Genomic DNA, 126368 nt, shown 5'->3' on the forward strand with positions numbered 1-126368 from the left:
AAACTATAAAGAGCTAGTATTCTTATGTTAAGTTAAGTTTTAAGTTGACTTTAAATTAATTGTTTTAAATTATAATGTATTTGTTGGTTCAAGTTGCTAAAGATATTTATTATTTAACATAACAAAAACTTTGATTATTTTTGTGGTATTAATTTCAAAATTTATAGTCGTCAGTTAAAAGCAAATATTTAGCTTCAAATTTTATGTCTTTTGCACAAAAAATTAGGTTAATAATAAAAAGACTACTGTAAAACTTAAGTCTTTAAGGATGGTTTCTTTATACTTATTTTTAACACTTTATAAACGAATTGACCTTTTAAGAACACTGTACGTTTATACATGCTTAATAAACCAAATAATGTAAAATAGTTTACATCCAATAAATACTTAGTTTAAAAATTTAAACAGCTATTGACTATTTAATTGTATAATCGTTATATAGTCATATATACGTTCAATTTCATATCAACATGCAACTTTTAATTAAGCCATATTGGTGTTCGGTGAAATTTTAAATAAAAAAAAGACAAACAATGTTGCTTTTTTTAAATCTGTTGCTAAGTTAAAAATCAATAAAAAACTAGACAAAAACAGTAAGTTTATTGTAAATAAAAACAAACTACTTACCGATGAAAGCTTAAAATTAAGTGTAACAGATTTAAAAACAAGACCTAATTATATAGTTATAGTTTGAATTTCAGTGGAGAAAACAGTATAGTGCTGTTGCACTAGGTTTTTGCTTTAACAACTCTTTTGTACGTTTAAAAATAATTATTTTATGACCAAAAGTATTTTTCTGAGTACTGCAATTGGAAACAAGAAGTAATTAAAAACATTTTATTTAACTTGAATTACTTAGTAGCATAAAACTACTTTGACTACAAAAGCTTAAATTTTCTATTTGATTCAGAATATAAAAATGTAATACTTGTTTAGAAAAATTCAATTTTAACTTTTTTTTTAATTTAACTTCTTAATTATTTTGATAATATATACTGCCAACATGCGGACACAAGTATTAAATAAGCATTTTGCAAAGAAACTACTTGTCACAATTTGTTTTTTAATATAATTTATAGAAGTAAAAAACTAAAATGATTAGTTATTCATTCCTGCTTTAAAAAAAATAATTTAATAACTGTACATAAATTGTCCCAGAAAAGACGTTAAAAAGTATCCAAATGGTGTGCGACTCGTTTATTGAACAATTGTTTATTGATAAAAAGTATTTGCGCTCAAAGTATTTGAGCTTACGACCTAGTGCACGAAGAAGCTTTCGGTTATCGAGTCGCACACCATAGATACCTCTTAACGTCTTGTCCAGGACAATAATATAAATTTACTAAAAAACTCCACTGTTTAGTACTAGTTTGAATAAGTTAGTTACTGTAGATAAAATACCTAATACCTTGCATTACTTTCTCCAAAAATTCGTTTACTTCAACTTAATAATACTTAAACCTTATGATTCAGTTCGCTGTAAAGATACTTATTTACATTAAATTTAGTTAAATTTATTTTAACTATTGCAAACTGATCCTTTTATCACATATCCGGTTAAAATTAATCAAGTTTTAACTTGACTTTTAAAATATTTGTTTAAAGATATAAGATGTTAGTTTTTTGCAGTTGTAAAGATGTTTATAAGATAAGCTAACAAAATATTTGATTGTGCAATTTTAGTCTAATCTAGTCAAAAAACAGATAACTAACAAAGGCATCTAAATTTTAACAGTGACCTTTTTCAGAAAATTTTATTTAAAAAATTTAAAGTATAACGTATTTCAACAAGTTAAGTTTTATTTATAAAATCTAAAATTAATATATTTGTTAAATAAAAATTTTACAAAAAGATTCATAACTAATCAGTAAGTTTAAAATCTGATGTAGTAACAATTATTAACAAAAACTTTTCGTGATCTGACCCAAAAAACAAAAATAAGTAAAAACATAGTTTTCTTATTTTCATATAACAAATATTCATTTTTTTATCAAATAAAGATTACTAAAATCACTTTACTTTCATAAGAATACTCAAAAAGCTTCAGCATTCAGCTTTTAAGCACTTGAAAACGTTGTGTTATTTTGATAAAACTTTATAACAAAATGACTTCTTTACTTAAATTATAAAGTTTTGATAAATAAATAAAAAACTTTCGTTACTAAACAGTGTTAACAGCTAGAATTTTAGATTTTTTTCTTGATTTATCTAAGTTTTATAAATTGTAAGGCACCAAACTATTAAAATTTATTTTGTAAAAGTATTGTATTTTCTAAAAAAAATAATCTACTTCAATAAACCATATACCATATCAAGGTTTAACTTTTTAAAGATCACTTTTTTTTCTAATAACATTTACTTGGCTCTGAAGCTAACGAATATTATCTAAGTTGTCTAAATAGTTGTACAGTGAAAAAATTTATGGAAAATAAGTTACTGCATAAACAATTTGACTAAGTATCTTTCGCAAAACAATTTTACTAATAAACTCAACCGGCCTGCAGACTATTTAAAAATTTTATCATAGTATTTTTTTTTCAAAACTAAAACTGCAATAAAATATTAATTTACTAACATTACAGAGTAATATTTATTAAAATAACTTGTAAACTAAGCGTAATAAAAATATTAAAATGATCAAATTTATTTAGTTTGAACAATTTGTTTTAAATCTGAAAAGTACGTCGTTGGCCAAAGATTTTTGTTTGCCGGAACAAAACAATAATGAAACATAATAGTTATAACTGTTTAGCTTTACTTGCTAAAATTTCAATTATAGACTATGATTAAAGACTATCACTACTTTTCTAGACAGTAAAGTTTTTGAGACTAAGTAATAAATTAAGTTTATGCTAAAGTTATACTAAACGTTTATTTTGACTAAATATGCAGATTTTTTATACCGGTCATCAGATAAGGGCAGGAATCCACAAGGGTTTAAAAGTAACTGGGCGGACTTAATAACCGAAATATGTTAAGGCAAACTTTAAATATTTTTATTTTAATTTTAGTTCATAGTGAAGTTGTTGTTAAAATAACAATGCTGTTTACTCACAGTAAGTTTAAAGCATACTTATAAAAACTAATCTAACTTTTTTTTTTGTATTTCTCAAATATAACAGATTTAAGAATTAAGGTAGTTATGAAACAGGTATGTAGGTTACTGAGCACTGAACTAAGTTTTATTGATAAACACATTGTAAAATATATATTACTGTGCTTCTTCACTTACCCGGTCCTCGCTTATCAGGTTGCTCGCTAATCGGGCCAGTTTTAGTGGAGAAGTAGACTTATTTAATTCAGGCGAAATCCATGCTCTACTAAAATTACATGTCTAATTTGATTTCAATAACCAAGAAGGAACGTATAGTAAGATGAAAGTTCTTTGTGTTAATATTTTTATGCTAATATTCATACATTTCGCGCTATACAAGTACAAGAAGTTTTCAATTGCAATGAAACCAGGTTGTATTAAGAAATGTCTCCTGGACACACCTTAGAATTAATACACAACCGGCCGGATGAAACAAAAAATTAGAAACCACACCAGAAAAAGTTTCACAACTTATCCGATTCCGTGTGTTTTATGCTCTAAGAAACAAGAAAGTTATGTTAAACAAAGCTCCATTATTTCTTTTTTTTTTCAAAAAGAGTTTCGATAAAAGTTACACTGTTTACTATGTAACTTGTTTCTGTGAAACTAGTTATAAACTTTACAAAGTTTTGTTTAGTTTTATATTTTGTCTGTTTTAATTCTTTGGTTCGTTGAAGAAAGTTAAAATAAGTAAATTTACAGATAATTAAGTGTACGTTTTATTATAGGCATTGCATGATATAAATAAGTAAATTATAAAAAAACAATATTTTTTAGTGCGGCAGAAGGCTAATCTGGCCTTATTTGCAAAAAAAAGCTTGCCCAACATGGCCGGATGAGCGAGGAAGCACTGTTTTAACTTTAATTGTTTGCGACGCGTAATGATTTCATAAGAGTGCCGAGTAAAAACAACTTCGAATGCTTTTGTTCTGAACTTGTATTAAAATTTGTATTAAAACTGCAAAAGTAGATTAAACAGATGAAAATAAAAAAATATTTTACTTAAACTGATCTTTATGAAGTCATCACGCAAAGTGGGTAACAGTTAGATGTAAAAAGTTTGTTCATCATTAGTTTTTAAGACATACATTTATTTTGCGTTACTTGTGGTCGTCTGTTTTTTGAAAGTGCTTAGCATTAATATTTTCAACTGTAATTCAAAGTAAAAAAGAAACTATAGCAATAGCATAGTCTGATTTCACCCTAACTAAAAATTGTACTTGAATTATTTGTTTAGCTTTAACCAAAGCGCTAATTAACAGTTTTAAGTTTTTTCTTATCTTTGTAGTTTATTTTTTCCACTTAAAACTTCAAGTGTTAAAACAAATATATATTTATTAGCTGGCTACTTTATTGTTTCATAAAAACAACTTTTCTCAGTTATTCATTTTATGAAATCTACGAGCATTTTTTAATTTGGGTAATAAAATATATTTAGGGCAATAAAAAATATCATCTTTTGCTCATTGGTGAGAATGTTTTGTTTTATTATGTAAAAAAGGAGTCGTGTTATGCAATGTTAGACTAAATTAAACAAACTATTAAAATAAACTGTTTCGAGTAAATCGTTTTAACTCGTTATGAAAGCAGCTATACAAACAAACAATCTTTCAACAGCGGAAAGTTTTTGAAGGTTTATAAATAATTTACGGTATTATGTAAGTTTAAAATTTAGTAACAAAAGCTTGTAGGTGAACATTGATTTCATGTTGTTTAAGATAATGTATGAGATGCTTTTTATTTACTTTGACAAGTTTGTAACTGTTTGTTAGTTTAATACCTTTTAAAAAGTTTTGATTAAGTCTGTGTAATAACTAAAAAATATAATTGACAACTTATTTATAATATATTTAAAAATAGTTTAGTTGCTTTTTACTAATTTATGAAAAAAATAACAATGTACCAAAACAGTCTTTAAACTTACAAACTATTTTGAAACTACAAAAAGTTTAGTAATAACAAAGTTTATTAAAATATCAGATTAAAAAACTCAAATTTGTTACACCTGTATCATCATAGCAGGTGTATTAAAGTTAGTTAAATATTTTTTATAGTTTAAAATAAATTCTTGTTATTAACAAATTTAAAAATTTCACAAAATGTTCACTTTGTAACAGGTAACGATTATAGTATTTAGGGCTATTGTTTAATTAATAAATCATTTACTTAGACTTTGTTACAATATAAAATTTAAAAAAAAATGGAAAAAAAATTGAGAGAGTTTCAATAAAATCTATAAAGCAGCGTAAAGCTTTCAACTGTTTTTATAACAAAAACATTAAAAAGTAATTTTACTGTCTCTAGAAAGGCAAGCTATATTTAAAAAGCAGAAGAAATCTCTAAATTAGAAATCAAAGCACTAGCAGTTATATTTAAACTATACAGCAGTTTAAAAAATCTTATACTATAAATAAAACGTTCATAAATTTGTAACACCTTTTTATCACAAAAATTTTTACATTTTATTAAAGATTTTGTAAGAATTTCTTATTTTTAGTAGGTAAAAAGCATTAGCAAAAACTACAAGTTTGTCAGCAATAAGTTTTAAATTTATTACAAAAATAAGTTTAATAGACCAAACTCAAATTGTGTTATTTGTCGAATAGTGTGTACGAAATTTTATTTAGAATCTTAAGCTTTAAGAACTTAAGTTCAAAAAATATTTTCTGCAAAACCGTATTCACAACTAAGATCAAAAGTAATATAGATAAAGTCTATGTCAACTATAAAAACATACAGCAGTTCAACTTTAATTTTTGATAAAACTACTTTAGTTCATAAAAAAAATTTTATCAACAAAAAAATTGTATTTTTTTAGTAAGAGTAGCTTGTGAACAAATAGCTGTACATTACAAAAAGATTTTTTTGACAGTATATTGTAGTTTTTTTTTTACCGAAAAAAAGAGAGTTTAGTTAATTTCAAAATATAAAACCTTGTTTATATACAAACAAAATTTAGCAAAATTCTATAAAAAAAATGTTGTTAATAATAGCCGAAAAAGTGAAAAATTTCAACATCACGACAAAACAAAAATTAGGTCAAAATATCTAACCACGCCAATATGACGTCATAATACTTAATCGCAGGGGTTCTTGCCGGCCACCATGTTCTTAGCCCACTCCAGAATGAAGTGCTGGCCCTTGCTCAGCAAGTTCAACAATTTCACGAAATGGGGGCAGCAGGGGGTGAAGGGGGCCAGTAGGACCCACAAAACCGAACACAAGAGGGAGATAGGGAGAGCGATCGCGATGACCAGGATGAACCAGAAGATAGACCATGCCCAGTGAGCCATCGTTTGTTATTATGTATGATATCTGTGAAGTATGTCAAGTAATTAAAAATGTCTTAGTAAGTTTTTGTTTTTATATATTTTGTAACTCATTTAAGTAAGGTACCAAGTTTAAGTTTGCAAAGTGTTTCGTTTTATTGTTTATTTATATTATCTCAAAACTACATTTAATGAATCATTTCAATAAAAAAAGTCTTATTAAACGACAATTATTTTTATAGTATATGGTCTAGTGTGTAAATATTTTTAAAACATGATTTTTTTTAATATCAGCAAAAATTAATCATCCAAATATACTTTTATGATTATCAAATGAACAAAAAATTGTTTAGATAAAGCCTGGCTGGGTTGATCTGCCTAGGTTGTATTTGTTCTACTTTTAATAAATCAGTTTTGACTATACAAATAAACTTTACCATAAACTTAAATTAACAGTTGCTTTTTAGTTATCTCCTACTCTATTGAATTTAGTTGTAATAAAAAAACTCTTTTTTTTTCTGAACAATACAATCACACTTATATTCTAGCTTTATCAAAATAATCTTAATATTTGTTGTTGTTACATGTATTAGAAAAAAGCTGCATCATGCTATCATTTATAAATAAAGCTTTTTTTTGTATTTTTAGTTAAGATTGTCAAACTGGCATGTCCATTATTGTACAAACTAAGCTTTTTAAATTATAAAATCAATTTTATAAAATTTAAGGAAATCACCATAAGATAAGGAAATAAAGTAATTCTTATGAAATTTGTTAATAAACTATGAACTTTAGATTAAAAAAAGTTGTTTGCTTTATTCTTAAACTTAAAAAAGGACCATTTCTATTCTTAATCTAGTAATGTAGCTACATGGTTTATTTAAGTAAATGAAACAAATTTTTAAGAATTTAAATTTTTTTTAAAAAGAAATAAATTTTTTTGTATTTTTAAGGGGCAGAATTAATCTAAAATAGCTGTAAATTCTATTCAGAAGTTTTAGTAGTTTCAACCAACAAACAAACAACTTGTACAAAAACTAGTGCATTTTTTACACTAGACATTTTCAATTAAATTGTGATAAAAAACTTTAATAACAAATAAAAAAATTGTTAGCATTTAGTCATAAAAACTTTAAAAAAATATAATCTCATTAATTATATCATTTACAAGTTTTTATTCTGTTAGTCTACACTTATAATCCAAACTTTTTAAACACCTTTTTTTACTCACAACTTTCATTACTGAAAAAAAGTACTTTATAATTATACTATTTGTTACAAGGTTTAAAAAACATAACTTAAAAGAAACTTTTTAAATAATCTGTTTCTAATTTTAACTAATTAAAAACAGTTAACAAATTATTTTTATTTAAAATATATCTTATTTGTAATTAAATACTGTTTATAAATTAATATTAAATTAAAGCTTATTTAATTACTAATTTAAATTTATTCTAGTTTTAAATAATAAGAAAGTCACTTAAGAAGTTAACTTATTCATTCTTAAATAAAAAGTTTTTTAATAGTTAGTTTATTTAAACACTCATCAAAAAAAAAACAATTATATCTACAACTGACAGTTAGTACAGTAAATCATTACAAAAAATGTAAAAAAGAGCTTTTTAAACATTTTAGAATGACAAGAAAATAGTTTACAAAAAAAAATTCAAAACAAACAAGACAGTGTAAGTTTACAACTCATATAAATATAATAAATGTTTACATTTTTTTACTCATGCATACAACAAATCATCACAAATTTCGAAGCAAGGCGTAGACAACTTTTTCATTTTCTCTCCGACAAAACTAACTTTCTCTTATAAAAGTTCATTCAACAAATTTTTCTCGCTTAAGTGAGAGAGAAATAATTTGCTCCTAATTTCCTTATATAGGCTGTAGAAATAGTTTCATAAATGACACTTAAGTCGGTTAAAATAAAAAAATAGTCACAAAATTTTAATTAGAAATAACTACAAGATAAATTGGTATAGAAAAAATACATGGTATATAAGTTACATTAAAAACTTTGTAAAAATAAGTTATTTTTTTTCTCGGCGTTTATGTGTTTTTAAACGATTTAAAACTACTAGCAGACAGACAACTTAAGCGTTATTATTTTGGGGAATAACGGCCTTAAAGTCACTTTAAATACTAAACCTTGTAGTATCAAATTTAAAGTCAAGGTTTTTTTTTACATATTTTTATGTACTTTTACTTACAGTACAGAGTTTCTTAAAAAATTTTACCAGCAAACAACTTTTTTTAACACTTTTATCTGGCCTGACAAAGTAAAAACGTGATAAACTAAACTTTTTAGTGTAGTTTATGATATTTAGGTTAAACAAGTCATTTCTTGTACGTGAATATATGTTTTTTTTTTCACTTCTTTATTTTTGTAAGACGAAGAAAAAAAAAATAGTTGAACCATTATCTTGTACTAAACCACTGGACACAGAATGATCAAAATCTGTGCACACTAAACTGCTATAAAAGTTATATTCACCAACAGGTTATTTAAGGTCTTGTCCTGGACAAGACTTTAAAAGGTGTGCGACTCGATAACCGAAATGTTTTTTGCGCGCACCAGGTCCCAGGACCAAATATCTTTAGCGATTTTGTTTGTTGTCGTTCAATAAAAAAAATATTGAATGAGCCGCTAGTGGTAAGAACACGCAAACACTTTTAATTGGTTTTAAGGATCCTATGGCAATTTTTTCGCTTCTAGTTGATTAGAGTATTTATTTCCTGTTTATGTGCAAACCTTCTATAAACTGAACCTATTTATTATATATTTAAGACTTGTAAGAATCACATAATTTTATTTTTAGAGAGTGGTTTTTTACGGTATTGTCAAAACTATTTGAATTTGGTTTACAAGTTACTTTTTATTTATTCTTATGCTGTAGGAAAAAAGAAAATTAAATATCGATTTAAGTTACTGCTTAAAATAGAAAAGGAAATACAAATAAATAATTGGAAGAGTTTTACATTCAACTTAAAATTACTTTTACAAAAACCAAAACACAACATGATTTTTAGCAAATGCTAGAAATTGTAAAATGAAGTACAACTGATAAAAACATGGACTTATTTAAAAAAAGTAATAAAGTACTTACTAGTTAATAAATAAAACAACAGTGAAGTCCTAAAATGGATAATTAAATACAAGTGTATTAAAAACTATTAACATACTATTTAAGATTAAGCTTTTACTATTAAAAGAAAAACAAAAGTTTTGAAAACTTTCTTAAGTTTTAAAACTGCATAAAGTAAATACTGTATAGTTTCAAAAGTTCTTTTTTTCTTTTTTGGATGAAATTGTAAAGTTTGTTTTTTCTTATAGTAAAAATATTATTCATTGATCGAAAAAGGCTCAAAATATTTACCCCTAGTGTACGAAAGAGTCGTACCACACTTGGATACCTTTGACGTACAAATTATTATTATGTATAATTCTAGACTTAACTCCGTAAGATACTATAACCTAAAAAAAATTGTTATAAACTAACAAGGCGTAAAATAGGTGTAAACACTACACCAGTGAAGATAACTACTCTAAAACTTTCTTAGCAATACAATAGTAACTTAGGTATAAAAACTGGTAGAACCTAAAACGAATAAAGTAAACTCTGTGATCTACCGGGTCCATAACATTAGGATCCGGCCGGATATTTTTTCAAGTAGGACACTGTAGATCGCTAATAAATTTATGTATGTTTAGTATTTACAGTACCTTTAATAAAAATTTGTACAACCTTTGAACAGTTTTTCTAAAATGCTTAGCTATTATATTGGTCTAAGTTAGAGGTGGGCAACGTTTTTCAATCAACGGCCGGATTTGGAAAAAATTAGTCTTTTGCGGGCCGAAGCATTTCAAATTAGTGATTTACCGGATCCAGTATCTGGATCCAGCCAAAAAATGACATTTTAGATCCGAATCCGATTTGAAACTAACTTGAAGTCGAAATACGGATCCAGTCGGATTCTGATATAAATAAAAATTTTGGATCCAGCCGGTTTATAATTTTATGGATACAGTTGATCACTATTTTAAATCCTTCAAATTCAAAAAACTTTAATTAAGTCTGCCAATTTAAGATGCAGGATATAAATTCGCCAGCGGGCCGATCATTTTCATTTGCGGGCCGGATCCCATTAAAATTAAAAAAACGGTCGGGGGCCGAATCCGGCCCGTGGGCCGTACGTTGCCCACCCCTAGTCTAAGTCTACTATTGTTTAAATAGTTTGCAAGTCATGCTTTTCTTATGTGTTTCTAATGATGAGCTTATTTTCCAGTGTAAATGATGTTTATTACTATTTACGCTGAAATGTTTTTGTTTTAATTAAATATATGGTAATTCTAAAACTCCTAAGTTAAGAACTGCATCAACCTAGCATATGTGATTAATTAAAAAATTCAATAGTTTGTCGTAAAAGTAACACTAGTGTATGATAATTTTCAAGATACAAAAACTATATAAGTATTTTTAATGACAAATTGTTTTTAAGTTTTGTAAATGTGGTCTACAATACTGTAGTCAGTTTACAACAAAGTGAATAAAGTTTGTTTTACCTTCTTTTAGGTAACATTTAAAACAATAGTCAAGTGTTTGAGTTTTTAAAGCTTTTTAAAAGTGTGAAATATGTTTTTAGATATTAAAATGATACTTACAATAAATAGAGGACTTATTTCACCAGTACACCAAGTATAACTAGTTGATATAGTATTTGACGTATTATCTACTACTAGGTACTTTATCTATATTAAAACTTTTTTGTGAAACATAAAAAACAAAGCTTGTTTGTAAATTTTATATAGCGTTTTTTATACAGTTATATTTTACACAATAATACTATAAAGTAGTTATAAACTTGTCGATTTTATTGTTTTTTTATTGCAACACTTGAAAATAAAAACGTCTTTCTATAGCTTTGAGTTTTCCAAAAAATTTCAAATGTAGCTCTGGCTGATTTAAACAATATAAGTCATATTGTTAATTTTTACCCATAATTTAGATTTATAAGTTAATATATTTCTAGCATATTTTTGTTTTATAGTGGACATCTCTATTAACAAAAATTTTGTTTGTTAGTGTCTCTATCACAATTATAGCAACTTCTTAATCCAAAAAGGTCGTAAATTAAAACTAATAGATTTTTTATTTCTATTTGTATAAAAATTAATAATTGTACAAAAAAAACTAAGTACCAACTAGTCAAATCAAAACTCTTGATATAAATTTTAGTTGTTTTGTGATCATTTTCAAGTATGGAAAAGTTTTACAGTTAATTAAAGTAAAAAAAACTTGTCGTAACAATTTAAATAATTAATTTCAAAAAAGTTATTTTTTTTTACTAAATGAGGTGTTCATTTTTGCTAATGCTTATTAGGCAGTGGAACTTAGTAATAACACAATTATCTTAAATTATGCTTTTTTTATTTTCCTACATAATTAATTTTATTCTTCTGTTACAAATCCTTATCAGAAAAGTTTGTTAAAATAGCCGTAATACGTAAAAATAAAAGCGTTTTTGTCAAATTATAGTTTGTAGATACATTCAAAAGTATAAGTAACTTAGATTATTAAGCGCTAAAAAATATTTTACATTATTCCATAACTTCAAGACAATGTTTTTCGTTCCAATAACAATATTTTTTTGTCAAGAAAAACATATAAAAGTTTCAAATAATTTAAAAATCCCTGATTATCAATGGAAATCAATAAACTGAGTATTTCAATATAACAGTTTGTTATTTAAATAGAGTTATTTTTATTTATTTCGAACGTACATATATTTCAAAAGTTTTAATTAGAAGGTTTACAATTGTTTACACAAAGTATCCCCTACGTTTGGCTTTTAGTAGGGCTTATTAGTTTCATAGTTAAAGAGGTAAATAACAAGAAATTTTAGTTGTAAAAAATAAGTAGCATTGTATAAGAGATAAATATTTGGATATCCTTAAAACTCAAGAAAACTAACCGTATATCATAAATAAGAATATTTGTAAATCTTTGTGTAAAATAATGTAGTTGTTGGCAATACAATTTATTAATAGAAAAATGCCATTGCGATAATATAAACAAGCTGTAAAAAGGAATATCGATTTAAAATAGAAAGCAATAACTAATATTTAGTAGTTCAAAAATTTAATGTTAATAAAAAAAAGATTTTGTAAACTGAAAATTGTGCTTCGGAAAACTTAAGGTATTTAAAATAGGAAGGCCACATTATTGTAATTTGCATTTAAATGAGTAATTGTATAGAAAATTAACACACACAAAAACTAATTTTATTCTTTTTTAAGTAAAATGTGTTTAAGAAAAGAAACACGGTTTTTTTTTCAAAACAAAAATGAGATAAATGTATGTGTGAAATTTTGAAAATTAAATTCTATGAGACAAGACGTTTAAAAATCTCTGTCGAATAACTAAAGTCTCACAATTTTGTTTAAATATAATATAAAATTAAAAAAAGAAGGTGTTAGACAGAAAGCAGCAAAAATAAAAAGCCATCGTGTGATGTCATCATTTTTACATCACAACACTGGTATTTATGACGTCACAAACAAAAATTACCATTTCTTTCTTCTGCCCAGAGTTCGAGTGCTGTATTATGTTTAATTTAATTTTTGTTAATTGTTTTTTTAACTCCAACACAGAAAACAACAGGGTATTCAACATGCGAGCAGAAACAAAAAACAAACAAAAAAGTGCAAAAAAAAAACAATAAACACATTGAAAAATACACAAAATTGGGTTTTATTTATTCTATATTTAATTCAGTCCGTAATCAAAGTATTTAATTTGTGCATTTTAACTCAGGTATATTGGTAATCCAATTCTCTCAACAAAGTTTTAGAAAACAAAGAGGCAAGAATTTATAAAGATTAGGTAGCAACTTTTACTGGAATAACAAAGAACATTGTAATTTAAACTAAGAGAACAATGAAAAAATTAGATGATAACTTTTTACTTAATCACCAGGCTATCAATGAAAAATAAAATTGTTCAAATAAAATAAATAATAACTGATAAATTTGCAATCCAGATTTTTTTTGCTTGATCCCATATAGCTCGATTGTCGATGGTTTTTCAAAAAAGCTTGTTCTTTCCCTTGCCTCGACCGCCCCTGATTGGAGGAATTAAAAAAATTATTAACCAATGAGAAGTCTCGAAATTGGCGGGAAAAATTATGACTAAACAAATTATAAGAACTTGCATAAATCAATTTTAATTAGAAATTTCTAGATTAGCAATAAAAATTGAAACCTTTGAAAAGTATGAACATTTAGATATATCTTGATGATAAATTAAAATGTTGGCCCTTAAATATAATAAATCATCTAAAGATGAAATTAAAATATAAGTAAACATGAATGTAAAAAACTAGGTATATAAGCATGCCGTAATATTGAGTACTTTTAAAAATTAGTTTAGATTAAACTACTGATAAAAAATACATGAAAAAACAAAAACATCATTAACAAAACAAACAAGACAAAATCCAACCAAACTTCGAACTACAAAACATTAAAATGTTAAACATTTTATAGTCTACAGCACAGTTTCCTTTTTTTTTTTCATAAGGCCCTTTAAAGAAATAAAAAAAGTTATGGCCCCTTTCAACAAGATTTCTAATCAAACTACCCTTAAATAAGCCAACAACTTTTTTTATGGACCACTTTGGGAAACCCTGGTCTAACAGTTTTTAGCTTGGTATTGAAACTGAGCTCCTTTAGGAATACTTTATTTTCTTTAACTTTTTTGTTCCCACAAAAAGTACTTAAAAACTTATTTTGTCCCTTTTAGTTACAAAAAAAAACAAGTTATACATTTTTATAGAGTTAAATTTAAAACAAAGTATTAAAGTTTTTTATCAAACTTTTCAAACAATTAAACCTCTCAAAAAAAGTATTTGCCACCTTTTACAAACTTAAATAATGAAAGGATCTTTTAATTAAAAATAAACTTTTAATCAACATTACAACCCATCTTTACAATTAAAACTGTTTTAAATCAAGGAACCGCTGTTACCAATTCAACCAGCTAATCAAAACTTAATATATACTCTTAGATCTAACTTTCAACTTTGAAGAATCTTATAAAATCTAACACCTTTTCCACACTTTCTCTTACTTATTTAATAAAACAAATTCAAACAAACTTTTGTTCATTCTTTTTCATTTCCTCCCTCACTTTCTCCTGTTCCCTCTCAAACTCCATCTTATCTTGTTCGAACTTCTTTCTCCTCTCCTCCAGCAAGTGGTACTCGTTCTCCAGTTTCTTCTTCATTGCTTCGTGCCTTCTCGCGAGCTGAATATTCATTTGTTGGATTAATAATCTATGAAGAAGATACATCTTTTAACGTAATTATATTCAAATCAAACTAGTAAAACTTTCTGCAAATGGATGCACCTATATTTCATATTTTGAAAATCTTGGAAAATAATTGCATTTATTTGCAGAAGGTTTTAGACCACGGTTTCCTTAACTTATTTTCATAAACGCCCTCAATCAGGCTAAAATATTTAAATTTAAAAATCAAATGTCCCTTTAATAGTTGTCTACCCATTTACTTTTTCACCGCCATACTTAACAACTAACGCCCCCTAGAAGCTAGTCCCTAAAGGGGCAACATTGATTACCTAAGAAAACCCTGTGTTAAAAAATAAAATAAGTTCAATTATAAACAACGAAAATGTGTGTACTGTGTTTGTACTTATTATTAAACATTATTTTTATTATTTGTTTATCTAGTTGTAACAAATGACTTAAGTTTTTATTTACTACTCTGCGACGATGTGCAAACTAGCGCTTTTTTTTTTGAAACTGTTTGAAGTTATTTTTGTGTATTGTATTTGTTTTTCCCAAAACAGTAGATAAAATAATAGATTTTATAACAATACAGCTAATGGTATAGTATAGTTTTAAAGATAATTTTTGTTACTGTTGTCATGTTGAATATTTAGTTAATTCATAAATATTAAGTGTACAACATTTATTTTGTTGCTATTCTAAATACATTTCTGAATTAAAATATTAACAGAAATTCAATATCATGGTCATTTAACTCATTAAAGTTTTAGATTTATGTTTTTTAAAACAATTCATTTTAATAAAAAAGTAACAGTGAAACTAAGATTATACAGGAGTATACAAAAACAAATAAGTGTACTTTAAGCCTGGTGTTATCTTTAAATAAATTGTTTTTGTAATTTTTAATTTCTTGTTTTTACTAAACTTTTCTAAAAAAAATTAAAAATAAATGATTCATATCGAACTAGATAGCTTTTTATTATTAAAATGTTTGTTTTTACATATAAATTTATTTTATGGAGAATGAGTGGTAGTAAATTAAGCATGATAATAAAATATTAAATTATTAAAAATAAAAACTTTAAAATGAAAAAGGTTTCAATGTCCATATAAACAAATGTACTTTGGGATTGAAGTTTTGTTGATTTCTTTATTAGTTAAGTGTATCTTATCGAAAAACAAAGGACTTGCAAAGTGTAAATAAAAAACTAAACAACACAAACAAACAGTTTGTCGTGTTATATTGTTAATTTGTATTTAATGCAACAAATTTATATATGTTATATATGAATAAATAATGTTAATAAACATCAAATTGTATGTGAAACCTAAGCTTTGATATATCAGGTTAATATGTGATAATAATGTGAGTAAGTATTGTTCATTTAAAAAAAAACTATCTGTAATTAAAAGTTACTAATATAATTATAACAACGTAGGAATAATACTATTAACATAATAAAATCAGTGTGAATATATAAATGTTTATAAATATGTACTTTAAAATTAACTATATATGAGTAATAAGTATTAATATGATAAAAAGAGCGTGTGAATAAAAATGCAAATACTTCGGTTTCATTTTTGGGTGGTTTATCGTCTTTTTGAATACATATCTAATGGGTAGAAAAATATTAAAAAAACTCATGTAAAAACAAGTTACAAAGTTAAATTTAAGTTGTAATATCATTTCTAGTAAATTACTTAATTCAGTTACGTATATTAAACATTTTTTTATACATCATAAATATAAAAACACTAGTTAAAAAATATTGAAATTACATTAGAAGATTGGAACTTTGTTAAAGAAATGAAAACTACTTCAGCGATAAATAATAATGAGTTTTCTGAAGATTTTTGTAATAAAATTGCTTATGAATCAACAAAACTCAATCTTATCTGATTTTATTGTTTTACAAAAAGTGACCTAAAACTCATACCAACTAACTATAATATAATACAGCATGTGTATTTTAAAGATATACAAAAATTAGCTTACACTAGCTTGTAGAAAAAAAAAATCTAATCACTTTAGTGTTTTTATATGCCACTTTAATTTACAAACAATTACCACTTACAGCATATGTACAACAAACAGCATGTGTAACAAATACAGATACTTACACTTTCATCAGCCTAATTGTCAATGAATTCCTTTTTTGTTATAAATTTAAAAAATGTATTATATGTGTAACTAATGGCAAATGTACCAACTAAATGCACACCATTTTTTCATATAACAAACAAATTATACACATGTACACATAATACACTCACATCAGCCTCACTATCAATCAACTTCTTCCTCTTCTCGTCAACTTTCTGCCTGAAAACGTCCTCCATCTCGTTTTCCATCTTCCTCATTTTGATCATGTGAGCCGCCTTCTCGTCTTGCAGGATTCCAATCGGTGATCTGGATGAAAATTATCAAGTTTTATTTATATTAAGTTATACTCAGTTGTACTTTTCGTCTTGCAATATGCCGATCGGTGATCTGGTTAAAAATTATTCAATTGTGAAATCTAGTTTATTGTGTGTAAAGTTTTATTTGGGAATTAGCTGATATCAATAATTAAGTTGGCCGTTTTTATTACAAGTTCATTTTAAAGTTGCAGGATTCCAATTGGGGATCTTGGTAAGTATTTTCCAGGAGTTGATTTTATAACTGCAGGAACTAAAAGAATAGTGTACAATATCTTAAAAAGGTTATACACTGGACAAGTGAAATTATTAAGATTGGTTTATTAGAAATAGAACTTATATTATAATTTCGTTACCTTTGCTTTTTTACATAAGCAGTTTTGTTGTCTTCTACAACTACAGTATATAAATTACATGAGTTTTATTAAACACTTGCATTTATCTAGCAGGGATCTGGCATTTAAGATGAAAAATTGTAATCATTTTTTCACTCAATACATACTTGTCATTAGCAGATGAAGTATCAGTCGTAGTAACTGAGCTCAGTTTTTTGCTTCTGAAGTTTTCGTAGTGAACATTGTTGGTTACATCTTTCAAATCTTGCATGTGAGTTCTGTTGGTTAAAAAATAATATAACTTCTTTACAAATTGTTTGTAAAAATTATGTATTGATATTAAACCTAACTAGAAAGCATAAAAGAAAAAAAAAAGTGTTAATTTTAAAATGAATACAAACCTAACTGAAAATAAACAAAAAAAAGCAATTAGTAAAAACTTTTTAATGTTTGTCTGTACACAAAACTTAACAGTTCAAATAAAATATATTTATCCAATGGATGCACTGATTTAATCAGTAAACTAGTTCATTTAAAAGTGTAGACAAAATACACTTACTAAATTTATTTACAATTTTTATTAAATTTAGCTGAAAAAATGTTTTCATAACGCTTCATCAAAATAGTTATTGAGTATAACCCTATAATAACAGTTGTAGCTTACCACAAGCTAGAAAATATTTTTTATTACGTCACAAAAGCATGAACATGAGCAATATAACGCAGCATTCAACTACATACATTGACGTTTTATACTATAACATAAGTTGTATATACATAATTTTCCCATGTAATTTAAAATATTTAAATAAATATACTACAATAAACTAATTAAGATTAGAAAATTGTTCTTAGGATGAAACTTTAAAATCCATACTATATCTACTCTGCCACTTTTTAACGCAGCATTAAACAACATAGATTGATTTCTTATATAGTAAGTTGTATATACATATAATTTTCCCATGTAATATAATGTTATACTAATTGGATGAGATAGTTATTGCGTGATTCAACTTAAAACATGTTTATTTCTATCCTTTTTCTTCTGCTAATTTATGAATTGATAAGTAATATGTAACGTAATTCAATGAAAAAAATTGGGATCAAAGCACTGAACTTAGTTGACCGATTAGACTGTTTTTTTAACATGAATTACTATAACTTGAGAAGTTATCTTATATAATTTGCTTCTTTATAAAGAAATTATGGTGGTGCAATTTCTATAAAACTAGTTTTGAATAAATTTAATCTTTCTGCGCTGTCTAGAACAACATATTATTGCATATCATTGTTAATTAAACAAATTTATATAAATTATATCAGCTTCACACAACTACTCATTTTAAACACAGTGGTTAGAAGGACAGTGTAAATCGGCTTTTTAAGTAAAAATTGTAAAACGCTAACTTTATGATACAACTTATTCTTTACTTCAACTTTGATACATATAATGAACTTAAATAGAATGATTAGTACAACTACAATTTAAATAACCTAGCTACCAGATTTTACATAAAATAAGAAATACCTTAATATATTATGATGCCAGATTTCACTCAAACTAAATCAATGATACTTAGTTTAAACGTAAATTAAGCTAGCTTAATAAAAAAATAGTAATAAATCTGATAAGCAGATATCATTTATACTTTTTTTGTAAATAAACAAAGTAATAAATAAATAAACATACCTTATAAGCATATCTCTCAATACTGTGAAATCGCAATGGTCAATGTTCTCAACTGAAAAAAATGGATGTTAAGTTTAATTCAGTTACTGTTTTGTTTACTTCTTAATTATTATTGCTTGTTTGTTCTGTCTTATTGTGTTGTTAGTAACTTTAAGTCTACTTGTTAATAAATATGCGAACTAAAACAAAGTAAGATGAAAGTATTACCATTAACTACAGTAACCTCTCGCATCTTTACGCACTTATGACGTTACGCATCTCGTTCTGAAACGCATTTTAGAATTTAAAAAAAAAATTAATATGTTTTTTTATTTTATTAATGTTGCACCAATTAGGTTTATTGTAAATTTTTAATTTAAAATTTGTTTTTAAATGCTAACTCACTTCTCTATATCTTTAGACTTTATAAACTTATGCTCCTTGACTAATTGATAAAAAATTAGTTATACCTCATTATATCAGAAATTTTGTTAACAATAAGAGATTAATTTAAAATTCTAAAAGAAATATGACTGTTTAAATAATGAAAGTATAATGTAATAATGAGAGTTTAAAACACAAATTAATAATACAGCACTATTGCCCTATATTTGAATAAACATACAAAAATGAAATCTAATAAAACTCTTTAGCAAAAAGTAGCAGTGATACTTAATAAATATAGAGCTTACAATTAACATAAGTTTCAATTGTTTTTTTAGTAATCATATCACCAATTTTCATTTGGTGTTTTTTTTTTATATAATTTTTTTTTAATATATGTATAGTTTTGTCTTTTGTTTTCATATTTATAAATAAAGTAAACAAAATGTTAAAAGTGGGAAAGTCCCAGGTCTGCTTTTAAGTAGAAGCAATTTCAAAATAACAGCAATTATAGTAAGTATATTTTGTACCTCTCGTATCTTTACGCATTTTTTCTGTGGACACAATGTGCGTAAATAAGCGAGAGGTTACTGTACTACTTTACCATTTAATACGACCTTACAAATTCCAAGTATGTACTCTAAATATATTTTATTTAAGAAATATTTCTTATTTAAAAAAGTTATTGAGTTAGAAAAAAATGAAAAAATTGTAGAAGGCTGTCTTAAACTTTGTTATAAGTATTTGAAACAAGAAAAATAAAAACTGTTGACTATTTTTTCTTACTTTACTAGAGACTTTAGCTGCTAAAAATTTGATGACTCAAGTTTTTACAACAGATAAAAAAGGGAGTTTAAATTTCTCAGAAAACCAAAGCAAACTTCATAAAACTCATGTAATACTTTTACATAAAAACTTATAACTTTTTAAGGATTTAAGAAAATGTAATCAGCTCAAATCAGGTTTTAGTGGAAAATGATCATAGTGTGGTTAAGAAATATAATGTTATAGTTTACATGGTAAAATAATTGTTTGAAATGTAGTTTCAACCAGAGTTGGTAAAATGCTAATAGTTACTATGGTAATTCAGCAATGAAGCGTATAAACTTTGGTTTGTTTTAAGTTAGTAATTTCACGCTCGAGTAAACAAAGCAGAGCTTTTTAACATGTCTGGTTTCAACTAATCAGGATATTTATTTTTAATTTGTTAATAAAAATACTAATGGTAATAATAGTTAATTAATACCTTCAGCAATGCCCCACGGATATTTTCTACCTCTTACTTTTTTGCCGTCTTTTTCAATGACAGTGTTGCTACCAACTACTGCGAATGGTACTCGACACTGGAAAAAATAATTGGTAATATTATGTGGAATATCATTTTAGTTTTAAATGAAGGCATTTAAATATAATCATCGTACGAACAGTATTCGTTTTTATTTTAGTTGCGACTAATAATATAGTCATACACGGAACTGTCAAAATAACAAATATTAGTATTTTATATGATAATAAATATTTTATTATGTTTTCAATGACAGTTTTGCTGCCTACTACTGCGAATGGCACTCGGCACTATAATAAATTAACTAGTTCTATAATACATTGGAAAGTAGTAATTAAGGGCATAGGGGGAGTCCGACATTTTTTTTACTAAAAATAACATTGGATCTTATATGAAAGCTTAAAGTACAAACTACAGGCAAGTTTTTATAAAATTTAAAAATCTTATTTAAGTTTTGAGATATTGTAATTTTTATAAAAAGTTTCCGATACAAACGTATGGACCGCAAACTTTTTGTGGTCAATTTTCTCGGAAATTAAAAAAATCTTTAAAAATCTATCTTCTCCTTCATTTTTTGAGCTAGAGACCTCAAATTTTCAGGAAACGTTCCTTTTATAGTTTAAAAGACTTTGAATGTTGAAATTTTAAAAATATTAGTAAATAAAAATTTTAGACAAAAAAACAAAAAGAATAGGTGGTTTTTTTTTTAATAAAAATTTTATTTTTCAAAATTTCAAAAATTCCTGCATTCAATCTTTTTACAATTTAATAATACACTTTCTGTAAAAATTTGAAGAAAATTGCTTAAAAAATGAAGGAGGAGATAGATTTTTAGTGAACCGGTCTTTTTTCGCGTTTTTAGTTTGCGCCTTCCTTTAGGAACCTATTGAAGTTACCGACTTTGATCGCTCATATCTCAAAAAATACTTTGAATTTTTTCAAGCAGGTAAAAATGTCTGATGGCTCAGATAAAATTCTATAAAAAAAGAACAACTTGTAAAAATCAAGGTGGACCCCCCCGTATGCCTTTAATTTTATTTATTTCGTTATTTCCTGAAAATAGTTAGATTAGAAAATATAGTTAATAATAACAAATTTAATAATGTATACACTGTAATATAACGATCGTACGAACAACGGTTTGTTTAGTTAAGTTTTGAAAACATTAAAACCGAATTTAAACACTTATTAATAAAAACTAAACTTAATAATGTAACTTACAAAAACTACTTTTGGTTTGAAAACAACTATCAAGTATTTAATTTAAGTGTGTGAAAAAACGACTTTTAACATTTAGTTTTAAGAAATTTGATACTTAAATTAGATTGTTTCTCCATGGTTTCTAATATAGATTTGTATATAATATAAATTTGAATAAATAAACAACTTATACTTAGCGGTTTTGATCACGAGATTATGTGCTCTTAAATTTAAAAACAAATTAGGATTATTTAAAAACGGATTTCTTCTTAAATATTGACATACTTATGTAAGTTATTATATTTAATATTATATTTGCAATGTTTATTAATAATTAAAACAAACATTGGGATTTTCATCGTCTTGATCCTGGTCATTTTCTGGAAATTCGTAGATTCTTATGTTATTTTCTTCAATTTCCTTTTTAATCTGTTTTTCAATCAATTTTGTAAATATATTTAGAAACTCTAATTGTTAATTCTTCTATTTAATTTTTTATCCAGAAAAAAATTACTATGATTATTACATTTACACAATCCTGCTAGAATTAAAGCACAATAGTAAAAGTTCTTGTTAACTAGCAATATAAACTGAGAGGATTACTATATAACATTTATAACAATTATTTAGGTTAAAACTATTAGCTTACTTTTCTACTTGCTATCTTAGTTGTTAAAAAATGTTAGAAACAAAGTAATAACAAAACTGTCTGATATTGTTTAAAGTACCTGAAGTTTAAACTGAGCGCATTCCTCAGGGGTCATCGTGTCAGCTTTTGCAATCAACGGAATTATGTTGACTTTGTCGTGCAGTTGCTTCATAAACTCGATATCCAGTGGCTTCAGCCTGGTATGAAGATGTTACTTAATGAGGAAATTATTTTTAATTTATTTATATAGTGGTATTCATTGACAGTTTTGCACTGGTATTGATTTTTATTTTGAAACTTGTTTAAGTCTTTTTTGAAGAGTTTTTTAAAAACATTTTGGTCTAGCGCACCTTCAGGTAAAGTTTTATAAAAAACAAACTGTATAGTTTATTAGATGTTTAAAAATTTTTTTAGTTACTTACTTCGTGAAATAAACAGATACAACAAAGTTTTGGTGTAAAACAAATAAATATAATAGTAAAATAAAAAGACTTACCCATGGCCAGTAGGTGCGATGAAATAGAGGCAACAGTGAACCCTGTTGTCAGTGAGTGTGGTTCTCTGCACTTCACTCTCTGCGTTCAAGTAATCCTCGAATTTCGATTCAATGTGGTTGATTACTGGCTCCCAACTGTTAGAAATAATAAATTTTAAACTTAACTTACAATAAGCTATTTACTTATTAAACACACAAGGTTAATCACAAGTAATCTGTCTGAATATAAAAAAATTACAAATATACTCAAGATCATTGTCTCGATTGTTATAAATAAATAATCTTAAATATAGTGTAAATAAAGCTTACAATTAGCTATTTTATTCATTAAATACACAAGGTAATAATCTATCTCAATATGAGAAATTACAAATATACTCAAGATTATTGTCTCGATTCATTATGGTTGATAACTGACTCCCAAATGTAGAAATGAATAATTCTTTAAAAGGTAAATAAAAAAAATCATACCAATAACATTTTTCATGGTTGATAAATGACTCCCAACCACCAATATGATAATAAATTCACTTATCATTAATTTTTGTATGGCTATTCCATTGCTCCTAAAGCTCAAGAAAACCAGTTGGTTAAGATATAATAATATTATTTAAGATATGTCGAGACAACCAGTAGTTTACAGTGTATAGTCTTTTTTAAATTGACCTCTACATAATTTAGCTGCTTTACAACAAACACTTCATAAAATTAGGTTGTTAAAACAACTTTTCGTTATTTCAATAGTACTTAACACAAATAAGTGATCATAGTAGAACTATTATACCCGCTTTAATAAGTACCTAGTAGGACATAAATTAAAATTTATTCTTGAATGTGCGGGTTTTACAACTTCTCCACCTGTGATTTAATAGAGATTTTAAAGTAATTATTATAAGCAAAATAGACAAAAATTTTAACACTTATTTCACATGCAAAAACTTATTTTTTGTACAAGTGATAACTTTATAAGCCTTAGCTTCATAAAAATCTTTCTAGATTTGTGTAAGCTCTTAATAAAATAGTCTTACATATATTTCAAAATTGTAGAACGTAAAAATAGTGAAAACATCGATTTTTCAGGCGACAGAACACCAATTGCGTAATTAGTTTAAAATATAACAACTCAGTGTTAATGAACAAAGCATATACTGTACTGAAGTTAGCGCGTTAATCAATATTTTTACTTTTGCCGAGAAGTTAACAACCGTGATAATATTTTAAAATATATTCAAACTTAATACAATACAAAGGAATATTTTCTAGGAAAAACTCTATAAAGACTTAAGAAGCTGAACTAATGACCATAGTCAATTATAACTACTTGATCAACACAGATGCATAAAATGAAATATTAATAATTTGACTTTTGTTTTTCTTCATTTACTATAGTTTTGTAAATTAAACTTACTTAAGCCCGAAAACAAGGAATAAATTACCAAAATAAAATCTATTAAGTTATAAAATCTTAGTTAAAGTTATACATTTTATTAAACTATCAAAAAAATAAAGTGTTTCAATACTTTATTATTTTTAATCCAATAAGTGTTCGAAATATTATCAATTTATTTACTAAAGTTACCTGAAGCTATTAACCACAAGGTGGTTAAACATTTATTTTATGAAAACTTATTTCATATTTAAGAATTGTGCTTTGTTAAAACATAGATATAAAAATATAACGCTTGCTTTGTAAACTTTATCAGTTATTTGCCAGAAACTAATTAACTTTAAAAAGTTATAAATACTTTACTCAATCAAGAACTTGACTACAAATACAACAACTATTGTGATAATCAAAGGTTAGTTTGAGTTTAAAATTAATATATCTGTTTTTTTTTTTTCTGAATAAAAATTCAAAATGTATAGTTATCAGAAAAATATTGTACTACTATAGTTATTTTTTTAAACCAGGAATAAATTTACAAAAAAATTACTCCTACTTGAATATAAAAATTTTACTATTTTAAATGTTTAAGAATTTAAATGAGGTCACGAATAATTTTTACTCGCTGTTGTTAATAAGAAAACGCATGTAGAATTATCTGTAAAACCACAACAGAAACTTAACTACAATGAACTTCTTTTTAAAAATACTACTTAGAAGACCGTCGTAAACCATCATTAAAAACTCATTTTTGTACATCAAACAAAGAACATTACAAAGAAGTATACTCTCAGAAACTCAAACTATTCACCAAAGTCATCCATATTTTTGAAATATTGTACGAGAGACTACAAGTTTTGTTAACTAATTACTATATTTTGATTATAGTACACATATTTTTATCAGCACTAAACTTTGTGCGTAACTACTAATCAGCTATATTTATACATTGCAATGTTAGTAAAATTAATAACATCACAATAACAACTGTTGTTCAAATTTTTGCAAACATAAGAACATTTGTGAGTTATTTTTTAAGTTGAAAACCACTATCATGGCCTGTCATTAAAAGCCCTATACATACAATAATAATACCTGTCAAAAAGTAAGTAGCACCTTTTTTACAACATTACCGATATTTATGAGATAACGCAACGCATTGTTTTAAACACAATCAAGTCACGAGAAAAAGACGAATGTAAATTATTGTTTTACAAGTTTGTTTTTCACATGTGTGAAAAAATAGTAAAGCATTCTGGTTTCCTCAAACAATCATTTCTCATTTTAATAGGAGAAAAAGAGTAATCAAATGTATGTTAATGCTTTGAAAATTTTTATAAAAACTTTTGAAAGTATTTTCATTTTTAACTTTAGTTATAAATTTAGTCAAATTTTGTTTTAGAATAGTTTTAAAAGATCTATCTTGGACTTACAAGCTTACAAAAATGTGTAAAACGGTCTGATTATTATAAATATAGACTACAAATATTACAAAACAATGCTTTATAAAGTTTGTTTAATCCTTTTTTTTAATCTAATACTATATAAGTTATTTGTCTTAACTTAAAAAGATTGCTCGGTTTACTGAAATGGAAAGAGGTTATTTAAATAAAAATAAAAATGTGAAAATTAATTATTTTATCAGGGTTGCCACTCGTTTTTTCAAAACTTTTTCCAGGTTTTTGAATGTACACGTTTTTGGGTCTATTTTTAGTTTAAAGTTAAGTTTAAGGTAAGAAACTGTGTTAAATAGTATAAAATAATTTAAAATATACTGTTAAGCTACTTTTAATATGTTTTTAATAAAAAAAAAATAAAAAAAACCTTTATTTTTATGATAGATTTTTCGAGTCAAATCGAAATTATACTACTGAACATGCGAAAATTGTTAAAATTTTAGGTTTTTCCATGATTTCAGGTAAAGTGGCAACCTTGTTCTATTTACACAAGGATTTGATGTCAAAAAAAAACGACCTTTTCAAGTATAATAAGTTTACTTCAGTTTAATTAAGTTTACTATTTTATTATACTTGAAAAGTTCGTAAGTTTTATTTTGCCACCGAAACCTGGAAGTACACAAAATATTTAATTTGCACTTTTTTATTTAATTTAAATAAAATTATAAAAGGTAGTTCCTATCATCATATATAGCAATTAAAATTAATTACTTACGCATAGAACAATGTTTAGTTGTGTTTTAACATGATAGAAAAATGTACATTTTTTTAAATTCTCGTTAAGTATATGTAAAAAAATTGAAAATTTTTAGTATGCTTGTCAAACGTCTTTTAAACATGAGAAAACATTGTAAATGATGGTTTATTTCTAGTTTTTGAGTTCTAACAGATCTGTTGTTGTTTCAAAACAAAAATGCAAAAATTGACAACTATTTTGATTGCTAATGAACGGTTGTTCGAATAAACTTGTACACTAAGCCAGTATAATTGTATAACGTTTTTATTTCGTTTTCACAAACAAACACTACTTTTAAACCTCGTAAAGTACTTGGTATTTCAAATATGCTGAATGTTTTCATGAAAAATTAAAATGATGTCATGTTCTTTGTTGAAAAATATTAGCTAGTGATCATTTACTCAATACTTAATAAGTTTTAAAACAAATAGTAAATTTTTAACAAATTTGTTTTAAAAAAGAGATCAAATAAACTTTAATAAAATTTCAATCTTTTATTTACTCTATAATTAAATAACAGTTAATAGTATAAGTACTTATATTTTTCAACCTGGTTTTTTCAAGTTTTTATCTAAGTTTACTCTAAATACGTATCACTACTCAAACAAGATAGTTAATGAAAAGAGGTATGGGTCTTTTATTGATGACAATTTTTTATTTATGTAAAGATAAATTTTTCAAGATTTATTTAAACTCAAATCATACCGAACATGGACTAGATTTTAAACAAATTCTTAGAATGTACTGTTTGCTTGTACACTTTTATTAACGCAGGATAATGTATGTTTCCAGTCAGTAGGGATGTTACAACAAGATGTAATCTTAACTTGATATGTCTCACTTCAAAGCAATTAAAAAACACTTGAAGTTTGGGGTGTGCTACTCTTTAAATTTGGTGAAAATGTGACATGTAAGTTTTTTACAAAATTTTTTTTAGATGTAAATTGGATTTTAAGGTTGTAAATTCTTAATAGACAGAAAACTTAAATATTGGTGGTATGTAGAATAAACAGTTATTCAATAATCTTAATTATCAACTTATATTATCTTTTTTGTACTACTAAATCTAAAAACTTAAGTTTTAATAAACAAAAAGCCTATGACAAAGATTATAATAACAAAAACATTAAATATACAATATCTAAAAGTTTGTTATATTTAAGAAACTTTTCTAACAATTATTTTTTAACAAACGAAGCTTTTACTTCAGCTAAAAAATTAAATCACTTTTAATTTTTAATTCCTTACAAATATTTAAAATTGTTTAAAATAAGAACAAATTCCTTGAAACATGCATTATTTCCTTGTACAACTTACTAAAACGTGACGTTATAATATTTTTAAATGTTTTTTCAGTGCATAGTAATTACTTTTTTTCATCAAGTTCTGCTTTTTCTAATTTTTTAATTAATGTTATAACATTTAAGATACAATAGTATCTTATATACAATAGTGTGTGTGAAAATTAAAATACTCTAACTTTAAAAATTATTATAATATAAGAGTAATATTAAGAGTTATTATAATATACTTGTTAAGATATTTGCATAAATTTAAACTTGTATATAATAATAAAAAAATTCATTGTACTTAAATTGCAAAAAAAAAATTACTTTAATAACTTTTTAAATATTTTTTCACACTACTTTACGCGGCTATTAAGTTATTTATTCACTTAGCGAGCATACATATATTTATTATTTGATTAGCAAATAGTATTTATCAATACCTGAACTTTGAAACTTATATTTTTTATGATTTAAAATCATTACGCTTTTACTATGTATAATTAATTATATGCTAAATTGTAAAATGTTATACCATAATGAACCTCAAGTCTAAAAAGCTAAGTATTTTTTAACTGTCATAAATTGTCGTTATCTATTTTTAACTTATGAAAATTAAAAAAAAAAATATTATAATAGAATATTTGTCTTTTAATTGTGTAGGTTAAAAAACAAATTTTAACCATATAAATATACTAATACAATACTATACACGGATAAGTTCAAACATTTAAAAATAAGTTGAGTAAAAGAAATTACTTTTTAAGTTATTTGTAAAAATATTTGTTAACCAATTGAGTAAGTCTGAAAATTCTTTTTAAATAAACAAAATATTCATAAAATAAACTACCAATACATACAGATTAGTTTGAAAAAGCTTGAATTGCCGGATGTGACAGTAAAACAGTAGGAATGGCATTTGAACTTATTTAGTGTGCGAATTAGTCATTATTGAAAAGCATTATATTTATCAAGTAATTATCAATAACTTGAAATAGTAGCTAGTATTTTGTTAATAATGATGTAAGAATTTGAATGGCTTAAGAAAATTGTCGAAACTAAACTGTTGCATTTTTATCAATTTTATTAGATCTAATGCTACTTTAACTATTACAATTTAACTACTAAGTTATCTAAAATATGAACACATGTTTTACTAGATTTAGCTATGATCTGTTTTATAAAAATAATTTCAACTCATTTTTGTTTCTGCTGATATTTTAAACTTTTGATACAACTGAAACTTTGATATAAGACTACTTTTACTTTTACAGATGTAGAGCAAAATAAATTACTATAGAATTTGATTTGATCGATTTAAAAGTTAAAACATGACTTATAAATTTTTTGACCGCATAGACTAAACAACATTAAATAACAAAAAACCCACATAAAAACATAAAATACTACACAGTATACTCAAAAAGTACTAAAACGGATAAATTACTACAAAAAAACTACTTTTTTATTGTTTAAAAAATATAAACTGATTGTTTTAAACATTTTCTTAACATCAGCTTCCGTTTAGCTTATTTTTTCACACAACGGATAATAAATAAATTTATTTAAAACAGTTTACAAAATTAGATGTATTAAACCAACAAAGTATTTTTTTTAAACCTTACAAGTTTTAGATAGTAAACAATTACAGCTTTTATACCAGTGACATCAATAATTTTTGAAAATTATAAAACTAATTCATAATAATATCAACTTTATTAATATTAATTTTTAAACCCTTAAGTTTTTTAGTTAGACATTATAAAATTAAAATTTTTATACCAGTAACTTCAATATTTTTTTAGATAATAAAATCAATTCATAACAATCTCAACACTGCAGCCAAAGCTAAACTTAATTATAAAATTCGAAATTAGTTTAAAAATATAATACTTTAGTTAAATAGCTTAAGCTATTTAACTAACACAGTTAAAAAATATAATTTCACTAGCAATCATTCATTTGAAGTTTTTTTATTTAAGCAAAGAAATAAGTATACCTATGAATATTAAAAGAACAATTAAACTTACATTAAAAATACTTTAATCTACCACATCTTTTTTTTTTTTGTTTTTGAACAGTTTACAGTCATACAACACAACAACTAACATATTTTGACTAGGTAATGAAACCATTGGAAAATATATTTACTATCAAAAATCATTTTTTACTTACAATACGTCAAAGAGATATTTTCAAACCAAGTCTGCTACAAAACAAGTGATTTTAAGAACAGCTAAGCAAGTTTTTAACCACTTGTAATTTACAACCGAATATGTGTCACAGACATCTCAATTAAAAGGAAAGAAAATTTGATCGAAAGAAAAAAAGCAACTTGATTAAAATAGTTTTTATTGCAACATGTTTCTGGCTGTTTTCAAACAAACTCATGTCACGAAAACATAAACAAATGAAAAAAAATAATGAGAAAAAAAACAAAGTTTGTTGGTAAGAATATCAACAACTTTTTAATCACCTGATTGTTTTCTAACAAACGCAAAACAGGAACATTATTTCAATATTAGAATTCCGCAATTTTGATAACACTGGTTTTTTCTATAAAAATCTATGTTAAAGCATACATACGAATAAAAAAAAACGAGTAGAAGAAATGCTTATTTAAAAGAAAATTTCATTGCAACAAGTTTCTAAACAAAAACAACTTGGAGAACTTGCAAGTTGACGTTTAAAAGGCCTGTGATTGGCTGAATAACTCGTGTTCAATGAACCGTGTCAGTTGTCATCAGTAGTTTGTGTCGAGTTTTGTTTTAATACTCATGATTTCATTCTTATTTTTATTTTATTTTATTGTCAAATTATTTTAAGACTCTTGCTGTCATTAAACTATTATTCTTTTATCGATTTTTTATGACAGACTTATTGCAATTTTTTTGTTCTTATTATATCAAAGATTTTGAGTTTACGACTTTTTATTTACTCTTAAAAATTTTACTATTTTTAATGACTTTTGTACACTAGTTAGTAGGTGAACTGCCAGTTTTTATATTTTTACAATATCTTAAATTTTGGGCTTTGGTGAGAATCTTTAATTACTTCCTACTTACGTTTTTTTTTTGTCAACTTCATCATTATCATATAAAAGTATTTTCATTAAAAACTGGGGAGAATCTAAAATTACTCATTTGTATTTTCAATTTAAATTTAACTACTTAAAACAAACTTTGTAATTTTTTTTTCTTAACTTCATAATTAATAAAATTTGTTTCAAATTGACACAATACTTCATTTATTAGTTAAAACTTTTCGTACTTTTATATTACCAATTATTTTTTTACAATTTTTACAAATTTGTTAAAATCAAGTCAAATGATCATTTTGTTACTTAATTAAGACGTTTTGCCAATACAATTTTCGATGCTTACAACAGAACTTATCACAAAGACTTTTTAGTTTTTAGTGACATAGTAACATTAGAACTGTTTTGTGGCATGAAACTATTTAATGGTAAATAAAACAAAGGATTTAATCAATTGTGATTACAAAAACAAACATTCAATCACGTTTTGTTGACACAAGACCGAAACTTGATTGCAATTTAATCCACTTGACCCAGGGGTCAACATTTAAAAAGTTTTTTATTTATTTCAAAGTGACACTTGAGTTAAACGAAATCGGAACCATACAGTTATAGATATTTGTAAATAATTACTTTCTCCGTATTTTGTAAACTAATAAGAATAATTTTGTATTTTGACTAAAACATAAAAATTTTGATTATTTTGGGGTAACTTGCAACTTATTAGTAACCAATAAAATATTATTAAAATTAACAAATTGAATATGATAATTGAAAAAAATGTAGCAAGTATATATAAGCTAATTTTATTGTATGTTATCAAAATTAGTAACTTTTGAAGATTAATTACTTTGCTTTAATGATCGAAATATGCCAGTTAAATAGTTTTAACACTCATGATAATGAATTTATTAACAAATTAAATCCAGATTAATAATTTTTCATTTAACTTCGCGGTTTAAAATTTAATCACAAGATTTAAGTAAGACTTAGTTAAAAGTGTAATATAACTTGGTGCTGTTAATTATTCTAAAACCAAACTGAGTATTTTTATTGTAAGCAATTTGATTATTATTGAATTAGTCTTATTTGAAAAAAAAACTAGATATTTAACTGATAACAGTTTACCATGTATTAGAATTAACTTTAAAATAAAAGAGTATATACATTTAAGAAAAAAATATAATTAAACTATTATACACTTATTATTATAAATAAATTTTACTTTGTAAATAAACTTTTTTTTAATTGCGCAAAACTAAAGTTTGACATAACCAAGTAACAGTTAAGCTGTACTTAATATAAAAAATTTTGACATCTTCAACGTATTTAAAGAAAAAACTAAATATAAAAAATGCATAAACTGTTTTTTTAATGTGAACTGTTCTCTAAATACTGTGCACAAACCTAAATAGTAACAAAATTAAATAGCCAGTTACAGTAGGCTACAATTTACTGCTTCAGTTGTTGACAAAAAAAAATTGATAGCTTCAAAGTATTTAGTAATAAATTATAAAAAACAAACAAATAAACAAAAAACAATAGACGAACCAGTTGTTGTTGTTGACAGCATCACCGAACCCAGGAGTGTCGCAAACAGTCAATTTCAATGATACGCCATGTTCGCGTAGCATTATTTTCGTTGTTTCTACCTGAATATGAAATAAAAGTTGTTTTAGTAATTAACTACTAATATTATATTTTTTTACTATTCTATTAACTATAATTATATTGTTGTACAAATAACCGTGGTCGCGAAGTATTACCTTTTGCTGTTTCAACCTGATAACTAAACAATAATAATTATTATTGTATTTGTTTTCAGCATTAATTACGCCATTATTACAAAGTATAATGTTAGTTGTTTCACTAGAAAATATGATAATCGTTTTTATATAAATATTATTAAAGCAATGCACTAAAGATATTTTAATACTAATCATTTCAGAAAATACTTTGAAGATTTTTTTAAATATCCTTTTAAGTTTTGCTCACTGAAAAGACCTTTGTGGTGAATTGCGCACTGTAAAAAACAATAAGGTCAATACGACATAATCAATTTTAAAACAAATTTTCATCAAGTTGTAAGTTTACTACGAGTTCAAACTTTAAATTCTTAAACCTAAAGATTACTACCAATCTGACTTAATTTATCAACTGTTAAGTTTTGTGCAATTTATCACAACTTAGACCTAAAACTATTGTGTAATTTCAGTTTTGAGAAAATTTAAAGGCATTTCAACAGACGTTATTAAATTCTATTGAAAATTGAAACTATTTTTAGCATAATTTTTGCTCATTTATGAAAGGCTGTATTGTCTTAATAAAAATATTACGTTTTCACAATTTTATAAGACTTGTGACACAGATTTAATTCATTTTATTACTTATCTACATAAACTATTTTAAGATTATCATTTTGCTTAAATGTTATATATATTTTTAGTTTGAAAATAAAACTTGTGATTTAAAACTACAATATTTTTGGAATTGACAAATTAAAATTTTAACCTTGTTTGATTGCAAAATAAAATAATAAACTTTACGTCAAAAATGAATTACTTTTACTAACTTTAATAATTTTTATAGCTGTATTATATTTTTAATTTTTTTTCGATTTTTATAGGAGTTTTTAAAACTTAATATTTAAAACAAAAAAACAATTTTTTTTGTAAAATTATAACAAAATATAATTCCAAATTTATTTCTTATTTAAAAAACATTGCTAGCTCAGTTTATCTAAACAACTAACTCTGTTAAAACACCAAAAATAGACCAAAAATAATTTTAAGAAAGTATTATAATTTGATATTTGAACTATACTTAAAACTATTGTTTTATAAACTAATTTTATAAATGAAAGTATTTATAAAAAACATGATTATTTACTCAAACTAAAAGTGTTAAACTGGTTTAAGAAAAAATATTATTTGAATAAACTAGAAACAAATTGTTTGAGAAAATTAAGTTTCTAAAATGTGTTTCAACACAATTATTACACATCATTGGTAGCACAAATCATTTATATGAGTAATTTAAATTACAGTACTGAACTTTTAAGTAGGTGAAATATCTGCACTATTTTTTTGAATGAAAAGCAGTGATCTTGTTTTAAAAATGAGAACATTTCAAACTTAAACACTTAAAAGGATTAGTTTTTAATTTTTTAATCTAAATAATTGAATACTGACTCAGACGCTTAACATTCTAATTGAATGAATCATTTGCTGCTGTACTGCTTTAATTTCTAAAGTACAATTATTACTACATTTAAACTTGTAGTTGTTTTTTTTTATTGCAGTTGTAAAGCTTTACAATGCCTCAACTTAATTTAATACTAAAAATATATCAATGAAATTAATTGTGAGTAAGTACTTCTATAATCTAAGGTGCATATTTTAATATCTATAAGGAAAAAACACATCTAAAAAACGGATTTAAAGCTTTATAAATTAGTTTGAGACTTAGGAAAATGTCAAAACATGTAAAAATATAAAATATCAAGTTTCTCACAGTTATATCATTTCTCATTAAGTGGGCAAAATAAATTAAAACCTAATAAGTAATTTCGTTGATTTAAAGACAAAAAGCAAACATTGACAACTTTCTGTATTATGTGGGGGCTTCTAAATTTTAAAAAATATTTTTTGAAACAATTAAATCTACAACTCTTTTTCATTAATATTTTATGTATAGGACCTATGTAACAAAACATAGTAAAACTTATTATTATAGAGATATAAAAGGGTTGATCATGCCAATTCGATCATCAGACCACAAGTTTCGGTAGACTGAGACCGAAACTTGTGGTCTGATGATCGAATTGGCATGATCAACCCTTTTGTTAAGTTTGAGCTTGTCTCACGGCAAACGAAAGTCCGGACTTGTTCTGCAGACTTTCGCCGATTTTGTTGATTATAGAGATATAGGTAAATCATGAAAATATTCTTGATTATTAAAAAAAACAACTAAATTATCATCACATAGTTAGCATATACAAATATACAAAATTAAAAGCAAACCTTGACAGTTTTCTGTATTCTGTGGGACGGGCCAGGGTAGTCATCGGAGTAGAGGTCGGAGAGAAACAGTGAGTTGATCAGAGTCGACTTGCCCAGACCTGATTCGCCTGTAAAATATTGATGATTGTAGACTAATAAACGTGCAAATGATAAAAACTTTACATTCTTAACCTAGAAAACTATATGAGATAATATATAACAAAAAATGTTATTGTGACCATAAAAATGTATACTTAATCAGATAACAACAAAACATTCAGTTACCAAACGTTTATTAGAACACTAAAGTTTCACTAACATATGGCAGATCTTCAGGTACAATAATTTAATAAGTGAAAATTTAATATTGTTAACTAATTAAATAAACTTCAACAGAGTTTATACAAACATGGAGAAAAATTTTTAAGTTTTAAAAATTAAGTTTGAGAGGAGAAACAAACTATTAAAAAGTACTAAAACTTCTACTCTCTAGTTATGTTTATTAATAAATTTTCATTAGGATAATCTTATTTTGGTGAAAACTATTTAGCATAAAATATGTATTTCACAAAACCTAAATAAAACGTAACAAAACTAACCAACAACCATCAGTGTGAACTCGAATCCCTGTTTGACGGATTTCCTGTAAAGTTGGTTGGGCAGGTTTGCAAACCCGACATAACTCTCCAAAGCTTTAGGTTGCTGAAAAAATATATTTGTAAACATTGTACACTTAATACGATTTGCTAGGTGAGCCTAAAATTATTTTGGCTAACAATAAAAACATAAGTGAAGCTTTTTATTGACAGAATGCTTAGATAAAAATTTAATGCACAGCACTGTCTTAAGCTTTTAGGGGCTAGGAAAATTGTGTATACTTGATTTAATTAACTTTGTTAGGTGACTTTAAAGTGATTTTGGCTGCAAAATACTTATACACAAGTTAAGGATTTTTCATTAAGTTTAAAGAACAAAAAAATGCACATGATTTTATAAATCTTTTAGTCACTGGGAAAAAGTTTTAGTTAAAAACTTGAGTACTAAAGCAATATAAATAAAAGTTATGAGTAAAAAGATAAAAATATTTTATAGATTAACCTGAAGTGATTTTGGCAATGACAATGATAAGTAAAGTATTTATTTTTTGAAGTACAAAGCTTTGAATGCTCCAAAAAGCACAAAGCTCTAAAATGTAAAGAATCACATAAATCTCAAGTTTTTGGTTGATGTAAAACTAAAATGTTTAGTAGAAACTTGTGCACTTGACTTGATTTGTTTTGTTATATAAACCTAAAGTGATTTTAGCTGCTTAAAAACTTAAAGCATTTGATGCTAAATGTACTAATGCACATAGCTTTCTAAAGCTTTTGGTTGCAAAAAAATACTAGTTAAATCTTAAGTACTTATTGTACTTGTTTTGTATGGTGAGCCCTCAGTGATTTTGGCTATACGAAGAAACAAACTACAGGTTGAGCTTTTTGTTGCTGGACTGCAGTTATAACAATTTAGTAACATTTGAGCACTGAATGGAATATAAAAAAGCTTTTGGCTCAACGGATAATAAATATTTAATATCACACTTAAAATGATTTATTAGAAAACCATTAAGCATTTGTTGGATAAAATTTTAAGAATATTAAAGCACTGTATTTTCTATAAACTATTGTTGCTTCTTTAATTTTAAACAAATTTCAAGCTGGTTGAGATGCTGAACAAAATTAAAATTATTAAGAAAAATTAAAAAGAAAAATATTATTAGTTTTGATCAATTAAGAGTCTTTGAATCTGCTTAACATAACAGGGTTTAAAGTATACAAAGTATAAACATATTTAACCAGTAACTGCATACAATACTTGATTAAGTATCCAATGGAATTTTTTTAACATAACCAAAAATAGATTTAAATAATGAAATCCAAATGGGTTGCACTATAAACTGAATTCTTTTAATTTTTTCTAAATAAATTAGTTTTGATTTAATGAACTACAACTTGAAAAAAATTAACCTTAACAAAAAATACCAAAGAGTAGTAAAAACAAGCTAAGTCAAACAAAATATATTCCCTATTTTATTTTATCCAGCCTTTCCAGCAAAAACAAACTGCTACCAGACTTAAAAAATAAACTGAGAACCTTAATTTTCCACAAAATCTTTTCCATTTTTTCCAAGACCAACAAAAAATTGTACTTTCTTTTGAGGAGGCCATTGGCAGGCCTAACTTGGTCAACGGTGTGCATTTTAGTACTCAGCATTGTGGCCTTCATTTAGTTGAATTCTATGCAACTTGTGTGTCATGTGTTTTCTATTAAAAGTGTGATGAAAGCAGTGACTGGTTGTGTGAGTCATATTATGCATGACAGAGTTAACTGCTTTAGTGTTTGATGCACTTAAAGAAAGGTTGTTGTTTTTTCTTGTATAGAACTTTGTCATTGATATATTTGCTTAGAGTCTATTTGTATAGCTTGAATGACAGAGTTTATTACAAAGGTGTTAGATATTTTTGTGGAAAAAGAGTTTTTTCATTGATTTGATCTTTATTAGCATAATTTTGTAAATTAAAAATAAACTTAGTTATTTGATTTTATTTCCATAGCTGGTATTACAAAATAAAATTATTTTAGTTTTAAATGTTTTCAAAACACATTACAGACTGTTTGATTTTTTATTGATAATGGTAAATAGTAACAAATTAAATTTGTACTAGCAGGAATGTTATTATAAAAGATCAATTACTATCACATTTTGTATTTAAAAAATAACATAACAACACCTAATTCAGTTTTAAATGTTTATTTTATAACACATAAGTTAGCTATTTTTTTACTACATAATCTTGTTTCTTATCTGTGCAATATCTGTTTGAAACATAAATTGCAAAACAGCACTTCTTTAGTGTTGACAACTTGGCAAAAACATCAGATACACCACTATTTTGAAAAAGTATCTCTCATTTTACTGACATACATCTAGCTTTTTTCAAAAAACTATGTTGTTTGTAGCTTACATAACAATTTTCACTTGCTAAGTTAAGCTTTGAATGAGTTTTCTAAACAGTAAATGTTTTTTTAGATCGATTAAATAAACATTGCACATTTTTCATCTTGATATCAACTGACTTCAGAAATAAAAATCACAGTCTAGATAGAAATAACTATTTTTTAGTTACTCTTAAAAATTATAATTTTCAATTCCACTTACTGTTAATTACAGAAAGAAGTAACTTAAATGTTAAAACACACCAAATAGGTAAGTTGCTTTTTTTTTTGCCTAACTTAGAAATGTAATAAGACTGGCAGTAATTTTTTAAACAATATAAATAAGTATAACTATTTATAACTATTCAAAATATAAATTTAAGTGTTTTATATCAAAAGATTTTAGTGAAACAAGTTCACTGGAATATAAAATAAAAACAAACTATACAGTAATTTTCCTTTATAGTACCAAAATATGTTTCTGTGTGTTAACCGATTGACACACTTTAACTGGGTTCTGTAAAAAATAAGTACTGTAATGAAAGACTAACATTACAATATTTATTTTCTTTCATTACAGTACTTATTTTTTTACAGAACCCAGATGAAGTGTGTTAATTCGTTAAAACACAGAAACATATGTTGGTACAAAAAAGGAAGATTACTGTATAATTTGTATTTATAACTATTTATAGCAATTTAATTACAGGATTTAAACTTTTTTTTATAAATCAAAAGATTAATGAATTGCAAGGAAAGTTTTGCTGACAAATATAATACTAAGTAACAAATAAAAAATAAATAACAACTAACACTTTACAAAAAACTTTGTTGTTGAATGTGTATGCTAATAAATAATTATTTTGGCTTATTCTATGTTAGAAATAAAGAAAATGACAAACTTTCTGTAACTTTTGGTTAACATAAAAATTAAAATTAGTAAATTTGTCAAATTTTTTGCATGATAATATGTTGAACTCGTTAGCTGTGTAGGTGATACATGTATTTGCAAAATAAGCAATAAACACCTTACTTTTAAGAATACCAAAGTAAATATGGAAACTAAAAAATACATATTTAATCATTTGAAATTTTTAATTATAACTATAACTATTTCAGTAATTATTTTGATATATCAAAAACAGTAGGCTATATTTTTTCTACAATCATGATGTTAAAATTTTGGTCACATAATTATTTATAAATTCAGTGACAAGTTACACAGAGAGAAAAACCTAAAAGGGTGAAACAGCTTTTTAGTTTACTTCAAATTTGGACAATATAAACACATTTTTTCATCTATAGCTGTACTATACAGTAAAACAAGACATTAAATAGACTTAAAAATAATACTAATAGAATTTAACTCACAGCTGGTGTTTATTTGATTGAGGTTTCCATTGAAAGCACATGTAAAAAAGTTAGTATTACATAAAAAGAATTTTTTATGACATTGTGTCTTTAGCATATCTTGAAATTATATGAGATGTACGAATTTCTAAATAAAATAGTACATAAAACAAAAATCGTTTTAATTTATATTACTGAAATTTGAATAAAGAAAAAAATTCTTAAAATTATTTCTACTCATTCTTTTTTAAAAAAAAATTTAAGGTAAAATTTCAAGTTTTTAGTATACAACAACGTTTTATGAAAACTTTAATTTTCTTTTATAAATAATAGAAAATTTATATTTAAAATATCACATTTTATTACTTTAATTTTAATATTAAAATAATTAAAATAAATGTTTTAATAAACTTACCCATTTCAAGTTGTCAAAATTTGAAAGGAAAGATTTACAAAAAAAAATACCTAAAACCCTGTAATTTTTTTGTTTTAATAGTGATACTTAAATAAATAATTAAATTAAAGAAAAAATAAATTTGCATTTTTATATTTTCAATACTCTAATAAAAAAATATCAACTTTGATCAGAGACTACAATTATTAAACTTTAGTTGAGCATTAGAAATTAAGTTCATCTAATTTTATAAACAAACTTTTTTTAAAATAACCAAAATAGTACAGTTTAAAAATAATAAAAACTTACTTTATACCTAAAATTTAAAAAGCAAATCTATTTTCGAATATATTCACTAGCATATATCTAAAAATACAAACTAGATGTATTATTCTAATTTAATTAAATAAAAATCTACTTAATTACTTTACATGAAAGATTTATCAAATTAAAAGTATATAATACTTTACAGAGCTAAGACTCTTTTAGTCAAAAAAGCTTTCTTGGGTCATCCTGAGTTTCTTTTATCCTTATAAAATATTTTTTTACCTTTTAAAATGTTAAAAATCAGGTTCCAACAAAACTATTTATAAAATAATGCAACCAAGTCTAATTCAATACTAAAAAACTGTTCTGAGTTTTTGAAAAAAAACACTAATATCCTGAATTGTCCTGAGTTACCTAGAGATTTTCAAAAACTTTAAAATATCCTGAGTGTATGTACCTTGCAACTGTCAACTGTCAACTTTCATTAAAAACCCAAAAGTATAGTAAACTTCAGAAGCTAAAACATTTAAGTTTTATAAAAAATACAAATAATACCAAAATCAACAATCTAAACATGTTTTAACTGGCACCAAAAAGTACTCTATCAGTTACTTTAGTTATTATTCATGTAAGTTTCAATATTACACGGTTGCCACTCTTTGAATCAAAAAAGTATAGAGTGACTAAAAACTGTACTGAGTTTTTAAAATCCTTTAAAAAAATCATAATATTTTTTTTTATTGAATTAACTTTTTGAAATCGACAAAAATAAAGTTTTTGAACAAATTGGTTATTAATAATCAAAATATTGAAACTGGAACAACCAAATCTCATTTAAGATCTAGAAATAACTGGACTAAGATTTTGAAAAAAAATAAATTGTCCTTTATATAAAAAAAATAAACTGGTCTGAATCGTTCTGAGTTTTTTTTAACTTGCCTGTAATTTTCAATGATGTAAAACTGACCTGAGATATCTTGAGTACCCTGAGTGTGTAGCAACCCTGGTATCAACAACATTTTGCAAAATCAAAATAAAGATACTTAAAATTATATTTTTAAATATTTTGAACTTTTCCCATACTTCTAGTAAAAAAGTTCATTACATAAAAATATAAAGCTTATTTATTTTTTGAATAAACAACAACAAAATAATACTAAGTGTTAAAAATAATAAATATTAGTTTTACAGTAATTTAATTAACCAAACAATAATTAAATGATTAAAAGAAGTTTAAACACCAATTAAGTAAAGCATTTTTAACAAATTTAATACCTGGATTATAATATTTAACACTTACATATGGTAAAAAAACTCAATTAAATTTTATAAACTTAGGAAAAATTAATCTAAAAGCAAAAAGAAAACATATAATTTAGCATTGACACACCATCAATCAATGTTTAACTAATTTATCATGTATGATAAATAAGTTTTTAAAACAACATTTAAAGACATCCCCATAAAACTTTTATTGTTGCAAGGGGTAGAGTTTGATACTGATGTACTTTTACCATAAAAAATAACAAATTAAGGGCAAAAGGGGGGTCAACCTTGATTTTTACAAGTTGATCTTGTTTATAAAGTTTTATCCGAGCTATCAGACATTTTTAACCATTTGAAAAAATTCAAAGTATTTTTTGAGATATGAGCAGTCAAAGTTGGTGACCTCAATAGGTTCCTAATGGAAGGGAAAACTAAAAACGCAAAAAAAAGACCATTTAACTAAAAATCTATCTCCTCCTTCATTTTTTAAGCAATCTTCTTCAAATTTAAACAGAAAGTGTATTATTAAATTTTAGAAAGATTGAATGCAGGAATTTTTTTAATTTTGAAAAATAAAAACTTTATTAAAAAAAACCACCTTTTTTTTTTGTTTTTTTATCTAAAATTTTTGTTTTTCAATTTTTTAAAAATTCCAACATTCAAAGTCTTTTAAACTATAAAAGGAATGTTTCATGAAAATTTGAGGTCTCTATCTCAAAAAATGAAGGAGAAGATAGGTTTTTAGTGATTTTTTTAATTTCCAAGAAAATTGACCTCTAAAAACTTGCGGTCTATACGTTTGTATCAGAAACATTTTAAGAAATAGAATTTCAAGGAATGCATCAAAATATTAATTTTAATTAGAAAATATGAGGCACTTGTAATTGAAATTTTGTAGCGAATGGTGTAAGGGTCCTAATGACGCTTAAAAACCTTTCTAAACTGAACATTGCAAGATCTCAATCTAGTGGTTGACAAGTAGACAAAAATAAACATCCACTACTGTAATAATGACTATGGAGACTGCCTTGGTCACCACATTATTTTCTCCATCAAGCAAGTTTTAACAAAAATTAACATAAACATATTTCATATTTTCTTTTGCCATTTCTACAAGAGCAACTATAAAAAATACATAAAAGTCAATAATAAATAAAAAAGTGTAGAAATGTTATGATAAAAACAATTTTAACCAACAATTGTAGAATATCAAAAACTAACAATATAGAAAATGATTTAAAAACATTAAAATGTAGACGTTGAAAAAGCTAAAAAAATTAAAATCGATAAAATTTATAAAAATTAAATATAAACAATTCAACATTGACACACCCATTGATCATTATTACAAATTCAAGCAAACCCAAAATACAAATCAAATCCCTAAATATGTAAAAGGGCGAAAACGTGTTTGTTTACTTTTAATTGTTGTGAGCGAACCAGGTACTAAAATGATTTTGCTAAAATTAAACTTTTAAAACTTTATTTTTCTGCAAATACTTTTAAACTTTGCTGAAATGGATGTAAATCGAAAAACCTATTTATAAAAATTTTTGATAGATATAAGTAAAGTTTACTTTATTTTTTTCAAATATATAAAAATATTTTATCGACTAATCTTAGTCATTTTAACAAAAAATTGACATTATTTTCTCGTTAATGCAGAAAATCTGATTAGACCAAATTACTGTAAAAAAAATAATTACAAGTGGCAAATTTTATTTTGTTTTAATATTTTTACCGATAAAAATTGTAATATTCTAGAAATAACCGCATTTTTTTAAAGATTTCTAAGGTTTTACTTATTAATTCAAGTTCGCAGGGATGCCAGAAATAGACAACTGAGAACTTTATATATGTTTTAGTTTAAATTTTATGCAACAAAATTATGGTAAATTAAGTTCTGAACCTTATATCTGAACTTTGTAATTTGAATGGGTTTCAAATAGCAACTAATAAAAACGGTCACCACAATTCTTGAAAAATAAAAGCATTCAATAAACCATGTTAGTTTTAAATTAAAACGACGTGTCAAAAATAAATAGAGATATGGTCATCATCACTGTAACAAAAAATATCATATAAAAATATTTGTAATATAATAAATGCTGTGCATATATAAATATGTAAATATATAAAATGATAAGTTCATAAGGTTACAAAACAAAGTTATAAGGGATTAATATATTTTCCGTTTTGCAAACATGTTAATGAAACTAATTATTAAAAATAGAATTAAATTTTCAAATAAAAGCTGGTGTTTTACAAAAAAAAAAACGCTTCTTTCAGTATGCCTTATTTTTTAGTTTACATGACATTAATTTTGAAAAGTATGATAAAAATTAAGCAAAGTTTTTTATAAAAACTTTTTTATACTAAACAACATGTTTAAAGAGGTCGTAAGTCGTAACCATTAAAATTTATAGGCTTTTTTTTTATATAATTATCTACAATTTGCCACTAGGCTAACACTGTTTATCCTGTATTAAATCAATTATTTATTAATCTTTTTTTTTGAAATTGTTTAATTGTTTAATGTTGTAAAGTTAATAGCTTCTTTTTTCATAGAGTTTTTCGTTTTAGATTTTAAACTTTGGTTGTAAAGTTTTTTATCATTTGTAACTTATTATAATTTTGATTAAGTTGGGTATGCAACTCGATGACCGATAGGTCTTTTTGCGTATCCAATTCCTTAAGGCTTAAACCAAAAAGATTTTGAGCAATTTTTTGTTTCTATTCAATAAATCACTAAACAAGACTCACCTTTCACCAGTGACCAGAGCTTATCAGTGACAATAAGTAAAATTTAAGCACACAAAAATATAGCAAGAGCAAAGTAATCAAAAAATACATAATCAAAAATATTTTAACTAATTTCTTATTTATTTCAAGAAATAGATTGAGCACTTTAACTCAATCAGTTTTTAAACTACTTTAAATTTTATTATCCAATTTTTAAACTTTATATATCTTAAAACTGGTAAAAATACTGAATTTACAATTACTATCAGTAAAAGAATAGTTGATTTATTCTTTTAATCAACAATTTCTTAATGCCGTTTTTATTCAAATATTAAATAGCTTAGTTTTTTATAAATTTTACTATATACTACTTATACTACTACTATGCTGAAAAAATACTTTCGGCTATAACTTGTTTAACTGAATATTTTAAATTAGAATAAAATATTGACACATTTCAAACATATGGTGAAAATATAAATTGTTTAATGTAAAAAATAATTTAAATTTCGTCAGTATGACTATGCTAGTCTAATACATAGTAGCATTAAGCAATGCCTTTTTTTGATTGAAAAAAAAAGGTTTCAATAATTCTATTTTAATTAAGATAAAAGTATTTAATCTTAGTTAGTTGATGTATATGTTTTAACAATTAATATTTGAAAAACTTCAAGAAAAAAACTCCAAATTGTGCCTAAGTTTTGGCATAAATTAAAGAACTGACTAACTATTAGTTTTTGTTAACTGTTTTACATAAAGTCCTTAAACAAATTATTATACTCGAGTAAATCTTTAATCACTGCTTAACAACAAACACTTAGAAAAAAGTGCTTCTCATTATCATCAAACTTTGTAAATAATATCCGTCATTATTCAAACATTAGACATCCAAGTAAAATTGTCTATTTTATTTGTTTTAACGATAAAAAACCTTTCGCATCACAATTTTTAATCAATATTATCAAAAGGTATTCTGTGAGCAGTTAAAGTTAAAAAAAAAACTGTAAAAAGTTTTCTTTATGCATTTTTCCTTAGTTATTATACTAATTTTTTTATAGTATAATTTCATATTTATTGACTTAGAATTATTTGTTTTGTTTCAAAGTAGTTTTTATTATAAAACAATAACAAGGTATAAAAATTTCGAAACAAAATGTTTTTGTTAGACTTAAGGTTAAGAAGGCTTACGTTTTTTAAATTTTAACTTATATTAGTTGAAGCTAATTTAGAATTTTAACAGTTTTAGCTAAAAGTTTTAGTTAATTAACTGTATTTGAATTATTTCTTCATATTTACTGTTTACAACTACAAAGTGTAATGTGCACTAAATTACAATTATGTTGAAAAAAATCTGTAAAATAACTAAAAAAAGTTATTAATATGTTTCAATGTAACAAAACACTGTTAGGTAAATTTTAATACAGTTTCAACCAACGTAAAAACCCTTATCTTAAATGGCAAGTAAATTATTTATATGTAAAATGTTATAATCAAACGTTCAAATAAGCTTGATATTATTTACAATTAAGAGAACTAACCATTTTTTTTAGATAAAACGTCTTGTAACCAGTAAATTTTATTTTAAAGGGTTTTTTAATGTTTAACAATATACATATTAGTTTATGAATTTTTACAATTAAGTCCATCAACAAGATTAAGTAATAAATATTTTAAGATATAAATTATATGATAGCCACTTTTAGCTAATTTAAAACTCTAATGGTTAAATAAGCTAGTCAACATTCTTTTAGTTTTAATTTTTTTATAATTTTTCGAGTTAATTTTACAACATGCACTTTTCACAATTCTCCTGACTTTAAACCAGGCTAATAGTCGGTTAATGAACTATATTATATGACGTCATATAGCAAACATTTTATATTACTTCACAGGGAAAATTATAAAACTAAGAACGTTTGAAAAAGTATATTTGCTTAATACAAGAATGTAGTTTTCTACTTAATACTTGTGCTTAAATAGTTTATTATAAGTTTATTTTAAAAAGTATGAGTTGTCACTTTTGCACGTTTGCAATCAAAATATAAGCGAATTTTTCTTAATTTTTAAAAGTATTAACTTGTTAGTATGTTTAATATAATTCTATTTAAAAATGACACTGGCATGTTTTATAAACGAAAATAGACAATAAAATACCGAAACGTACTAAAACATGAATTGGCAAAATACTTTATACCAGGGACGTAGCTAGCTCTAAAAAGTTACGAATCTGCAAAAAAAAAATCAATAATAATGTGTGATGACGTCATAACGGGAATAGAGTAGTTTTAACTACCTTTAATTTTATATGAAAGTGTGCAGTTTTGTTAAAAGTTTTAAAATAAATAGAATGTTGAAGTATAATGAATAACTGAATACAAGGCAAGTTGTACTGCTCTTGACTCCCTATAATTCTTTATGTTTTGAAACTTTTATGAGTCTATAAAACTTTTCATTAAAAAAAAAATATTAATTAAGAATTTAACTTTAATAGTATTACTGATAGGCCTAAAATATATAACTTTAAAAACAGTTTTCCCAGTTAAAAAAATATTTGCAAAAATTGTTGATTTTATTAAAATAAAAATCATAAGTTTTAGGAGTTGAATAAAAAACAAAAAAGGATATAAAATAAAAAAAGTTCACAACATTAGATAAAATTCAAATTTACAATTAATTTATTTTGTCAAAAGTAATTCATAAAGAAAGGAAGAGTACACTTCTTTGTAAATGTTATTACTAACTTTGGTAGCATAAAGATTTAAGCTGTAAAAAAAAATAAAACATTTTGTTATAAAAAAACAAATTGTTAAATAAAAGCTGTAAAAAAGATTTAAACTTTTTTTTACAAAACAAACTTATTAAATAAAATAACTTAGTTAAATAACAACAAATCTTGAATTTTAAACATTAATATTTTTCAGATACAATGTGAAACATATAAATAAATTCAAACATAAAGATTTTTAAACATAAAATATATTGGTTTTTTTTTTATTTGTTATGAATTTATAATACAACTATACACTTGTTAAAATAGATAGTACTAACTCTTTCTTTTTAATCTTAGATTGAAAAAGTTATATAAAACTTATTTTAAAAATTATCAATTATCAAACATAGATTAAAGAATTAAACTGATATATTTTTTAAAATTAGTAAACCATTCTAAAATTAATAAACTTATTTTAAAACAACAGATACAATCCATATTCCTGATACATTTAAATAAACATAGAATACAAAAATCTTCATATTGTAAACAACAATGCTTGTAGAAAATAGAAATTTACAGTAATATTTAAAAACAAGTTGAAACAAACTTTATATTTTACATAGTTGTCTGTAAACATCATTCAAAGAGCTTTTTCTTGAAGTACTTATTTGGAACTCATTGTAACAAACTGAACTTCAGATTGATTGACTTTGTTAATAGCTTTGAGTGTCGAGTGGGTGGTTTTACTTTCAAATAATATTTGCATAATTTTAACCTTTGAAAACTTAAGTTTTAAACTTAGTTTTAAAAATCTATAAAACAACTAAATTTGTTAAAATTCACACATAGTGTACCAAGTTTATAGTAGTAATACAAATAAAACTAATAAAATCTAAATATCCTAGAGTTATCTAGAATACTTGGAGTGTGTGGCTACAATGTACAATTTAAATCTTTCAACTTTGCTAAAAAATGCAATAAAAACTTTAAGTAAGGTAAGCAAGCATTTATAAACTCTTTAAAACCAGTTTTTATTATAAAATAATTTTCTAAATACAGTAAAAAACTATAACTTGTTTATATTAATCTTAAAAAATAAAAACTTTAACTTACTAAGCATTTATAAAATCTTTAAAACAAGTTTTAATTAAAAAATAAAGTTTTAAAATTAAAAAAAAAATATTCGTTTATATTATTTTTGAAAAAATGTTTGTATTATTAAGTTTTCAATTTTTCTTCTTGTTGCAAGCTATTTGTCTTATTGTGTTTTTTTTTTTTGATATAATAGATTCTAATTTTCTTGAACAGGAAATGAGATTAATATCACTGTTTCAAAAGTTTTTCATTTTTGTATTCTTTTCTACCACAGAGATTTAATCTTAAATCATTCAACTCAGAGAGTCAATTTGATTTAAAACAAAAGTTAATTCTTCATGTTACTTTACTTTGAGGTTTATCTATTCTAAAATTTATCTTTTAATATATCTTCTATCTGTATTTGCTCTTTTGTAAGACAAAAAAATGTGAATTTCAAATAATGTTAAGTTGTTTTTGACTAACCACAAACATTTTAATAGTACAAGATCCTCTCTCACACTTACATTTTTTTATCTCACATCATTTAAAGCAAATCTACAGCCTCGAAATGGATTTTTTTCAGTAGTTTGCTATTTGATAAAAGATTTTTACACCAAGCTGTTTGTATACAATTTAGATGTGTTCAATTTGTTTAATAGTTACGACACTAAAAGCGCTAGAGAATCCGTAAAAATAAAATTATATCTAAGGAGTGCAAAACTAAGTATAAACGAATACTTAAAGCTAAAGAAACAAGGTCTTAAAAGCTGAATAATCGAAAGAAAAACGAGTTTTTTCGCACAAATTTTTACGTTTCTGTAGATTTGCAGAAACGTACCAAGCTACGTGCCTGCTTTATACTAAAAGAGTAAACTACCACTTCATGGTTCGATAATCTTCAATTGTGAAACATAAACTTAAAAATAATAAAAATTTGAAACAATGTTTAAACAAAAACCAGAATATACATTATAAAAACGAGTAGCAATTTTATTTTATAGTATTTTTTTCTGTATTTTTATGTAGTTTTTTAGTATTCTATCACTGAAAACAGCAATTACACAAAAATCAGGGTACACAGCTTTGAATTAAACTAAAACCTTATTGGTATTAAACCTAAGTTTCGACGTAAGTTCTACCTTAAATAACTATCTTGTGTTTTCAAGTTTTAATGTTTATTAAATTGTAACACCAACATTTCATATAAATCGGGGTACTACTTTTTTTAAACTGTAGTGAAAGTACAGTACTCTTTTAATAGAAATTTTTACTATACATACTGATATTTTTAAGTAGCCTACGTTTGTTAACAAATAAACTAAATTAATTTAACAAAGGTTATAAAAAATTATCAGTACCGGAATAAGGGAAACTATTTTTAAGAAAATTTGAATGAATTGATTTAGTTGTAACAAACTTTTTATATACTTACATTGGTTTAAAATTTTGTTTTACTTTTATTTTTGTCCTGATTCGTGTAGTAGTTAGATACGTAATTGTGTGCTAGTTTAAATATATTTTAATAAACTATGGTTGTATGCTGAAACTAATAAGCTAAGAGACATCGAACTAAATTATTTGCTGAAGATGTCATATTTGATAGAAATTAACAAGTAGTATTAGTAAAATAATATTTGGAGTATAAACAAGTTTAAGAAAAAGAGTAAAATGCTTATTTTATAGGATTTGGTATATTAATTAGCAATAAATGGACAGTTTAAACTTTCTACAATCAAAAAGTTATAATTTTTTTTTGGAATTTACTAAATTTTGACTCACTGTTTTTTAACTTAGTGATGGTTTAAAAGTAGAAAGAAGACAATAGTAAGCTATAATTAAAAATTTAAAAAGAGAAAAAAAGCTAGATAAAAAAAGCTATATATATTAAAATTCAAGTAATTATCAGTCAAAAATCAACTTACAACTGATTATACTAGAAAACAAAAATTAAAAGTTTTCAGTTTTAATAAACAGCATGCAGCGTAAAAAGAATAGATTTGAGAAAATTAAACAAGCAAAATGTTGGCAATCTCTATGAAATAGCAACAAACTACATATTACAAATTCGAATCGACTCTTTTGAAGAAATACTCAACTTAAACGAGTTTCCCGTCAAAAATAATGTGAAAATAAATTCAATGAAATTTTTATGAATGAGTCAATTGAAACTTACATTCCGATGATACTAAGCATTTTATCATGCATTAAAGTTTCTGTGAGTTTGAATTATTTATTTATCTTTAGTTTAAACTTAATTTTATACTTAAAACAATTATTAGATATAGCTGTTTTTGATATAAAAAATCTAACAAGCTTTAAGATTAGTTTAAAAGAAGTTTTACACATGATTGTTTGTAGTAGATGTAAAACCAGTTTGACAGGCTTGTATTCATTTTTCAACAAATCTACTTTAAATTTTTACAGTTTGTCTGTTGCTGATACTTTAAAAGTTCCCCTAAAAAAACAGTTTAAAGTCGGAATATAATACAATAGAATATACAAACTGTAAACGAGATTTTACACAACTGAAGTAATTTAATTAACTCTTTAAAAATGTTTTTACATAAGATTTATTGGTTAAATTTTAATACTTGTATCGCAAATTAAATTTTCATATATATAAATTATTTTCAAATAGAATCACTACTTAGGAAACAATTAGCCAACACTAAAAAAAACTATGAAAAATTTAACTATAGCAAACTATTTTTGTTATTACAAAAAATTACATAAATTTACATGAACCAAAGTTATTTAAAAAACAAGCTTGTCCGTCCAAATCTTCTACAAAAAATATAAACACAAGATTATAGTATTTTTATTAAACTACGCATTAAATACTTTGTGGTGCAAATTAAAAAAGCAACTATTAAATGTTACGTCACGTCTAACTGCAAATGCAAGCAATAATTTATAATTTTCTAAACATTTTGAAAATTAAATTTAAAACTTGTTTCTTCAAAACTCACTGAAAACGATTTTTTGTAAAATTTAAAGAACTCGACAACTTTGTAATTTCATTTATACTTACAAGGTTTTTTCAAATAATTTTAAAAATTCAAGTTCAATTTTTAAAACGATATTTAACTATAAAACATATAACTACACCTTTGTATGAATTTATTCTATACAGAAATTTTTTTCAAATTCCAAACTTCTTTAAATTCAAAACAAAGTTTTGCATATTTCTTGGTTAATAATGAAAACCAATCATATAAATCTGTGGTCTTGACTAAGTTTCATTATGAAAAATTAAATTATAGTTGTATAACTGATTGAACTTAAAGTAGTACATTTGAAAATCTTTAATAAACTAACATAAATAATTTATAATATTTATATATATTATTACAACAAATAGAACCGAAGCTATGCAACTGCAGAAACAGAGAGCAATGTCCAGTAATGAATAAATGTAAATTAGAAAATGTAATATACGAAGCAATCGTCTCATCTGAGAAAAATAAGAGAATGTCATATATTGGATCCACCCGAAGAGCATTCAAAAACAGATTGTACGAACATAGAGTATCATTTCCAAAACCAAACAAGAAGAAACCCGCCAACTGTACACAACTCGCCAACTACATGTGGAAATTATATGAAAAAGGCGAGAAACCCACTATTGAATGGAAAATTCTCCGACAGACAAAAAGCAGATTTAAACCAAACTTCATGTGCTCGATATGTAACCTTGAAAGACTGTTTATAGCAAATGCTAACCAGAGAAAAATACTTAATAAAAGAAATGAACTAGTCACGCAATGCCCTCATTACCCTAAGGAATACTTTTAGTTTATTTTTTATCGCATTAACTTAGTTTATTCATTCTATTTAATTATATTGTTACTTTGTATTTATGTTTGTATTGTGTAAAGATTTTGTTTTAAAGTTACAACATTCCCGTAAAAAGACCATTTCTGTTTTCTAAAAATCCCCTACAAATCTTAGTATTTACATTTTTTCAAAATCCTAATATATTAAATGCTTAGTAAATAAATAAATTTTCTAAATATATAAAATCTATAGTTAATAAATTATTTAAACTAAACTTACCTATATTTCATTTTAATTTAACTTAACTTTAAAATTTAACTTTTGTAAACCACATATTATTTAAAACTCATATTTCAAATGTAAATATTATTTTCATTTATATATTATGTGTGTATTTTTATTTTCCAATTCATCGCCCTGTATACTTTTGTTTTCAGCTTTTTTTAGCGTCTGATGAACTGCTCTGCAGGGAAACGGCGTAACGCAATAAAAGTTTAACAATAAGTTTATATAATTTATAATATTGACTATTTTAAAGAAATTAAAAAAAAAATTTCAGATAGAATAACATAATATAGAGAAAATATATAGAATATGTAAAATATTTTTATAATGTAACTTGTTTTAAATTAAACAATTTAAAGTTCTCGACTTAAATGTCTTTAAGGGGATTTCTATCCAATATTTATTTTAACAATTTATTACTAACAAAACCATGTTTCACTCCTATACTTGCATATAGGAATTCCTCAGTTGTTGTAAATAGGTCTGAAAAAATTTATGAACAAAATAAATGGAAGTAAAACAAAAATAAAAACTAATGGTTTAAAAGCAAAAATAAATCTTAAATATACTAAACTTAAGTAAAAATTTTTTTAGTTTATGTTACGCTTTTAAGAATTTTGTTGGTAAGTTTTACGGTGTTTTTAAAGAATAAATTATAACTTTAAGCTGAGTGGAAAGAAGAACTCTTTAAGTTTATGTTTAATAAGTAAATGTAAAAATAAATAATTGAAACTAAGAATGGAGTAATTTATTTGTACTCAAAACTTATAAACAGATATAGAGCTTGTAAGTGGCAGATTTTAACTTTTTGTAAGTTTAAGTTATAATATTAACTTTATATTTCTTCATGACACCTTAAGTCAAAGAAATTAATACTTATATAAGGTTCGTGAAATTTACTGCTAGTTATATTGTTTGTTTCTTGTATTATTTTTATGGTGTATCACAATTTTTTTTTTGTTTACTAATCAGTTTCAATAATGTAAATATATTGTAGTGTTGCAAAAAACTATTTACTGTTTTGTAAGTTATAAATTATTGAATCAATAGTTGTGTCTGCAATAACTAATTTTTGGTTAAAAGTAAAATATGTAAAATATATAAACCCTAAATCAGTATATTTAGTAGAATTTGATAGCCGAAAGGCTACAGTCGTTATATTTTATAAATTTCCAAACTACAGACCCGAGTTCAAAGCCAACCAAGGGAACATTTTTATTTTAAGTTATAATGGAATATTATTTAATTAAAAAAAAATTAGTTATTTATAATCATAAGACTATAAATTAAAAAGTATTTATTGTTAATTAATTTTTTTTAGATTGAAAGTAAACTTATTTTGTATTTATCAAAATAATTTTTTATCTTTATATTATATGGTCATATTATTTTACAGGTTTACTAATTTAAATACATTTATAGGTCATCTTAAATAAAACCAAAACAATTTATAACTTTCAAATATATTTAAAAATTTTTGAGGCTTATAATACTTGTATTTCTGTAATAGATTTATATTTGTGGTTCTAAATTGAACAAAAATAGTTCTCAACTTTTTTAAATATAAGGAGACAAATATACAAGATTAACTATTCAAGATTTTTATTTGCAAAACTAAGTTTAACTTTTTAAGGGACCTTTAGTTACAATTTAAATTTGAAAAATAAGAGTTAAACAGAACATGGAAGATACTATAAAGCAAAACAAATTTAAAGTTCTAAATTGAACAAAAATAGTTTTCAACTTATTTAAAAATAATAAGATAAAATATACCAGATTAATTGCTCAAGAGTTTTTTTTGTTAGAAAATTTTAATTTTTTAACTTTTTAGAATTTTGTTCTATCAAGATTTTCTAAATATTCAAAGGAACATTTCTTGAAAGGTGGTTTACCCCCTGCCCCTACACTCTTAAAGTTTTTAAATAAGCTCTTATAACATAGAACAATTGATTATAAATTGTACAAAATAATTAAATAAATTTTACTATTATGCAATAATTAAAGTGAAATATACTTCAAACTACACTGAAACTAATATCAACAAAAAAAAGTAAATGCTACTTTTAATGGCATAGGGGGTAAGGGTTGATGTGCCTTATTTTTTCAAGTTTATGTTTGACTTAGCTAGCAGTTGCTTTTCACATTTTTTAAAATTCTCAATTCCCTTTTGATATTAAGGTATGTACAAAGAAAAACAGTCCAATAGGTTCTATATAGGGTAGGACCATACAAAAAAATTGAAAATCTTTTTTAAAATCTTTTTTGTCCTCCAGAATTTAAAATTTTCTGAGTTCAATGTGAACTTAATACTAATCTTTTCTCTGGTAAAATTTGCTTATTATATTAAGTAAAAAATACTTTTTCTCAAAAGAAATAAGCAACTTCTTTCTACTTTTGGATACAAAATATTGTTGGTTGTGTGTTTGTAACTGTGTGACCGTTGAAATTTTTTTTTTTGATTTATTTAAAAAAATATTTACAACAAATCAAATAGTTACAACCACAATACAACGGAAACTTAAAAAGTTAGGAAAAACATCAAGAGTTAAGGGCTTAGCAAGGTAAAGGTTATTTTTTTTTACAAATGTACAGACATAGGAGGATAGACTTTGAAATTTATTAATTAATATAATCTTGTAGGGTTGTTGTAATGTTGTATTAATTTTGAAGATATAGTATTTTTTGTAAAAAGTTTCCTGTACAAACATATGAACTGCAATTATTTCACTGTCAATCTAAATTAATAAAATATTTACATTTTCTTTTATTTTTAAGCTTTTGACTTCAATTTTTTACAAGAAGTTGCTTAAATTATATTGTATTTATAAAAAAAACTTATTGCAAATAAAAACTTTATCTTTATTAACATAAGTGCACTTTGGTTTGAAATTTGCAAAAGTATTAATATTATATGTAAATATTCTGCAAAATTGCAAACAAACTTTTGTGTAAACTTAAAGTTCCCCGAAAAAACTAAACTATCTAGTGTACTAAGCAACTGTTCTTAAAATAACTCTTTTTGTAAACAACTTCACAGTATTAACACACATGTTTTACAGTCAAAGGGGGTCCTATCCTGTTTTTGACTAAATCCTTTTTTTGTTTTATCTCAGCTACCTGACATATTTTTTTCAATATTTATACATTTGTCACTTTGCCTGTTTTCAAGTTTTTTATCTGAAAATTTGAGGTATTAATAAACTGATAACCATATTGTTTAAATTGTATATATTTTTTTTTCTGAAATAATACATATCATATTATTTTGTATTTAATTCAAATTTCATTAAACTAAAAACAAATATTTTGAAGTTCAATGTTTTATATGGTTTTAGTAAAAAATTGAAGGTTTTTTGACTGAATTTTAAATTTATGATTTGAAATTTAAATTCCATATATTCTTGTTTCTAAGTTTTTAGGGAAAATGACCAGTTTTTTTTTAAATTGGAAAAATCTAATTTATTTTCTTCATTTTTCATATCAAATTTTAAGTTGGTTTACAACTTAGCTTGCTTTGGTTGTTCTTAGTGCAATTCTAAAACATTATTTCATGCTCAGAGAGCCATAAAAAAAAGGTCTGTTTTTGCAGAAATAGTACACCTATTTGGCAAGACACCCATAAACTGACTGTTGAAACTTAAAGATCAAAATTTCTAAGTTAGATTTATGACGTAACTATATTGTTGTTTAAATTGGCGCACAATTTGAATTAATATACTTGAGCTACAAATTTAGAAAAATTTTGTTAAATCGCCTTATTGAATAAAGATTATGTAATCAAAAGTTTTTATTTGGTAACGTGCTTTGGTGTAAATAAAAAAGAAAACAATTTTTACATGGGCGATAAAATATCTTTACAATTACAAATAATTTAACTTACTAATCAGCGGGTGCTAGTTTAAGTTTTAAAGAAGAGCTTTTGGAAATGTGGACAGTTTGCAAATAGTTCGTACCTCTTATTTAAGTTGACTTTTTTCTTAGCATTGGCTATCTCTTTTTTTTTTTAAATACAGGTTTTGCAGATGCTATGTATGCTTTTAATTTCCCAAATGTGGTGAAGGATGCTCCATTTTATGTCGTAGGTGATTTTTTTATGTTTCAAATGCCAAATGTATTTTGCTAGTTCGGTCCCGTTATCTTAATAATTTTTGAAACTGTTGTTGTGGTTGTACCATCTATTTTTAAAAGTGTTTCTAGTCGAGCCAATATAATATTCTATTTCCTTTGGAGATGTTATCGTAGCTTTGTAAATTACATTTTTTATTAAACAATTGTTATCCAAGGGGCATGAGTTGCAGGATGGGGTATTAGTGGTGACGTTTTGTTCTTCGGTTTTGTTGGTTTTATTTAGAGTTTTCTTGTTATGTTTTTGTATTATTACCTTAATATTGTTCATGCAGCTGTAAGATAGTTTACAGTTATTTCTGTTTAATATTTTATTTAATGTTTCGTTTTGCTTGCAGTGTTTATTAGTTATCTCGAAAAATGCTTTGCCGATATTAGTTTTTACGGATTGGCAGAACGGGGGGTTAAAGTAAATGATTTTCCTTGATCTTTTGTTTTCTTTTTAGTTTGGGTCTTTAAATTTTCTGTATATTTTAGCTTATGTTTGAAGTTGGCATTGTTTAAAGCATTTTGGTATGTTGCTACGTGGTTGTTAAATATTTGTTCATTTTTGAATTTAAGAATAAAATGCAAAAAGTATATATTTCTTATTGTTACTTCACAAGATATCACAAATGCAATTTTTCGCTGCCAACGGAAACAAAATTTAATTAGCTAGAGTTTTAATTTTGTTGTTTAAAATTTAAATTAATAAATACATTTTTATTTGTTAAATATTTTGGTAGGGTATAAATTTTAAATTTTGGGTAAAATTGGTTATAGAGCTTAAATGTTACTACTGTACTGCTGAAACATTAAAAAATATTAGTATACCAATTGCATAAATTCAATGAATGAAAAAAGTATACTACAGTATTATAGCAACGAAATACTTCTACAAATTATACTAATAAACATGTAAGAGTTGTTCATTTTTCCAGGTTTTTAGTGATTTCTGTTTAAAATTTCAGGTTTTTTTTAAAACTTCTAAAATTCCAAATATTTTGCCTATGTTGTCGAATTCCAGGTCTTTCCAGGATTTCATGTTTTTTGGCAACCCTGTATTTTTAATATATTACTTGATAACCTTTCAAGATTATTTTTTAATTCATTGCTGCAATACTCACTTCGGTCTATACTCTGTATTCTGAATTATGTATTTCATTTAAAACTACATGACCAGAGTTGTCAAATGTTTTCGGCAAGTTTACTTTAAAAGTACACAACTTTGGGTTTATTTTTAGTTTAAAGTTTAGTTTAAGGTTAGAAACTGTGTTTAATATTTTAAAAACATTAAAAGGATACTGTAAAGCTACTTTAAATGTGTTTTTTTAATAAAAAAACTTTTAATGATGATGAAAAAATCTTTATATATAGACTAATCTTATAGAATTCATCTACGATAGATTTTAAAGTCAAATTGAAATTTTACGACTTAAAATGTTAAAATTGTTGAAAATTTCAGGTTTTTCAAGGTTTTTTTAGTAACTTTTATTCAAAATTCCAGGTTTTTTAAGGTTTTTTTTCAATTTTTTTTAAATTCCATGTTTTTTTCAGGTTTCTTGTTTTTTGGCTACCCTGCATGACTTAGGTTTCAATTAATTTAAAATATTTGAGTTTAACTACTAAATCGACATTTAACTATACTTCAGAATTTAATGAAAAAGGAACAAATAATAGCATTACTTCTTGAAATATACTTAAAAGATGTACCTTTTGTTCTATACGGAAGTTATAAACTAAAACTTTTTATTATTTAAAACAAATTTTTGTATATTTCTTAGTTAAGTAAGAAAATTAATCAATTAGTTCTGTAGTCTGGACTCAGCTTTATTTTGAAATTTTTTTTTGTAGTTTTACAAGTTATTGAAACTTAAAGTAGTACATTTGAAAAACTTTTATAGTTCAACATAAATAATACATAATAAAGACATTGACAATTTTAAGAACGTTTAAAAAAAAGATTCTAATAGAATATATAAAGTAAAGTATAACATTTTAATAACTTATTACAGACCACCGTCTGTTACTGAGTACTTTTTTTTTTGATTTTCTAGATCTTTAAAAAAGAATCGAATCCAAGTAAATAACATAATTATGTACAACATAACATAATTAATTTTTGTACAACAAAAAGTGAAACAGGTACATTAAGTAAAAATAGAAAAATAAATCGAGCTAACAACTCGTTCAAAATTAAATTACATTGCATAACATTAATAACGCAACTTTAAAAAAAACTGCAATTAAATTTAAGAATAAAATGCAAAAAGTATATTTTTTATTGTTACTTCACAAGATATCACAAATGCAACTTTTTGCTGCCAACTGAAACAAAATTTAATTGGCTAGAGTTTTAATTTTGTTTGATTTGAGTTTGAATAGATAAATGCATTTTGATTTGTTATTTGTTTTGTAAAGTTTAAATTTTAAATTTTGGGTAAAATTGGTTAAGGAGTTTAAATGTTATTGTACTGCCTAAATATTAGTATAAGGATAACATATATTTAATGAAAAATTTCAGTACAGTATTGTGGCAATGACCAACCTTTTTATGAAAAATTTGCAAAATTAAATTTTTTTTTACAAAAATATAAAAACACGAAAATAAACCTTTATCAAAACTCTTCAAATCATACAACTTAAAATTTTCGAACTAGTTAACAAAATATTACAAAAAAAAAATTTTTAATACTTATATTTAAGCTCTTTAGATCATACAAATTGATCATTTCAGAATAAATTTAACTATGTTTTAAAAGTAAATAAAAAAATATTCAAACCTTCATCAAAGCTCTTTATATCATTGAGCTTGATAATTTCACTACTAATTAAAAATTTAATTAACTAAAACAAGAAGTAAAACTCACCTTTATCAAAGCTCTCTAAATCATACAAATTGGTAATTTGAAATAATAAAAAGTATTTAAAAAACAGTAAAGAAGAACTAACTTTATCAAAGTTTTTTTAATTATACAACTTTGTAATTTCCGAATTAATTAAATCATTTTCTAAATAAAATATCACAAAGTGTACCTTTATCGAAACTCTTTAAATCGTACAATTTGATAATTTCCGAATTGATTACAACAGCAAAAATGAGTTCTTCAGGGTCGAAAGAAATAACTGGTCTTCCCATCATCTGCATATGGCCGGTATTTTATCAAAAACATTAATTAAGTATATAAGTACACTAAGTATTTTTTTTATTAGTACTCTTTATGTTATAAAAAATATTAAAAAGAAATAATTGTTCTGCCCATCATTTGCACATTACCTTTATTTAATTAATTCATTAAAAATCCGATTAACATATTTAAAATATAATAAGTAACTTTTATTTTTAATATTACTTTTATAATAAAATGTATGTTCTACTCATCATTTGACCTTTGTTTAAAATAATTAATAAAAATTTTAAAAGATTAATTGAAATATAATAGTTATTTATATTATATTTGTATGATTAATATTGCTGTACGTTATCTGCCCACCATTTGCTTATGGCCTTTTTTGATTTAAATTAATGTTTTAGTTTATTAGATTAATTTAAATGTTTTAAGTAAATAACAATTAAATTATGCTATAAAACATATGTATACATAAATATTTGTAAAGCTTATTGAAATGACATTTATGTTCATCATTCATTTGTGTAGCATGAGCTTTGCATTTAAAACGTTATTAAAAATATTTAATGTAAAAATTTAAGTATATATATCAACTTATATGTTATGTTAAAAAACTATCCTGCCCATAATTTGCAAGTGGTCTACATTTGAATCAATATTAAAAAACATTAACTATTTGTAAAACTAATTAAATATAAAGTAAAAATTATTAACTATGAACTCCTAATTCTCGGTCAAACAAAACTTTATAAGGTTTTTCCATGTAACCTGTATGTTTGCCAATAAACAAGAAATATTTTTTATGTTAGAAATTTAGTAATTTAGAAAGCTTAAAATCAATTAAAACTTAATTTTTAAAAAACTTAAAATGTTATTTGGTCTGTATTGAAACTATTAAGTATTGAAAATCATGTAAGCATTTTTTTTATATAAATATAAATAATAACCAAAATTCATTAAATTTAAGAAATTAAGTAAATACAATTATTTCAAAAAACTTAAAACACTATCAAGCTAATATCTAAAATGTTGCATATTGAAAATTTTTTACAATTTTTATAGTTGCAGAATCTGCAGGTTACCTGACCTGTAAGTACCTTATAAAAGTTATTAATAAACTATATTTAAAAAAAATAGTGTTTAAATGTTACTAAAAGTGTTAATATTGACTTAGCAAAATCTTCAGATGAATAAAATCTACTTCCTAATATTTAAGCAGCTTGTAACTAAAAATTAAAACTAAAACTATATTTTTTTAAACTAGTAAACTATAACAGTATTAATTATACAACGTGGACACTAAACATAAAAATAAATAAATATTTGTTTATATAATAATTGGAAGTTCTGAAGACAAAAAAAATATTAAAAATAGCAGAATAAGAGTATGCTGTTAGAAAAAACTATAATGCATAAAGCTAAAGGCTGAAACAACAACATTTGTTTACATTTGTTTAAACATATTATCGTTATAGTTTTTTACGCATTCTAATTTTTTTAACAAATGTTCACCTATTGCCGATTGACTTTTTATTGGCTTATTAGTCCCATAGATCATCCAGTTTCTTAAGGCGTTGGTCACGTGTTGGTCCCTTCTTATGTGGAATCGTTGCGAAGTTCTCCCAATATACTCACTTAAATTGAGTTTAAATTATTGTTAATTCGCTACTAAGTACACGTCCCTGCCACAGTCTAACAATTTTTTGATCAAAAACCAATAAATAAAAACTCATAATCTCTAGTTAGATTTAAAAACAAAACTTAATGAACTACTATTTATAAAAACCTTGATAATTGGGTGTTGTTAAATCCCACAACCAGTTTGATCAAATACATAAGTAAAAACTTAATTTAAAAATAAAACTTAATGAAATTCGTTTATTTTACCTTGACAGTTAGGTGTCCTCAAATCCCACAATTCCATGCTGGCACTGGGGAAGTGATCTTCGGTTGGGGACATTGTTAGAGAGGTGACCATGTCTTTGTGGCCAGCGTAATATCTAAAAAAAATGATTAAATTTTGTTTATGGTATTAATAGTTATTTGTTAATGTATAAAAAATGCTTTATTTTTACATTTTTAGTGAGGTTATCATATCTTTGTGGCCAGCGTAATATCTAAAATAATTGTTAAATTTTGTTTATGGTATTAATAGTTATTTGTTAATGTATAAAAAATGCTTTATTTTTACATTTTTAGTGAGGTTACCATATCTTTGTGGCCAGCGTAATATCTAAAAAAAAATTATTAAATTTTGTTTATGGTATTAATAGTTATTTGTTAATGTATAAAAAATGCTTTATTTTTACATTGTTAGTGAGGTTACCATTTTATTGTGGCCTAAGTAATATCTAATACAAGTATATTTCAAAAGTTGTATTTATTGTAATTAGTGATCTACCGAATCCAAGATTCGGACTCGGATTCAAACGAATCCGGCCTTTTTTGACTCGGATTTGGTCGAATCCTAAATTCAAAATAAGACTCGGACTCAGATTCGGCCGAATCCTAAATTTCAAAATAAGACTTGGACTAGGATTCGGTAGACCACTTTAAATTTTTTGGATTTTACTTAAATGTTCGTCAAAAGTTAAATGAAATGTAAAAATAGGTAATAATTTCTTGCTTGAGTGGATAAAAAAATGTTTTTCACACTTATAAAAGCCTTATCAATTTTGATTTATAGTTTTGCACATAGTATAAAAACTATGACAAATTGTTTTTGGTAGACTCTCAAATAAATTTAAGTACATAGTTAAAGCGTTTAATCTCAGCTTTTTGGACAACCGCTCTCATCTATTCATCATATGTTTATTTTGTTATGTTTGCTCATTGTAATGAAATGCTGCAACTTAAGAAATAAATAAAATGCAACTTAAATATGTAACATTAAAGCAGATGCTTGCATACTTTTAGCTATATACTTTTTGTTAATATATTATCATTTATTAATTGATAAACTTAATTTATAACATATATGTTATAATTTAAAACATTTTAATACTTTATAGTAAAAACAATGTTCTAAAGAATATAAAATCTGTTTACAATAAAATATTAATTAATTTGTAATGATCTGCTGCAACTACTTGCATTATTCATTATTGAACTCTGAATATTATGAGAATATTTAGAGTTTTTTGCAGTTATGAGAAATATTGTTTTATTTCTACTATCAATGATACAACATTCCATCAAAAACCTTTTGCATAGTAATTTATAAAAGTTAAAAGAGCAGATTATACTTTTTTAGTAAGAAATTTTTGTTATATAGGTTTTTGGTTCTTTTGTATAATAGATACATCAACTATACTATCTAGCCTAATTTATATTAAATAGTTTAGAATAGTCTTTAGTATTGATAGATAAAATTCACTGATACATTATAATAAGCTAGTATAAAAGCACTGTACATTTATTATGTCAAATTTATATAACACAAATACCAAGCTGCCCGCAGAGGGTCCTAAGCACAAAGGTGCTAGAAAGTCTACTCGTCTCTAGGAAAAATATAGGCAAAAATGTCAGGTTGGCAATCTACCACAGACAGTCAACAATACTCAACTAAGACTTTGGATCTTGGCCCACCAACACCCATAGCTTAAAAATTTTAAATAAGTTTTTATTTTATAATTTTTTCTACTTTTTGAGTGAAAAATTACTATGAAGACAAAATCTTAAATTAATAAAAGTTATATCATTCTCTTTAAAGGGTTGCCAAAAACCTGGAGCCATGGAGTTTGATAATTTAGACTAAAAAACCTGAAGAAATCAGGAGCTTGAGAAACTTTGAAAAAAAACCTGGAATTTAAAACAAAAATCACTAAAAAAAACTGGAATTTTAAACAATTTTTACATATTAAGTTGTAAAATTTTCATTTGACACAATGAAATCTATCATATAGATCAAAATTTATGTCATCATCATAATTTTTTTTATCAAAAAACTTTTTTAAAGTAGCTTTACAGTATCTTTTAAATTTTTTTTACTTTGCTTTATAACCAATTTTGTTAGAAATTTTATTTTTATTGATGTCGAAAAGATGTTAAAATTTTTATAAGAATTTGAAAAATCTTGAGTTGACTCAGAACAATTTAAGGTAACTCAGGGCAGTTTTTTAACTTAAAGAATGGCAACCCTGAATATTTTAAATGTTGTTGGTAGTTTGTTTATGATCCAGCTAGATTTTGACTACACACAAACAAACAAAAAAAGCTTTGCTTCGTGTTCATGATGTGGATACAAGGTGGAACTCAACATATCTTATGCTAGAGAGACTGAAAAAGCTAAAATAAAGTGTCCGGTACTATGTGGCTAACTATAAAAACGTTCAAGATTCAAATATTACACCTAGAATGGAACTGGTTAATGAAAATGTTCTACTGCTCGAACCTTTTTTTGTAACAAAGGAGTATAGTACAAACAACGTATTGCTCTTAAGTATGATTCCGCATGCAATATCACTGACTAAATTTGTTAAATTTTATGAAAATTTAAAAGTATAAAATATTTGTAAAACTTTAGCAAAAAATATAGGAAAGGCTTGCAAATGAAGGTTCTATACGAATAACAACAACTTAAACCTAAATGACAAAAAAATTACTGTTAGTCACAACAGCTGTTGATCCACATTATCAACTTTCTGCTTTCCCTTCTTACCTCAAAAATTATGTTAAAGAGCAGCTAAAATTAAATGATAAAAGGCATACCTGTTTTGAGGCTAATCAAGGTAGTGGTTCTCCTATATTGCCACCAAAGAAACCAAAACCACAACACTCTGTAAATTTTGATTCAATGAAGTTTTCTACTTACTATTCCTTGTTTTAAATAGAATCAAACACAGCTACTTAGGAGGAAGAGAAACAAGATTCTGTTGATAAACAAAATAAAGCAAAAATAAAGGGCTTTTTTACTACAGAAAGACTGAATGCAGAAACAGAAGGGGATAAAGTCTTAAACTGGTGGAACTTTCACACGACAAAATACCCATGTATTGTCAGTTTTGCAATGAAATATTGTGCTATACCATCAAGTTCTATGTATCCTGAAAGATTATTTCCAGAAGCAGGGAATTTGTTTGAATCGATTGCTTCTTCAAAGACCGGCAAAAAACTTTTTATTTCTCCAACACAACTTGAAAAAACAAGAAAAGTCTTTTGTAGTATAACAGCATGGTTGCCACAGATCAGCTGAGACAAGTTTCTTGACTTTTCCTGACATTTTACCAAAATTTTCCTGACTTTTCTAAATCAAACTCTTAAATTAAACTTATTCTAAAATACTTAACCTAACACTTGGAACTATATAAAGCTTTCAATCTAATTTTAATACAGGTTAAAACAACAGTTTTTTTTTTGCTAAATTCAATCATCAAACTTCCATTACATCAGTTGAACCATCTGTGTATGATTGATGTATTTGCAATAAACAGCTCTTTCAGCAAAATATTTGTATTATTATTTTATAAACACAGCTTGTCTGAAAAAAGACACAATTTTTTAGCATTTCCTAACATAAATGTATCTAAATAAACCAAACGACATATAAGGAACTTTTACAATTAAAGCCTTAAATTAACAACAAACTTTCACAACTAAAATCTTAAAACAATAATGTACATGTTCAATATGTTATTAGAAAAATCTTGCAGTTTTATAAAGGATTTTACTAATTTATACCAGATGAAGGTATTGGAAATTAATTAATTTGTTAAATCTCTAGGACAATTTTGAAATTCTATTCTGACTTTAAAGGATTTTTAATTAATTTTTACCATTTGAAGGCTTTGGAAAATAAGGAATTTAAACTGACAAAATCTGACTTTTTTTTAATTTCATCAAATTTCCTGATTTTTCCTGACTTTTGTTATTTTCTTAAATTTTTCCTGATTTTTCCTGATTTCCTAACCATGTGGCAACCCTGATAACAGAGATATCTTTTGCGATTGTAGTTTGTTTTATATGTTCAAACAGTTGCTTAAGTTAATCTGTATTTCTTTTTTTTTACTGTAAAAGTGTGATCCTAAGTGGAATATAAAAACTTCTTATTACAATTGTAATTTCTATTCTTTTTCAGGCCTTTACTACAGTTGGTACAGTGCTTCTTCACTTATTCCGACACATTGGGCAAGATTTTTCTGTAAACATGTCCGGATAACTAAAAATCCGGATAACTGCAAAAAAATCAATATTTCATATAAGTATAACTGCTGCATATAATGCAATACATAATAAAAGTGCTATGGTAAAAAAAATACATAGTACATAATTGTGAGTAATGTATAATAAAATTATAAATAATAAAAGCTAAATTAATTTAATCTTTTTTAAGGTAGAAAACATATGACTTACTAACCCTCTGCAACAATTTACGTGTTTTTAGGGTCAAGCATGTTGAGTTCATCATTTATAATTCTGCCTGCCCTAACTATTAATTAAAAAATAATAATAATTTTTGTTTAAGAGAAAATATGAATTAAATTTATCTTTAAAAACAAAAAAAATAATGGCAACCTATCTCTCTAAACAAAGAATACTTTTTAAACTAAGAAACAAAAACAGTCATAAAGAAAAACTTTGACGCGTTTAAAGTCGACTTAATGGAAACATATCACTCCTAACTAACTAGTTTTTATTGGAAGTTTTACTTTGACAAGAAAGAATAAACGTTTGTTTTGTTTTTTCACGTTAAACGTTTGTATCAAACAAAGTTGTTAGTGTTCAATATTGAATTTTATTTGAATTTTTGTGTGACCGAAACTGTCCAGATAAGTGAAGTCCAGATAAGTGAATAAGCACTGTATTATATTTCAATTTATTACAGATCCATGTTTTTTCAATAGCCCTTTATTTTATAAATATGAAATTGAAATAACTTGCAAAAGTTTATGTTCTAATTCGTTTATGGTCACAATAAGAATAAACTCTTAAGTTAAACGTAAAATGTTTTAACTTTTTTGGTGATTTGTAATTTATTTATTTTGCATAACAAAAGTACAACTTAATTTATAAATAATGTTGCTTAAATGGCCATCAAAATATTGAAACTAAGTTTTGTGTATGTAGCTTAATTTTTTTTTCCAGCAAAAGATTTAAGAGATTTGTTTTAAGTTTGCTTTAAAAATAAATTATTCTAAAATAAAAAGGTATCTTTTTATTAACACGTTAAAAATATTGTTTAAATGTTTTACAAAATAAGTATTAATATAATACTTAATTATTATATATAAACTTATATTGTATTTACATAACAAGCAGATTAATTCTTTTGGATTCCAATTATTATATTATTGGGATTCAGACTCGGATTCGGCCAAATCTAAGTTTGAAATTTAGACTTTGTAAAATTCGGCCAAATTCAAAACTTTTGGATTTGGTAGATCACAATGTAATCAGTAGTGAGAAGTAACTTTGTAAAACATTGAACAGCATAATAAAGTCTGAGTAAAACACCATAACATACTTTTAGCCTATTGTGGCTTTTATTTAAGTGTATATTATAAAAAACAGTTGAGCTTACTATCAAAAATATTAAACACCACATGGTTTAAAATGTCAAAAATAAAATGCTTGACTCATGTACTTACATACTAATTTCAAGAATTACTACCATACCAAGCCAAACTCACAAAATTAAAACAACTAAACTAATAAACATTTTAGTATAATTTTATTAAGACAAAATACAATACAAACAAATGCTACCTGATGTACTTGTTGTCATGGAGCCTCTGGTACCTGATGTCATTATCAACTTTCCTGCTTGAATAAACAACAGTGGTTCCTGAATGAGTGTACTTTATGTTGGCCACTCCGTACTTCTTGCTGTACAAAGTTCTCTTTGGCTTACCCTCAGCAGCACAATCATATATTATGATGCTGTCATCGTTTGATCCTTGAAAATGCTTTTTGTTAAATTTTAATTATTTTTTTATAACTGTATTCACTTCAGCGTTTCCACTCTTGAAGGTCAAAGAAACTGTCCTGAGTGACCTTAAACTGTTGTGAGTCATCCTGAGTTTTTTCAAATCCTTGAAAAAAAAACTGGAAATTCATCAAAATTTACAAAATTCAAGTTCTTCAACAAAATTGTTTATGTAAAAAAACATAGTATTGAAACTAAATATCACCCAAAACCTAGAAATAATCTGTTTGAGACTTTTTTAATATTGTAAAACTATTATAAGTTAGAAAAAATACTATAAGTTATCTTGAGTTTTCTGAGTATTTGGCAAATCTGTTTTTTTTAAGACTTTTATTGTATATTAAAAAGTCTTTTGATAACAATTGCCAGGAACACCCTTGTTTAAAGCGAAAAATGCTAGCCTGAGTTACAGCAAGCTATCCTGAGTCAGCCTGGGTTTACAAGAAAACTGAAAAAAAAATTAGACAAAAAACTAAAAAACTATAAAGTTAATCATGCTTTTAATACCTAAAAGTATACATACATACAAATACCTATTAACATATTTTTTTTTTGAACATAACTTAGAAATAATAGTCAAAAAAAAACTAGCCTGAAAATATTAAAAACATCCTAAATTGCCTGAGTTTCAAATAAAAAATTCTAACAAGCCTGAGTCAACACAAGTTTTTCAAAAAATCAAATTAGTCTGACTTGTCCTGAGTAGGCTGAGTGTGTAGCAACGCTGGATGTGTGTTATAAAGCTATCAACATTTAATCTTTGCATTTTTTTATAGTCCATATTTATTGTAAATCATTTTCATTTTTATAAGTTCAAGAATGTACTAGTTTATTTTGTGGTTAAAACAGAATTAACAAAGGAGTTAATTAAAGTTGAAATTTTTATATTAAATGATTATTATAAATAAAATCAAAGTTAATAAGTTTCACTGCTGAATTGGTTTCACTGTTGAATATAAAACATTTAAAATAACACATTATCCAAAAATTGATAAACATTTTTAAATGTGTAGAAATTATTGATTAAAATGCTATATAATAGTCAATTAAGGGCATAGGGGGGTCGACCTAGATTTTTTCAAATTGATCTTATTTTATAGAGTTTTATCTGAGCTATCAGAAATTTTCGACCGCTTGAAAAAATTCAAAGTATTTTTTGAGATATGAGCGATAAAAGTCAGTGACCTAAATAGGTTCCTAATAGAAGGCGCAAACTAAAAATGCAAAAAAAGACATTTTCACTAAAAATCTATCTCCTCCTTCATTTTTTAAGCAACCTTATTTCAAAGAAATAATTTTTTCACAGAAAGTGTATTATTAAGTTTTAAAAAGATTCAATGCAGGAATTTTTATAATTTTGAAGAATAAAATTTTTAATAAAAAAAAAACACCTATTTTTTTTGTTTTATTTATCTAAAATTTTTATTTTTTAATATTTTCAAAATTCCAGATTCAAAGTCTTATAAATTACAAAAGGAACATTTCCTGAAAGTTTGAGGTCTTTAGCTCAAAAAATTAAGGAGGAGATAGGTTTTTAGTGATTTTTTAAATTTCCAAGGAAATTGATGTTGAAAAACTTGCGTTTCTATTGGAAACTTTTTATAAAAATTACAATATCTCAAACGTTAAATAAGAATTTTTAATTCTATAAAAACTGGTTTGTAGTTTGTATTTTAAGCTTTTATATAAGATACAATGTTATTTTTAGTCATTAAAAAAATGTCGGACCCATCCTCCCTATGCCCTTAAGTTATTGTACAAACTGAAAATTGATAAAATTGAGTTGGATTTTGTGAAATTCATACAAACAACAAACCTGTAATTAAGCTTTCACCATTTGAGTGATAATCAATTGAATTGACAACATCACTGTTCTGGCCAAAGTTTTAAGCCAATCTAAAATTTTTTAGCAAGTTTTGAGTTAGCTGTATTTGTTTTACTATTGTAATTTAGTTAGCTGTAAAACAAAGTATTTCTATTAAAAATACTTATATGGCACTTTTTGAAAAAATATTAAATTAGTTTATATACCAAGATTGCAACTATTTGAGCCAAAAAACTTTCCTGAGTGACCTGAGTAACTTTGAGTTAAAAATAATTCTGACTCTTAAAAAAAAATTTTAACTTCTAAAAATCAATAAAACTTAAAAAATATTGGTTATAATGTCAGTATTAAAATATTGAAACTAAAACAACTAAATCTCATTCAAGATCTATAAAAGGTGGACTTTTACTAAAAATTTTAACTACCCAAGTTTTTATGACTGAGTCATCCTGGCCTGAGTGATATTTAAAGGGGCATAGGGGGGTTAACACTTTCTTCTCAATTTGATGTTATTTTATATAGTTTTTACTAAGCTACAAGATGCTTTTTGCAAGTTTTAAAATTTCAAAATAATTTTTGAGATATAGCCAGTCAAAGTCAGATGCAACAATAGGTACCTTGTGAGAGGCACAAGCTAAAACAGCAAAAAATTACTATTTCACTATCTTCTCCTACGTTTTTTGAGATAACTACCTCAAAATTTCAGGAAGTTTTCCTTGATATATTTAAAAAATCATGTTAGAACAAAATATTAAAAAACTAAAAATAAAATTTTTTATAAAAAAAAACAAAAAAAACAGTTTTTTTTTTGTTATAAAATTTTTATTTTTTAACTTTTAAAAATTTTGTTCTTACAGAATTTTTTAAATATTGCAAGGAACATTTCCTTAAAATTTAAGGAAGTTATCTCAAAAAACGCAGGAGAAGATAGATTTTTAGTGAAATAGTGTATTTTTGCTGTTTTAGTTTGTGCCTCTCATAAGGAACCTATTGTTGCATCTGACTTTGAGTGGCTATATCTCAAAATCTACTTTATTAATACTTTTTTTTTACAAATATTTAAAAAAAACCCACCTATTTTAAACATTCAAAGTCTTTTAAACTATAAAAGAAACATTTCCTGAAAGTTTGAGGTCTCTAGCTTAAAATATAAAGAAAAAGGTAGATTTTTAAAGATTTTTTAAATTCCAAGAAAATTGACCACAAAAATTCTTCAGTCACTTGTTTGCATTGGAAACTTTTTATAAATATGACATTACATTAAAAGGTAAATAAGATTTTAATTCTATAAAAACTGGCTTGTTTGTACTTTAAGCTTTCATATAAGAGTCAATGTTATTTTTAGTTTAAAAAAAAAGTTACATCCCCTTATGCCCTTTAATATCAATAAAAAAAAGAGGCAAGTATAATAAAAAAATTATTATTTAATTAGTTATGAACACATGTTTTAAATCTTGTGAGACACTGTTTAAAAGTATACTTTGCTTTTTTAGTTTTATGCTAATAATGATAATCTTGTGTGTATTAACATTATTATTTTAATAAACGTTATTAATATAACTCTTCTTATTTACCATTGAATTTTTGTTGCATTTTAGTCATACCTCTTATATAAAAAATAATATAATATTTATTATTTAAGAAAGAGATGGTGTTGTGCCAATGGTGGAATATGGTTTCCACGGTCAAAATTGGCAGTGGGTTTCCAAATATTTCTAATCTTTTTTTTTGAATATATATTGTTTTAACCAACAAAAAAGCTCCCAAAATATTTGGTCCTAAGACCTGGTGGAAGAAATAACCTTAGGGTTATAGAGCCGCACACCATGTTTACCTTTTAAAGGCATAGGGAGGTTAAAACACTTTTTTCTCAATTTGATCTTACTTTATGTAGTTTTTAGTTAAGTACAAGATGCTTTTTACAGATTTTAAAAGTTCAAAATAATTTTTGAGATATAGCTGGTCAAAGTTGGAGGCAACAATAGTTCCTTATAGGAGGCGCAAACTAAAACAGCAAATAACTAGAAATCACTAAAAATTTATCTCCTCCTACTTTCTTGAGATAACAACTCCAATTTCAAGGAAATGTTTCTTGCAATATTTAGAAAATTCTGCTGTAACAAAATATGAAAATAAAAATCTCATAATATAAAACAAAAAAAAAATTTTAGCGCCTCCCTAAAGGAACCTATTGTTGCCTCCGACTTTGACCGGCTATACCTCAAAAATTATTTCAAATTTTTACAATCTGTAAAAAGTATCTTGTAGCTTAGTAAAAACTATATAAAATAATATCAAAATGTGAAAAAAGTGTTTACCTCCCTATGCCTTATGTCTTGTACAGAATTGCATATTTCTAATACAGTAACCTCTCGCTTATTTACGCACATTGTGTCCACAGAAAAAGTGCATAAAGATATGAGAGATCGTAAAGATACAAGATGTATCAAATATACTTAATATAATGGCTGTTTTTTGATATTACTTCTAGTTAAAAGCAGACTGAGGACTTTTCCACTTTTAACAATTTGTTAAGTTTACTTATGATTATAAAAACAAAAGATAAAACTATACATATACTAAAAAAAAAGAACTTAAATTTACATAAAATAATAAAACTTATAGAAAAATTTTACTAACTTTAATAATAAGTAGATTTTATCTTTATCTTTATTTGTATGTGACTTATTTGTAACTTAACATTTATATACTATTCTACCTAGCAAATTCAATTTGTAATTAAGCATTTGTTTACAAATAAGAAATGGTCAATGTCAATTTTAAAACTTGTTTCTATAGCCTTTTACAAAATTATGCATTTGGTGCTGTAATGGATTTCTTCTTTTGAACAAAAATAAGTATAATATAAGAAAAATGTTTAATAAAAATTGTTTATGTTACTACAACTTTTTTAATTTTACCTTTGCCAATATAAGGATAAAATTGTCTTGCATTGTATTAAAGATATATTGTGTTACAGAAGAACTTAAACTAAAAAAACGTCAAATGAAAATTAGAGATATGTTTACTAAAAAAAAACAATTGAGATTTATGTTAAGTCTAAATTCTATACTTATTAAGTATCACTGCTACTTTTTGCTAGGAAGTTTAATTAGATTTCTTTTTTAGATGTTTATTCATATATAGGACAAGTGTGCTGTATTATTTCTTTGTGTTTTAAACTCTCATTATTTCTTTCTACTTTCATTATTTAACACGGTTATATTTCTTTTAGAATTTTAATTTGATCTCTTACTGTTAACAAAATTTATTATATACTGAGGCATAGATGGGATCCGACCTTAGGTTCAAGGCCAAAAATAAGATCAATGAAAAGGGGATTTACCGAAGGAATTTAAAATCTGTCTTCAAAATACACATGACTTCAGATATTGAAATAGTTAAATTTCTATATAAAGGTTTCTTCAGAAATGAGTACAGCCAAAGTAAAAAAACATGTTAATTATTCAATGATTAGTTTTTTTAGCTTATATTGACATATCTTGTTTTAGCTATAACATTTTATTAAAACATGAGTTTTAATTAACATCTTGTTTTTTTAGTTTGATTATAATAATTAAAAACATGCCTTAAAGTTTTGTATATTAATGTTTTTTCTTAAGTTACTTAAAAATTGATTTCATCTGACTAAAGTTGTGTGTAAGAGCTTTTTTCATAGTTTATATTGTTTAAACAACAAAATCTCATTTTAATAAATATAACTGCTTAACTATTAGAAACATAACAAATTTCAATAAATTTGTATAAACAAATTTATTCAATAAAAAACTTATAATCAAATAAAACAGCTTTTTATTAAAATGTTAGTAGTTATGTTGCCTGAAGTTTATAAAGATTTAAAAAACATTGTTCTAAATAAATATCTTTACTAAAATTATGATTTAAGTTTAGGCATTTTAAACTTAACTTACATTTTATATTTGAGACAAGTAATCATAATATAAAGCAGATTAAATTTTACAAAGAAATAGTTAAATTTTTAGCAAGTTTTATAAAAAAAAAATTGTTAAGGTAATAAGAACCTATTTTTCACAATAGTTAAGGCCCAAGAGGGGTAAGATAGTTTTTTAAAAAATAGTTTGAATTTTAAGTTTTCAGTTCGGCTAGAAGATAGTTTTTACATTTACTTGTGCTTAAACTAGTTTTTAACATTTAAGGAAACAAAGTCAGAGAGTTTATTCAGTTCTTATTAAAATCAGTGGCACAAATTAAAAAGAAAAATAAAGTAGACTATTTCATTAAAATTATTAATCCTCACAAAGTTTATAAGCAATCATTCTTAAACAATATCAGTCTAACATTGGCTTATCAATAAACAGCCCTGTTCTAGACTTTGAAAAATTGAGTAAATTTACTTAAAAAAACCATATAACTGTTTTTAACTTGTTGGTTATAAAGTATTTACTTTTTTAATGTTTTGTAATTTTTACTATTTATTTTTTTTATATAGTAGAAGAAACTTTTTTTAAAAGTTTGAATTTATTTTCTTGAAAAGTAAGTAGAGAACTTATTGTTATTACACTTGTTTGATCTTAATTAAATTTGATTGAAATATTTGAAAATTGGAAATAAAAAACTTCTTCATAATGATTTTGTACCAGAAACATTTTACTAAACTAAACCTTAAAGTTATACTTAATTATAATTCAAGTATTCAATGAAAAACATTTTATATTGTTTAATATGAGTCTTCATTCAAGAGCTTATGTTAACTTTTGATTTAAAAGAGTATTAAACTCCTTTTCTTGTCACCTTAACATGAGATCTTATATAAAAGCTAAAGAAAAAATGGTAAGAAAGTTTTCATAAACCAACAAATATTTAATTAACTGTTGATATATTATAAGAGCATATACAAGTACATAAAACAAACTTTTATTTCTTTACATATTCTCATATATAAATGTTTTCTTAAAATTATCTACCTCAAGTTTTAAGAAACTTTACTTATAAAGTTTAACAATTTCTTGAAACTAGAATTCTAAAAATACTAAAAAAAGACATTAAGGTAAAAAAAAGATTGATAATTATAAAAGATCAATAATACATTTGTTTTTACTTTTCTACAAAGGTTTCAATACTATTAATGAAATAGTATTATAAAATATGACAAAAAGCTTCCTACAAATCATTTTTTTAGTAAATCTTACTTTGTTTTCTTTTTTATTTTTGCTTAAATAAATAAACAGTTAGATGGCTAGATAAAAAAAAATAGTATAATACATTTAAACAGGCTCCAAAACTCTAAAGAATACTACTTTTTAAGCTAATTAGTTTAAGATGAAGACTATTTAGTTAAGTTTAAAATAAGTAAAAACTTATTATTGATTAAAAATAATTGTTTTTTTAGGTTTGACAAATATATTTTGTGGATATAATTATTTTTAGTTATTGTCTTGTAGTTTTAAATAAGTCTTATAAAACATTCTTTTGAAAACCAAGTATACCAGTAATAAAATGTATTATTTTTAATTTTGATATATTTCTTTTTCAGCCATTAACTGTAGAAATTTTTGTTGAAGAAGATTTTGTAGAAGAAGATGTAGAAAACTGAGCTTCAAAAGAAATACAAGAGGAAATATCATAAAGAATGGGAAACAGATCCACAACTTAAAAGTAATTTATGACACAGCTATTTTCTAAATTGTAATGTTGTTCATACAATTTTATTGGTTCTTTAAAATTAGATATTGTAAAAAGCTGATTTGCTTGGCCAATAACCACTAAATGTTTAGACATAGTTGGTCAAAAATTTATTAATTCAATAATAGAGTACTGTTTTATCAATTAAATTAGGCCCATATTGTTAAGCTTGAAATTTATCCTAAAAGGAAAGCTTCATGAACTAAAAATTTCAACTAGTTAATGAAACATAAACAGTTTTGTTACTAATTTCAAGTATAAACTTATTTACAACCAATTTTCTCAAAAGTTTGATCAATCTTTTTCTTCTTCTCTTAAAAATATTTTAAGCAATTTACATCAAATTTTCTAGAAATTTTTTTCTAAATTAATTAATTTTACAAAAAACTATCATACATATTTTTAGTAAATAAAAAGACTGGTGATTTAAATTCAAGTAAAAGATTTTGTTTTTTTTTCAAAATTAAAATACTCCTGTATTCAATCTTTTTAGAATTTAATAATTGACTTTTTGTGAAAATTTGAAGAAGATTGCTCAAAAATGAAAGTGGACCCCTTATTCCCTTAATAATCAGTTGCAAGGTCTATTTTTGTGAAGGTAATAAACAAAAACTGTTTAAAAACATTCTTAATTTTGTGTTTTAACATATAAACATGGCATCTTTTGTACTGGATTCAGTCATGGCCTGGTGGGAATATGGTTCACTGTAAAAAGTGTAAAATTCTGTTACTCCCAAAAAAATATACACTAAAAATGCACGCAAAAACCAATAAGCACCTATTGCGTCAATTATTACCACAATCTTGTGAAAAAGATGACGGTTTCATTACAGATGAAAAAATACAGAAACACAAAATAGAAGTAAGACTTGCCTTGTACCAAGCATCGCACAACAAATGAATGCTTCTATCCACTTGCTTGATGTTTTTAAAGCAACTGGTAACACTTCAAACAGCTGTACACTTCAACGTACAAAATGTACCTCTATGACAGTCAATGTACTTGCTCCTATATTTAGAAAGTTTATTATAAGTGACATGATTTTACAGCAGTGCTCTTTCTACTTAGACGAAAGCACTGATATTTTAGGAAGTAGTTTTTTGGGTGAATAAAAAGTTATAAATATAAATTGTCTAATATTCAATGTGTATAAAATGCCCAAGTATTTCTTTACTATTATAATTATAATCATAATTAAAATTTAGGTTTTTTTGTATATGTTTTATCATATGTTAAGTTATTTCGATTTTTTTTAAATGTACACACTTATCAAGTATTGTTTTTAAGTATTTGCAAATTTGTTTACTATTAACTGATGCTAATTTTACTCCAATTACATTATTAATCACAATGATTTACCAACTTGTACTGCAATAAAAATTAGAATTCAAAATGAACTTGAAAAATATAAACAAACTGTTTTTTGTCAAAGTTTACCTAGAGTTTTGTTAAATCATTTTATTTGTATGTTTCACAAATAAAAAAAAAGTTTTTTATGTATTAAAATTTCTTTGATAAACCTAAAAAGTCTTTAGTTTAACATTACTTTGTTTATTAGAATTAGTTGTTTTTGTTATTTAAGCTGAGTTTCTTAGCAAAGTATCAGTTTTCAGTAGTTATTAAAATTTTGAATGTCAAAAATAAAACAGTTTCAGCAATTTTTTTTTACTAAACTAATTTAATTATTTTAAAAATTCTGCTTTTTTTAGTGAGATAAAAAAATAGATTAAATATTTTATGTTTTAAGTTTTACACTGTTGATTGATAACAGGTGTTAGTATTTGCTACATAAGCAACACTACCCAAAAAGCTAATTCAACTTTTCTACATTTAGAAAAGGTTGAAAACAAAACCGGTGCTGCAATAGCTCAGGGTTTTAAAGACGTTTTAAAAATTTACAACATTAAAATGCAAAATGTAGTTGCGATTTGTAGGTTTTTGTAACATACTTCTTTTGTAGTTAAATATTTTTTAACTTAAGTTTTTCAAGTCAAATTATTTATAAACAATTTTTTTTTTATTTCCTATTTAAAAAAATGGAGTTGAAGTAGTAGTTATTTAAGTAAAAAAAAATAAATTTATAACTTTTTGAAAGTATTTTAGTTCAGGTTATTTGTCATAAAGGTATTTACTAACTAAATTGATAAAATTTTAAAGATTTTGCATAACTTTTACTGTACTATACATTTTTTCAAAGTTTGTTAACCATTCTTTCCATTAAAAAACCAGTTGAAGTGTGTTGATTCGTTACCACACAGAAACATATGTTGGTACAATAAAGGAAAATTACTGTATAATTTGTTTTTATAAATCAATTTTGATCATAAATTTTTATTTTAATATGATTACTTGAAAAACTACCTAAAACAGTATAGATTGATAGTACTGTAATTTTTTTTAATTAGCTCTAGTTTTATGTTACTTAATATAGTTTTCTAATCAATAAAACTATGTTTTTATTTTTATTTTTTAAGAACTTTTGTACTACTCCATGAATACTGGATGGGTTAATTGAAGAATGAATTGATATTAAGAAATTAATAAAATAAACTTTTAAAGTTTAACCTTTTTTTGTCGACTTTTAAATGAACTACAAATTTTTTTTAACTGTTCTATAACTAAATTTTGACAGATAGATGGTTAAAGTTGGAGAACACAATAATATTCTTATGGGAAAGGAAATATAAATGATCGACTAAAAGAAACTCACCATCTTCATTTTTCAAGCAAGCACAGTCAAGTTTTCTGAAAAACTTACTTACACAACTGTTGAAAAGTTCAAGTTAAAAACAGTTTAATCACACTAGATTTTACCATTACACAAAGGTGTAAAGCAAGAGGTTTGCAGTTTCTTAATTAAAAAAATATTTTAAATGCTTAAGATTTAGACGAAAAATGTCATGGTTTTATACATGTCTTGTTGCTTATTAAAAATAGTTGTTGCATCCAAGTTATTAAATATTCTAAAGTCAATGCAATTTTATTTATAATGTTAGTTGTAAAATAACATTCTTCAAAGCCAGAGTATATTTGAAGTACTATAGTAATTTTTTTTAATGTTTTTTGAGATGAGGTTTTGAAAATATAACTTTATAAAATCTTTTTTATACTAACATAGTTTAGTAAATATTTATATTTTTATCACATAATTGTTTTTGTAACAACTTTGCCATTTAAATAAAATAATTTTCAAAGATAAATTATTGTGTTTAAACCGTTAAGAAAATTTTGTTCTTTTTTATCTGGTTTTAAGAGTTATAGTTTCATCAAAAACTTTAGTAAATATAAAAGCTATTTAAGTTTAAATGTATTAAGAAGAACTTTATTTTTTGTTTTATTTGATCGCTTAAATTTATTTTATTTTTGAACGAAGAAGTAGGTTTTTGGTGTTTTTTCTTTTATGGTCATGTTTATAAAAAGATCAAACATATAAAAAAATTCTTCTGTAGTACATAACTTTAAAAAAGTTTTATGTTGAAGGGGTGAAAGTCTCAATCAAAAATTCCTTCTTGTGTTATTTTTTATCAATTTTGAATGCTACTTTTAACTTCTGAAAACAAATTAAGTGTCTTAAAATAAAAGTTACTGTTTAAAGCAGTTTTTTTAAGTGCTTTAAAAGTTTCTTTACATTTTAAGTCAACTTTATATCTACAAAAAATTATTACTGATGTTTATTTTTTTCCTTATTTTTACCAAACTATAGCTACTTAAATTTTGTTTGTTTAAACATTCATTTATTTTTAAATGTTCAACTTTGATTGATTTTTCTAATTAATTAAAACAAACTAATTTCTAACAAGCTTATAGTTAATAAAATGCTTTTAAAAGCTTAGTTTTTTAAACTATTTTGAAACTGGATGGTAGTAAACTATTTATAACATGTAATTTGATTTTTTTATCTCCGAAAAAAAAGTATTTAACAAAAAAAAAATTATACATACTATATGAACAAAAATGTTGTGTACTAAATTAAAGATTTATAGGTTTTAGAAACATATATTTGTTTCAATTTGTTTGTAAAAAGTATTTTAGTGTTAACTTTGCACAATCATACTTATTCTGTTCTCGAATTTAAGTTATATTTATATCTAAGATTGTTTTCTCAACCTATGATACGTTTTTATTTTATAAGCTGTATGATTATAACAATGTTTAGTAGCCTAATAATTTATTTGCTTCATTTGAATTTATTTTTCATTCTTACGCGTATTAAAATACTTTTAAATAAATTTAGCGTATTATTAAAAATTCATATATAAAGTCTTGAAATATATTTTTTAATGTTTTTATTTGTTTATGTTTCAATTAAGATGTATTCAATTTAGTATGTTCAAGAAAGTTTTGCTTAAAAGCTAGAAATTGTTTATTTCTTAATTTGCTTTTTCTTTATAAAACCATTATGAGTTTCATCTTAATGTATTAAAGTAGGATATTTTTTACTGGACCATGCTAATTCCTAACAAAAAGACACGAGTCGCCACTGTTTTTAACAGAACAAACAACTGTTTTAAACTTGGAGAAATAGGAATAAACAGTTTATTTTTTACATAACTATCCAGTTTTGTGTTAATTTTTTTTTCCGTTTCAAAATCAATCTATATTTTAATTTTGCTCTTGAATGGTTTATACACAACAAATTTTTTCACCAATTACAATTTTTATTTTTTTTCTTACTTCGATTAAGCTTAGTAATAAAATTACAGCTTATTAGTTTTTGATTTGTTTAACTAATTTGTTTTATGAAACCTTTTAAATTATTTACCTTAAGAAATAGTTTTATAGATTGATTTTTATTTATAAATATGGTTAAGAGCACGAAATTTTAAAAGCTGTAATGTACATGTTTTTCATTTATATGATAAACAAAAACACATTACAAAAGTTGGCAAAAAAATTAAAATAATGCTTTTATTAAGTAATTTATAATAACTATTAATTTAAAATAATGTAATCTATTATAATAATAATAGTCTTTGTTGGTTATTCTAAATACTTAAGTTTCTAAACGTTGAAACGTTTATAAATTTTGCAGTTGATACAAACTTTTTTTTCCTATTTCTGTGTCCTAAAGCCTCATTATTTTTAAAGTATAGTTTATAAATAGATTTATGCAAATTTTATATTTTATTCGCGACCGGTTTCGGTGGCAAGAGATTGCGACCTTTTCAAGCAAAAATAAAATATGAAACTGCATGTAACAATGTTAGTTAATTATACTGTTGTTTAAAAACTTATTCATGCGTGAAGAATATAAACAAAAACAAAAATGTTGCATATTCGAAAATTCATGCATATCAGAGTATATTTAGGTAAAATTGGTACTAGTTGTTAAAAAAAGATTGAATTAATATTAATATAATGAGTCAAATAAAAAAACTGAATCCAGAGCTTTTCTTAAAAAAAATAATAATAATAAAATATTTATACCTTTTCTTAAAAAAATAATAATAAAATGTTTATACCTTGAAATTTATCTAAATGAAATTAAATATTGTCTAGAATTGTGGTTTTAAGCCAAGAGTCAACAAAACATTATTAAAACTCAAAGTCGCTGAAGGTTTCAAAATATAATTTGTGCTAAGTTAACATAACAGTCAAAATTTAAACGGATTTGATAACTGTCTAAAAAGTTTTTAAACAACAGTATAATTAACTAACATTGTTACATGCAGTTTCATATTTTATTTTTGCTTGAAAAGGTCGCAATCTCTTGCCACCGAAACCGGTCGCGAATAAAATATAAAATTTGCATAAATCTATTTATATAAGCTCTTTACATCCCAGTAAATTGAGCATTCTTTTTTAGTTAAGGCAAATAACTATATAAAGTATAGTTTATTAAACTATTGAACGTAGTTTTATATTTAGAAAATATCTTGCAGTTCAAAATAAAAGTTTTAATTGTATTTTATCGTATGTTTTTTAAATTTATACTTTTTAACTAAGCTTACCAACTGGATTAAATTAATTTATTTAGACTGCTAAATAAATTTAAATTTTTGATTTGAAGTTATACAATAAAACTGTTTGCTTTAAATAGAAATTTCTCACGTCAATTTGTGTTGTGGTCCATAAAATTTATTAAAAAATAGCGTAATTAAAAAACAGTTTGAATTCATGTTTCACAAATCATTTAATCAAGATTTAACAAAGTAAACATACAATGAAATTTATATATTTTATTTTATTTTAAAGTTATATTTGTAAAACAAATCTAAATAAATAAGTTGATAGACCTCTGCTTAACAAGTCAGTATTTGTTTATAAATTTTTTTGTTTTCCAAAACTTGCAGTTTACAAGTAGCGAAAACTTCTATTGTATCAAACTTTTTTGAAGCTTTATGTAACTACTTTCTCATAACTCATTTTACTCTAATTACCGGTTTCTTCGAGCATGACGAGCTCATAGTACTTAAATTATGGCATCTCTGTACTGAGGTATAACTAAATGTTTATCAATTAGTCAAGGAAAAAGTCTAAAGTTATAGAGAGGTGACTCAACATTTAAAAACTTATTTAAATAACAAAATATACAATAAACCTAATTTGTGCAATATTAAAGAAAATTTAAATTTCTTCTTTTTGAACTTTTTACAATTCTCAAATGCGTAACTAAAAGAGAGTGCGCGAGAGGTTACTGTACTGTAAAAACTGATAAAACTCAAAACAATGTTAGAATATAAATAGAAAGTAGCTTGATGATCCTTAATTCTCTATAGTTCATTGACCATTACAAAATTTTCTCAATTCATTTTAATAATTTTTTATAGATATTATTTAACAACTTTTTTTAAGTGCATTTCAAACTTTTTTAATAATGCTATTATACTTAAAACTAAAAAAATAAACTTAGAAGTTATACTTTTAAGATTTTTATTAGTGGTTTCAGTTTATTTAAGCAAGTACCAAATTAAACTGCGTTTCTAGTAGTGCTTTTTTTAATATTACATGCTGAAAGTATGTATTAACTGTATCAAGTTTTAAAATGTTTTTGTGGATTATATTTTATTGAATATAAGGTTAAAACAGACATAACAATTGAATTGATTCTAGATGAATTTTATATTGTGTAGTGTAAATTTTATTTTTAATTATTGGAAACAACAATTGATTAACTTTCTTCAAGTTTATAGTTGCAAATTCTTAATTCCCAATTCAAAAACTTACCAAAATATATTTGGTGAAAGAATATCTCATAGCTGCGACCAAAGTATGACACAACAAAGACTAAAAAATATCAATAAAGTTTCAAAATTTATTTGAAAAAATATTTTAGTACAAAATTATTTAAGATTGCTTTTATTTCGAGTAAACTCTAAAACTTGTTTATTTATGAAATCAAGAAATATGGTTCTAAAAAACGTTTTTTAACTACATACTTTTTATACTTTTAAAAACTTATTAATTGCCTAGCCTACGAGAGAACTTTTAATTTTGCAAAACTTTCAATATTATTTACAAATCTAAAGAAGTTTAATTAGAAAGTACCCTTTTAATATTTTTTTTTAATTTCCTCTTACTATATTTATTAAACAACAAAAAAGCGCTCAAGAAGTTTGGTCCAAGCCAAGCCCTAAGGACCTGTGTAAGGAAAACCTTTCGGTTATCGAGTCGTATACCACGGAATACGATACATTTAAACGTCTTTAGAGTTTGTTTTAATTTTTAAGTTATCATAGTTATATTTATGACACCTCTATCTACAAACTTTTTTTTTTCAAATATGTATTAGTTTTTGAGCTTCGGAGCTCCAATTTTTTATTAGGTTGCATTACATGTTTAGTACAGTTTTGTAATTTAAGTGAGTTGTTGAAAATCAGGCAAAACAAATTATTTTTTTATTGGTTATTAAAAATTTAAAAATTTTTAGTACTAAAAATCCATTCGATAGAATATGTTCAGTTATTTGATTTCCTAATTTACCATAATACTTTTTTTTTTCTAAAATCTACAATAGCAGTTTAAGAACAATTTAAATATTTTATGTTATATTTTTCTTGTTTATGAAAAAGAGGTAGTGTTTTTTTTCAAAAAATAAAGTAGAGGAGAAGTAAAGTAAAGATTATTTCTTAAAAATCAAAAAAAAAAAAGTGTATCAGGATACCAAACTTTGTTTGATAACTCTTTTGATTAAATGGAAAGTTTTGAGAAAAGTCGTGTTCATTCAAGCATCTAAGAGAAAGTTCGCGTGAAAATTTTGAACTTGTATACTTCAGCCATATATAAACACTTAACAGTTGGAAAGGAAATTCATTCTAGCCACGGCTTGCTGCAGTAAACACGTAATTCAAGAATAGACATATATATTATTTGATAGTTTTATTTTAAGTTTTCTTCTCATAAAATTTTTTAATTTTAAACTTCAGCAGTTAACTTTTAGTTTAGCTTAAAAATTCTCAAAGTATAATTTTTTAGATTTAAATTGTGTTTAAAAGGCTTTAACAACATTCAAAATGATTTCTTAAGCATTAAGTTTTATATATTGTTTGTGATTTTATATTGTTAGTATTGCAATTGTTACATTTTAATAACAGTAAAACAATAAGTTTATTCATTGTCACGCCTATTTTGCATAAGTAGCATTTAGTATAAGTTTATAAATTTGATTATGGTTTTTTGTGGTTGTACACTTCACTACAACCATATGAGTTTAATATTTGAATAACCTACATATGTGCATTTAAATGTTATTTTTATATAAAAACTAACTAGATACTTAATTCTTTTTTTATACAAAAAACATTTGCTTTTCATGTTATTTTATAAAAAACCTACAAAAAAATTAAGTTGATAAAAAAAATGATGACTTATGATAAAGAAACTGCAGTAAGTTAGTTTGAAATATTTTTTAAGTTTGGAATGTTGAATACTTTATTGAAAAAACTTTAGAAGACAGATATATAAATACTTGTGTTTTAATTTCTTTAAATTATTACCTAAAAAATTGTAGTCCCTTTTGTTTGCTATTAAAAACAACACAAATTTAGAATACTTTTCTTATTACTTTAAATACTTAGTTGTCATTATGAAAACACAGAGTTCGCTAAAAATTACTCAATCATGAAATTTTAAATTCGAACAAACAAACTTTCGTCAAGTATTCAGAATTATACCCTTAATTGTAACATAAGACCAATTATCAACAATTAAAAAAGTTTATAAACTAATGAGTAACACTTAAATTCAGAAATTAAAAAGAAGCAACGGTTCAAGAACATATTAAAACATAGATTAGTTTTAGATGAGTCAGTGTACTTTAAAATTGTACTGTAAGTTTACAGCAATAGTTATTTTTTATATTTTTACTGGGCTGTACAGTAGAAACTAAAGTTGTAAAAGATTGAGATATATCTTTAATTTTTTCCTGACAAAAGTTTTATCCCGGCAGTAGTTTTAGTAAAAGGATTTAAATTAATTAAGCTTGAAGGTTTTTAATTTCTCTAACTTTAATTAGAAAAATAGTTGAAAGAGGTTATTTTATTTTTAGAAGTTTTCAGTTAAATAAATACTTATTTATGTACAATTTTTTCTTTGTTATTGTTTATAAATTTTTAGAAGTTTAAATGCATCAGAAAATAAAACTGTAGATAGTCTTAGTTTGTCATAAAAATTTTTCTTCCTAATTTTGTCTGAACAATAATTTTTTTTATATGTTTAAATATGTTTTTCAACTCATTATTATTCTTAATTTTTTTAATTTAAAAGGACACATAAACAAAGTGAAAACTGGATGATAAAAAAGTTAGGTTGATTAAAAAATTTTTAAATAGTGTAAATAGTCTGTAAAATTATTACATTAAAAAATCTTGAAACTTTTTCATGAAAATAAATGAACTAGTAGCTTGTAATATGTTTAGTATTGAAACAGTGAAATTACTACATATCAAATGTAATACAATTTACTAGAAGTAAATCTTTACACCTTTTAAGTAAATTTTAGATAAATTCAATCAGTTTTAGTGATTCAGATTCGTTTATTTTTCAAAAAGTTGTGAATGTTTATTTTTCAGTCTTTATGGTTAATAACATAAGTTTTTAGGTTTTTGTAAACAAAAATAAAACAATAAATATTCTAAACTCGCTAATGCTATCGTTTCTTTTATTTAACATTTTTTAAGAGACAACTTTTTAGGTTATCTTCCTTCTTGTAGCTTACTTTAACTTGAGTATTAGTTTTCGAAGTTCTTCAGACAAAAAAAAGCGATGAACACTTTAAATTTTTTATTTAATTTCAAACTAAGTACATTTATTTTTTATCAGAATAGTAGTAGACAACACAAATGTAAGAAGAGTAATTGTATAAAGTTTTAAATACAAAAGTCTTCCTTTTAAGTTCGGACTTTAAAATGTTCGATAAAAAAAAAGCATTTAGTTTTTTTTTATAAAATGGCTTAATTCAAAATGAAAAGTAATAAAAGTTTGCCTCTAAGTATTTTTCATGACGTATTTACTAAGTTTTTAGTTTTAGAAAGCAAAATAATATAAGCAAAAATTTAAGCTGATCCAGTTAAGATTTACAAAAAGTTAGTTTTGGATAATTTAATTTTTTTGAAGCTTATCAACAACAATAAGTGTTTGCCCCACCTAAAAAGCAACCTTCAGAAGTTGTTATTTTAATTTTTAAACTTGTTTTTGAACATCACTTTATAGAAATTTTGAATATGCAAAACTATAAATGATACTGAATTAAATAAATCTGTTTTTTTTTTGTTTTAATGTGCAAGTTTAATTCAAAGCATTTTAATTTTTTCTATTTAAGTATGTGACCTTTAGATGTAAATGCTTAGTTTTTTTTTTTGTTTTTGAATTTACCTGCATACATACTAACATTTATTTTGTTTTTTTTTTATTAAAATAAATTTCTATGAAAAACATTAAATTTTTATTAATTATCAGAAAGTAACAAAGTTGTTTTTAAAGTTATATTCGAAATTTTAAACTAATTGTTTTATGAATAACAAACGCGGGTTCAACGGTAAGTGTTAACTGAAAATAAAAATATTTTACAAAACATAGATTTTGTAACTATATTTACAATTTATGTTTAAAGTTAATTCACAAATTTCAGTTTTTAAACGTAAAGTTTTAATTAAATACTAAATATGTATACAATATATTTTTATTTTTTTATTAATAAATTAGTTTATTGTGTGCGATAAAATTGGTTCTAAATAAATTATTATATAAAGAGCACAGTTTTTCAAATATCTTTCTTAATTTAATATTTTAACTCAAATTTATCAACAGAAAAACATGGTTTATTGGAGAATAGAAAATATAATTTTTTAGAGCCTAAAAAATGATAAAAAGTTAAAATTAAGTAAAAACTTTGATTTTAGACATTCTAAAACATTTAGTTGAGATTAAATGCACGCTGTTTTTCGTTTTATTACTAATTATTAATTCTTTGTATTTTGAAAAAATTTTGTTTAAATAGAAAGTTACAAAAAACTTCAAGTACAATGTGAAAAAAGAATACAAAACAATGTTTTAATTATTTCTCGCATGCGGCCAAAATATACTTTAAGTTTAATTAGAATAAGGTTGGGTTAGTCTTGTAAAAAAAAATATTTTCCTTTAGAATATTTATAGATGTTAGATGCCCATATAAAATTTTGGTGTTAGATACCCATGTTTTGCCTTTCGCTTTTTTTTAGAGATTATTTCTTATCTGTTTTGTCTGCAATGCAAACTACAATTGCAACTAAATCAAGTTTTGGAAAATGATTTTGTTCTATTTAGTATTTTCATTTTACTTTTAAATCTGTATTATTTTCTTTTAAGTCCTTGATTAAAATCGCTAATTCTATTCTATTTTATTTTGTTTATGTTGTTTATTGAAGATTTATGGCTTCTATTATTCAGGCTTAGAAGTTTTGACCCGACGTTATGTATTTGTACCGTTTTATATTCATGTTAGAAATTAGGTATTGATTGTTAGAAAAGCAGGGTTCCTTACGGCAATTGCAACGTTTCTCTATTGTATTATTTCTCTCGTTTTTATAGGTTGACATAAACAAAATAAAATGAAAAAAAAATCCAATACATAAGGTCGGGTCAACAGGAAAAACTACTTATCTGAAATATCGGAGCAATAAACCTTCATAAAACAAAAAAAAAAGATTAAAATTAGCGTCTAAATAATTTTAATTTAAATCTAAAATCATGTTGGAAATTAGGTATTGGTTGTTTAATGGGAATAGTTTTAGAAGCAAACTTGTAGCACATGATGATAAATAAAAACAAAATAAACAATAGAACAGATAAACTTTGCAATTACCACAAGTAACCCAGCACTTCAACAACCAATACCTAATTTCAAAATAATTTTAGACAGACATTTAAAACTAGGCATATGTAATAGACAAAGTACACATTCTGTTTTGCATTCTTTATATCAAAGTTTGTTATAATCTTTAAACAATCAGCAAAGCTGTTCGATTATTTTTCATCGGTAACACTGTTAGCGGTTGAAGTGTAGGCGAACATAAAACGTTTCTTTTTCATTATTTATTTAACAAACTCAACATTACTAATCAAACGATTTTTCAGATTATAATTAAAATGACGGTGCGTGAAATAGAAAGTTTCAAACTGCTGGAGGAACACGAAGAAAGCGGAGTGAAGCTACTCGTGAGTTCAAACAGAAAGATCCGTGACGAAAACTTGTCACTTTGCGACTTTCAGCAAGGATTGGTGGGCAACTGCGGGCTGATAAGCGCGTTGGCGGCTCTTTTAAAGCGGCCCGAGTTTTCAAAAGAAATTACTCCGGTCATTGACGATTGCGACGGGTTCACCAAACTCCGCTTCAAAATGTTTTTCGAGGGCGAACCGGTCCGGGTGACGATAGACGGCGCGCTGCCGTTCGACGAAAACAACCGGCTCGTTTATTCCCGCTCGGCTCGAAGCGACCACTTGTGTTTGTGTTCGTTTTTCGAAAAAGCCTTCGTCAAGCAGGCTTGCCACGGCTTTTACAGGCACTCTCAATCGACAGATGCGTTTTTTGCCTTTTCGTGTTTCAGCGACAAAATGACCAACTACCGTGTTTACGACGCCGACGAACCGAAACAAACCTTCATGGATCACATAGCGTACGAAGTTGACAACGAAAGCTCAGTCACTCTCAGCATCATACCGCACATGTTTGACGACGAACCCTTGAGCGATGACAGCAACGGACACGTGTACGTTGTTATTGGCTACGATGGCGGGCGAAAAGCTGTAAAGCTCTACAACCCGAGCTGCGCCCCACAATCTTGTGTTTCAAGTGAAAACCTACCACAATCGCTGACGGCAAGTGCGGACCCAGGCAAAGGTGAGCTGTGGATTTCATTGGACAAAATTGAACATCGCGAGCTGGCTGTTACCTCGTTGTACTCCGGCAGCATGTACAAGTCGTTGTTTCAGGTCAAACGAAAGTTGAAACCGTCGCACTTTGACGAGGAAAACTTTATGCGCTTGCCACTTTGCAAGGCTGTCGTGAGAAAAACATCGACGTTCATGATAAACTTGTTCTCCTACTCACACGAGTTCGATTGGTGTGATGTTAAAGTAGAGACTGGTGACGGAAAAACTGTTGAACTGGATTGCCAATTGCCTCTCAACTTGGAGACTTCGTACGGTCCGTATACCTGCCGTGGAGAAGTCGCAACTCAGTACAATCAAAAGTTCGAGCTCCAACCAGACACCTACTTTTTTTCCTTGGAGCTGCAGCCGATATGTGAAAGTGTATTAGACAAAGAAGTGAACTTTCTTATTAAAATAGGTTCTGTTGAAGAATGCACATTTGAAAAGTTAAAATGTAAAATATGAGTGCTTTAAAGAATTTTTTTATATTATTAAATTCATAAATAAACTTAAACTGCGTTGCTATAAAAACTTCAAACAATATATTAAACTGTTTATTTTTACACTATTTATTTGTTTTAAAACATCAAAATTAGCAGCATATGAAGACAAAATAAGTCACAATTATTGAATTGTAATAAAAAATAGCTGGTTGTCCAGTAAAAATCATTCGTAAGACAAAAGCTCTTTAAAAGTTTCTATTTTAAAGGATGAGTACTTAAAATGTAAACAATAAGATACAATGTCTTTTTACTGAGGCTGATTTGCTATAAAAAATGTCCAAGTTTTACTAAGTACACTTATGATTTTTAATTTATTAAAACTTTAAACTAAATTATAAGTAAAAAATATTTAGATTGATGAAGCTAGGTGTAGTATTAATATTAGACAGGCAGAGTTTAGGTGCTTAACTATTTTTAGTTTTTTTGCTCATTTTAGTAAACTAATTCTATTATCATCAAAAATTTTAAGTGTTTAAATAGTCTTAAAAACATTACTAGTAATAACTAACAAAAAGAATACGTTTAACAGATCATAAGACATAAAAATTTATTAAAATAAATGAAGAATAATATTACTACTTAATAAATAATGCATTTAGTTAACCAGTGTAAACTTTACCTTGCCAATAATTTGATCGAATAAACATACTTTTATGCTTTCATGCTACTATGGCGCACTAAAGCAAACTTTGAAATATACACTAGCTACTCTGAGATTTAAAGTGAAACAACTTATCAGGTTCAAGTTACATGTGACTTAAAACATACACCACATACAGTAACAAGTTCATGTAGTTGTTTCGTCAAAAAGAATTTGGTTAAGCTAAATAAAAAATCTTGGTCAGCAAATGAGTTTTTTTTTTACATCTTGCTCGACGGGTAGAATTTTTTCCTTTTCAATGTCAATGTTTTTCGTAAATGTTTATATTTCAAAACAGCTTAAAGTTTCTAAGGCATATACAACGATATTTAATATACACTTTTTTTGTGTTTATCTCTAAATTTATTTGCCTATAATTCAAATTTGTTGAGCTAAGCTAGATAAAAATTATAAAGTATAAATTTTGAAATAAAACTTATTTTATGTTTTTAAGTTTTTTTCTCAACTTTACTTTCTATCATGTTTTAAAGTAAAAAAAGTGTATATAAAAATATTAGTAGTGAGATGTAGAAACTAACTATGATTAACTACCTATGTGAACGGAAAAATAGTTCTACATTGCTTACAAAAAATCTTCGTAATGTACTGTCAAAGTATTAAGTTATAATACTGTATGAATTAGAGTGCTAAATGTATAAGAGCTTTATTTTTAAAGTATTTCTTATTCAACTATTGTTACTTTAGCTGACACTATTATAAAAAGAATCTTCAGAGCTTTTAAAGTAACAATAAAAAAACCATTAAGCACACAAATGTGTATAGTAAGATCAAGTAATGAGAAAATAATTAATTAGTAATTAATTAGTCATCGTAATTACGTGCTTAAGTAAACAAGGGAAATCTTAGTTATCAAGCTCTATTATTATATAATTGAAAACTAAAATTTGTATAGAAATTTACATTTAAATTTAGAAGTTCAGAAATTTTGGAGATAAATACTCGTATTTTATGTTTAGAACATTAAAAGAGCATGAGTTTTCAAGTTTAAGTTTGGCGTTAACTTTTTATAAACATTAACTTTGTTTTTAATACTTTTAAAAGCAGTTTAGCTGTACTAAGATTCAACTTAATCGTAGCTTAAACATACAAAATGAAATAAAAATAGCGAAAAGAATGAAGTTGTATTGTAACTGTCATCATTATTACAACGATAAATAGTAGGGTTTTGATATGGTTAAGTCTGCTCTTAAATAACAAAATTTATAACGGCTATTTTAAGTATTACAAACATTCAAATGGGACGCTGGCTTAATTTAATATACTAGTACTAACTATAGAAATTATTTTATCAAACTGGTTATTAGTGCAGGTGATTTTATATAAAAGATTATTAAACACACTGTGAAATAGTGATACAAACAAACTACAATAAAAGTGTCACTAACGACTACTAAAATCAGCCCAGTAGGCACGTTGACTAAAATACTAAATATATTACTGACACCTGGACAGAAATTAGACTCGATAATAAAACTTATATCCACAGCCCTTCTCGATTGTTCTTCATACGCTTCACAGTATCCTACCGTCGACGCGTCGTTGTTCTACCCGCGTCTCGCGTCTGCCCTACAAATTTTAAACTTTTTCTCTCAGGTGTACTTTTCACTTCTTTTTCTCATTTTCTGTTTCTAATTGAGTTTTCAATACGAATTATGACGTCACATAAACAATTAAATTCTTTAACTCTTTTATGATGATTTAATTTAATTAAAGGATACGGTAAGAGAAGAGACAGTTTTGTTGCACAAAGAAATTAAACAATCAATTTTTTGTACAAAAAAGGTAAGTAGGCGTGTAATTGACAATCCACAAAATTAATTGCATGAATATTTTTTATCCCTATCTGTATAGTGTTTTAAAAATTGTGCACTCTTTATTAGTTGTTTGAAAACTATTTAATTTAGTAATATAGTAATACTTTTTAAGGGGACGGGTCAAAAGTGCACGAAGAAAAATTTGCACGGAGGGTCAATTTTGCATGAGTAAAAAAACAAAAAACGAATTATAAAAAATTACAAAAAAAAAATATAAAAAAATATATTAGTAAAAAAAAGCAAGGAGAAAAAAAAGTTATTCTAGACCAAGGGTAAAGGTTAGGGATAAAAGTTATAGTATATATAAAATTGAATTTAATAAAAGTTAATATTAAAAAAAAAAAAACTAGAAAAATAAATAGAAACAAATTAATTTTAAAAACATCTACCGACCGAGGTTAAGGGTTAGTGGTAACAGTGATAGTAAAAGTTAAAACAAAAAAAAAATAACAAAAACTGTTTGAAAACTAAAAAAAAATTTCAATCTGTGCGAAAATGTCTTCGATCAAACTTGTCCTGTCGTGCAAATGTTGTTTTCTTTACTTTTATTATTTGTTTTACATATGCAATGAGATATACAAACTTGAAAAATTATACATATACAATCTTAACACAGAGGTTTTATGAAAAAACTCTAAGTTTAGTATTCTAAATCCGCTTTTAATTTTTCAGTAAATTACGTTAAAACTGTATTTTGAAATACAATTCATAAAAACTTTTATATCAGACGTCGCCCAAAGCAGTTTTAAACTAAAGACAAATTTTATCTTAAAATGTAGAATATTAATCATAATGAAAGTTTTGAAACTAGAGAAAACGCAACAAAATGAAACGAGCGTGAACTTGGCTTGAATGGCTTTTTTTGTAATTTTATTATTAATCAAACTATAAAACCAATTATTTTCAAAATATTAAATGCTAACTTGGAACTTTTTTCATTCTAAAGAACGTTCTTTTGCTTTTCTTTTTACCATAATTTCTATCGAATTGGGGTTTTACTTTTGTGGTGGGCCCCCTTTAAAAAAATTGATTTTTTTTTATTTTTTTAATTTTACAAGTTTTTCTCCAAAAATATTTTTTTTTTGAATTTTATTTTATACATACAAATTAAACTAAGTTTAAACTTGTAATTATTTTTTAGTTTCAATTTTTTTTCATACCATAAGCCTAAATTTATTTTTTAGAAAAATTCCAATTTAGCACGATTTTTGATTTTTAGGTTTGCATACTTTTATGCAGAATTTATTTTCTCAATTTTTTTTAATTTCTAACAGACTTGTATAGTTAAGTTTCATGAAGTAATTATATTTTTTTCCAATTAGTTTTTTTTTGGAATATATGAAGCAAACAAGTTTTACCTAAGTTCAAAGCAAAGCTTTTTGAGGGATTTCTTGCTCAAGTGCTAAGAGTTTAGGTAAAACTTGTATAAGTCATATAATAAAAATACAATAATTAATTGGGAAAAAAATATAATTACATCATTAAACTTAACTATATAAGTCTGTTAATAATGTAAATTGCTATAAAAAAACTAGTTTTGCATAAAAGTCTGTTAACCTAAAAATCAAAAATAGAGCAAAATTGGAATTTTTCTGAAAAATATATTTAGGCTTATGGTATAAAAAAAAATTACAAGTTTAAACTTACTTTAGATAGTATGTTGAAAAAAAAAAACTGAAAATAAAGTTATTATTTTCGGAGAAAAACTTGTAAAATTAAGAAAATAGAAAAAAACTCAAATTTTTAAAGGGCCCCACTACTAAAGTCAAACCCCAATTGATGGAAATTATTGTGAAAAGCAAAGCAAAAGAACGTTCTTTAGAATAAAAAAAAAGTTCCAAGTTAGCATTAAAGAATTTGAAAATAATTGGTTTTAAAGTTTGGTTAAAAAATAAAATTACAAAAAAAGCCATTCAAGCCAAGGTCACGACCTCAAAAATAAAATCTTTTTTTTTTTGTTTGTGTATTTAATTATTTTTTTGAAACATATCAAACTTTAAGATGTATTATATTGTTTATCTTTTACAGTATTAAAGTTTCTTTTACTTAAATAATAAACTTAATTTTACATACTTATTAGTATAAAGATTAATGCTTAACATTTCTTTAAAAATGTGGGATTATTTATACAAAGTTTATAATTATTTCTTAATTTTTGAAACAATACAAATCATATATACTTTTTTGAAAATAAAATTGTATTATGAGTTATGAATACTTTAATTTTTGTTTATGACCAGTAAAATAGTTGACAATAAAACTATTTGTATTTATGTTTGTCTAAGAAGTTAAATTTCAAGCGTAAACTAAGTGAACAAAAGTTATAAATGCTATTAATTATTAATTTATTTAAGCTTTAAATTAAAAAGAACAAAAAACATAATTATTAAAAGGAGCACCTTTTTTAATACCAATTTAAAACTTTCTATTTATTTTTAAATGCACAAAAAATGTAAATCAAAAAAACTCAATATTGACTATAATGACAAACTAATTATAGATATTTAAATTAAATTTGCTTAAATGATAGTTTAAACTTAAACTCTATTAATAAAATTAAATAAAAAAACGGACTAATGACACAAATAAGAAAATTCAAGTATCCTTAAAAAAGTTTTGATCAGTTTATTATTAAATAGTCAATTACGAATATGTTCATTTGTATACAACAAAGTCAAAAAAGTATTTGTAGTTAGCTAATAATCAATCTTCTTTCATTAATTAAAATTACATACTAGTATTCATCTGATTAGCTAAGAAGCTTATAAGTGTTGACTTTTAGCTTTGAATTGTAAGTAACAAGTAAAACATTAAAAAAATTTAGGTTATAAATTTTTTAATTTACCACTATTTTTTTAGGTGTTTTAAACAATAAAAATGTTTAACTTATCATTGTTAAAAACAAATAATCAAAATTAAATCTAAACATGTGATAAATAATAAAAAAAACATTATTGTATATTAAGTTAAAAAAAGACATACTAAATCTGTTGAAATAAACTAGAGAAGTGAAAATAAAATTACTAAACTAAAATAAATATATAACAAAAGTTTTTATATAACATTTAGTACATTAATTAAAACATAATATGAAAAACTCTACAAGATTGACTAAGAGGAGAAAGAAAAGGGCAGAAGTCATTGACCAGGAGTTAGAAAAACGAAACGAATAAACAAGAAGAAAATTAGAAGGCCAAGAGAGGCAGCAGGATCGTGACGGAAGGCAGCAGGATCGTGACGGAAGGCCGCAGGGTCGTGACGGAAGGCAGCAGGATCGTGACGGAAGGCAGCAGGGTCGTGACGGAAGGCAGCAGGATCGTGACGGAAGGCAGCAGGGTCGTGACGGAAGGCAGCAGGATCGTGACGGAAGGCTACAGGGTCGTGACGGAAGGCAGCAGGATCGTGACGGAAGGCAGCAGGGTCGTGACGGAAGGCAGCAGGGTCGTGACGGAAGGCAGCAGGGTCGTGACGGAAGGCAGCAGGATCGTGACGGAAGGCAGCAGGATCGTGACGGGAGGCAGCAGGATCGTGACGGGAGGCAGCAGGATCGTGACGGGAGGCAGCAGGATCGTGACAGAAGGCCGCAGGAACGTGGCGGGTCAAACTAGATGTTTATAAGAGAAGCAGAAAGATCGTTGCAATTATTAGATTTTTTTTATTTATTTTAGACTGATTAAACTATTTGATACTTGTACCTTGAGTCTTCTTTTAATTTAAATTTTTTAGCTATCTTATACAATATATAAGTTTGAGTTATGACTTCATACCTAAGAAACGCGTACTTAAGCGGCATATTAAAAAAAAGTGAGCCCCCTTTGAAAAATGTCTATACACGCCCCTGGTAGAAACATCAGCTAAAGTAAACAAACAATAGAGGAATTACAACTATTTTGCTGCTAAACTTAAAGTGCAATCGTTTTAATTATGACTGTTTTGTTTTATTGAATTTAAATTTTTCTTAATCAATACTTTTGCTTATTTATTAAATTATACATTTCTAACAAATAGAATTTAGCCTTAACTTTTAAAGTATGCGTATTTATTCTAAACTGCACGTTGACTTTCAATATAGTTTAAATGTTATAATAAATGTTTGAAAAATATTATCATCTCTATGTGCTACTATGTGAGTACTATGTGCTTTTAAAAAATTTTAAATAACATATAACAAACAATTTTTTGATATAAATTTAAATTAAGTTGTTATAAGTTATGAGTTTTGTTTTTAGTTTTATAAAATTATTTTTTATTTCGGTTAGAACGCTTTTAATGCTTTTGATTTTTATGATAAAAAAAAAAGTTAGAAAATGTAGAGTTTTTGCATAAGGTTTCAACTAAAAACTAAAAGAAAAATTTATTTATCTTAAAAAGACTTTTAATAATTTGAAATATAAAGTGTTTATAATATGTTTACCTTTTTTTGAGTTATTAATCGATTTATGTAGATAATCTAGATTTACTTAAATTAAAAATTATTACTTTTTATTGTTGTAAACTAAGAAAAAATACATTTTTTTGAACAATCTTTTAAAAGTTTTATTCAGTTTGACTAGTAAAAATAAGTTAAATGCTTAAAACAACAACGTATACTTAAATACTCAACTTATCAACTATAACTGCATTTTATATTTGTTTTTGACAAAATAAATAGATAACTTTGAAAATTTAAAACTAGCTTTTACAATTATTTTTTATTTATAAGTTAGTTAGTCTTTAGTTTCTGTGTCTGTAAACTAAACAAGTTGCTTTATTTGAAATTAAGATAAAATAATAAAATTATCAATGACCGCTAAATCATTAACTAAATTTGATGTTTTGAACATTTTTATTGTATTTAATCCTGAAAGTCCTATAAATTATCTTGTTTTCAAAATTTTTCTTGCTTTTAACAAATTGTTTAAAAAATTATATATACCATCAAATTTACTAGATAAAATAGATTTCAGGTAGATAAAAGTTGTTTAGTTTTAAACTAAACTAACAAAGTTTAATCAAGTAACAATAAATTAAATTATTTAATTTTTACCAGAAGCAACTTTGTGTGAATTTTTTAGATAAATTGAGATTGTATTTACAACATATTAACGTTTATTGTCTTAAGATTATATTTTAAAAAGCAAAACATTTTTATATTTAGTTTGTTTTTTTGGTTGTGAGATTTTTCATGTCAAATATTTCTTTATATTTTGTCAAATTTTTTAATTAAATAGTAAAAACTAAAAATTATAATGATCTATAGATTTTGTTATTCCGCAGTTAATTTGTCTGAAAATTATCAAACTATTGTTAAAAAATGTTTTTTTTAATGAAATTGTCATGTGTTAGTATAATTACCTTATGTCATTTACAATATTTTCCCGCAAATTGCTTAAGTAAACTATTAATTGAAGAAATTTATTGATTTTTTTCTGTATATTTCAAATTTTTTGTAACGCAAGACTGTATAAAAAAATTTATGTATTCAACAACTTTTAATAAAAACAGAAACTATTAACTTTGCAACTTTAATTTATTTAGTTTTGTACTTTATATTTATTTTATTAAAGTTTTTTATTGTTTTTAAGTTCACATTATCACTTGTTTTGATTTTTTGAAAACAATATACAAATACCTCTTTTTCAAGAGGAGAATTTATGTACTTAATTCTTTCAAAACTTATCAGTAAACTAAGTTTCGGTTAAAAACTTCGTCAGTATACACATTAAAATCTAAAACAAACATGGAAAACATTATGTAAACAAAAACTAAATATTAAGTAAAAGCAAATATTTACTTAAAACACAAAACAAATCGAATCTAAACCTCAAGGTTAAATGTAAGATAAAATATAGTTAAGTTTCTCTTTGTAATTAATCTTCAAAATGATTAAATAAAAATAAAAATCTAGATTTGCTTTTGCTTAATAGTTTTTGTTTAGATACTATTTCCTTGTTTGTTTTAAACATATCTTTCATATCTTAATGTAAGTACTGACGAGGTCTTTGACCGAAACCTAGTTAACTGATTAAAGTTTAAAAAGAATAAATTATACTTTTAAGTTAACTTTTTAAGACTTTAACTTAATTTTTAATTTTTAGCTTAATATTATTATAACCTGACGAGCGAAGGTGTTTCACATGAATAAATGTCTATACTTTCAAGTTTATTCTAAACAAATCAAAGAGACGAAATAACTTACAACTTCTTAACCAATAAAATTAAGTTATATAAATGATTTTAATCTATTATACAATAAAATTTATGCATTTATTATAGTTTAATTTTATGAATTTAAAATCTATACACACTTCCACTATTGAACCAGCATCCTTTAAATGCAATACTTTGTGGTACTTTTTGTAAACTTGAAAAACTTAAAAGAGGTATATACTTTTAAGAGCTAACACATATATTGTTTAATATTTTGTTTTAAAAAATTGTTGAAGCATTTAAAGTAGGCATACGTTGTACTTTGACCTATTCGATATTTTTTGCTTTAAAGCAGGGTTTCCCAAACTCTATTTTCCACAAGGTCTCCTTTAAAGAAATAAAATAACAAAGCTTTGGCCCCCTCCGACAAGATTTCGCAATAAACTACCATTCAGTATGCCTAAGAACTTTTTTTGCTCTTAATCATCAACTCCAGAATATCTAAGGTAAGTTCTAAGCTCCTTTGCTGTTTATGGTTTCCTCTGTAATGGACTACTTTGAGTAACCCTGCTTTAAGGTAAAAATCAAACTAGTGCATAGTTTAAGATACACCTCTCTAACTTATATTACCTATATGAATTACAAGGTCCTTTCTAAAATTACTTATAACATTATAGACCCTTTCTAAAATAAAGAGTAAGTAAATTTTTAAAAGAATATTTCAATCAGAACTTATTTTTATTGTTTTCGTTAATATAAGAAAAAAAAAAACTATTTTATGTATTTAATAAACTCTAAAATATCAGTTAAAGTAAGCGATACTGAAAGCCAAACTAGATTAATTTATCTGGTATTTATTTACAACAGCTTTGTTTTAGCTTACTAAAAGATGTTAATAATAAGTTTATGTTTTTTAATAAGTATTACACACCGTGAATGTTTTATATTACAGCAAAAAAGTAAAATAAATGATTTTTTTTAATAAACCTACAAAAAATATTGTTAAACTGGAGATTTAGTTTAGAACCTATGGTTAGTTGATTAAATGTTTTGAATAATTTTTAGTCATAATCAAACTAGTTAGTGCAAATCAGGGGCAGTTTTAGACTGGTTCAAACTCTGTATAGAAAAAACTAAAATGAAAATGTCTAATCGTTTTAGTTTCTTAGTAGAAAAGTTGTTATATTATAACTTTTATTTGGAATTTAGTAGATTTGCTTGTGCTTTTTACTGTTCAATATTAACAACCGATTTTGTACAATAACATGTAAACTTAGATAATTTTTTTTTGAGAAGATAATTTTTTATTTTGCACTCTCTAGAAAAAGGTTTTCCAATTTGGGCCATGACAGATGCTCAGCGAGCCATGAGCAGCAAAGGGCCAAATGGGGGAGGGGAGCATTTGCAGTTAAGGGGGCCATCATGAGGTCATAAGTTGAAACTTACACTAGATACTCTGAAGTTGTTGATAAAGAGCAAAAAAGAAAAATAAATATAGAGCTGTCTTAGATGTTTTTAATGTTAATTTTTTAAGTATCCTTGTTGAAGGGGGCCACAGTTTTTTAATTTCTTTAAAGACGGCCAATTGAAGAAAAGTTTGGGAAACTCTGCTTTAGAAAAAGCTGAAACTAGCTTTAATTAAGAAATCTTTATTATATTAATCACAAATTTATAATTTAAGAAAGCTTTTAATAACTTGCACAAAGTTTGCAGTCGATAATTATGTTTTATTAAATAAATTTAGATTATGCATGATTTTTGAACTTTTTATTTTAGTTTAACTTCACTTTATAGTTATTAAAATTAAATTATACTTATCAACTTATGTTAAGAATTTTCATTATCTATATTATTTATATAGAAAATAATAACTGAGTTATATTAAAGCAAATTTTTGTACGAACTTTAGCAGAATAAATTCTATTCTGGTAGGTGTCAAATATGCACAAAGAAAAGCTTTTGCACGAAGGGTTACTTTTGCACGTAGAAAGTTTTGCAAAGATTGATTGATTTATTCATTTTATATTCTTTTGCTACCACTGTAACCCTAAACCCACACCTTTAATCGACAACTTTTTATCATTTTTTATTTTATTAATTTAAAAAAAAAATATTTTTCTTTTTTTCCTTTTATATATCATTGTTTCCCTTACATGATCTCACTTTTTTTGTTTACTATTTAATTTTTCAATTTTTTTTTTACTATTGCTGTCACTGTTACCACTAATCTAGCTTTTAGCTTTTGTTGGGATTTTTTTTAACCTAAGTTTATTAGATATAATAATTTATTTTTTACTCTCGTGCAAAAGTTTCTTCGTGCACAAATGAACCGTCCTCATTTTTTTTACATTAAATAATGTAAAACAGAAAAGTGATCACTTGACCACGACATCATTATAGTGATATTAGAACATTTTTTTTACATTGACACTAAACTTATATTACTTTATTTTGTTTTATTTCTAAAATTAGTCACGCTAGTTTAGGTGATGTTATAAATTTTTTTTCATTAAGAACATTGTGCAAATGAGGTAAATATATACTAGTACAGTAGTATATTAGAACATTTATAATCTATCACTCTCTATACCCTTTTCCCTAACCCACCTTACCGAATTATATGAAAAAATGAACGAAAAAAAAAGAGTTTAATTACTTAAAATTTAAACTAAAACAAGTAAAGTATTAGCTTTATGTTAGCGCCTTAGATTTGCAGCCGACGCAAATAACTTTTGGGTAGTGCATTGTGTTCTTTATCTCATCTCTAACTACTATGCTTTATTGTCATAAATCCAAAAATGTAGGTGTAAATAAACTTTTTGTTTTCATAAGATTCAAATACTTTATCTGAAAATACTATCTTTAATCTTAAATAGCATATTTATGTATTTTTTATAAAATAAATTCAGTCCTACATGAATTGAAACATTTGGTTATATCAACAAATAAAAAGTAAGTTTAATGTTTATTAAATGTTAATTGATCGTTATTATTTTTTTCAAGCTACTTTGAAAACTTTCAAAATTCAAAAAACCTTAATAACTTTGATGCGTCACACGAACTTTATGGTCAACTATCCTTTGATAAGAGGTCAGGGTTGCCACTCGGTCAGGAAAAGTCAGGAAATCAGGAAAAGTCAGGAAAAATTTGAAAAAATTACAAAAGTCAGGAAAAGTCAGGAAAAAATGGGGGGTTTTGAAAAAAAGTCAGGAAAAGTCAGGAAATTTGATAAAATAAAATAAAAGTCAGATTTTGTCAGTTTAAATTTACAAAATTCATTGTTTTCTAAAGCCTTCAAGTGGTAAAAATTAATTAAAAGTCCTTTAAAGTCAGAAAATATTCCAAAATTTTCCTAAAAATTTACAAAAATATTTAATTTTGTTTCCAATGCCTTCAGCTGGTATAAATTAGTAAAATATCCTTTATTATACTGCAAAAATTTTCTATTAACATATTGAACAAGTACCCTACTAGAACAAGTAGATTTTGTAAGCTTTTTAAGTATTGATGATCTGTAGCAAGGACAGTTCCATAGTGAAACTGATATATACACAAAAGTTTATCTAGCATAATTTTAGAATCAAAGAGTTTTTTGTTTAAGTAAACAATTGAGTTCTTTATAACTAAGCAGTTAGTTTAGTATTTTATGTAACAAGTTAATGTGTATACTTTACCTCTTTATAATTTTTTCAAATTTGTTTAAATTTATAAAATAAGTTATAAGGGAGGTATATGCCAAGATTAAGTTTACTTATTATTTATATTTTTTGTAGAGTAAATCAAGTTTTTAAAGTAAACAAGAGTATATTTATTTGTTACAAATTTTGTACTAATTTAGTATTAGATAAGGGGTTGAAGTGCTAATAAAAAAACGGAGAAAATAAATTTAGTACATACATTTAAAAAAACCATATCTGATTAAGTTCTTTATTGTTTTAATGATTTAAATGTAAAAGTTCGTTATTGTTTTAAGGTTTGAGTTGTGAAAGTTACTTATTGATTTAAGGTTTTAATTGTAAAAGTTCCTTATATGTCGTTTCGTTTATTTAGATACATTTATACTAGGAAATTCTAAAAAATTGTGTTCTTTATTGTTTTAAGGTTTCAACTGTAAAAATTTGTTATTGTTTTAAGATTTTAGTTGTGAAAGTTCGTTATTAATTCAAGGTTTTAATTGTAAAAGTTCCTTATATGTCGTTTGTTTATCTAGATACATTTATGCTAGGATTTGCTAAAAAATTGTTTCTTTTTTCAGACAAGCTGTGTTTATAAGGTAATAATACAAGTATTTTGCTGATAGAGTTGTTTATTACAAACATCAATCATAAACAGATGGTTTAAGTGATGTACTGGAAGTTTGATGATAGAGTTCAGCAAAAAACTATTGTTTTTAACCTGTATTAAAATTAGATTGGAAGCTTTATATAGTTTAAAGTATTAGATTATGTATTTTAGAATAAGTTTAATTTAAGAGTTTGATTTAGAAATATCAGGAAAATTTTGGTAAAAAGTCAGGAAAAAGTCAGGAAAAGTCAGGAAATTTTTCTCAGCTTGATGAGTGGCAACCATGAGAGGTCCATAAAAACTTTGTAGCCACAAAATCCTAGAAAACTATTCATTTGGTTAAATATATCTGAAAGTCTTAATAATATACTCTGAAAACTTTTAATTTTTGCTTGAATTTTTAATATTGAGGCAATTAAGGCCATAGGGGGGGGGGGGTCCACTTTGTTTTTTACAACTTGATCTTATTTTGTAGAATTTAATCTGAGCTATCAGACACTTTTAACCGCTTAAAAAAACTCAAAGTAACTTTTGAGATATAAGCAATCAAAGAAAGGGCGTTCAATAGGTTCCTTATGGAAGGCAAAAACTAAAAATGCAAAAAAAGACTATTTCACAAAAATCTATCTCCTCCTTCATTTTTTGAGTAATCTTTCTCAAATTTTTACAGAATGTGTATCATTAAACTTTAAAGAGATCTATTGTAGGAATTTTTTTAATTTTGAGTAAAAAAAAAATTATTGTCAAAAAACTACCCTTTTTTATAGTTTTTTGTGGATAATTTTTTTTTTTTAAATTTCAAAAATTCCAGCATTCAGATTCTTCAAAATATTAAAAGGAACATTTCCTGAAAATTTGAAGTCTCTAGGTCAAAAAATGAAGGAGGAGATAGGATTTTAGTGAAGTTTAAAATTTCCGAGAAAATTGACCCCAAAAAATTTGCGGTCCATATGTTTATATTGAAAAGTTTTTACAAAAAGTTAAATATCTCAAAAGTTAAATGATATTTTTGAATTCTATAAAAACTGGCTGATAGTTTGTACCTTTCATATAAAAGCCAAAGTTAATTTTAGTAAAAAAAAACGTTGGACCCCCCCCTATGGCCTTAACGGCATAAGAATGGTTCAACGTTTTTTTATACAAATATTAATATTAGCTCTTGAATGAAAGCTTAAAGTATTACCTACAAGCTATTTTACATAGAATATAAGAGTTTTAATTAGATTTTGAGAATATAAAATTTTTATACTAAGATTCCAATACTAACAAATGGTCCAAAAGTTTTTAATGGTCAATTTTTTTTGGAAATTTAAAAATTCACTAAAAATTTATCTTCTCCTTCAATTTTTGAGTTAGAGACCATAAATTTTTAGGTAACATTGGTATTATAATTCAAAAGACTTTTACTGTCAGGTTTTTTAAAGTTTTGAAAAAAAAGGTAAAAGAACAAAAAAAAAGGTAGTTTTTTAATACTAATTTTTACTTTTAAATATTGTGTACTTTTTATTTTAAAGGTGGCAATCAAAGTTCTTAACTTAAATAAAAGGAGAATGATCAATTAAAAATTTCAAATTTTATTAATAATACAATGTTTCACTTGTTTGAAAACGAGATCTTCAGTTATTTAATATCTTTTTCAAACAGAATTAGAAATCTTTTAAATATTAGTAAAATTCCTACATAAAATAAAATAAAAGTAGTAGACTTACTGTGGAATTTTAAAGAAGATTTGTTATAAAATGAAGGAGAGGATAGATTTTTAGAGAAATAAATTATGCATTTACAGTTTGCGCCTTCTATAAGGAACCTATTATTGAGGCTAGGATTTTGATTTTTATAGCTCAGATTGAACTGTATAAAATAAGATAAACTTGTAAAAATCAAGGTGGATCACCCTATGCCCTAAACATACAAGAAGTTATTGTAAAAAAAAAATCTTAAAAATGAGCATAGGTTTTTCTGATGTGCTAATATTTTATAAACCAATTACAATAGGTAATATAATCTTTATTAAGTAGTTTTATTTCTATTCAAAGCTCTATTTAAAAACTTGTACTTGTGTGTTAAACTTTATGGTGTAGATAAGTGAACCTACTTTGTAGTCTTTTTATATCTTTCTTCTAAGGAGTAAGTAAAACTTATGTAAGTAGCAATTTATGATGTAAGTAATAAATAAAATAAGTTTTTTCACATCTCAACTAGCTAGGAGTAAAATAAAACAACAGTGTTATTGTTTTGTGGCACATATTTTTGCAACATTCATTTTAAACTTGCAGCTGGAAGATTTTAGCTTGAATCTTAGAATAGCTTTTTACTAATGTTTTAGTTTAATAAACATGATAAGAAAAACAGTTTTGTACATAAAAAAAAACTTAACCTCTTTTCAGAAGACAGTTTGGGTGCAGTTTTTTTAGGCATCTTAATTTTTTTACAAATTTGTTGCACAAATAGTTATAAGTATCACAATATATACTATTGAAGAGTTTTTAAAAAATTTCTTAATTTTTAGTTGATCTATTCAGTATCACTTATACCATACCACTACAAAAGTTTGGTTATCGAACCAAAAAATAAAACAGACTTTTGTTGTCACATTATAATTACTTAATTGGATAGCTTTATTGTTAATAATAGTTTTGAAAAGGGCATGGTTGCCACAGATCAAGCTGAGAAAAATTTTCTGACTTTTTACTAAAATTTTACTGACTTTTCTAAATCAAACTATCAATTTAAACTTATTCTAAAATACATAATCTAATACTTAAAACTATATAATGCTTTCAATCTAATTTAAATACAGGTTAAAACATGATTTTTTTTTTGCTGAATTCAATCATCAAACTTCCATTACATCACTTGAACCATCTGTGTATGATTGATGTACTTGCAATAAACAGCTCTATCAGCAAAATACTTGTATTATTACCTAACAAACACAGCTTGTCTGAAAAAAGACACAACTTTTTAGCACTATCTAACATAAATGTAAATAAATAAACGAAACGACATATAAGGAGCTTTTACAATAAAAACCATAAATTGATTATAAGCTTCCACAACTAAAATCTTAAAACAATACCAAACTTTTACAATTAAAACCTTAAAATAATAAAGAACTTATCAAGCACTGTTCTTTTTATTATATGTAATAAAATTGTATTTTCTCCGTTTGATTACTAGCACTTCAACCTATTCATCTAATGAAGATATGGTTTCCTTTATCTGGTCCCCTCTCTTTTACAACTTATTTTAAAAATTTAAATAACTTTAAAAAAACTATATAGAGGTAAAGTATATACATCAACTTGTTACATAAAATACTTAACTAACTACTTAACTATAAAGAACTCAATTATTTACTTGAACCATAAACACTTTTGTTTCAAAATTATGCTAGATAAACTTTTGTGTATATATCACAGTTTCACTATGGAAGTGTCTTTGCAACAGATCATGTTAACTAAGAAACGTACAAAAACTTTTAAGTAGGGTACTTGTTCAATATGTTAATAGAAAAGTTTTGCAGTTTTATAAAGGATACTTTATTAATTTATACTAGAGAAAGCATTGCAATTTTTTAAATTTCTAAAAAATTTTTGCAATTTTTGTCTGACTGTAGAGGATTTTTAATTAAATTTTTACCATTTGAAGGCTCTGGAAAACAAGGAATTTTGTAAATTTAAACTGACAAAATCTGACTTTTTTTTAAACTTTGTCAAGTTTCCTGACTTTTCCTGACTTTTTTTCTAAAACCCTCATTTTCTCCTTTTGTCATTTTTTTGGTTTTTCCTGAATTTTCCTGATTTCCTGACCTTGTGGCAATCCTGAAAGGGCTTCAGTGTGTGTATACATATTTTCCATAAATATTGGCAGTAACTTTGTCATGTAGTGGCTTTTCTCATCGAAAACAATTTTTGCTATATTATAATTACTTTATGAATCAACCAGGGTTGCCACATGGTGAGGAAAAGTCAGGAAAAAATAGGGGGTTTTGAAAAAAAGTCAGGAAATTTGACAAATTTTGAAAAAGCGTCAGATTTTTTCATATCAAGTATACAAAATTCCTTATTTTTCAAAGCCTTCAAATGGTAGAAAATTAATTAAACATCCTTTAATGTGTGACTAAAATTGCAAAATTTTCGTAGAAATTTATAAACTTACTCAATATCCAATGCTTTCATCTGCTAAAAATTAATAAAATATTTTTTATAAAACTCCAAAAATTTTCTGTTAACATATTGAACAACTGTTCTACTTGAGCAAGCAGTTTTTGTATACTTTTTAGTATTGATGATCTGTGGCAAGGACATTTCAATAGTGAAACTGAAATATACACAAAAGTTTGTCTTGCAGAATTTAAGAATTTAAGTGTTTTTTGTTTAAGTAAATAATTAAGTTCTTCATAATTAAGTTTAGTATTTTATGTAACAAGTTGATAATTATAATTTAACTCTTTATAAGTTTTTTAAAGTTGTTTAAATTTGAAAAATGAGTAAAAGTATATTATTTAATTAAGTTGTAATGAATGTAATGGAAATTAAATGATTGAATTCAGCAAAGAAACTTGTTTTAATCTGTATAAAAATAAGATTGAAAGCTTGATATGGTTTCAAATGTTTTATTATATATTATAGAAAAAGTTAAATTAAGAGTTTGATTTAGAAAAGTCAGGACGGTTTTAATAAAACATCAGAAAATTTTTCTCAGCTTGATCTATGGCAACCCTGGTCAACTTATATAATAAGAAAGCAAATTTTAAAATTTAAATAGTAAACAGATTTCCCACTACCCAGGGTTTCCCTTAATAATTCCAATATTACAAAAAACACTGGATATCCCTTGATTTTACTTTTTTTGCCTAGTGCTGGATAATATTTATTTATATATACAAATGTTTGTAATTTTTTCATAAACTTTTGATGGACAAGAAAATTGATATACCTTAAAGCAATCAGGAGACCTAGAATATTTTATTCCATTATTTTGATCTACTTGAAAGCTAATCCTGCATTTTAGACAGTTTAATTAAGTTAAATTTTCAACTTTTTTGCATTGTGTTAGTATAGATATTTATACTATATAAAACTAATTTTCCAAAAAGCTTATAAAATAGTTTTTTTTTAAGTTAATTTGATGAAAAGTCTTTGATGAAGAAGTACAACAATAAACTTCAGTGGTCCTCTGACTCTTAAAATCTGTGCTCAGTATGTAACTAAAGGATAAGTTTGGTATACACCAGATATATAACTAAATACATTTCCTGAGTTTATGTGTTATGGGAACTTAACTTACGAATTTGAATGAAATAAGAAAAATTATCAATAAAAAGAGATGATAATTAAAAAAAAATCTGTTCTAAAAATCAGGCTTGTCATACACTCAAAATACTCAAGCTAATGAAAAAAAAAATCAGGCCTACTCAGGCTTGTATGATTTTTTTTCTAAAACTAAGGTTAGTTTGAATATTTTTCCTAAATTTCTGACTAGTTTTTGACTTAAATCTTATTTTTTAATTAAGTATTTAATGTTTTGTTTTATTATTATGTTAGATATTTTTTAGGTATTTAAACCATATTTACAATATTTTTAAAACTGTTCTGCTCATTAGTTTTTTGACTATAACACAACCCAGGCTAGCTTGGTGTATTTATAATATTTCTTTGAATCTTTTTTAGTTTGTAGCCAAAGGATCAAATATGCACAAAGACACTTTTGCACAGGTTGAAAATGTTTTAATTTTTCTTATATTAACTTGAATCAATTATTTTTTTTATCACTTGGTTAATAATTTTTTGTTTTTTTATAAATTATTATATTTTTATTCTTCTTGCTTTTCAATTAATAAATTTTTAATTTTTTTTGTCACTAATACCCTTGGTCAATAATTTATTTTTAAAGTTAATTTTTTTTTATCTTTTAATTTTATAATTTTTGTTAATTTTTATTACCACTGTTACACCTAACCCTTGCTCTTTGTTGAAAATTTTTTCTACCTTTTTGTTTTTTTATTGATTTATCTTTATATGTTTTTTTTTCTTTTTTCTTTAATTTTGTTAATTTTCTACTCTTGTGCAAAAAATGACCGTTTGAGCAAAATTGACCCCCAGTGCAAAAGTGTCCATTTGTGCATATTAGACCATTTGAGCAAAAATGTACTTGTGCATATTTGAAATGTTTCTTATTGAAAAAGTTAGATAAACCTAAACTTTTTTGCTATTTTTATTGAAAAACTCTGGAAAATTTGACTTGTTATTTATGTAGTACAATATTAATCAAGTAGTTATTTGTATATATAAATTACTAAATAACATAATAAATAACCACTTATCTTTTAGCACAAAAAAGGGTTTTTATTTAAGGGTTTTGAGTTTTCAAAAAACTTAAATTATTAAAAAAAAAATAGTATTCCAAAGAAGGGGTCAAAAACAAACTCCAAATTTTAATATTCGTACATTATATTGATATTTTTTTTTTCAAACGCTCTAGAGGCTTGAAAAGAATATCTAAATGAAGTATAAAAGTAAACTCAATTAATACTTTTGATGAAAAAAGTTTAGTATTACTGACATTAAAATTGATATTAAAATTTAGTTAAAAAAGAGTATGAACATTAGTTTAAAATAGTTGTTCCTATCAGAAAAAAATTCTTGATATTTTTTCTAGAATTTTACTAGTTTTCCGTGGATATCCTTTGATTAAAGAAAAAAATCAGTTGGTCTGAAATATATAGCCTAATATAGAAATGTATTTAAAAAACCTGATATTAGATTAGACAACCTGTAAGGTATTTAGAAAACCTAAATAAAAAAGTTATTAAATCTGAAAGCAATTTCTAAAACTCTAATTTGTCACCCTGGTTTTCTAATCTATGAAACAGCATGTAGCTAAAAATGTTGGAAACTGTTACTTTGTATGTGATAAACGTTTAAATTAATTTTATCATTATTTGAAAATATTTAAATCTTAAAAAATAGTTTTTGTAAAAAAATTAAAATGTTTTTTTTTTTTATCATAACTGATTCTGGTCCATTATGCACCTCCTACAACAAATGTACTGAACTTGATATCTTAAATTAAATACTAATTACTATCTTTGTTAAGGCCATAAGAGGGGTAAAATTGAAGAAGACTATTTAAAAATATGGAAAAAGATAGACTTTAAGTGAATTTTTTATAAAATGATAACAAGGTTTACTGCTAAGAAAAATCTCTAAAAAATGCTATCAACTTGTAAAAAATAAGCTAGTATAACCCTTTAATGGTCTTAAGTTATAAATATTTGTGGCAGCTAAGGTGAAATATTACAAATTAAAATAAACTTTAATCCTCATGATCTTAGTTTATAAATCAATTTCACATTCAAGTAAACTTTTTGTTTAGTCTTGCAACATTAATTTCTTTAAAAATTACAGTAAGTAATGATTTTTTATATTGATGTTTTTAGAATAGTTGAAAAAATAAAGTACAAAAAAGACGAATTTACAAGATATAATATTATAACTATAGATTGAATGTGTACAAATTTGAAAAATGCATACAAGCAACTAAACTACTTTGCATAAAAACAGTTGTCTGCAGCATTTAGATAATACAAAATGGATTTAGTAGTTGCAAAGAACAGCAAAGCACAACCAATTGAGAATGAAAATAAGATAGTAGTTTCAAGTAGCTCAGAAATATCTGAAAAGTATGTTTTTGTTGAAGCCAGATATTAATATATACATATAATACAAGGCTTTATTTTTTTGCTTGTTTTACTATCAAACATTTTGGTGCATGTGCATAAATTTAACATGCAAAAAATGTTTTATTTATTTTCTAGTTAGTTTTTTATACTCTTTATTTTTTTACATGAAAAGTTACTGAACTTTCCAATTTTAAGTGAATTTATTAAAAAAAGAATCTTTTTTTTTATAAATTGTAAAAAATTTGTGTTTTGTACTGCTAAGTTACTAAGTTTTAGGTTTTTATTGTTTTTTTATAGTTTTAGTTTTGCTGTCAATATAAGTAGTAAACAATGTAAGTAAGTTGTTCAAAAGCTTATTTATAAAATCATTAAAGTTTTTTATAACTCTTTAACCAATAACTTAGTGTGGGTTTTTTAAACAGCTTAAATTTCAGATACACTTTTTGGTTACAAACAGTTTAGAAACTAGTTATTTATGTAATTTTTTATTAGGTATATTTTTTAAAGCTGTATAGTCAGAAGTAGAAGTATAAAAAAAAAACTGAATATGAAGTTAAGATTCTATTTTGTTTTTTTATTATAAAAGTTTACAATTTTGATCATTGTTTTAAGTTAGAGTTAACTGTAGCCTATAGTGATAACAAATTTAATATATTAAATACAAGTTTTTAACATTATTAAAAGTAATTGAATTATATTTTTTATTTACTAGTACTTTTATCAGTTTTGAAGTTCATTTGGTATCCATATCCATTAACATTAACTGCACGTAGTTAATTAACTTGTTAGTTGTAACTTTATTATGTATAATTTATTTTTAAACAGCTAATTTTTTTACTGAATGAAATTTGAGTTACAAAACATTTACTGTTAAGCTATTTTTCACAATTTTCAATTAGGTATTGTGGTATTCTATAAAATTGTAGTTTTTCAAACACATTAATTTATTACACGTTAATAAGGAAATAGTGTTTTGTTGGTTACTACTTATTGAAGCTGAGAAATAATAACCTTATAAAAATTATAATAACTCCTTTTTATATCCTGTATGTGCAGGAATCGGGCAAATTTAAAACAGACATTAGCTATAAAAAGCTCTTAAATGATGAATTATTTTAGTCCAAAGTTGTCACCAACTCCTTTGACAAAAAAAGCGCTTAAAATATTTGATCTTAAGATTAAGTGCACAAAAAACCTTTCGGTTATCAATTTGTACACCACAGATAAAAATGTCCAGGAAACTCTGGTCTAAACTTATATTTTTGACAAAAATATGGCAATCAGAAGAGGCTGTATACATTAAATGACAATAAATATGCTGTAAACATTTGAGTATTTTATTTTTCAACTGCTGATTTAAACAAGCAGTAACTCACGTGCAAAGCATTTGTTTCAGTCTGACTGAAATGATTAAAATTTTTAATAAACAATTTGTTTATTTCCAACAAAAGTATGACAAGCTAGAATTTTGTCTGTATGCATTTATTAGAGTATAAACAGGCTGATGTAGATTTTAATATTGTTTTTTCAAAGACTGGTCTAAACAAGTTGTTTTAACAAAAACTTGAAGTACAGCCTCAGTTGAATTCTTTAACAAACAAGGTAATTTTTTCAACTTATATTTTCACAAGTAGCTTTAACTGATTGAAAAAAAAGACTAAAAAACAAATTGTTTCCAACAGAAGCATGACTAGCAGAAGATCTGGGAGATTGGCGCAGAGATCCAACCAGAAGATCATAGAGGACGAGGATCCGATTGAAGAAATGATGCTGGACGACACAGAAGATGAGGAAGACGACGACGATGAGTACATGAGCGAAAGTTTGTATATAATATTTACTATATACGTGTGATAACACCATAGGTTTTAATGAGCGAAAGTTTGTTTATATATGTACATTAAGGTGCTTATAGAAAAGTTTTTTACTTTGTGACCACGTTTTATCCTATAGTAGTTAAAATTGATATAATGAGTTAAATATAGTTGATAAAACAGTGCTGAACCATGATTTTGTGTACTAGCCTTGTTTAAAGAGATAATAATTAAAAGATATTTTAAATTTCCAGGAAACATAATACAAGTTGGTATTATAATTAATTACTATCTACGTGTGATAACACCATATGTTCAGAAAAATGTATTTACTTTACCTGAACAAAAGTTTGTGTAACAATTTGTTTGAATACAGTTGTTGTAAATGCTATGAATTTTAGGTAAATGAGTACATGAGCAAGAATTTGTTTACTTTGTATATTAGGGTGCTTATAATATTTTTTTTTACTGTATATCAGTAGAAATGTGTGACACGTTATAGGTTCTAATTAGTATTTATTTTAAATGGTTTGTATAACATATATACACATTATATTTTTATTAGTCAAGTATATGAGCAAAAGTTTGTTTTTTAGTTCTCAAGTATATATTTATTGGCAATAAGTTATAACATATTCGTTGTGCAAAATGTAATTGTTTTACATGAGCAAAATTTGTATGGTTGCTTGTGTTATATATACAGATTTTAATTAGTATATTCATTAGATAAGTATATAAACTAAAGTTTGTTTTATAAATTTCAAATATTTTACTGAATATTATTGATGGAGTTTAAGTTAAAAAAATAAATTTTGTGTGTTTATTAACTATTTAAATAATTATTATTTTACTGATGATGATTAGTAATAAGATGTATACATGTTTTTATACTGATTATTTTGAAAATGTTTGTATAATTGAATACTTTAAATTTTAGTTTTTTTGAATACAGTTGTTGTAAATGCTGTGAATACTAAACATTGGGTTGCCAGAAAACCTAGAATTTGATAATTTATGCTAAAAAAGCCTGTAGTTTGAAACAATTATTATATGTTAAGTAATAAAGTTTTGATTTGACACGGAAAATCTATCATATAAATAAAATAAATTTGTCATCATCAAAATTTTTTTAATAAAAAACACATTTAAAGTAGCTTTACAATATCTTTTCAATTTTTTTATACTACTTACCACAGCTTTTAACTTTAGACTTAACTAAAAATAGACTAAAAAAACGTATATTTTCAAAAACCTGGAAGAAATTTCTCAAAAACCAGTGGCAACCCTGTAAACAAATAAGTACATGAGCAAAAGTTTGTTTATACTCCTGGGTATTAGAGTGCATATAGAAAAGGAGACCTTTGAGCTGGATCCATTTTCAGCTGTCTTTTTAGCATTTCGAATTTTCAAAAAAACATAATGTGGAAAATTTTAGATGATATGAAAAAAGTTTCATAGTGTGTATAAATACGTTGGTTTAAAATATTAAAAGAATACAACGTTGTGACTTTAACAATATATGAATATGACCACACATTTTCCTATAGTAGTTTAAATTAATATTAAGTTAAACGTAGTTGATAAAAAAGTGCTTAAACATGAGTTTTAGAAATATTAGCAGTGTTTTAAAGAGATAACAGTTAAAAGATGTTTTAATTTTCCAGGAAACAAAATACAAGTTGGAACCCAGTACCAAGCAATCCTTCCTGATTTAGTCGAAAGTTTGTTTTTACATATATTACCATTTACAAAAATGCTTATTGTATAGATATGTTTTACTTACTCTGTTTTTAGTTACTTCAAACCATACCAAGCTGTTAAAACTAAAATTATTTTGTAAAAACATTTTTTTAATATATGTAAATTTTACAAAGTTTTTTGAAAAACATCTGTTTATAAACAATAAAATTTAACAGTTTTAATTTTTATATACAAATACATAAATAATCTGTAAATAAACAACTACAGAAGACAAGAAAAGACTCGATGATTACAGAAACAACACAAAACTGGAAAAACTAATGTGGTCACCATACCTTTATGACGAGAAAAGAAGCTATAAAAATAAAGATAAATGTTAGTTATTCTTACAAAGTTGCTTCATGTATTTATTTTTATTTAGTTTTCCAGTAGCACATGCGTAAAAATTTTATTTTTATTTATTTTTTCAGCAATCACTTTACTTTTAGCTTGCAACACAATATCATCTGTTTTATCACTCTAAAAGTAATTAAAACAGATGATTATAGTTTTTTGATTGTATATTTAGTTTGATTAATCTAACAAAACTACTCTTAACTTTCAAATTTCTTAATAGTTGTTTCCCATTCATAGTTAATGTTATTTTCAAACATCACTTGTTTCTTACAGGAATAGAAGTTCTTTTAATCATTTGATAAACTTCACAAAACTTAATAGCTGCATAAGGATGCATATTTTTTAAATAATATTTTATAATATTTATAATTATAGATTCTCATATTATTTTACCTTTATCTCAAACACTCTTGTTACTCGCAAAAAAAAAGTTTACAAAGACCACACAATTGTTAACAACAATTCTAACAGTGCAAGAATACTTGGAGTACGCGACGCGCAAGCACTACTTCAACGAGGTTCAGGCATTGTACGTTCTGAACTTGTGTCAGTACGACGTGTTGGCTGCAACGAGACAAATACAACACCTCGCACCCTTGCCCGGTTTGATTACATGATTTTTGTTTTACTTTTAAGACTAAAATCGCTATAAAATTGAGCTATTTATTTTATTCTTATTTAATATTTGTGAGATAATCATGTTTTCTGTACCTAGTAAATATGTTTCAGTATTTACAATAGTTGTCACCAGCTATAGAGTAGGGTTTCCTGATTTTTTCTAATACGGCCTTCTTTACAGAAGTTTAAATGTCATGCCCCCTCCGACAAAATTTCTAAAAAAAAATACCCTTATAACGCCTAAGACCGTTTTTTACTGTTCGTCATCATTCAAACTCTAAAATATATAATGTAAGTTTTAAGTTATGGCCTCTTATGACCACTTTACTACTCACCCCCCCCCTCCTGCTTTGCAGCTTGCGGCACCCTAAATTTCTGAAATGATCCCAAGGGAATATACCCCACTTAGGGAAACCCTGCTATAAAGCTTTATCTAAAAATAAAGCCTATAGTGTTAAATACAGTGTATTTATTTTATGAACAGGTCCCCTTTTAACGTTTTTGTATTAATTACTATTATGTTTTTTATTATAAAATAGTCTTTTTTTTTTAAGTTTAAGCTGCACATTTAGATCATTTTAGTAAATACTGTTTTATATGATGAAACATATTTACTTACTTAAAAAAGTCTATAAGTTATTTTGAAAGCATTGAAAGTACAAATTTATACGGATTTTATTTTACTACTTCATTTTATATAAAATCATTAGTAATTAAATATTCACTGTATTCGTTTAAGAACTTTTTATATATAATATTTTAAACATTCATTTATATACTTGTTTGTTTTGATTTCAAATAAGCAATTTTTATGAAGATTTGTGTTAAAGTTTCTAAACACAAATTTTAAATTTTACTTTATTTATTATTTTAATATCCTTATTTATTTATTTATTTATTTTAAACTTACACATTTGATTTTATAGTGTGAATTGTAAGTCAAAAACTGAGTCTCAATATTTGACTATTGGAAAATTTATTTAAAATAAAAATGTTTATATTAAAAGTTCACACTTAATAAAAAACCACATTTGTTGATTTGAAACAGAAAATATATGTTTTGATTTAATTATAAAACTATATAATTTATGTATTAAACATATATAATACATATATCTAGTATAAACAAAGACAGCTATATTTGAAAATTAATTACAATGTTTTCACTTTTTTGCAGATTATCAAAGCAAATTATTAATAAAATTATTAATTTTCTTTGAGAATGAAGCATTTACAATATTTATTTACTGACTGGCCATAAAGTATTCCGTTTTATTTATAATATTTTTAGTCTGTATATAAAGATACAAACAGCTTAAAACAGTTTAAAAAGTTAAGTAAGTTATATAAAATGACTAGTAACTATCAGGGTTGCCAAAAAGTCAGAAAAAACGAAAAAAAAAAACATAAGTCAGGAAAAAGAATTTTTTTTAAAAAGTCAGGAAATTGGATATAAACATGCTCTTAATAAGAAAGTTTATCAATACTAAAAACTGAATTTTGCTAATGTCGTTCTTAAATTTTGCTTTTACAATTCATCTTTTTTTCTGTTTCTAATTGAATTTTTACAACACAGCAAAAAAATGTTTATTATCCCATGTGTGAATTCACTATGTGGTAGATAACGAGTTTTTTTTTTGTCTAAGGTGTTTAATTAAACTTTAATAAAAATGAGGTGTATCATATTTCTATAATGCCGGATCAATTTCCAGCGTGGTAGGTTGTGAGAGCAGTGGTAGTAGTATAATCCCATCAATAAGTTTTGTGAGTCACAAGTCGCAACCACAAATCTAATGGGCTTAACACGCACAATTACTCAGCCAATTGGTCTGACAAAGTGACAGAGCTTAACAAAAAGATCCTGATAATCACATGGCCCGAATCAAATTAATATGTATTTTGGATTTCGGCATCGGACCACAATTTCGTAACAACTTACTGGAAGCAATAAACAAGTCCAGGTGGTACTGTGTAACTTTTAATGAAATGAAATTGTTAATAAAGCTGATGTTGCCATGGAAGTAAGATGTTTGAGTCCAGCAAAAGAACTGTTGTTTAAACCTGCATAGAAATAAGATTGAAAACTTTCATAAATTCATGTCTTTGGTTATGTATTTTTAAATAGGTTTTATTTAAGAATGAGGTCCTGAAAAGTCAGGAAAAGTCCAGATAATTTTCAGCTCGATCTGTGTTAACCCTGAATTATACTGTTAATGTAAAATATGTTTTTTATTGTCAATGTAACTTTACTCACAAGTTAAAGGAAATGATTTAATAATGAAACACAAAACTCAAACAAGCTTATAAAAAGACACAACCTGTAAATTTTACTTTCAGTATTTCTTTAAACATTTCAACTGAAAATGGTGTTTATTGAAACAAACATTGAATAACATAAAGTTCTAACATGTTTTTTTACTACGTCATAATATAATTGTGCAATATTGTTCTTTTATGACGTCACAATTGTTGCAGATATGTGGACGGACGACGAACACGACCACTTTCTCGAACTTTTGAGCTTCATGGGAAAAGACTTCAACCTGATCGCCAAAAAAGTTTGTTTTTGTTTATTTTAATAAAAACAACTGTACTAAAGTAATAAGTTTTTTACTAATTTCATATCCTGCAAGGTTACCAAATAATATTGAGAACAATTGCCCTAGATAATACTTATCAGGGTTTATTGTAATGATAGTTGCTTAATTGAATATCATGATTGGCTTAAAAGTCTTTTTTTAAACGTTTTTATAAGAAAAATCACTTTTTATGTTTTTATCAAGTACACTTATCTAAATTGACAAACGTTTTGGTATATAATAATAATAAATAATTATTTCTCAAAAAGTAAAATTTTAACGTAAAAAAGGTTTCAAGTTTTCATTATACAACACTGACAAAAAGTTCTTAATTTCCTTTGTTTTTCGTTATTACTTTTACCTTAAAGTGAATTTTATTTAGTTACGTTTTTGTTAAGTCAACCACAATATTCAACTAAACTAGTTTTTACAGTTTTGACTAATACTAATTATTTTTCATTCGAAGCCAACTCAGGCCAGCTTAATTTAACCAAGACTAGTTTTGCCCCAAAAACTTGCTTTTCTGGTATCATGTTTAATATATTTACAACCATGACACTTAATTTGCTTATTATGTTACCTCTTAAACATATTTGTAATTCTTCAGTTACCGAACAGAAGCACCCAAGACGTAGTCGAGAGATTCTACAAATGGAAGGCGACTGTTATGAAGCAGCTGCAAGAAAAAAAACAAAACAGAAGCAAAAAGAAAAACTCCAAGAGGTTTGTTTAACCGTGTTTAAGTAAAATAATTGTATTAATAATGTCTTTTTTTAAGATTGTTTTCTTGTTTTATAGTGGCCCTTCACAAAGCAAAATGAAATGAGTGGTTGATAAAAAAATGTATGATACTTTTCCAGACGAATAGTTTTATAATTTTAGGTTTAATCAAAATTTTGTCCGCCAATGAAAAATATGTTTAAAAAAGTAGGTACAACTATTTTCCAAGATGAAGAGTTCAAGTTTAAATATTTTTTTACTTTAAAAACTGATCTAAAGTATATTTAATTTGTTTTAAATGAAAACTAGTTCTTTTTTTAAACTTAAAAATTTTTAGGTCTAAAAGGATCTGTGAAATTGAAGATGAATCAAAAGTAAGATTTTTTTGTTAAAATATTTCAATCAATAAGTTTTAAAACAATCGTATTTTATATATCATTGGTACATTGGATATTTGTAAAAATAAAATTAATCTAAAATATCTCGGTATGAAATTACCTTGATTTGTATTAACATAAGTTAAGTACATGTTTAAATAATTATATTTTACGTAATATTTTAAGTTTTTGAATAATTTTTTGTTTAAATACAACGTTGTTAATTTAATTAAATATTTTAATATATTTATTTATTTTGTGTAATTATTTATAGGGCTATCCGATGCCGATTGAAAAATCGCAATATTCCGACCTTAGTGAGTTTTTGTTTTTTAATTTTATAAACAAATTAATTTCATTGATTTATAACTCCATTTAATTTTTTATTTTAATTACTTATCTATTTTTATTAGTTATTTGATCCATGACGATATACTTTTAAAATTCTAACAGCTTATTACAACAATAGTTTGTCATTTATTGATTACATAGTTTTAAACTTAAAATACACAACTTTCGTTTTACCTGAAAAGTTCAAATTTACCAGTACTGCATATTTTTTCATGACTTGTTTTGTTTATATTCTCTTTAAATTTTAGCTATAGATAAAACTGTTTGAGGTGTCAAAGTGTTTTACATATGCTTTTTTTTTAAGTTAAGAATTGTTTACTACTGAAATATTAAACTTGTTGTTGCCAATGTTAAAGAAAACAATATCCTAATATTTAAATTCTTCTTTCTTTACTTGAGAATATCTAGAGTCTAGACATTTTCTTTATATTTAAAACTAGTCTGTTGTATAAGTAGTAAAATAGATATTATTATTTAAGTAATTTGTAGTTAATTTGTAAACTATTTAGTAAACTATTTCTTGGTATAACTAAAACAACCCTAACTAGAACAAGTTTCAAAGTTTAAGGTTTATCATTAACATTTATTACAAACTAATTCATACCTTACACACAGAACGGGAGTTGGAATCGAAAGCGCTCAGCTCGGCGCTGGAGATGGAATCGTTCAGGTGCGTGGACGACCGCACAATGTTCGATTCGTGCAAGGCGAAGTTGGGCAGGGACTACCAAGACACCAGGCAGGAAGTTCGTTTGTGCTGTAAAATATTTTCGTTTAAATAGTTTAGGCTGAGAATTGAAAAATGTGATTTAAAAAACGAGATTACCAAATTTGATGTGTACAACTGTTTGATAATGTGTTTTTATCAATAAATAAAAATGTTAACTAGAAAATAAGTTAGTGTCAGAAAGCATCTTGTGTGAACTTAGTTTTAAAACTGTGAAGTTAGGTTTATTAAATATGCAATGTAAGTAAAGTTTTACTATTTAAAATAATTGTGTTTTTAATTTTTTCTCAATTAGGTTAGACAGCAAAATTTATTTTCATTGGTAGCTAAAAGTCCTTATTGTTAAATATCTTCCACCTTATAAAAAAATTTCTTTGTTTATTTCTTTATACAAAAAGCTCAATTTCTATTATAATTCAGTTTTTTAGCGCACTGAACCCTTTTTTCCATTAAAAATTAAAAGTCGAAGTGCCCGCAGTTAGCTAGGAATTAAATGCAGGTTAAGTTTGTCTTCAAAATATAATTTGCCTGTTTGTATTATTTAGCAATCAAAGTTTTTAAACAAGAATTAGCACTACTGTTTTTATATTACCAACTCACTATTGTAGCATTTTTTTTTTCGCAACCACTCTATACATTGATTAAATGCTGCAAGTTGTTACTTCAACAATCAACGTTTTAATTTCTACAGGTTCAAGCACTGAAGCAGAATTGTGAACAAATTACCAATTCGCTTGGAACTTCCGACATACCGAGACCGCCTAAAAATGCTTTTGATTGAGTGTTAAAGGTTTGGTAAAACTCTTACTTTCATAAATTAAAAAAATAAGTTTTATTTTGTTAGATATGTTAGGTTTTTGGTGTTTAAGTGTTTTTGTTAACTTTATCGAATTATTGTGCACATATCTTAGATAATCTTTTACTCAAATAATCTCTAATAGTGTTATTAAAGTTTTCAATATTATTTTGTGTTTTTATAACTTTTTACCATAGAGATGTTCAGTTTTAGTTTTGATATAGTTATAAAAATGTGATGATTTTTTAGTAATCTTCCAAGCTTACCTACAGTTGTAATTTTAGCATTCTTAAATAAATAGTGTCTATTTTAAATAAATAGTTTTAAAAGTGTATTTAGAAACTTATACAAGTAACAATTATCTAAATTAAAAATCCTTGAAAATTTATGAAAAAACCTTTGGTAAACGTGACAAAAACTAGTTTGATTATTAAAATAATTTTAACATTGAATTAAATATGTTATCTGTTACCTTTCATTGAACAAAACTTGTATGTGTGATAAAAAAAGTTTTAGTCAAGTAGTGATCATTACAATAAATATCTTATTGAAATTAATATTATTTAAAAAAAAGTCCTTATATTATTGTAAACAAATTTCAACAGATATAAGAAGATAGCCATCTGAGATAAGAGATTGTATGAACGAGTATATTTTATGTGGAGTTTTATTTGTTTAGTAAAAAGTATTAAATAAGCAAACAACATTTTTATTTTAACTTTAAAATTTGCTATGAGTGGTAGCTCTATAAGATAAATCGTAATAAAAAAAAAAGTTTGTTTGATGTTTTGTGTTGTTTTCGGATTAATATGTTTCTTGTGTTAAAAGTTTTGATCATTTTTAGTTTAATGCTTACAAAGTTCTTCAAGCAAAATTTGTGCATTTTATCTAAATTAAAGAGAAAATTAAATTAAAGTTTTTAAGGTTTCATTTGAAACTCAAATACAATAACCAGTATATGTGTGTAAGTTAATTTTTGTTTAACTTTATTTTAAATAACAAATTTCATTTAAAAGTTAGGCAATTAATATTGTTATAGTTTCTTACAGTGTTGTTTCAATTTAAATCATTTAATTCAGTTCATTTAAATAAATCGGTTCTAAGAAATTGTCTTTTTTTTTTGTATTTAAACTGAAATATTTATTTTGTTCTTATAAACTTTATATTTTTAATGTAAAATTGTCATGGCTGTATGCTTTTTATAACTTTTGTTCAGCGTTTTTAAAACTATTCAAACACAAATAAGTTTATTACTTGATTTTTTCTATGATTTATTAAATGCTATTTAGTATTTTGTTCAAAATGTTATCTAAATATGAACCCTTACTAAAGTTAAAAACGACTTGTAAGCCACAGCGATGAATTCACAGATAATATTAAATAATTTTTTTTCTGTATTTAGTCCTTAAGTGGTTAAAAAAATTACTTTACCCAGTTGTTTTTTTCTAATAAAAAATCTTAATACACAAACACATAAATATAGTTATAAATAACTCAATTCAATTTCTCTGATAAATATATGTTTATTGTGACTAAAGTTTAAACACTTGTGCGTAGCTGAGTTAAATTTAAAAATTGCTTAATTTAAGGAGCCATGACATGAAAGTTTAAATTTAAAACGTATTTTAGTGAAGTTCAAAATTTCAAGTATCGTGCATCCATAAAAATAACAACAGAATCTATTTAGCTTAGATGCTTTAAGCACTTAACTGATTTTAAAACCGAAGTAATAGTATTTTTTTTATTTTGTTTTTGTAAATGATAAAGTTATAATTTAACTTTTTGTTCATCACTTTTTTGGTTATGACGAATAGTACTCTTGTAATAATCTTAATGCTTTTAGCAGTGAGTAGCATTCTGTTGCCTTATTTTATTGAAAAACTTTTGTGTAGATTATATATTATTGCTGTAATCATAACGTAAAAAGCATCCACTTAAATTAAAGAAACAATTAGTTTTACTTTAAAGTGTTTAGTTAAGAATTTAACATTTAATTATAGAAATAAGACGTTTTTGCACAAGGTGAGTTTTTTAAAACCTACTAATAATAATTTAGTCAGTACTTTTAATTGAAAATAAATTACCTTTAATAATGTAAATGATTAGAACTTTTTTATTACCAAGAAAAACTTTTCAAAATCTTAATTTCTTTACTGTCTAAGAGTTAATTTAAACCCACTAATAATGTAGTATCAAATTAATTAAGTAAAGAATTTAAAGATAAACACAACAGTACTTATTAATTGAAATATAAATTTATAAGCTTTATCGTATTATTCAGAGTATGAAGAAATTGTCTTAAAAAAAACAATTTTTTATTTACAAAGCTTTAAAAGTAATCAACGATCTTAATACAAAAATACTTATTTTACTGCAAGTCGACCACACCTACTTTTTAAAATACAGAATAATAAATAATATAATAAGTGTATTGATTCTAAATTTAAACTTTATAAAATTATTTCAAAAGAATAAATGTTATTGACACATTATTTTTACCTTATTACTTGTCAAAATACGAAATATTTTTATTTGATTATATTCAACTTGTTTGCCTAAGAATATTTTGAAAATACTTTAAACAATGTAAGGAGTATAAAATAGAAAATTTGTCGATTTTTTTGAAGTACAATAGTTTATATATAAAGTTTAAAGATATAACAAAAAAATCACAAAGAATTAAGACTTACTTAAGGAAAATTTAGAAATTTTAAATACTTCAATATCGTTTTATATTGTAAAATACTGTATTTTCATACCTAAATTAATAAAAATTAAAAAAAAATTAACTTAGTTGTTTATATATAACAATTAGCACACTATTTTTGTCATTTATAAAAATGGTTAAAAAACACCTGCTTATTAGAACACGTAAAAAACTGTACTTTGGTTAAAATATAAAGTACACACCTAAGACTTTTTTTATGCTAGAAAAACATCAGACTTACTCTTCCCTCTACAACGATTAACAATCTGTAATAAAAACTTTTATTATTATGTTAAAATTATACTACTTCTATTTACTAATATAACAAATTTTTTAAGTTAAATGCAACAACTTTAAAATTAAGTGTTTATCTACTTTTTTAAAGATTTTTGTATAACGCAGTTTATTAACATTTAAAACTAAACTAAAACACGATATTTTTACCAGCACAACTAATGAAACTTATTAAAACAACTTTATAGTGCAAAAGAGAGAGTAAACTTAGTTTTTAATTTTAGTAGAGTTAATTATTTTTTTTTGGTTACATAAAACTGCTACTTTTATAGTTTTATTTCTGTATAAAATCTTACACTAAAAAAAGTTTATTTTAAAAGAGTATGATTAATTTTGCTGTTTTATGACTTTTTCTTGGAAAATAAGTATAATAGTTCGAAGTGAAAGTGTTTTAAAAACAGTGCTTATATTTCTTAGCAGATTAAATCTAGTACACATGTTTTTTAGTTGCAACTCTTCAGTTATTTTAATTTAAATTCTTAGTAGTTTTGACTTAAAGAAAGTAAAATGTAAATCTTTAGGCTACAAACAAATAAATATCTAAATATGAAACTTACTTTCTAATATATTTTGTATTAATCTTAGCTTGTCAAGCACAAACTCTGATTCAATACTAGATTGTTCATAATTCAGACATGAGTTAAAAGTTTCAATGAAACAAACAAAACACACAGAACTTCATTTTTTTAATTCAATCAATCGAATTCAATCATTTATTATACTTTTTATAAAATATGTAGACGAAAACTTATAAATTAGTGTTTTAGTTGTACTTGATTTTTTATAATCATATTTACTCTGAGTGTTTGTTTAAATTTTGTGGTTATTATAATAAACTGTGCATGAAGTTTAAAATAAAACTATTACTTATAAAAAAAAAAGATGTGTTTTTACTACTTTTATTTTGATTCAAAACCGAACAAACTAAACATTTTTGTAGGAACTAACAAAGCAGGAAATGTAAAGTACTTAAATATTTCAAGTAAACATAAATTTTCGACTTAACCTTTTTCTTTAAAATATACGACATTACAGTTTATAAAGAACATAATGTTTAAGTTTAGCTATAAAAATAAGCTAAAATAATTTAGTTCTCGACAAATGAGTCGAAAATAACAATTAAATATATTATTTTTCAAAAACTATTGACGCTACAGATAAAAAAGTTTTTAAAGTTTGTATTTTTACAAAGCTATGTTTGTTTTAGTAACTTTCTTAAACGTAAAACATGCTTTTAAGTTGAAAAACTTATTCAACAAAAATTACTTTTAATTTTCTTTTTTAAAACTTTTTTCAACGATTTCAACGATTTGAACTTAGCCATATTTTCAAGAAAATTTTTGTATTAACACCAAACAATGTAATTCATAATCACTGTTCAAGTTTCTAACAAGTGATACTACAGAAATTCGGTATAAAAATCAAATATTATATGCTAACCGGCTGGCTTTATTATTTATTGTTTTAATAACTTCTTGATTAGTAATTCAAAACCATGATAAATTTCAATGATGCCTATGCAGCAGCCTAAAACTTTTTCTAAACAGAAAAGTATTTAGAAAACAAAAGCTCTTTTAACAAAACCAAATATTAAAATTTTGATTAATTTTCAAAACTAAATTTCGTCAGAATTTTTTTTTATTTGTATACAAGTTTTCTATACTAAGGTTATTCAAAACTTAGTGAAACTTATTTAGTACTTATAAAAAAGTACGAGCTAGATCTTCATCAATGGGAACTTAAGTGTGGTAAAGAAAAATATACCTTAAAACTTGCCAAATGTTTTTATAAAGTTAATTTTTTTTTTACAGTTATATGATATAAATATTTAGCTCAGAGTTTAATAACAATTTTTTGTTTTTCAAAATCAATAATTAAGTTCGTTTGTTTATGGTAAGCGAACTTTTAAAAAGATAGTTATGTAAGTGTTTAAAAAACTAAAATTTGAACTGTTTGGATATCAAATGACATTTATATTTATACTTTGAGTTCTTCAGTTTGTATACATAAGGATCTGTGTTGGGTTTAAATTCAATATTATAACTGAGTTTTTATACAAAATGAACTTTTAATGTTTACTAGGAAGAATTGTAATCCGAGACGTAGATATAAATACTGGATTTGTTCAATAGCAACTTTACAATTGTTTTGCAAATGTAAAGTAGACTTTAAAACTCGAAGTAAAAGTAAATATTGTTTAGATAAAAATAAGGAAGTTTTTATAGTTGTATAAAATAATAATAAATTACCTGTTTTTTTAATATAAGATGTTATGAGTACTTTTTTTTCTTAAAACAAACGAGTTCGAAAAGTTTTGTAAAAGCTTATAAGACAGGAAATCTATTTAAAAAGTTGTAAGTATATAAAAATTTACATTTATTTATTTTTCCTAGTATTTAAATACTATGTACTACACAAAATGATTTGAAAGAAACTTATATATACTGATCAGGTAGTTTTTAATATTCTATTTTAATAAACTGTCTTACAATGTTTTTTAGAAATTTTGGTTTTGTTAACTTTTTGATTTTAATTCAGTACCATAACAATTTTGATCTATATTACAATTTTGTAGCAGCTTTTAACTTTTTTTCAAAATTTACCGTTAACAAATAAAAGTATTAGGTTATTTTTCGAAATTAATTTGTTTAAAAAACTTCTGCTGTAACTTTATTTCTACTCTAAAAAATTAAATGATTTAACATTAAAAACTAAAAAGGAGTTAATCTTAACAAGTTGTTAAAAGTTGTACTTAATAGTTTTTATTTTTGTTTGTTAAATAAGCAAAGATGATCTTATAATTGCAATGTTTTAAATCATGATAAGTTGTTTGTGGTGTCCGTTAAAGTTATAAAATGAGTAGAATTGAACATAAAAAGAACTAATTTTAAAATATAGCTCAATACTTTTTAACTTCTTAATATGTTCAAAATTTATTCAAACTAATTTCAATTTGAAAAGTATCAATTTATAAATAAAAGTTTTTAAGATATTTACAGAAAAGAGTGTTCATTGGGAATTGAATGATTTATATAGAAATAACTTGATAATTTTTTTATACTTTTTTGTAGTTTATTGAGCAAGATAGACAAATAGATGATCAAAAATGTGGTTGTGTATAAAGAATTTTTGGTGATCCAGCTACACACCACGACAATGTTAAGAAGTTAATATGACATGTTTTTATAAGCACAAAAAAAAACATTACCGTCGTAACAGCTTAAAACTATTTTTAAAATACACTATTAACAAACCAGAGTAGTATCTTTTTAACACGAAATTATTTAAAATGATTTAAAAATATTAAAATCAATTTTTGTTAATTTATAAAACTAGTTTTAGTTAAATTAAATTATGATATAAAAGCTATTTTTTTTGTCTGTTAAAATTTCAGCACAATTAAAACAATATTTTACAAAACGGTTTAAAAGATGTCACATAAATTAATTTGAAATTTTGTAAGTTTTTTTATTACCCGCAAACAAAAATTGAAAAACATTACTGTTTTGTGCTTAAAGCTGCTGATTAAAATTAAAAACTTTAAAACCAGCAGTTAGAGTTTAGAAATTAGTTAGATTATGCACAAGAAGAGAAAATAAGACTTTTATTTTTTACAACAATCCTAAGCACAGTTATTTCTTATATACTACTAATAGTTAGAACAGCAATATTTCATGATAATCTTTGTTTCTGTGTTTATCGTATTAAAAGATAACAAAAGTCCTAAGAATAAGTTTAATACAGCTCATTCGAAAAACAATAGCGATTTAAGAACATGTTACTGTTTAACAAATTAGTTTTGTTACTAACTATATAGCATAGCAATACAGTTATGTTTAGATATTCAGTGCATATGATCACAAGGTATTTTATTGCTTGCTGTTTAAAATTACAAATAAATGTAAAAAGTACTTAACGATGTTATGAACAGTTACATATACAGTATATAAGTCTAAAGTTTTTGGATAATCAGTATGTTTTTAGAAATAGAAAATATTTGAAAAATTTGTAATTACGTTTCGTAAGTACTTAGGTAGTTACGAAATTCAGTTTCTTATGTTTTATAAACCAATGTTAATAGATTGATTTATGCTCATATTCATTGGGAAAAAAATTTTCTTAATCATATGATAGCTCTGTTGTTGAAGAATAAAGAAGTAAAGACTAAACAATATGTGATAGTATTAAACAACAGTTGTACTAACTTCTATTAATCTTACTATATAATTATGTAGTGAAATTGCAAACCTAAATTTATTAACCATCAATTACAATATGTTCTTGGTTTTTAGACGCATAAGGATCACTGAAAAAACTTGATTTTAAAGAAATCAAACTGTTG

General features: G+C 24.8%; 2 protein-coding genes and 1 pseudogene across 3 annotated transcripts; 1 reads left to right on the forward strand and 2 right to left on the reverse strand.

Annotated features, from left to right (window-relative positions):
• Nucleotides 1-12402: 12402 nt before the first annotated feature.
• LOC145835140 (septin-7-like) lies at nucleotides 12403-39825 on the reverse strand. 2 transcript variants are annotated; one of them, XM_082942685.1, is made up of 13 exons: nucleotides 39768-39825; nucleotides 35625-35727; nucleotides 35047-35153; nucleotides 32576-32676; nucleotides 23125-23259; nucleotides 22708-22825; nucleotides 22325-22408; nucleotides 20741-20837; nucleotides 19132-19183; nucleotides 17606-17716; nucleotides 16960-17095; nucleotides 14531-14679; nucleotides 12403-13495 (listed from the first exon to the last, which is right to left on the reverse strand). In XM_082942685.1, the coding sequence occupies exons 1-13, from the start codon at nucleotides 39768-39770 to the stop codon at nucleotides 13459-13461; spliced, it is 1233 nt and encodes a 410-aa protein (XP_082798811.1). In that variant the 5' UTR covers nucleotides 39771-39825; the 3' UTR covers nucleotides 12403-13458. The 2 variants fall into 2 exon arrangements, with proteins under 2 accessions (XP_082798811.1, XP_082798812.1); XM_082942686.1 differs by lacking the exon at nucleotides 39768-39825 and adding an exon at nucleotides 39373-39391.
• A 19155-nt stretch (nucleotides 39826-58980) lies between these two features.
• LOC145833131 (WD repeat-containing protein 82-like) lies at nucleotides 58981-77240 on the reverse strand (annotated as a pseudogene).
• Nucleotides 77241-108854: 31614 nt separating this feature from the next.
• LOC145833132 (REST corepressor 1-like) lies at nucleotides 108855-120009 on the forward strand. Its single transcript, XM_082940334.1, has 12 exons — nucleotides 108855-108946; nucleotides 110629-110768; nucleotides 112425-112481; nucleotides 112729-112836; nucleotides 113329-113460; nucleotides 115951-116033; nucleotides 116662-116777; nucleotides 117112-117148; nucleotides 117426-117468; nucleotides 118118-118248; nucleotides 118921-119019; nucleotides 119631-120009. The coding sequence occupies exons 1-11, from the start codon at nucleotides 108855-108857 to the stop codon at nucleotides 119008-119010; spliced, it is 1029 nt and encodes a 342-aa protein (XP_082796460.1). The 3' UTR covers nucleotides 119011-119019; nucleotides 119631-120009.
• Nucleotides 120010-126368: the final 6359 nt, after the last annotated feature.

The sequence above is a fragment of the Thalia democratica genome, chromosome 4, assembly GCF_965202585.1.
Source record: "Thalia democratica chromosome 4, ktThaDemo2.hap1.1, whole genome shotgun sequence".
Taxonomy (NCBI): domain Eukaryota; kingdom Metazoa; phylum Chordata; class Thaliacea; order Salpida; family Salpidae; genus Thalia; species Thalia democratica.

Coding starts and splice junctions, on each gene's coding strand:
- LOC145835140 (XM_082942685.1), bottom strand. Junction 32,677..35,046: donor GAATACAGAAAACTGTCAAG/GTTTGCTTTTAA, acceptor TTTCATATTCAG/GTAGAAACAACGAAAATAAT. Junction 23,260..32,575: donor GCTGTCAACAACAACAACTG/GTTCGTCTATTG, acceptor TATTTCTAACAG/TTGGGAGCCAGTAATCAACC.
- LOC145833132 (XM_082940334.1), top strand. CDS start 108,855: ATGGATTTAGTAGTTGCAAAGAACAGCAAAGCACAACCAATTGAGAAT. Junction 112,482..112,728: donor CCTTCCTGATTTAGTCGAAA/GTTTGTTTTTAC, acceptor AAACAACTACAG/AAGACAAGAAAAGACTCGAT. Junction 116,778..117,111: donor AAAAAGAAAAACTCCAAGAG/GTTTGTTTAACC, acceptor AAAAATTTTTAG/GTCTAAAAGGATCTGTGAAA.